This window comes from Colius striatus, chromosome 3, assembly GCF_028858725.1.
Source record: "Colius striatus isolate bColStr4 chromosome 3, bColStr4.1.hap1, whole genome shotgun sequence".
Classification (NCBI taxonomy): Eukaryota; Metazoa; Chordata; class Aves; order Coliiformes; family Coliidae; genus Colius; species Colius striatus.
The window spans coordinates 42,228,409-42,372,587 of NC_084761.1; the positions used below are offsets into that span (position 1 = coordinate 42,228,409).

The 144,179-nt window shown below is 42.6% G+C and overlaps 2 protein-coding genes across 2 annotated transcripts; one reads left to right on the forward strand and one right to left on the reverse strand.

The window, feature by feature from the left end:
- The first annotated feature begins 31,076 nt into the window (after positions 1-31,076).
- PITX2 (paired like homeodomain 2) lies at positions 31,077-42,310 on the forward strand. Its single transcript, XM_061993593.1, is given in 5 exon segments — positions 31,077-31,122; positions 38,694-38,707; positions 38,709-38,976; positions 39,778-39,983; positions 41,747-42,310. Coding segments are annotated over 5 exon segments (1,098 nt in total).
- A 33,188-nt stretch (positions 42,311-75,498) lies between these two features.
- ENPEP (glutamyl aminopeptidase) lies at positions 75,499-115,918 on the reverse strand. Its single transcript, XM_061993187.1, has 20 exons — positions 115,305-115,918; positions 109,877-110,018; positions 103,788-103,919; positions 99,540-99,660; positions 97,251-97,405; positions 96,515-96,628; positions 94,708-94,842; positions 90,552-90,617; positions 89,103-89,168; positions 87,687-87,838; positions 84,400-84,479; positions 82,617-82,744; positions 82,443-82,498; positions 79,763-79,913; positions 78,930-79,003; positions 78,737-78,838; positions 78,457-78,627; positions 76,788-76,928; positions 75,897-75,975; positions 75,499-75,648 (listed from the first exon to the last, which is right to left on the reverse strand). Exons 1-20 carry the CDS (start codon positions 115,916-115,918, stop codon positions 75,499-75,501), a joined length of 2,829 nt encoding a protein of 942 aa, XP_061849171.1.
- Between the last annotated feature and the right edge of the window lie 28,261 nt (positions 115,919-144,179).

The following is a 144,179-nucleotide window of genomic DNA, read 5'->3' on the forward strand; positions in this document are numbered from 1 at the left end:
GGAAGCTTGCATCATAAAGATATCTATTTGTTGAGCTCTGGTTTACGTTATACGCAGTAATAAAGTAATCCAATGAATGTTTTATAAATGTGCTGTTAGTATTCTGTAAGGGTTATTTCTCCATTAGAAAATAACGATACTTAGAATGGATTCAGAGGGACTAATAAATTGTTCCACTAGGTGTTAATCAATAATATAAATGAATAACCAATGAAAAACTGTCACTAGTATGCCAAAGGGGAAATCATCCAAGAATGAAATTGGTGCAATAATACAACTGCATTGTATCCTTCAACAAATACATGTCAAGCATACTGGATAGAGACCAATTCTCAGTACAAAACCATGTGCTGCTTTAGACTGCCTCAAAATACCTTATTTTATAAGGGATTTTTTTAAGGGACAGATTTTTTTTTTTCTAATTGTGAACACCAATAAATTGAATTCAAGATGCACATATGCTGTACTTGTACACTGGATATTTTGTTAAGTTTTGTAGGTTTGGGTTTGCTGGGTTTTTTTTTTTTCCTTTTTAATTATTCTGGCAGATAGCTTTTTGCCAGAGCTCTGAATCCTACAGGAAAATCCCTGAAGATTTTCATGAAAAAAGCTGGCATTCCTTCTTATTTGCCTATTGAACACAGGCACAGCGACAGATTTTCGGGATGGGCAAAGTCTATCCTATTTTAACATCTGAAACATCAGTCCAAGAGCCTTGGACAGTCTTCATGCATTTACAAAGCTCTGACTTCAGTCAGGTTAATAATGCTCTTTAGCTTACAGTGCTGCCCACAACTTCTACAAGAGTTGAGCTTGCCTATTTTTACCATTCAAAATTCCCTCTCAGGTGTAAACTACTGGTCTCCCAAGCTCATTTGACTGTCTACCTTAGGACTTCAGGTAAAAGAAATATAGGACACTTGGCACATTTTTTTTTTCTAACTGAAATTAAACCAGGCCCCAAATCTACTTATGAAATGCTTGAAGTTATTGGAATGACTTCCTCTGGTGACAGAAGGAATCTGGACTATATCCTCAATTTTCTAAGGGGAAGGAATACATCTTCTAGGACTATTTTTATCCTTTGTATTAATGCTTTTTTCCCCTTTATCAGCAAAAACCCATTGGCTTATTTTACCAACCACATCTCCATCTCCCATCCAACAGCGCTGAAGGAATGGCTGCTATAAAGCTGTTAGAAAGAATTTTTACTTAAGATTGGCAATATTGATACTGAATATTTGGATTATCATCAAAATGCAAGCAAAAAAAAATGCTTAAAACATCCAGAAAAATTTTACATCTTGCAGTCTACATCCCTTGCAAGACTTGTTTTATCTTCCATGAAACCTCAATGGCTACTTTTTGCCAACACTCAGGCAATAAAATCCACATTCAGTAAACTTGACCTTTTAAAGCTTCACACAACATTGTTATAGTCACAGTTGTTGAAACTCACACTTGTTTCAAGAAGCACTAAGAAGCAGCTTGTCAGAAATGTGACTGCTAGTATACAAAGCACCAAAGGCAGCCTCATGTCTAAAGCTGCTAACCTTGTGTTCAGGAACAAATTCACTTCACAGCAGCGCAGTAGTTTTACAGATACTGATATACAATGCTAATCTAGCACCATAAAACCATATCAATGTTCAATTCACTGAAAGTTCAGGCAATGTTTCCAGAGAAGTTGTGCCTATATGTTTCTTCATTCAGCAACTGGTATCACAGAATCACAGAATCTCAAGGGCTGGAAGGGACCTCAAAAGATCATCTAGTCCAACCCCTCTGCCAGAGCAGGACCACCTAGAGTAGGTCACACAGGAATTCATCCAGGTGGGTTTTGAATGTCCTACCTCTGCAATGGAGATCTAATGGCTTCTCTGCCGTATACTGATACATTGCTTTTTAAAGTGTATATTCCCTTGGATCAGATAAGTGTGACAGACTATCTACAATGAGTAACCAACCAATTAAATGCAAAACTATGGAAAGCAACAAGTGCCACATGCATCTGAGATAGGTGTGTAAGGTAGTTGATGCAAATCCCCTCCCCTTCACCCTGTCACTCTGGTTTACATCATTCCCAATCATTCCTACCACAACTCAAATTGTACATCAAGATCTCTGCTATAGAGAGTTTGGCTCTAAGTCTAAGCTGTATTTTTATTGTAACTCTTCACAGGAGAAGGGTTGTAGAGCAGCAGAAGTTTTATATTGTGTTCACAATGGCTCTCCTTTATCCTTGGGTTGGTCTCAGCCACAGTAGTTCACACCTAGCTTTATATGGACCTGGAGAGCTGTTCTGACAGACAGGAATTCCTAGTGCATTGAAATGTTGCAGCCTACTCACTTTTGCTCAGGGAAGGATGCTTACCGGAAACAAGAGAGCAAAAGCCTTTTCAGGCCATAGAAGTGCTATCCCAGAGACCTTCTGTCAACAGAGGAGTCTTCCAGTCATGGGTTAAGCCAACATTACAGTTACTTCAGACTACCAGGTAGCTAAGCCTGAGACCTGTCTGCCCATCTTTTCTGCAGTCTTGCAAAAGGCTCTGTCTAGGAAAAAATAAAAGGGGGCCTTTGACGGGCAGCACAAACATAGTATGTTTTGTCGGTAACGCCATATAAATCTACCAACAGATACGATATGTTGACACAGATATAGTAACATGCATCAGTAGTACAAGTGTGCCTAGCCCTCCCACAGGTATCCAGCAAGCTTTTCATACTTAGATCTGCAGCAACTGGACACATGTGGCACATGCAGGAGATTTTAAGATTGCTCCTGCATCCCCGCTGCTGCACAGAGATTTGCTGGCTTTATTTCAGGCATTTACCAGACTCTGTGAGCCCTTCTAGGCTTGAAATTCATAACTGCTAGATTGCATGCAAGAATATGCTAGAGGTGGCGTTAAGGGAACTATTGGCACTTCATGTTTTCAAAATTTGTTTCTTTCCTGTCTCTGGATTTAGGAATAAGATTTAAGGCACATTTTTGCAAACATTGGTTATTATGTCTTCAAGAGAGAACATACTATAGCAATAATCACACACCCACAGGACACTTGAAATAGTGGATAAAATTCTTGATGCCAGTAAGAGACATTCAAGTATTATGCAGGCTGAAAAGGTGTTATGTTTAAAATTCTACTCCAGTCAAACTGCAGTTTATTTTATTAGCGCTCTACAAGGAGCTGCACCCAATCCCAAAGATGATTGTATTTTTTTCCATATCAACATCTATTTTAACTAACATTTTTACTCCCAACAAAGCATATAATAATGAATGAGAGTCTCAGTGCAGTAAAAAGAGCTAGACAACTTGTATCTATATGTTTACAGCAGACTAAGACCTATCAATCTGCTACTAAACTGGCAAATATTATCCACATACACACCCAGTCTTCACTGGAGCTTTGTTAATTTTAAATAAAATTCCTCTACATTCAAAAAAAAAAAGAAACCTTCAACCTATTCTTCAAAGATGTAGAATAAATGCACTGATTAATTTCTTCAGGTATTAGATTCAGATTTTAATTTATGCTAACACTGGAAGTACAAACTTATATTTGAGTTGAACTGACATTCTTAGCTACTCATCCATCATTACAAAACAAAGCCCAGTAGTAGGTTTTTAACAGTAATTATACAAATGCTCACTTAAAATTGAAATATGCACAGATGCACAGCCTTACTTTAACTCTTTTTTTTTTTTCAAATCTCTCCCTCTAACTCCTCTTCAAATTATTTTGCTCAACCACATACAGTATCTTGAAAAATCTGCAGTAGTAAATTTGATTAGTGTCAATTCTGACATTCCTCAAAACCTCAAGGACTTCAGAGACTTCTGCTTATTCAGAAATATTTTCAGCTGTTGATAGAAAATGTATCATAACATTATGGTTTGCAGAATTACTTCCTGTACTTATTTAGACACATCTAAATAAGTGACAAAAAGTCATCAGTTTGTATCATTTAGGAAATAAAACAACTTGTAGTTAGAATAAAGCAGTCTCCTGAGCACCTCCAGGACATTTGGTGCCTAAGTAGCCCCATTACTCATTATTTGAGCCTACAACAGATAAATAACAGACCATGGACCAAAACATCTGTACAATTCAATCTAAATCTGGTTTTTAAATTCTCTTATAAATATGATTCTCATATCCTGGGTTTTAAAGAAATTTAGTCATATCATTACTACCATCTCCTTCCTCTCATTTTTACTAATTAACATGACTTCAGAAAGCTGATAAATGAAGCACATACCTCCACCCTTCCTGACGTACTCCATGCTTCCTATCCTTGAATCTACTCTAGACAGTCTTGCTCCGGCAGGGGGTTTGGACTGGATGATCTTTCAAAGTCCCTTCCAGCCCTTAAGATTCTGTGATTCTATATGCCCGTCTCAACAGATATTTGTCTGAAGTGATCATCCTCATATACATTTTTCAAAAGGCACTCATATCTAACCACAATCTTGATCTTGCTTCCATCACCTTTTACAAGCCTCTGTCAAAAAGGCATTATTTTTATTTGACACTTGTTATTCAAGTTTCAGCTTCACCTGATCTGCAGTTTCCTCCAGACAATTACACCCTCAAAAAAAAAAAAAAAGCAGGGAAAAGCAAGTGTGAAACAATTCACCAGCCAGTCAACACAAAATATCTGCATCTGAAGCCTATTAAACTGGTAGAGTCATCATGTATAAGAAACTCTAAGGATTTCAATACCTTGATCTCCTGGGTCTGCCATAGAAACTGCCAGCACAGCTTAGAGCAAAATAAGCTGTCATCCCTATTATCTGCAAAAATGCAATAATAGATCTGCTCCTACCCCCTAGCCTACAAGAAATTCGGCAGGTCCTGAGGCATTCAAGACCTGACTACACGAGGCAACCCAACACCATGCTCAGTGGACATTTGAGCCAGTTCTGAGAGCAGCAAAGTTCTGCCTCCAGCATGATGCTGCAGTCCACAGTGCCACAGCAGTACCTCAGCATGGTGTTGGACCATCACTAATTTTGTGTAGTGCTTTGTCAACACAAAGGATCTGCTCCCAGACTCAGCTCAGTTGGTTCTTGCTACCTAGCACAGCACCAGTACACATTGCAGTTACAGCCATCCAAAACCACAGCCATGGTGAGATCACAAGCTGGCCACATACCATAAAAACACTCACTTCTATCTCAAGTTAACCTATAAGTATGCTGCCATGCAAGAACACAAGAAGGTGACTCATTCATTTAAATAACTTTCTGTAGGAACTGATTGAAATTGTGGCTTTGCTGGGAGAACTTTGACGTCGACTTCAAAAGACCAAGATTTTACTCAAAATCTTTACAAATGGGATTTTTATGATCAGGATGAGAACATGGACATCTTAAAAATGTTTAACAAAAAGGAATAGAAGGGGATAACTTCAAAAAAGTGAGCAACATTTTCTCCCCTGGCCCAAAAAAAATTATTGCAGAACAAGATGGTCATGAGGTATTGAAAAGTTGGAAATTTTCTTTACAAAAACTGAGGAGATAAACTTCTAAAACATGCATGTAAAAAAAAATTAAATATGCTAAATCTAGTCTTTAAATAAGGCAATTTTCTGAATTAAAAACTTGGCATAGTAAGTCTTAGAAGATCTGTAACATATTATTGACAAAAAGGGAAAAAATTAACTAGTGATGGAGTTGCTAAATGCTGTTATGTTTAATACTCATTGGATTGTGGTTTGGCCCAGCTAGCACAGCAGCACCATGACAGTCTCTCACTCGATGCCCCCATTCACCTCCACTCTCGTTAGGATGGCAGAGGCCCCAGCGAAATGGGAGTAAAAAGATAAGCAAGGTTGTTGTGGATTGAGACAAGGGCAGGGAGGGCTCACTGCCAATTACGGTTCCGGGCAAAACAGACTCCAGTACTCGACTTAGAGAGGAAAGTAGGAAAGTTTATTCTACAAGAAACAGAATGGAATAAAAGCAAAAACAGAGTAGGATGATGAGAAAATTACAACCAGCATTTTAAGATCTCCCTCCCCTATCCCTCCTTTCTTCCCGGGCCCAGCTCACTGCTCCCGATATCTCTACCTTCTTCCCCCTCAACGGCTCAGGGGGGCAGGGAGTGGGGGATGTGGTCAGTCTCTCACAGATGGGCTCTGCCGCTTCTGTCTTCTCAGATGAGGACGACTCCTGGCATTCTTCCCCTGCTCCAACATGGGGTTCTTCCCCCGGAACACAGTCTTTAAACTTCTCTGGTGTGGGTTGTTCCCAACAGCTGTGGCTTCTGCTGATACAGGGTCCCTCACACGGGACACAGTGCTTGGTCAATATCTCTGGCATGGATTCTTCACTGCGATTGCAATTTCTGCAGTTGCAGGGTCCTTCCTTCAGGACACGGCCTCTTCTGGCCATAGTTTTACCACTGCCCCTGACTTGTGGTCTGTAGTGAATTGATATTGGGTCCCTTCCTTGGGTCATGGCCTCCTCTGGCCATAGTCACTGTCCCTGGCTCAGGGCCTTTAATGAAGTGAGTCGGTGTCCCTGGTCTGGGGCCAGCTGTAGCAAAATGAGTCTCTGCCCCTGATATGGGCTCATTATCAAAATGAGTCTCTACTGCCAATGTGGGGTCTTTAAAGAAATGAAAATAAATCTCAGTTTCACCAGTCCTCTCAGTACAATGCAGGGGAGTCTCTGCTCCAGCACACCTCCTCCTCTCTTTCATCACTGACCTTGGAGTCAATATGGTTGTTTCTTTCACTGTTCCTACTCCTTGCACCAACACCAGCCAGAAGAAGAAGGGTAGAAAAAGGAAGAAACGGGAAGAAGAAGGAAGAAGCCATCTCCTCTTCTGGCTTCTTCTTAAAAAGTGATCATGGAGGCATCTAATTGGCTCAGCCCCAGAAGTGGGTCTGGCTCAGAGTTGCGAGCAATTTCTTTCAGGAGCCATCTTTACAGCCCCTTCCCCCTTACCAGAAAAGGCTGTCATGTCAAACCATGACAGTGTAAAGAATCAGTTGCACAACCTATTAAGAATCAACAATTTTCTACCTTCTGTCTACTCATGTGCTTACCTCCCACAGACAGGTAGGTAACTCTCCTTCAGCCATTGTGTATTTGCTTTGCTGGTAGAAGTAATGATATAGCCAACCCTCCTTACAATTCCTCTCTAATTTGCTAAGTGATTAAACACCAGTGTGAACGACCACAATGTCCGTCTCTTCAGTAGATTATATTATCACTACAATACTTTAAAATTCATGTGTAGCTCAGCTCACACTTCATTTAAATATTCAACCTAATGAAAACTTTCCCTTAGAAATTCCTTGCTGTACCAACAGCCTTTACAGATCACAGATCTTTTGTAAGCAATATTTAACCTTGCAGTAGTCTTACCAATGAATTATTAATTTGGGGATTTTAAAGCCACCTATCATTCCAACTATTAGCAGTTACTTCCAAAGCCATAACTAAAAAAAAAAATATAACGCGAAATATGGACATGCATCAAGACCTTTGCAGGATTGCCCTTATTACCTCACCCCCACCACTCCCCCTACCACACACACATTGAACTAAATTTTGCACAGAGTTAAGGTGTGTACAATGGTACTTGTTAATAAAGTCTGTAGTGAGAGCATCTGTCTCAAAATAAGTTCTAAACATCTCAGGACAGCCAGAAGCATTTGGATCTGCACTTGGTGTACAATCTTTATCACCTTCTTTGAGGATGCAACCCAATGAGATATTATTCAACTGATTCAATCATAGTTTTGAACTCATACAAGTCCTGTAGCAGATGACATGTTCTTCGTTCTCCAAGATTTACAGCAAGCAAACGAGAGCATTTCAAAATCTTTTGTCCAAAAGACATTGTCCACATTACTGAGGAACCAGACTATCATTCAGGAATAGCAGACCTAGCACTGTTTGAAGTCAAACTTGGGAAAAAAAAAAAACAAAAAAAAAAAACCCAAACCAAACACCACACACTTCTTTTTTTATTGCTCTACATGAGAGAACTTTGGTCACTATAAGACATCCAAACAACATAAAACTGACCCCTAAAAGCCACCATGACATTCTCACAGTGAAGCATTACTGTTCCTTATGTCAAGAGAGTGCACATCCCAACAGCTGGCTAATACAGGAATTGGACACACATCCTTTCACTGGAATACAACCTCCTCACAGGCCTTGCCTTCATTCCAGCTTGTCAGGAGAACTTCTTCCACTGGACCCACACATATTGCAAGTGTTTTTCCCTTGCAAGGGAAAAAGGACGACTCTTCATTTGTTTCCTTGCAGTGTGCATGATACAGCACCATGGAATCTCCCTTATGCATGAGGCATTTGTAGATAAAAATGTAGTTTGAGGCAATTGATTAAATAATAAACAGATAAAGCTATGAGACTGTTAATAGAAGTGTTTTTTAAAGAACTGACCTAACTCTAGGAGACACTTTTTGTTTCAAATACTTAGAATTGAGATTCCGTGTAGAATTTTGTTCATAAATTTAGTTTGAGATTATTTAAAATACATAGTTTATAACTATTATGGGAGTGAAAAAAAGCACTTAATAGAAGTGTTGTTGAATATTGGATTGTAAATCTCTGAGCTCCTTGTCTTATGAAGTAAGTCTTTTTGTGTGCATAAAATACAGTTCAATGCTAAGCATTTTCTGGAAAATGGAGGACAAATCCCAGTGTAATCTTTAGACAAAATTATTTCAGATGCCTAATGCCTGTAAAATTATAGCTGTGCCTGGTCTGAAACTTGAAGGTCTTTCCACATTTCCATTACAAAAGCAGTCTTTCAGGGGCTTATAATTCAACCATAAAAATTTGATTCAGGATGAATCTTGGCATAAGATTGGAAGGCTCAGCCTGGAACATACCTACAAGTTGTGCCCACAGATATAGGAGAGTGCATTTTCATCCGGGCATAAGGTCCAAGCTGTCTTTCAAAGATGGTATTTGCATTTACAACATTTGTATTTGTAGTGTTCTCATACATGAGATTAGTTTCAAAAGAATAGCAAGCAAGCTGCATTTCTAGCTACCTGAGCTAGAAATGCACTCAACAAGTAAGTCTGAACTGAGCAATTGAACAACAATAGCCCTTGTTTTCTACAGTGAAGTGATGGTCATGCAAAAACTGAAACAATATTTTAATATGTTTAAACTAATAAAAGTTAGAATGGGCACTTTCAGGAAAAAAGGAAAAAAAAAGCAAAATTTAAGCCTGTTCCCAAAAGAGATTTTCCTAATTTACAGTATTATTTTAAAGTTAAAATAAGAACCACTCAGATACAGTACTAAATTCTCAAAATTACCATTTTTTTAAATCTAATATGGAAAAGAATAAAAGGGCAGGCCCCCCTGATGAAGCCTTCCTCCTGATCTTAGGCAAAGGAATAAGGTAAATTGAGAAGCCAGATCTGATCCTAAAAGCTCCCTTCAACAACATGAGACTCTGGCAAGAGCAAAGAGAGAGGCTGGCTGGTTATCTTAGCCAAGTGCACATGTGCTACTGCCTGCAGCCCACAGCTGCTGAATTAGGCAGTAGGAGCAAGCAGACACACAGGGAGGCATCTTTAAGCAGAGAAGGATACAGCCAGCAACGACTGACTTAATATTTCCGATGCACCAACATCCAGCGGCATTCCAGTCCAGCATTACATCAGCAGGTAGAGCTCTGCTTTCCTCTGTGCTCAGCTACAAATTAAACAACAGAGGAAGTGTTTGCCCACTCCAGTATGGTACCCTTGGAGATTGCCAGTTAGATTAGGATTAGACCTGCCACTGGCTCTGAAAGACTAGGGGAAAGAGAGACAGCTGTGGTTCAGGAGGACTATCCGCATTCTAGCTATTCTCACTCCTGCTCTCTTCTTGTATGTTTTAGGCACAATGATAAGCTACCTTCCCTAGGTTACCCCCACGGCATAGTGAAGAGACAGGTAACGCTTCCCCCCAACATGTGTGTGTGTGGAGCTGCTTTTTGCTTGGCAACAGGGGGAGAGGGCTGCAGTGCTGATCCCAGTAAGCAGTTCTCAAAACATCCCCCAGCTCTGAGGTGGACCATTCTCCTGCCTGGCCAGGCCAATCTGATGCCTCTGCCATCTTCATATAAGAAGGGAGCTCTGCAGTAGAAGAGAAGGTGGAAGAGTGTGGCGAGATGTAGGTGACCATGCAGACCATAGTCAGAAAAGGAGGAAGGAAGGAGGAGTCCCAGACTGGAGAACCCCTGCAGCTCACAGTGAGAGAGCAGCTGTGCCCCTGAAACCCGTGGAGGAAAATAGCAGAAATGATAGTTACCAACAGCTCCGTGTGAGTGCGCCTGGATGGGCAGGAGACTATGTGAGTGTGAGGAGGCAGCCATGGCGCAGGTCATGCTGGAAAGCCTGTGGACCCCAGGGACCCACACAGGAGGCAGAGAGGAGCTGCAGCCCTGGGGATGAACACACATAGGAGCAGCCCATGCAAGGCTGCCCAGCACGTAAAGGATACTGCACTGGAGCAGGGACAACCGGTAAGGAGCCTGCCTGCCCTGAGGAGAGACAAGAGACAGGAGCCATCAGGAAAGGACTGATACTCCCATTCCCTGCCCCCCGAGCTGTTCAGGGGGGAGGAGATAAAGACACTGGGATAGGGCTCTGAGCCCAGGGAGAGGTGAGGGGTGGGGAGAAGGTGGTCTTAAAGGGTTGCTTGTGCTCTTCATCATTGTACCACTCTGCATTGTTTTCTGTTTGCTGTTTTGTGGTTTTATGGTTTTGGTTGGTAGTGACTTTTCTGTTTTCTTCCCCAGGTTGAGTAGTCTTGTCTAGTTTGCCCAGAACCATAAGTGGCAACTGAGCCCTCCATGTCCTTAGAGGGTTCCAAAAGCCCTCGGTACTTATGGCTAATTGTGGTCCTCTGTTCCTAGATGGACCTAAACCATGACACACCCCTTCAGAGCTTACAAACCTGGCTGGAGACTAAAGGCATACATGACAAATAAAAAAAAAATATTTAAAAAATAGCAATTATAAATACCCATATGTAATCTAACTATAGGAACAACTCAAGCAACAACCAAATCATATTAAAATCAGTAGGAGACCAGGAAAAGGAGGGAGGGCTCAAATCAACTATTTGGTGCCATTTAATTTTTACCAGTTTCAAGTGTCCTTTACAAACATCCATCTTTCCCAGCAACAGCCCATTTCTATTATGTTTGTGGGTTCTGCTAAAGAAAAGAGGAGCAGAGGTCTGCCAAGAAGATTGCTGATCATTGCTATGTGCCAAACACAAATCATAAGCCAAATTATCTTTTTCCATTGTTTCTGGGGCTGTGTTCTAGACAGCAACAGTCCCCCCAACCAATGCACACATACTTCAACCCTTCCCTCACCAACAATTACATATGGCATGAGTCTTCCTTCCCTTCATCTATGCCAGGAGGCTTCCATGCCCTGGGATGTATTTGGGGTGTTGCCAGGTGACTCTTCTCCTACTCTTTTGTTTGTGGATGGCAAAAGTTTTTTTATTATTAAAAGTACAGACTCTTTACTATTAATATTGAGCACTTAGATCTCTATTTTCTTGAGCTATGTATCAATAGACAGACAACTACCTGCTGAAGAGCTCTTGGCCTTTTCAAGAAATTTGAATACTGTCACAGAAGATGGGAGGAAAAACAGAATCCCTATTTTAAGTGACAGTTCTAAATTTTGCCCTTTAGGATGAGATGCAAATCTAAGTCAAAACAGCTGCTGAACTGCCCAAAGTCAAGCCAAAAGAAAACCCACATCCAGGTTTTGGTGTGTGTTTTGAGTTTGGTGGGGTTTTGTTTTTTACTAATATAATAAAAATGCTTCTCTTATGCTTGAGAACGGCGTAAATCCTAGTGGACAATCAAGATTCCATTCATCTCAGTAGATAGCTAATTCTATTTACTGTCTTCCTCTCCTAGGTCCCCTTCATTACTACACTATTATGCTCTACCAGTTAAGATAAATAGTTCCACAGCAGCTCCAGTAACTTATATATCTCACTAATAAGAAAATGAAGATAAGTTAACATGTATTTTACTAACAACTCACTTAAGATACCATCTCTGTTATTTTATATGCATAAATTCATATACTACTGCTGTAGAAGTGTCTTGTAAAAGAACCATGTGCCTAAAATATCTGTTTTAATTATTTGCTGTATATGGTCAAGTATTACGTGTCTAAGGGTTGTTTGGTTTATGCTCCCCAACTCAGCTGCCTAACTGGCAGAAAAGGTACATTTCATTACAAAGGACAACATATCACCACCATATTTTGGAAGCAACTGTGGGTTTGCATCCATGATAGGTCAATTGAAAGGTCAATTGAAAGCTGATGATGAAAAGATTTTGTGACTCTTGGACTCATAGGAAAAAAACACAACACTGTAATATACATACAAACCTATATAGGACACATATATAAAAGAGTGAGTATGAGCAGAAATACTCCAATAGCACATAGAGACCTCAGCTGAGATGCAGGTCCTAAAATACAAACTGATGAACGTATAGTAAGAGCCATTATCTCAACAGTGCAACTTATATAGGTACATCACTACACAATCTGTACAATGCAACAAATTTTGCAAAAAGAATGTGAAGTACTTCTTGTATTGACACAGAACAGATATAATTTGCCTGCTAGTGTCTTCTTGAAAACATACATTACTATTTTAGCTTTCTGTACATATGTCTAAATATTGATGCAGCTAACCACACCAGCCTGGACTCTAAAGGATGAATTCTTTGCTCCCACACAGCCTTTGTTTGGAGCATAGACCCCCACGGGACTCCACACACATCCCACATGGGCAGCAGTATAAAGTGCTTAACAGCAGCCTACTGGGAGAGTTACAGAGAAAAAAATTAACCCTAGTGTTGGAGAGCAGTGCAGCATTATATTTGAGAGCACTGTTTTAGAAGACGTAGGGACAAGGGAGTCCAGAAACAGATGAAGGAGTTCTTTTTCAAGTAGAGTTCCTTGTAAAGCTTTCTGCTACATCAGCTATGACAAGAAGTCACTCTGACATACACATAAAACAAGAGTTTCTTGGTAACAGCCTTCCTGAATCAAATCTGCCAATTTCTGACTAGAAAGTCAAGAACACAAGCAAACATTAGCAATTCAGTCCATGGCACAGTCATCTGGAGAGCTGATTGCTTTTATAGAGCTTTTCTACCTATGATTCCTACAGGAGTTTCACCCACCAAAGAAATGTTCTGGTCATGGATATGCTTCCATATTGAACTTCAGCTAGGAGACGGATATGATCAAGTATAACTAGTAGCTCCTTGCTGCTTTACATTTAATAGCTCTCCATTAAGGTTGAAGGTTTTTTCTTGAATGAAAAATGCCTTTCTGTTGCAAAAGCAAACCACCTGTAGATCTCTCAATTTCTTGAAGCATCCTCTACACCTTCCCTATTAACTAACTTCAACTAATTAACACTCAGTCTAGAAAAAAACAAATTGTAAGACGATACTATACTTCCCAGGCTCTGCACACTGGAAGATAAATAAAACAAAGGAACATACTGAATTTATAGTCTTAAATTCTACAAATTTTCAATAATACAGGTAGAGTCATGACAGGTCAAGTTCCAAGACCACAGAATCTGACCAAAGAGGTATCTTTATGTGATCATATTTAGTTCTACTTACAAAAGTAGCATCCTGGAGACAGCAGAGAATGAGATCAAAGAAAACACAGAAAAAGAACACAAAGAGAAAAATATTAGTGAGATACACAGAAGAGAGCATGGGGTTCAAACAGAATGAACACCAGCAACAAACTAACCAGGGAATTTGATGCTCTTGAATCTCTTAGGGGAATCGTTGCATCATGTTCATGTTGAAGACAAAGCCTGAATACACATTCCAAGGTCAGCCTATGAAAGGCCTGCTAAACATAGACTCTAGCAGGAAGAGGCAGTGAGAAGCAGGTAGACTAGCTATTCAGCATGACTTAGAGCAGCACAGCTGCTTGTGCTTTATTTTAAAAAACTAAAAATAAAAAAATCTTCTATTATACAAGGCTAAAATCCACTTGACTTCAGGTGATAAATTATAGAAGTCTGAAGGAAGAAATAGTCTTTAAAATCACCATAGACAAAGATGCATCTGGACAGAGCACATGTGGTGGCCTCTGTAATCAAGAAGGATCTCAGGATGTTCTATGACATGAAGCACACAAGTGCAAATCTCAAGATCATCCAAATGTTCAATTCCATGTTTTGCAAACCACAAAGCAGAAAATTTTTACTGTAGATACTTGGCCATTCTTTTGCTATTTTCTATGTGAGATGCTGATACATTCACAACTGACTCTTACATTATGGTTTGGGTGTGTTTTGGCCATTTAAGTTTGTTCGAGTTTGGGGTTTTTTTGGTCAAAGGATCACAGTAATTTTCTGGTTAAAATTGCTCTGTCCAAAGCATTCAGAGTACTTATAAATCATTTGTATTTGAGTGTATATACAAAATGTGCTTATGTGCACATTTCTCTTTTTTTAATTTACTTTGTTTGTGCTACCTGATAAGAATATTGCACTTGTAAACAAGTATTTACATCACAATGCCTACTCAAACTGAAAGGGGATAATTGGATTTAATATAACATTTAGACAGCATATAATAAAGACAAGTTCTCATTTTCCATGCAGGTTCACAAAAGCATTTCAGAAATCAAACTTGTTTTAAGGTATCTGTTTATGCTCTGAAGAAATTTGAAATGATTAAGTTAACATCATTACCATAAGCAAAATCAGAGTATTCCAGAAAGTTTTCATCTTTATCCAAAAGCAATATTTTATTAGAAGAGATTTTTAATACAATCAATACAATGTCTATTCCTTCAACAAGTTAAGGTATGTATATACAACTCTAATAATATAGTGTAATATATGAGCTTTATTAACAGCTCACCAAAAATAAAAACTTTTAGGAGTGACTTCACAGATAATAAGAGGTTAAAGTGTGCAGTTTGGTTAATTTCTATTCTAACTTGCAGTAGATTCTGACTATGAGAATAAACCAAAACTAAAACCCAAAACCATTTTTCAAGTAAAGCCACAGTAATTTATTTTTTTTTTAATACTCCCAGTATTCTTGGCTGAAAAATCCCTTCTGGTCAAAAGACAGTCTGAAAGCAAACCAGAAAACCAAATTATAAATATACCTGCAAGGATATCACATGAAAGAAGCTGCACTCTCTTTGGGTGTGAATTACCTAGAGTAATATGCATCCCGATTGTATGCTTGGCCCGAATGCCTCTAGTAGCCTACACTGCAAACTCTTTTTTTCCATTCAGCAATCTAAACACATTTTAAGCAGATGTATCATCCAATGTATTACATGCCAATCTGTTTATCATTAAAACAAAAAATCAATATGTCCAATTCAAGCATAAACAGGAGTTGAATGTTCAAGCTGTCATTGAAGATGACATATAATTATAGAATATGATTTGTACTTGGCAAATCATTATTTCCTGAAAAGGGCAACAGACAGTAGCAAGAAACTTTTCACAGCAAGTCAGCAGAGTGCCACTTATGGCCAGGGAGTTAGTTTTATGAATTCAAAAAGTACCTATGCAGCCAAAAGGAGCAATAAGCAAACAATCATGGTTAAATTTAATCATTACGTATGTTTAGCTGATGAGAGAACATGTTGCTTTATGTTACTGGGCTGAGGCCAGATTTTTATTTGAAACAGGAGTACTGAAAATAAGAACTTCAAAAAATACTATGAGGTTTCTGTTCTGGACCATTAATTTTTCAGTCAAATCAAACTATCATTTAATTGAATCCTGATGCTAGAACTTGGATTCTACATGAAAAACTTGAAACTAAAGCACATAGAATAATTTGTTATGTTGAGCCATTCACCCCAATATGTCTAGGAAATAAAATTTTTTAAAATATATATATATACTAACTCAAAATAAAGTTAGTCTTCTTTCTGTGATGACACGGAACTAATAACCAAAGGAAAGATCTTTGTTCTGGCCAAGAAACTAAGCCATTAACTATCATTTCCGGGGTGGGGAGGAGAGACTTTCAAAGACAACTAGCAAGTTTGAGCCAGTTTGAAAAGAAGCTTGGCTTTCAGAAAGAGCAGAGAACAATCTCTACACACACACAAAAACACTCCTTCTGAAACTGTGTCAAATCAAGTATTTAAACACTTTGGAGTGGAGTAAGAGGCCACATCACTCCTGTGCTCTTGATTTGATACCTAAGAGAATTCCATTTCAGAAAGAGGAAACAGGAGTCCTTCCTTTCCAACTTTGAATCGTAGTTTTCAGAAGCCTCCAAATCTCCTTCATTCTTATTATCCCCCACTGCTAAATCACTAGTTAGCACCATCTGCATAATGAAAGAGGAAAGTCTGAACATGATGTTCAACTAACTAGCTGTGAACTTTTTCATACAGACAAGAACATGCTGCAAGTACATGGCTAAGCTAGGGAGCTTAGGCTAGGGCCTTAAGCTGGGGAGCTGAAAGTATTCTGATTCTGCTGAACAGTTGACAACTTCTATCTGCAACATGAACCAAAGCATCTCAGTCTTAAAACAGTCTTGGCATATCAGAAGGCATGTGAGATTCCAAAGAACAATGATAAAGATGGTGTGCTGTTAGGTAAAAAAAAAAATAACAGAAACCTGAAAATCCTAAAAGCTGCATTGTTATCCCAATCAAATTATTAGGAAGAGTAAATTTTATAATTATGCCACTTCACAGTGTCTTCATTCCACTGACATTAACAAGAGGGATAAGCACTTAGCATATCTACACATTTCATCAGCAATATCACTGCCAGAAGTTAAGAATCTGAGCACTAATTTTGACACTTTTAAAAGTGTTTGTATTTATTACATTACCCTCCTTCCCTTCAGGTCAGATCATTTACAGAACTGAAGAGTATGTTTTAATATCTGCATTACAGGTGTGTTTAACAAACTCCCATCAGAGATGCAGCAGCCATCAAGTACTCAATGAATTGATAATCTAGCCTACACACCAAATAAAACAATTTTCAAACAGCATATGTTGAATTAGCACAACCGAGTTTCTTTTATTCAGCAAGAACACACAGACATGCTTTAGTCTCAAACAATATTTGTAAAATACTTGGAACTGAATCTGTTGTATAATACCCCTAATAAATATGACAACTCAATGATTTGAAATGACAAGCTTTGCTTAAGATCTTTTAAATGCTAGCCTGCTAATACAAGTTTAAAATTCCCTAACACACTAAAATTCAGATGTACTTTGCACTGAAACATTATCTCCTATGTTAATGCTAAAACTAGGACTGTCTGACCTTTCAGAAGAGAGCAATGAGTTTGACATGTATAAGAATTCAATAAGAAAGGATAAAGCACATTTACAACAAAGAAAATATCTGAAAAAAATAGAGCACAATTCTCCTGTGTATTCATTTACATATATTCAATGTATTAAGCAAGTCAGAAATGTAGCAATCTGGATGCACACAATACAGAACCAGAACCTAACAGTAAAGCTGGGAAGTAGGGGAGCAGACCTATCATACCTTCCTTTTTTGCACACACACAAACACAAAAAAAAAAAAAAGTCAAGAGAAGCAAAGGGCTGTTGTACCAAAGTGTGGAAACAGGCATCCTAAAATCCCCAGATGCCACCTTTATGCCAATTAGATAGCTAATGAAATGGTAGCAAGAATCAGGAAATCTTGAGTCTTGAATACACACGGTAATTGCCAAATCTAGGACTAATGGAAATCATGAGACTACAGAAGAGCAGAAGTTTTATGCATAGCAGAAATATTGTTAGCCAAGAGCAGTCCATGGACTTTTACCAACCACATCACCCACAGGTAAAATTCTCTTGACCATATGTCTATCTAGTCTGCTCCTTAAGAGGACAGATTCTTCTTAACTCCCATTTTGGCAGCTTAGCCAGTCAGAAAACATAGTCAGTATCCCACCAGCTAGGATAATCTTGTCTCCTTCGGATTGTACAATATAGCTACTGGAAGACATGAACTAATTTTACCACCCACACAGTGAAGACACATGAGGGACAAAGAAAAAGGCCAAGACATCAGCTCTATGGATTGGAAATATCCACAGCATATTTTCTTGAACTGAGCTACTGGGCTTTAAAGTCCTTTTCTGGATATAAACTCAAAGCCTAATTCTGCTTGTTATTAGGAATTATTAAGAAGTGTGAGTAACTAAATGTTAACTCAGCAAAAGAGAAAAAAATATTCAACAAATCCAAGTCCAGGAGTGTCAGATCTTACATCAAATGGATCAGAACAGCCAGGAATATCAGCTTTTCCCAGTAAATATATATACACTCATATGTGTGCACATTCACACTACCCTTAGGGATAAGAAAGAGATGAGAGGAAAAAAAGAAAAATCAAATTGCTAAAACCAAACACTTCTACAATGTATTTTTGTGATGGAGCAAAGCCTGTCCAAACTATCTGTTTCCAAAAACAAAGAGACTCTCAACCTCAACAAAAACAGTCATCTCAGAGCTTGGTATTTAAAGTGCCAACACCTGACTGGGATTAACAGGTGTTAGGAGTTATGGAAATGGTGCTGTTGATTACTCCTAGGTGTTTTGCTCTCCTACTCACAGTTCCCTCACACTGCCTGTCATAGGGTTCAGTATTTTTGATTGCCTGTAGCAATGCTATATTTTAATTCACAACCGGGCACTTTTCTGTTTTGAAGCAGTGTTCTGGAAAAAAAGTCAATGTTTGGTATGCCAATGATTTATTAGGAGAAGAGAAAAGCAAAATATTTTTTCTCTCTTAGAAAGATTACACACTGAAAAAAAAAGTCTCTAAGCTTGAGAAGTTTTCAGTGCACCTGTCTTTTTTCAGTAATACCTAGCACTTGGAGGAAGGTGAGATTCTGCACCAGGGTAAATTTTCTGCATAAGGCTAAAATCTAATTCTCATATAAACTGTCTGTAAACATCCCCAGAATGGAAACCTGGAGTAAATGTACAAGGTCAAAAATCTGCAGAGCTGGTGTGGGAGAGAAAGACCAGAGAAAAAAGTGAGTCTCAGAAAGTGAGTCCTCTGGCAGGGCACTGGGATAAGAAAATCCTAATCAATTCTGTAGTTCATCCTTCCAAGTCAAGCACAAAAAAAAAAAAACTTCAGGAATGCCTAAATGGCCTAAAAATGCCTTCTTTTTGTCTTATCGTATTATCTGCAAATACAGGATTACTTACTGTTTGTACCATAGTTCAGTAGGCGTGACAAACAGCCCAAAAGTGGAACATGTTGTGTTTCATTGTACTTCAGCAGATTAGGAAAACCCACAGCCAGGTTTTTCTAAAGAAACAGTCTGTCATTTGATCCAGGCTGGGAAGCCACAGCCTCCACTGCATGTAAGCTGACGTTGCCTGGCTTTTTTGCGTACCAGTCCGGGACAGAGTTTGGCAGTTAGTGATGCTCCTGCCCATCACACCCATTCCTGTGCCCACTGCTGCTGCTTCCGCCAGCCCAGTCACTGCAAAGCTCCCTACCTGCTTGTTCCCAGGAAAACTTCTGCCATAGCAGCAGCTGCGGTTCCTGCTTTAGTATCTGGAAATCTTTTTTCTCTCATCCCCCTGCCTGTGAAGTGCCAAGAAGGAGCCCAGCTGTTCAGCATTTCACTGCTGATTTCTTTGGGAAGGCCTGGAGAAGCCACAAGCAAGCTGTCTTTCTTTTCTGTGGGAGAAAAGGAGCCCTTTTAACTGAAAAATAAAGAAAAAAAGAAACGCAACTTGAAACTTTTCCTGCTCCCTTGCCCTGTGTGAACTGAAGAATCTCAAAATCTTCACGCTTACCATAGTCTGAGCCTCTCTCTGCTGTCTCGCAAGTCTCAGAGCAGCAGAGTGTCTCTGCCTATTACTCATCACAGGGCTGTATATGAGGCAAACCCCTCATTTCAGCCTTCTCATCTCTTTGCAAAGACAGTGGAGTCTGCTACTGAGCACACTCAGAAGAGATCTTATCGTGACTTTTAAAAAGATTTTTCTCCCAAATCAAGCAAAGTAGGGGTGGCCAATGTCATCTACATTGATGCCATGTTTTATAGCTCAAACATCAGATCACTCCTGCTTGTAACCCAGTTTGTAAAGTGTGTTTGGAGGGAATGAAAACAAAGCAAAAAAGTTTGGGTGTTTTTTTTCACTGCTTGCAGATCAAAAGGCTTATATGCTGTACTTTCACCACAAAGCAAATGTTTGTGCTATGTAAACTCCTAACAATTGAGATTATAATGAAAGTAGTGACAGCCATTTTTGTTGACCTACAGCTCACTTATAATCACAGATATGTTCAGTAGCTTTTAAAATCTGAAAAGACAGAAATAACTTCTTGGCTCTTCTTATTCCACAATGTTTCCTTAGCCTCCCTACTTTAATTCCGGCTTTCATTTTCACAGCAAGGTAGGTTGCCACAGTGTTTGTGGCCCCTTGTGTTCATAGTGCCCTGAGGCGAAAAGAAAAGAAAAGAAAAAAGAAAATAAAAGAAAATAAAAGAAAATAAAAGAAAATAAAAGAAAAGAAAAGAAAATAAAAGAAAAGAAAAGAAAAGAAAAGAAAAGAAAAGAAAAGAAAAGAAAAGAAAAGAAAAGAAAAGAAAAGAAAAGAAAAGAAAAGGAGACAAGACAAACAGGCTGTGTGAAAATGTTTTGTCTCAGAAATCAGAGGAGAAAACAATAACCAAAATCAGCTATAGCTGCTCAGGGACAGTCAGAGACAGAGAAATCAGCAGCAGAAAGATTTTCTGTCTCCAGAAACTTTTGTCTGCCAAATTTAAAAGGCCTCTTTCTTTTCTCACCGAAGGGTATATGGGTAACGTATTAATTTAAATAGCACAACACTGAACAGAAGAAGGTACCATGGCTCTTTTCCCCAGAGATGGTAGCATGAGTAAACCCTGCCCAGAATAGTAAAAGCCTGCAAAATAAGGCCAGTAGACATCAGACAGGAAAAGTGAGATACACTGGTGTGAAAAGAGTTCAGCCATGAGCTCAATGGCTGTAGTTACCTTGAGCAACTCCATAAACACGTGTTTTCCATGATAGTCTACAAAGCATAGTCAGGGTCAATGGTTAGATGGCCTAGCTGAATGGAGAACTAGTTTATTTGTCATGCTGTCCTCATGAGATTGTATCAACACCATCAACTGCACTGAGCTATGCCTGTGCTTAGCAGGGTGGTACAACACTGGCAGAAGCAGCAGGCACACTGCCCTTCTGAAAATCAAGGTTCCCAGAAGAAGAGAAATGTGAAAGAGAAACCTGCTGGCAGGCTCTGCTCCTTTCTTGTCTACCAGAGTGGTTTTAACACACTGAACATTTTTTTTTTTTCTTCTCGTAATTCCCAATGAGAAGCACTAAGCACATCTTACCTTTCCTCTGAAGTCCGACCTCAAAGTCACTGTCTCTTCTGCCTGGGGGAAATGAAGACACTCCTATAGCGTACCTATAAACTTGTCTTTTAGTTTAAGGTTTGGACAGTGTGGGGATTTTTAAACTGGCAATCTTTCCAGTTCTATTCTGCATTTTATTATACCCACATTCTGCTTCCAAACACTTTTTGGTAAGCTGTCTGAACACGCCTGAGAGTATGGTTTTATGTGATTGCCACGATGTCATCAGGAGCCATTTTATCTAACCTACTACACTAAGCTAACCATAAATTTGAATAGTAGATCACATCATAAATTCCGTCAGAACAAATATTTTTCTAAAAGCATTCAATATTTTCTCTGATGGAGATTATCAGAAAGGCTTCATGTAAAAGTAGAGAAAAAGGAAAAAATAATAAACTAGGGAAACAGCCCTCAACTGGTGAAGAAAATTTACCACTTTGTTTCCAAGTGAAATATATTTTTAAAAGCAGTGTCTAGTAAGGAGCCAGCTCCTTGACATGGTGTATTACAGTGAGTAAGAGAGCTTGGCCACACTCCCAGACGAACAGTCCACTGGGTGCTGCCGCCTTTGCCCTTCCTTGAGCAATTTCCCCAAATACTACTTAATACTTTAACCTTTCCAAAGCACTGAGACTTTCCAAAGGCTGGGACATGGCCTAGCCAGCCAACTAACTGCCAGCAAGCACTCTAGGGTGGAGGCTGGCACTGGGGTAGTGAGGCCTTGCCGGTGGGGCAGAGGTGTCAATGCCAACAGAGGTTATTTGGCCATCTCAGCTAAGCATCTGGGCTGCTTTTAAGAGAACTTTCCCTTGCTTTCAGTCAGTTCTTTGGACATTGAAACCTGTTTTGATACTGGCCACATCCTGTCCCCTCTGGCCATAGAGGAAAGCAGTGACAGTATCCCTTCAGCCCAAGAGCAGGGCTTCTCTAGGCCAGGTGGGATTTTCTTCTCCTTCTCCCCACCCCACTACTGGTAAGGATGGGAGCTTATGATATTCCACACTGCTGAATGGACTTTGTACATGTCCTAGCCATGGGAAAGGAAGCATGCAGTGGCAGCAGGGTTGCTGTGTGGCTGCCTCTGAGGTAACCATGAGCTGCCTAGATCCAGTCAAAGACTGTTCCAGCTGTCTCTGAAAGCCAAGTAGCAGGACAACCCTGTCACATGCCAAAACCTGACTATTGCACCCCAAAATCTTCACTCCAAAACTTGAAAGCACACACAGCACCCCTTCCCAAACCTTCTTACCAAAAAATCCCTGCAGCCACAGGGCAGGAGATGTGCTCTCTGGGCTCCATGAAGAAGGAGGATAAGTGCCCTGAGGGACTGCAGTTGTGGGCGACCCTGAGCACAGAGAAAGTAGAAAGAAATTAGTTTGCTGCAAGGAATTATATGAGACTAGATACAGGTGGATAGTTACCATGTGAATCTACCTCCTCAGTAAAAATACCAAAACCCAGGAGCAGATCAATCACAGACCATCACACCAGATGATCACAAAATAATTTGTGAGAGGAGAACAAAGCCTAAGCAATGCACATCTTCTTCAATAATCTTCAAAACAATTAGGTCATGCCCAACAAAGTAAAAGTAAGAATAAGTACTCCCTTTTGTAACAAAACCTAAAGATATAAATAATTTTGAGTTATTCTATCATTGTTTCTTCCACTTTTCCTTCAGATACATTCAAAGGACACAGCTGGGGACAATGCGTATGCACTTTAAGTGAAGCATTTCATAGCTTGAGGAATGGACTTGCAGCAAGAAAGGAGTGATACAGGAGAAGCAGTCACTTGACAGGCATGACAGAGGCTCCCTGAAGAGAGTGAGCACAAACACTGCCAGTACTCACAGTGCGAAAGATGGGTCCCTCTGCGCTGTGACGGACAGGAGGTGTGACACCTGCCTGCTTTCTAGATGAGAGCAGTGGGGAGGCCGTGATGCTTCAACACTGGCAGCACTGTTGTGCTGTACCTGTTTTTTGAAAAATGTGACATCCCCTTCAGCCTACACCTGCAATGTTTACCAGAAGGTCTAATTTTACCAAGTAAGGATGAAAATGAATTAAGTAACTACATAGAGATCCTGGGTTTCTGTGAGCCTTGGAAGAGGTCTTCAAAGCAACATAGAAAACCATGTCAAAAAAAGAAATTCCAAGTGGCACCACTTCTAGGGTTTCTCTGCTAAGCTCCCAAATCCCCCAAATTTTAATCCAGCTCCTGTAAGATAACAAGGGGTGATTTCATTCATTCCCTTTGCTAAAATATGACACTGCTGAGAAGGAAGTCCAGTGACAATGTTGCTAAGTGTAAGGCACATAGAGAGAAGATAGTCATGTTAAGTATACTGTGCTGGACATGGGATATGAGCAAGCTATGGACTGAAAAGTTCTGTCACAAATGACTGAAGCCATACAATGAGCCTTGAAAATGAGTGCTAGGACATGTAATCTTTGTTGATGTGTTGCCACCCCACAAGCCAGTCTTTGAGGAGATGAGGCTCAGCCAAGGGTTGAGATTTGGGTATAACCAGGTGCCACTGGTTGTGATAGCTGAGCTGCCCATTTTAAATGGGAAAGGAGTAGAACACACAGACAACAGGGACATCGTTGATCCTGAACAACAGGGGGATATGAGCAGTGGGACATGTATTTGTTTGGAAAGGACAATGCCCCTTCAAAGCTAACCAGGGTACAAAATGCTAAGCAAAACCCTATCGAGCATTCACAGCCTGAATCTGGCGACTGCTGCAAGGTGGACAGAATCAAAGATGCAGAAGTAGGTGCTAATCCTATTCCTCAGCTTTCTGACACCAGAATAAAGAGTAACCACATAGAGGGATGATATAGAAAAAAATAGAAAGAGGAAAGACAGAAAAAAGGAGAGAGAAAATTATGCCCATAAAGGATGGTTTGCTTTGTCCTGCAGAAACAGCAGCCAGAGCACGAAGAAGGAATGTGCATGTGTGTGTTCACCATGTGGGACAATGGCAGCGTATTTCTTTTCAGCCAAGAGCACTGCTGTCATCTGTCAGCGTTGTGTGCCTGTGTACACCAAACACTATTTGCCTTCCAGTGCCTTCAACAATAGGTTTTTCGTGTCGATTTCCTCATCTGAATTTCCTTTTGGCTCCCCTGCTCAAAGTATATACATCTAGTTTTGATGACACTCAAACAGCTGTCTGCAGACAAATCACAGGCTTTCAGGTCTGGTGGAGTGTAACACACGCACACACTCATACACTCGTATCCCCCGCCTCGCCCTGACCTCTTTCCACTTATTCTCTGAAAACTGCAACGTTGGAAATGTTCTGTTTTTGCAACTCCCTTCTCAGGCTCGCCTCCCCAGTCGCGGAGGGCTGCTCCCCAGACCTGCCCTGGTCCCGGATGAAGGAAAGGAGGGGCTTGGGGGGGCTCAGCCTCGGGCACCGGGCGGGAGGGCGGCTTCGTGCCGCCGGGTAGCTGCGATGGCGCGACTGCGGGGCGCGGAGGCTGCGGCGGGCAGCAGTCGCTGAAAGCGGGGCTGCCGCTGTAGCGGTGGGAGCAGGACACAAGGAGAATTTCGAGTGGTTAAAAAGTTCTCTGCTGCTGTCAAAGATTCTCCCCTCTCCACCATTTTTTTCCCCCTACCTTCTTTCCCCTTTTTTTGGGGGGGGGGGAGGGGGGCGGTGTGTGTGTGTGTGTGTGTGTGTGTGTGTTTTAAGGGAGTTGATGTGGTAATTAAGAATTTGGTGAGAGCCTGGTCAGGTCACCTCGTTTCTCAGATCAGAGGCCCATCAGAAATTCTTTCAAGTGTCCTTCTGCGTCGCCAAAGATGACAACAGCAAATCAATAGGTGCTTGAAATGAAAGGGGTTTCTGCCTAGCCCCCGGGGCTACAGATTTTCGCACTGTCGGAATTTTTCTTTCTTTTTTTTCTTCTTTTCTTTCTTTCTTTTTTTTTTTTTTTCCCTGAACTTCTCGCATTCCTTAACACTGCCTCTCGTAGGAAGAGCGACCTAGTCTCTTGACGAAAGTGCCCTGTTAGCATCCCTATCGCCGGACGGGCCCTGCCAGTCCCGGCCGAGGGCGTCCCGAGCACACGGGGAGATATCCACGCTTCCTGTTCTTTTTTCTTCCTGGGAAAAAAAAAAAATAACCAAAACCAACCAACCAAACAAACAAAAAAACCAAAAAAACCAAAAAAACCAGAAAAAGACGTTTAAAAGACGTTTAAAAGACGTTTAAAAGTAAAAAAAAAAAAAAAAAAAAAAGAAAAAAAAAGAAAAATTGATAGAAGATGGGTAAGAGATCAAAGTAAAGAAAAATAAATACGTGAAACATAGATGACTCTCTGCTAATAGAGGTTACTCCTCTTCGCACCGTCATCTTTAGCCCTCGTGAGCTCCGATCTAACAATTTTCCAAGTCAATACAGACATTTATATATTCTTTTAGATCAAGTGGTTAAGCGCTAATTTCGAATGTTTATAAAACACTGTAATATGCGATGCATAGTAATTTTAATTTATATGCAAATCAACTGGTCCTTTTAAAATCCTTACTTTTTAAACAATTATTGTGTCGTAGCATCGGGACGAACCTCCTGAATGAACAATTTTGAAACCAGGTCAGGACAGGAAGAAAATATTCCAGCAACCCAACAAATCAATAATGTTTGAGTGTGTTACACATAGCCAGCTATAGGTATTTACATACTCGCTTACTGTCAGATAAGGAGCTCAGAGAGGTGGGAGGAGAGCCTGGGGAGGAGATGGGAGGGATTGCTTTTGAGGACTGAGATCATAATCAGGGAATGAAGAAAGTAAATGGCCGTGGATAGCCTCATCGCACCCTTTGGAGGGTAACTCCTTTTCCCGCCGGTGCCCTGCGCCAGCGGCTGGTGCAAGGCACCGCGGGATGCTCGAGACATAGTGCTACGTTTAGTACCTGCCAGATACACTTTGCTTTTTGGTAGTAGTGATGGTGTGTGGGGTTTTTTGCTCCCTTTGTCCCTGTGCAAAACCCTCCCCGGCCGCCGGCGAGGACTCAGCCCTGGTCATCCCTTGTCTCTTCCACGCTGCGGCCCGGGATGAGCCGAGAAGCAGCCCCGCGGCTCCCACCACCGTTGGGAAAGTCGTTTGGCTGCGCCAGGTGCCTACAAACAGAACAGTCAGGACAGGCATTTGTGAAAACAGCTTTTCCACCCGTCGGGACGAGGAATAACCCCGGCGCTCTTCCCAAGCCGCTCAGAAAGCCGGCGTGCCTTCCAGGGGGGCCGGGACGGAAGGCCCCCAACTCGGCTATTTGCATCCCAGCCGGGCTGCGGTGCCGGCTGCGAGCTCGTCGCCGACGCTCCAGGCTCAGCCCGCCGAGGAAAGGCTCCTCAGGCTTGTCGGGGTTTTTAAAGCTGTTGTCACTACGCTGGCGGGAGGGGGAAGCCAGGCTATAAATACAGCCGCCGCGGCCTTTGCTCGCCCTGAAATCTATTATTACATTTATTGCTTTGACAGAAGGGGGGAGAAAAAAAAAATGAAATCCGCGTATTAAGCCGGCTCCATAGTTTCCAGACGCCCTGGAACCCCTCTTCCTCGGCAGCATGTCTAATGTATTCCCTGGTGATTCTGGGCATTAATTAGTTGTTTAATAGGAGTATGACTAAAAATGTAAAAGAAGGATTAGGAGCGTGAAACGTATGTCCAGCTCCTTCCACACACTCGAGGAGGGAATAAAAATCACCCTGTATCTTATGTTTCTCCAGGAACCATTTGCATTTCCCACCAGCTGCTCACTTCAGCCGCTCCGGCTCCGGGGCGACTGAAGCCCGCTGCCTCCCTGAGCGGAGGCGAGCGCAGTCTGCCCTGCCTGCCCCATACAACGAGGCTGAGAGGATTGCGGGGAATATGCACACTGGGGCAAGAGGTTTGCTTTACCCCGAGAAACACAAGTACGAGGGGGACCTGGCATCCCCCTCGATCCCACCTCTTCTTTGGATGAGCGGGTAAACTGGGTTTCACCTGCCAGAGTGCTCCCCAGGACGGAAACACAGGCAGCCAAGAACACATTAATTTATTTCTCCCTAGAAAAACTCCCACATTATTTCATTTCTTGCTAGAGGAAGCCTCTTGGAGTGGCAACTTTTGCGATGTCACATTCAAAGAGCTTTTCTGTGCCGGCAGTGGGGCTGAGAGTGGCCGGGCTTCCCTGGGAGCCGCCGACAAAACGACCCGCTGAAAACTTGGCAGCTTCCAGGGGCTCTCTTGCCCCCTTCGGCAATAGCTGTCTAGCCCCCTGCCCACGTCTATAAAGAAATAAATATTTCTGTTTAGGCTGAAATAATTTTAAAACACCTACAAATAGATTAGGTGAAGCCTCCTGGTTAAGAAACCACCTATTTTATTTTAGCGTGGTCCCTCTAAAAACAAAGCCGTCGAAACGCTCCAAGAAAAAGTGATCACTTTAGTTTGGTCTAAATAGATACATCCGACTTCGTTATTTTATTCAACACAGAAAACATCATGAAATCGAAAATAAATTCCTCCCTAGCGCCAGTTCGGTGTCGTTTGGGGAAAACGGGGAGAGAGTATCTGCCGTAGAGTTTTCTCGCTGTTGTCCATAAACGAGTAAGGGCGAGTAACAAACGAGTGGTGGGATTTCGCCTTCCCCAGCCCTGCGCTAGAGACAGGGGAATGAACAAGAATCCCCGTGTTTAAAATAAATAAATAAAACCCCACAAAACAAATAAAAAACATAAGTACGGGTTAAAAAAGGCACCCGAGATCTCTCCGAGATCTCTCACAACGGATCGGCGATCCTTCTTCACATCCCGTGCAAGGACAGCCGCCTTCCCAGCCCGGGAAACTTTCTCGACAGTTAATGAGCCTCCCTCCCCAGCCAGGCGGGGCGCGCCTTGCGCGGGCGCGGAGAAGCCGTGGCCGTCCTCGCTCACCTCGATTCTCCTCTGGCTACCTAGCCGCTGCCTCCTTTTGTCCTTCCGCCTGCCTCTGCCCCCTCTGCGGCCAGAGGCCTTCGCCGCCGCCTCTGCGCCTGTGGCCGCGGAGCTCCGCGCAGCGCCGCGGAGCCGCCCGGCCGAGCCTCGCGGTGGCGGCGGGGCGCGTTCGGCGGAGCTTGCGTGACGTCAGGGCCCGAGGAGGTGGGCGGGGCGGGGCGGGGGCGCAGGAGGGCCGGAGAAGGAGGGAGCCAGCGGCGGCTCCGCGGCCCCGCAGCCAGCGCAGGAGCCCGGCGCGGCCCCGCCGCCCCCGGCAACATCGGCACCAGCAGCGCCAGCAGAGGGGCGGACAGCGCAGCCGGCCCCGGTGAGTGCGGAGGGATCGAGGGGTGTTGGAGAGATGAAAGAGGCCGCGGACTCGGCTCTGTGCGCCCTGGGACGGGTGGCAGGGCTGCCGGCTCAGGTTGCTGGTGTCCTACCGGACTGGCGGCGAGGGGAGTGAGGGCTGCCCCTGCGCCGCTTCTCTTCTGTGCCGGCCTCCGCCTTCCCCGGCGGGGCGGGCGCCGCTGAACCGTCCCCTCCGCGCCCAGACCCGCGAAGTGGCCGCGCAGGAAGTGCCTTCCCTCCGCGAAACCACGCAGTCGGGCGAGAGGTGGTGGCGGCGGTCCTGGTTCGGGGCCCTGGAAAATCATGCAGGCGGGTCTGCCGCGCCGGCCGGGATCCCGTCAGCACTATCCACGAGGCAGCTGTGGGGCCAGACTGCCCCTGAGGGTAGTGCGGGGAGGTAGGCCAGGCACAGAGCCCCGTTTTCGTCTGAGAGCCACCGGCACTGGCTGCGGGCCTCTGACCAAAACCGTCCCTCCGAAGTCACGGACCACGATGTTTCTGGTGTTGCTGAAATATTTGCCAGGGAACTCTATTTTTTTGTCTGGTTGTAGGGGGTTTTTGTTTTGTTGTTTTAGGGATTTTTTTTCGTCTCCGAAGGATTAGTTGTAGATATCAATATGGAAAAAATTAAAAAATACCCTAAAACACAAAAACAAAACTGCCATGTGACACCGCTTTTTTTTTGTCCGGCCCCACAGTTGTGGCCGGAGCGCTCGGAGCAGGTTGCTGCGGAGCAGCCCAGCGAGCCGCGGAGCCAGGGAGAGCCCGCACGGCCCGTGCATGTGCTAGGGCGGTGAGAGCTCGGAGGTGTTTAATTATAAGCGGAGGAGCGCTCGGAGAGATGGAAAAGCACGTTGGACTTGCTTTCAGTTGAGTCGCCGGATTGGAGACGATAGGAAAATCCTTCTCGCTCCCCTTGGCCCAGCGCTGCGATGCGGTTTGCAACAAAAATTAAGAGGATACGGAGAGGAGAAAAGAAAGGAGCAGTAAGGGCAGCTGAGAGCGAGGAAGGAATAATAATCCATCTGTGAAAAAATACTTTTCTCCGAGGAGATGGGGGATTCAGGAGAGAGGAAAAACTTCCCCTCAGTGGCGATGCGTGTGCGTGGGGGGAACGGTGCGTCTCCACTCGTGAGATAAATCAGCCATCGAGGCAGGAGGAGGGGGAGGGCAGCTGAATTTCTCATGCGGGACTAATCCTGACGGAAGCCTGTCCCGATTTAAGGGCCGTCGGCGAAAGATTGAGGTTGTGATAGTCGCCTTCCCGGTGAATGTAGGCACAGGTCACGCACTGGGCCCAGCTGAGGGGAGCGAATCTTCTCACTGGCGTCCCTCGGCCTTGAATAAAAGCCACCGTGTCACAATGAGACCTGGACGAGACCTGCTAACCGCACCTTCACCCTTTCCCTCTCTTTTTTTTTTTTTCTGGTTGTTGTTGGTTTATGGGGTTTTTTTAATTATTAATTCCCCTTCCTCCTCTTTTCCACCGGCCCTATCCCCGCCTGCTCGGCGGGGGCAGCGGGGCCTCGCAGGGCGGACGCTGTTCAGCCCAAACGTGCCTCGGCTCCAGGCTGCCGCATTTCTAAGCAGCAGCTAATAATGCGCCTGGTTCAGCCATTAAAAAAGAGGCGAAGAAGAGGGAAGATTATCGAAATGATGGTGACATGCAAATTTCCCCCGAAATTATCATAAGTAAACATCTGAAGCCTGGACTAATAAAATCCCATCTGTGTTACTTCATATCGAGTTAGTAGAGAGCTGTGATAATGAATTTTGTAATATCTCACGAACAGACATCTCAATCAGGCACTAATCCGGTGATTTTACTGCCCGACCTCTCAGACCGGGGGAAGCGCCGATGGCGTCCGGGGAGTGCAGAGGCACAGGCGGGGAGCGGGGCCTCGGCGGGAGCAGCCGTGGCCGCGCATCTCTCGCCGCGCAAGAGGCCCACCTGCCGGCACCCGCTGCCCCACGGAACCTCTGGGCATCGGGCTGTCCCGGGGCAGAGCACGGCCGCGAAGTTAGGAAACCCTAACCACAGATAACGAGGAGCAGAGGGAGGCCGAGAGGTCCGCAACCGCTGCGGGAGGTTGCGCCCAGCCCGAGGTGCGGCTCGGGTGGAACCCGACGTGGAGGCAGGGAGAGGGGACATCACAAGAACATGGCTGGGAAAGTGTGAGAGTCCCTCCAGCACCACTGTGACCTGGCTGCCGGGAGTCTAGGTTTCTTTTTTGCATTTATTTTTCGCTCATAAAATAATTGTTTTAAAACTCGGGCGCCTTCGTCTCTTTCAGATAACGGGTAATGGAGTCCAACTGCCGCAAACTTGTCTCCGCCTGTGTTCAGCTAGGTAAGAGAAACTATCTCCCACCGCGCCGGAGGCACAGCGGCCGCGCAGCCGTGCAATGAGGTGTGCGGGAAGCGGCGCCGCCTCCACGGAGGGGCATGCAGCAGTGGGCAATGATCACCTCTGTCCTTTCCCCACTCTCCCCGTCCTCGGGGGTGCAGCCCGCTGCCGTCGAGTGTCTTTTCTCTAAGGAGGCGCACATCAAAAAGGGGGAGCGCGGCGAGGCGCTGGAGGGCCGCAAGGACCCCGCTGGCATCCAGCTCTTGGGGCGGCCGCCCCCCAGCGCCAATGGTAAGCGGCGGCAACCCCTCCGCGCCCCTGCGCGGGCCGCGCTGCCGGGGCGGCTGGCGAGCTGCGAGCCGGGCCCACCTGCACGGCGCCAGGGCGCCCTCTGCTGCCCACCGTCTGAGCCGCGCTGCTTCGCGCTCGGACGCCACTTGTGCCTGAAGATGCGCGGCCTCCGGGAAAGGGTAAAGGGAAACGGGGGTGCATGGGCACCACCGCGGCTGCGGGAGCTCCTAACACTCACCACCGGCGCGTCGTGTCCACCCCTGTCGTCGTGTCCGGTCGCCCGCCTCACTCCCCCCCAAGCATCGCTGTCAGCGCGCCTCTCGGGTAGCCGCAGTGTCGCTTTGTTGTTTATTTTTATTTTCTATTTTTTTGCCACACACACACTCCCTGTCCTGGCACTGGCACCGGCCAGTAAACAAGCCGCCAACCCTCCCCTACTCCCAGAAGCAGGCACCCCCGCAGCGCCTCGTCTACAAGCAGGATGGGTTCCCACCTTCCCTTCCCCTGCCTGTTTCAGGGGGTCTGGTAGGCAAGCCCAAAGGATGGTAAAGAAAAACAGCAATGCAAACACATTACAAAGAAGAAAACAAGAGCTCTGTATTTCGAGAGACTGTTTAATCCAAGATAAACGTAATTTTGTTTAAATAAAATATATTAACCTGAATTAATAATACAGGAAACTACAGTGAATTAATAATGCACGTATTCCTGGTCTCGTGGTTAAACACTTCCTTGTAAGAATACTGCATTAACCCTGTTTGGCCAAACAGCTAGCTAGTTCTCAACTAACTTAACCCAGAGATTTCGGGAGGAGCCACGTCCCCTTCCCGGGTCCACCCTCCCTCGGAGACTTTAAACTGGATTTGCTAGCTGGACATCAAAACCTTGAGAAGAAATGCTTAGGCTAAAGAAAGGTTAGCGAGCAAAATCCGAGGTAATTCCAAACGCTAAGGTATTATGAGACGATAATTTTTAATCCCGGAAACATACATGATATTAAATTGTGCACAAATAGGCTTTACCAGGGTGTACCATTTTTTCCCTCGGCCAGTAATAAGTGTTAAATAACGTGGAAAGGAAGGGTGACATTGCTTTATATATGGTTTGCAAGTAAGAAAGGCCTTTTTACCCTCCCCTGCCTTCTCCTCTCAACGAACAGGTGGCCTCAATCAAAACCCTTAGCGCGATCTAATGGGAAAGTGGGGACCTTTCCGATATCATAAATTTATGAGCCCTTCCAAGTCAGCTTTATTCGACTAAGTATTTATAAAAGTAATAGCCACATATGCTCCCTGACACGGTAACTTTGACTTCCCCTGCCGAGAAACAAATGGTTATTTTCTTTACCATCAATTATGAACCCGGATTATTGTCGTACACGCAAAATTTCCTGCCTCGTTACCGTATCAGCCGGTCTGGTTTTTACTCGTCGGGCTGCTGGGGAAATTGCTATCTAAACACCTTTCACGCCGTTCATTAAAGTATAAGTCTGAGCTGAAGAAACAACGCGGGGTTGCCTGACTATTAATATCTTCCCATTTAAGTGGAAAGAAAGCGCGAATGGCCGCGGATGTAGATGTGCTATCTGTGAGATGGATAAATGGCAAGTCCTGAGATGCCTTGAGCTTCTCGGACCCTTCTCCTCGAAGCGTAGTAATAACGGGTGTTTTCTTGTGATTCGGGCAGGTTTTGTCGAGTCTGGGCTTTGCTTTTAATCGGGCGGTGTTTGGTTCATTGGGATTTTTTTTTGTTGATGATTTTTTTTTGTTGATGGTATTTTGCGTTAGGGAGTTTTTTCGTGTTGCCTGACAGTCTGGATTTATGGCTTTATGGGATTTAGCTCGCCAAAAATCTGGTCCTTTGGGTGGGCTGGGTGGGAGGCAGGGAAGCCGAGTGGGGGTTATGTGGGACCCCCATTCTGTCAGATCTCAGTTTCGGAAATTACGAGGGCTGTCAGGTAATTTTGCGAGTGGTGAGCACAAAGAGAATAATTCCTAACTAGGATCACTGGTAATAATAGTAAATTTAAAAGAAAACAAAACAAAACAAAAACAAAACAAACAAAACACCCACCCATGAATGTTTAGTCAAATCTATGCTCCTGCGAAAAGATGAAACGAAATTCATTAGGAGACCCTCCAAAGCCCCACAGGTGCTCTGCGTTCCTGCGAGGAAGGAGGGTTATTCCAGAAGAAACGAGTCTGTGGCCATGTTAGGGAAAGGAAAGTGGAATAGGGTAGAAAATGATATTGCAACCGCGGCCCGGTGGTTGTCACGTTTACCCAGCCGGGAAAGCTACTACGAGGTGATCAGTCCCACCACATTAGGATAACTTCAGCAGACACTTCCATAGCATCAGAGTACGTGTAAATGCTTGCTGGTGGGATTATTCGAATATTTTTTATGCAGGCCAGGAGGATGCTTAAACTATTCACATGTGTATGTGTGTGTGTGTGTGTGTGTGTGTATAATGTATATAATTTGTTAGCTCTGTGAATTCTACTTAAGGAATCCTTTCCTGTAATCGATAATCTGGGTATTGCTGATACAGCAGCATCCAATATCAAACGCTGAAATTACATTCCACCTGATATCATCATTCAGCATCACAAATTGATTGTTTCAACTCAAAAAACCCAAAACAAAACAAAACCAAAACCGCATATTTCACCATTAAAAAAACAAAACAACAACAATGACAAAAAAACCCATCAAACCCAAAACAACAGAATACCTAACGCTAGCTCAGCTTTCGTCCAGAGTAGCTCAAGGCATGTCAGCCCGCAAAAAAAAAGTGCCCAGTGCCCTTTTTGAGCTCAAGGACGGGATGGACGCCCAGCCTCCGCCCCCACGGGAGGGAGCGGGCACGGGGAGGCTGAGGCGGAGCCGGAGCGGGGGTGGCCGAATTGAGCGGCACCCTCTCCACCACATGGCCAAATCCGTCCCCAGAGCCGTGACTCGAGCGGCAGGGGCGGCGGTACTCTGCTGGTGCTTGGCACCGCGCGGCGCCGCGGACGCTGCGTGCCCCTGCCCGCTGCCCCTGCCATGCACCTATTAAAAGTTCGTTATTGCGCTTCGGATATATAATTCAAACCCCCCGTCGTCGTCGTCTGAGAATAATCTATGCAACACTTGTTAGCCTCACTCCAGGGAAAACTAAATGTATAACGAAAGCTTATTCGTGAGCAGGAATATACTAACGGAACAATCTGATGTCTTCTTAATCCTATGTAAAAAGCTCAGTAGTCTTCCTAATATTGACTGAATGGGTAATTAATGGCTCTTCATCGAGGAGAATACCCGGTAATCCGAGATAGGCGAAAGACAACAAGCTAAAGGTAAAAGACAACAGGACTAGCTGGAGACTCTACATAAGAACCAATTTATCCATTTAGAAGCGTATTATGCCTAGAAACAACGATCCTGTAAGGAGATAAAAGGAAAGTAGGAAAATAAATATCCGCAGTAGGTCTGGCCGCACCCCGCACACCCAGCCGAGGCGCTCCCCTCCCGGCCCCGCTCCCGGCACCGGTGCCGGCACCGGCGAGCCAGGGCCACCAGCTCCGCCTGCAGGAGGTCAAAAACCACCCTCGGAATAAAAAAGAAAATATGTGCAAAATTAAAATGAAAATGCGTAAGGTACAGAGTGATGGGGAGCAGCCCCAAATCCCCGTTTTTCGCAGCCGGCCGATGCCCCCCAGCCTAGCAGCGCGCCTCCCTGAAGGGCCGAGCAAGAGAGGAAGGGGGGAATTCCCCCAAAGAGTTGAGGCTTTGGTTTTGTTTTTTTTTTGGGGGGGAGGGAGGTGGAGCGAGGGATGGTAGCCCCGCGCAGCAGACACGGACAGTCGGTACGTGAGTGAGCGGGCCGGGGCCGCTTGGTGGACAGGACCGGAACCCGAAAGGGGATGGGAACTTCCATCAGGGAAAAAAGAAAAAAAAGAGAGAGAGAGAGAAAAAAAATCAAACCACGTTTGACATTTTAATTGAAACCTTTACTGATAATATATTTCTTGGGTGACTACAATTAGGTTATTTTTTGGTTGGCTGACAGCTTTTAAAATATTATTTCACTCGGGAAATAAAAGCTTCATCTCAGATTATAGGTGGGTATTTTTGGATTTACATGATTTATGGTCACCATGACAACTAATGCTGCGTGGTAGCTCCCCTCTTGCCCGGGGTGGGGGAGTTTTAATCAAAGGCATGTAAGGAAATGCCGGCACCCTCTCCCTTTGGGCTGCCTGAGCCCAGGACAGTGGCTGTGCCCCGCTTCTGGGGACGCAGTGGTGGCCGGAGGGTCTGTCCGGGCTGGGGCTGGCGGACGCTGGACTGGTGCTGGGGAAGATGCAGAAGGCGGAACGGTGGCCAGGCCCTCCTCCTTCTCTTCCCCTTCCTAGGGGAGCAGGCCAGACCCGAAAATCCCAGGATAGGGAGGGTGGCGGCGGGGCGGGCACTATCGCTGCACCCTGCAAGCTTGTAAAGCAGGGAGTGACTTTTCGTTTCGAGTGACAGAGGAAGAAGTCAACATTTCCCCAAACTGAGCAAAAATAAATGAATGCAAAAAAAAAAAAAAAGACAAAAAAAAAAAAAAATTGTGTGTGGGGGAAAGGTGTCATCATCTACGAGAGTGCTGCATTGCCCCGTAGGAGAGGGAAAAGGACGTGGAGGGAGGTACCACTGTATACCCTCCTCACCTTCTGTCTTCCTCTCATCAGGGCTTGTCAGGCTGATTCCGACCTCGAGGTGAGGGCTAGGGAAGGGCAACCCCCCCACCAGCGCTCTTCAGAACGAGGCCGTGGCCGTTGGTCGGGGCTCGGGAAGCTCCTCGTCCGCGATCGCGTTTTGGGGAAAGTCTGGTAAGGGAGGGGGAAGGGATTTCTGAGTGCAGGACCACGGAAGCATCGAGAGGTTAAGAAGAAACGGGGATATGATTGGTAAACAAATTGTGCAGAATGGAGCTGGTTTCATATTGACTTAGTTATAGGTCATCCGCTGCCGGTGCAAAGGGAGGAAATATTTACTTTACACATATACTTTATGATCTTGGGGGAATTAGAGGAAATTCAATAAGAAAACGTCTAGAATCGTTTTAACCCCCCTATTTAAAAGACTTAAGCAAATTAGAGTCTTATCAGATTAAAATCCACTACAAATGTAAGAGCATTGTCTCCGTCGAAACGCTGTGGGGTCTGAGGGAAGAGATTCTTTGCCAAATCTCAGGGATAAAAACACGCCATTTAAACACCAGATAATGAGCAGAATGTAAATTAATTTAACCTTCTTTACTAACAGGCTGAGAAAGTAATATGTATAATTTAGCGATAAGTAAGATTGCGAGGGATGATACGTACCTCAAACGAGTATCAGCCACTAAGGAAGACCCTTGCGACGGGGGAGGGTGATGGTGTGGGTGGGGAAAACGACGGGATACAGAAAGTTTAGGTGCTGGATATGGGTGTGGAGGCTCATATCAAGGGGAAGCTTTCGCTAACTTTTTGATACCCGTGACTGTGCAGAGGAATTGAAAATAGAGGCGCAACCGGCATTTTCGGAGCCTGGGCTTTGTCGGGCTCCGCATCCCTAACAGGGCCCCGGCTCCTCGAGGGCAGTGCCAGCTCTGCGGGGGCAGGACTCGGCAACAGGCTTCAATGCGCCGTGACGTCCTGACCCACACAGGAGGGCAACCTGCACTCTCTTTAAGCATGCTGGAAACAGCTCCGCTCCTCCCCACTCCTGCGAGACCCGAGGCCTCGACAGCCTCGCCTCGCGCTATAAGGGGGCCTGTGAGCGAGAATTATGAGGCAGTACAGCCTGTCCCTCTACTGCCCTTGTCCAGCAGCTAGGGGCAAAGCTCCCCACACCTCCAAATTCCGAAAGGTCGAGAGACCGTGTGTGAGAGATTTGTGCGCGGGAACCTGGTCTGTCACTGGGCTCGGCCAAACTGTGCAAACGGCTTCTGTGGGTGCGGGTGTCGTAGGCACCTCGACGAGAAGCACGGCACCTCCGCGGGTTCCCACCGAGAGGAGGGAACGATCCCTGCGGATAACTGAGCCAATAAGGCATGAAACCGGTGCCGAAAAGCCTCACTAGGGGCTCGCTGTCGGGAAACCCATCTGCAAGGAGGGGATGGGAATCGCAGTGCGAGCCGTAGGATTTCTCTCCTGTTTTCTCCGCCGTCGGTGCAGGCGGAGGGAGAGAGAGCGCCCAGCAGGCACGGGGTTTACAAGCGCTCAGGGGCTGGTACATGCACACTCTTCCTTACTCCTCTGAGTGTGATGCGAGGTTAGCCGCGCCGCCGAGGGGTGGTTATTGCCGTCGTTCGTGTTTAGTTGTCGTAGCCGTAGCTACCACTATTGCCATCATCAGCCACGGATCTGCCGGCTAACCGGCTATAACCCGTTTTTTTTCCCCACCCCTACCTCCCACCCCATCGCGACTGAATCGGGCCCGGGGCTTCCGCGCTTTCTTCCTCCTTGCTGAAGCGCCTCTGTCAGTGCACAGCTTTCCGCTGCTCAGGTACGCGATTGCGGAAGGCGCGTGGCGTGGCGATGTGCATAGTGGAGCGGAGTAGAGCGGGCGTGCCTGGCGCCGCCCCGACGGGGCGTCCCGTGAGCCGGCCGGCAGAGGCCCGGGAGAACGGGGCGCGGGTGCCACTCGCGGGGCTAATTGGGCGGTAAACGAGAGGTTTTCGGGGGGCGTCGGGCGAGCGCGCCTGCGGCCGGGACGGCGCAGGGGCGGGGCAGGGCGCGGACAGGGGCGGTGCGTGGCGGGTGACGGAGGGGCGGGCCGGAGGCGGCGCGGGGCGGGGCGGGTGACGCGCCGGCGCGGGGAAGGCCGCTGCTGGTTTAAGATGTCAGGCCAAGAGGGAAACGACTGAGCTGATGCGGTGCGGGGCCGTCCGCGGCGCGGTGCGGGTCCATGCGCGGGCAGCGGAGAGGAGCGCCTCGCGGAGCGCCACCACCGCGCCTCGCCGCCCCCCGCCCCGCGGAGCCCCGCGGCAGGCCGGGGGCCGCCGGCCAGGGAGCAACCGTGTCGCCGTGACCGCTCTTGCAGGACCAGACTCTCCCGCTTGCCTGTCGCTGCCGCCTCCGCGCCCCCCGCGGGCGGCGGGGGCTTCTGCGCTCGCCGTGCCGCCCGGGCGCTAGCCGAGCACCGCCCGCCTGGCCGCGGCTCCCCGCCCGGCAGCCCTCAACTCCTGGAGCCGCGGGGCCGCTCCACGCCGATCCTCCTACACGTACCGACACCTACAGACACACGCACACCTTCTCCTATCGACCCCCCAGGCGCGCACATAGATTTTTTTTTTTTGCGTCCTTTTGCCGATGAACTGCATGAAGGACCCGTTAAGCCTGGAGCGCCTGGGAGCCGGGAATAAGCAGTGCTCCTCCTCACCTTCCTCCTCTTCCTCCTCCTCTTCGTCATCTTGCCACCACCACCACCACCACCAGCCCGCGCTGGCTATGGCGACGGCGCTGGCGCCGGGGCAGGGGCGCTCCTCCCTGGAGTCCGCCAAGCATCGGCTGGAGGTGCATACAATCTCCGACACCTCCAGCCCTGAGGCCGCAGGTAAGAGGGGGCGAGCGGGAGACATCCCCGCATGCCGGGCGCCCCGCAGCCCTGCCCTGGCCCGGCCTGGCAGGCGGCCTCTGAAGCCCTGCGCTGCACCGCTGCTGCCCGGGAGCACCCCGCACACGAGTCGAGACACGCCTCGTGGGTTTTCTTCGCATGCAGTGTCTATGTGCCGGTGTACGCGGACAGAACGATATGTGTATGAATAGGCAAAGAACATGAACCCCGGTGGGCGAATTGTATAGATAAAAATAAGCGAGTAATATGGACACAGGTCGTCAAATCGTGTAGATACAGCTCTGAGAGTAACATGGGTATAGACGGACAAATATTACAGGTATAGCTGGGCGAACGATGTGGATACAGACGGTCGAATAACATAGAAACAGGGAGAGGAATGGCACGATACAGGCAGGATAACAATATGGGTACAGATAGGCAAATTAATACGTGTTGCTTGTATACATATGGGAGAATCATACGGAGAGAAATAGGCGAAAAACTGGTATGTATCGATAAGTGAAAAACTTGCATCTACAGCGGCGGCAAGGCAGCTCCGTCCCGCTTCCCCAGCTGTGGCTGCCCCTCGGGAGGAGCCGCCCGCGGGTGCCCCTGGGGCGCGGCGAGACCGCGGTGGCGGGAGCGGGTTAATCATTACAGCGCCGAGCCGCGTTCGGGGCCGTCCGCGGGATGCGGCCGCACTGGCGACGAGCGCGTTCCCGGCCACTGTACAGGAGGCTTCAGAGGCTGAGGTGCTCTCGTTTTCCGCCTTGTTTCGTTTTGTGCCCCCCCTTACAGAGAAAGATAAGAGTCAGCAGAGCAAGAACGAGGATGCAGGGCCCGAGGACCCCTCCAAAAAGAAGAGGCAGCGGCGGCAGCGGACTCACTTCACCAGCCAGCAGCTGCAGGAGCTGGAGGCCACCTTCCAGCGGAACCGCTACCCGGACATGTCCACCCGGGAGGAGATCGCTGTCTGGACCAACCTCACCGAGGCCAGGGTTAGGGTAGGTCCCGACACGATTACCCCAGCTGGGAGCAGCGGGGGGTCGGGAGAGGGCGGGAGGGGAGGAGGACCGAGATGTTTGCAGCTGCTTTCGATTTCGATTTGTATGCAAAGTTCAGAGCCTTTGCACGAAAGCAAGGCAGAGCAGGACATTTCTGTCAAAGCAAGACAGATTGGGATCTCTCTCTCTCCGGAATACGGTTTGCTGCACGTTTTGCCTTCATCGTGCAATGCGTCCTGCTCCTTTTGATCAAAACGCTAATGAAAACATTAGCCAAGAAAGCAACTTGGAACAGGCTACAACCTGCGTTCCTCTAATACGAGTAAGATGTAAAATACACAAGGGCTCTTAATTCACTCCGAGGTGCTCCCGACGTGCCTTTCCTTGCATTTTCTTTCTTTTGGTTTCACAATTTGATGAGCGTCTCTCTCTGCGCTTTCCCCAATTTGAGATTTATGGGACCAGCCCGGCGCTGCAGTGATACCGGATCCTGCTCGCGTGCAAACTGCGCGCTGGGGTAAAAAAAAACCCCAAAACAACACCTCCCGAATCAAACCCAACACCCCAAAATCAGGGCCCAACTCCCAGATTTTCGGAAATCCCCCACAAATCCCCTCCCCGCGGTCGCTTGATGAAAGAGAGCCAGTGAGGACCGAGGGCAGCAACAAGCGGGGCCGGCTCTCCGTCCTAGGCCGGCGGCGTGCGGGACGAAGCGCGGCCCAGCCGGGGCTAGCGCCTCGCCGGAGCACCGAGCGGTGTCGGGGAGGCTTTTGCGGGCGGATTTGGTTGCGGGCGGCGTGGTGCCGCCAGACGGAACCCATCCCCGTGGTGGCTGGGCGGCCTCTTGACCAGCTGGGCCGCGGGGGCTCCTGCAAACATCCCGGGAAGCTCCAATACACACGGAGAGGCTGCGGCTGGCGGCTGCCCGACGAGTCAGACACTCAAATGTGGATTGGGAAAGGGCACGTTTTCCCCATTGTCTGCGGGGACTGTCCCTTAGATCTCATTTAGAACGTTTTTAAATGGCAAGATTTTTCTTCTTTCTCCCCCCTCCTCCCCCCCCCCCCTTTTTTTTTTTTTTTTTTTTTTTTTAAGCCAAAGAGCAGTCGAACAAGTTTGTTTAAAAAGTATTTTTTCGGCTCCGGAAAGCTTTCGCGCAGGAGAAACTTCTAGCTTTAACAAAGTGAAGCAACGATTCCCCGTCCTTCCCCATAATAGGAAACATCGCCTTAAAACTCCGTGGGTTTCCAGGCGGTTTGCCCTCGCTTGTGCGTTTTTGTATTTCTGCTGGATGGCTCTAGTGCGGAATAAGCCAAGGAAGGAGGGGAAAAAATCAGAGAGAGAAACAAAAGCGGTGTTAGGGGGGGTAGATGTGTGGAAAGAGAGAGAGACGGAAGCGTTGGCCTCTGTGGCACGGATTAGAGCACCGCAAATTGTGCTGGGGCTGCGGAGTGGAGAGGGAGAAGGGACGGGGGGGAAAGGGGAATGGAGGGGCCAAGGATCTGCTTTGTGAAACCCCGGCGGCCCCGGCCCCCGGGGGATGCTTGGCGGCCCTGGCCCAGCGCGGGCTCCATAGAGTAGGAGGAAAACCTGTATTTCTGTATAAATATATGTACCTACATATATTAATATATATATGTATATACAAACACGCTCGGCTGTTGCCCTGAGAGCTTGCAGAGGGCTTCGCCGGGGGTGGTGGTTCCTGACTAACCCGTATTTTGCATCTCCTCCTCTCCTTCCCTCTTCTCCCATTTCCAAAGGTTTGGTTCAAGAACCGCAGAGCCAAATGGAGAAAGAGAGAAAGGAACCAGCAAGCCGAGCTTTGCAAAAACGGTTTTGGTCCCCAGTTTAATGGCCTCATGCAGCCCTACGATGACATGTACCCTGGCTACTCATACAACAACTGGGCAGCCAAGGGCCTGACTTCCGCTTCCCTCTCCACCAAAAGTTTTCCTTTCTTCAACTCCATGAATGTCAACCCTCTGTCTTCTCAGAGCATGTTCTCCCCTCCAAACTCCATCTCCTCCATGAGTATGTCTTCAAGCATGGTACCCTCTGCAGTCACCGGGGTCCCTGGCTCCAGCCTCAACAGCCTGAATAACTTGAACAACTTGAGCAATCCCTCCCTGAATTCTGCAGTGCCAACGCCAGCCTGTCCTTATGCTCCTCCAACACCTCCGTATGTTTATAGGGACACATGTAACTCGAGCTTGGCGAGTCTGAGACTTAAAGCCAAGCAGCACTCCAGTTTTGGCTATGCCAGTGTGCAGAACCCTGCTTCCAACCTGAGCGCTTGCCAGTACGCGGTGGACAGACCCGTGTGAGACACCCAAGTAGGAGACACTGCATGGGGATCCCTCCCCATTTCCTGCAGAGACTGAGAATTACACTAGCAAGTAATGGGCACTAAAGAGAAAGAGAAAGGAGGAAAAATCAGAGATTGGGAGAGAGAAGGAGAGAGAGAAAAAAGAAGGGCGGAAAAAAAGAGGAAACCACTGAAATAAGATAGTTCCTTTGTTTTCAAAGGACCTCCTACAGATTCTGAGATCTTTCTTTCACTAAGAGTATTTCAACAGTTACAAGGACATATATATATATATATATATATATATGGACAAATGTTTGACTGGATATGATATGACATTTTAATGTTCCTATAAGCTTGTTATTTTTTAAGTTTAGCATTGTTAACATAAAAATGACTGAAAGGATGTATATATATCGAAATGTCAAATTAATTTTATAAAAGCAGTTGTTAGTAATATCACAACAGTGTTTTTAAAAGGCTAGGCTTTAAAATAAAGCATGTTACACAGAAGCGATTAGGACTTTTTCGCTTGCGAGCAAGGGAATGTATATACTAAATGCAACACTGTAAGTTTCTAACATATAATTATTAAAAACAAAAACCCCAACATTGTGTGAATGTCAGTTTTAGAATAGTACCTCTTGTGGATGCAATGATGTTTCTGATATTGCAATGTAAACCATGCCCTGTGTATAACATTTCGTACAATATTATTGTTTTACTTTTCAGCAAACATGGAAAAAAAAAGTGGTTTATTTCATGGGAGTAAAATATACAGCATACTGTTTTGTCTGGATTTTTATTTACTGAGCCAAGTGGTGCAATGGTAAGTGGTCTGCAGTGATTAAACAATCGATGACAGTGGATCTCCTCTGGAAACACAGGGCAGTACTTTTTATTGCAATACAAATCAATACTGTAATTTTTCATTTAAAGAAAAAACAAAACAAAATTTCATCTCTCTAAAGTTGCATGATAGAGAAAGGCGTGGCTTAGCCATGCTGCCTTGGATATAGCAGGGTCTCTTCATTTTCCCCTCGCAGCCCCGAGAAAATGGATTATTTGACATCGTTGGCCTCGAAAATTACCAGCTACAATGTCGCTGTATCTCGAGCATAAATTTCTCCCGCTGTGAAGGAAGCTTTTATTACATTACAGAAGGGGGGTGGGGGGGAGAGAAAAGCTAGTCTGAAAACCAACTGCTTCTGTTAAAAATAATCCATGCCCCTTGTGCTCACCTTCTCCCTTCAGCGGGGAGATCCTTCATGTAATATTACATTTCTATTTCCAAATCCCCCTTTCAGAGCTGAAGAGAAACAAAGAGCAGCCCCAAATAACCGCAACCCCGCGGAGCGCGGGGGGGTGAGAGGTTAGCCCCGAGTTTCCTACGACTTCGTGCTGCAACACGTCGTTGAAGGGAAAGGTCGTGCTCTCCTGTGTTTTATTTTCTAGAATGTCGACCCATTCATTCTCAACCTGCTTGTTCGTGGAAATTATACAGGATTATAACTTCTCCGTCGCCGGACAATTGGAAACAAATCAAGATTAATTGCTGCTCAGGCTCTTCCATCGGCTCACATCCCAGGCGGGCAAGGAGGGGCTGGCGGGGAGGGGGGTGGTGGCAGGAGCCGGAGTGAATATCAATATAGGACGAGGAGACGGGGAGACGGCAGGGAAGAAACTCACTGCGGTTGAGAGAGCGAGCTTGGCCCTTGTGCAGCCTTTGCGCGCCTTTTGCGCGCTTTTGTGAGACCGGGAGGAACCGCTGGGGAACACCATGGAGTGGGGGTCCCGTCTGGACTAGGCAGGGAGAGGAGAAGGGGGAGAGGTCAGCGCCTTGCTCTTTACCACGGGGAAAATTTTCCCCCTACACGAAAGCGGAGTTTCCCCTGCCTTGTTCTCATTTACGGGAACAAAGTGGTTTTTTGTCATGTAATTTTTCTTTTTCTTTTTTTTTTTTTGTAACCCATTTTCCTGTTTTCTTTTCCTCTGTGTGTTGTTGCCAGGAGGTCGGTGGACCAAGATAGTCTCCGTGCTTGGGGCGGGGGGAGGAAGGCGGGTAGCCTCCCAACCCCCCGTTCCCCGCCTCCAGCGGCGTGCCCGGCCTCGCCGCCACCCTCTCGCTCCTCTCCTTGATTTTTTTTTTTTTTTTCCGCACCGTGTCAACACCTCACCCGGGTGAGTGCCAGGGGCTTCCAAAAAATGTCCCCTTCCTCTCCTTTCTCATCCTCCTCGCTGGGCTGCGGGCGGAAAGTCTGAGGGCGAGGCCGGTGAGCGGCTGGAAGCCCGGGAGACGCCCTCGGGGGTCGGGGAAGCCAGAGAAACGCGGGTACTTTTCTGCCCGAACCCTCTAGTCGGGACTGGCGGGATGTGCTTGGAAATCAGCGAGGGGATCGCTGCGGGTATCGGCACGGTATTTTACACGGTCTTTTCGGCTCTCGTTTCTCCTCGGTGGCACTGGTTATTTATAGTCCTCTCATCTATCTATCTATCTATCTATAAAGTGTCCGTGTATATATTTAGAATATGTGTGTGCATGGAGAAATATCCTGTAATATACAGGATACACATATATGTTTGGAAGAATAATACGTACCATTTCCGGACAAAGCAAAAACCCAAAACCAAAACAACCCCCAAACACTGGATTACAGTTTTTCCCTCTGCTGTGTAATGGCTCAAACGATGAAATAATCAACACGGCCGCTCAGAGAGGACATAAATCACTCTGAGTGTAATCTGAATTTCTCTTTCTCCCCCTAGCTGAAGCCTTGAGGGTCATCATTTTTCTGCGCCACTTGACCAAAGATATAATGTTTTGATTAGGTCGTAAATCAAAATCTTGGGCCATATTCTTCCTTTTTTTTTTGAGAGAGAGATATTTTTTTTCAATTTTTTTTTTTTTTGGGGGGGGGTGTTTTGTTTTGGTTTTTTTTCCCTGGGGCTTTCCTTCTTATCGGCGATGGCAGTGTGAAGCTGGAACAATGGAGGCCGTAGGGAGGAGGAGAAAAAGACATAACGAAATAAGGAATTTGCAAAACACCTATTTGGAGAAGCTAGGGGGGGAAAGAGAACTTAAATAACGAGCTTCCTTCTCCTCCCGCTCTCCTCTGCCCCAGATCCTCGGGAAGGCAGCTCCGGGCCGCCTGCTGCGCGGCCCCCCGCGCCGGGCGTGCGGGCGGGCAGCGCCGTCTGCCTCCCAGTCCACATCCCAATCCGCCTCCCAGTCCACATCCAAATCCACATCCCAATCCACATCCCAACCCACAGCCCCGCCGCAGCCCCTGCGCAGCCCTGTCGCCCCCCGAGACTGCCCGGGACACCCTTTCCATGCCTGGCCGGCCCCCCGGGGCCGATACCTGCTCGGCTCCGCTCTTTTGTTTTCGGCGGGTGCCTTCCCGCACTTTGAGCCCTTGCGGCATGCGCAAGGCCCTGCCAGCCGGTCGCCGTGGCCTCGCAAAGGTCGGAATTAACCGGAGGTATCGAGATTTCTCCTTTGAGTTATATTCCGTGCATTTCCCGCTGTCTCCGTTTCTCATTGTTTTCATACCCGTGCGCGTTCACCCGCGTGTGCCTTCCTAAACTGTCACGATACCAACATCTACATACTTGTTCTATCTCTAAAATAAAAGAAACTTTTTTTTTTTTTTCCCCCCTTACGAGATACATTAGCATTTTTGGAGGAAAGTAACTTCCTTAGGAAAATAGTCGATATCTGAGCCCAGGGAAGTTTGATTTTTCCAAAGAACTGTTTTGCCTTGTCGTGGCCCGCCGGTGGGGCGCGGGGCAGGTTTGAGGGGCGCAGAGGGCGTCGGGTTCCCGTCGGGACCCCGGTTCCAGCCGAGGAGAGAGGGCAGGGGCCCGGCTGACGGCGCGCTGTCGCTAATACCCCTGCCTTTTCAGGGCGTTATAATTTACCTTGCTAAATGCCTACGTGTTACGCGTGTTACACATGTGTAGGTCTGAATATTATGCAGCAGTCATCAACCCAGGAACTTGGAAGGATTTACACCTTCGGAGCTCCATACAGGGCCGGACGAAATGATTGCTAAATCTGAAATTTTCTAAATGCGAACATGTTTTGAAATTAATGTCTCCGGTCGCCCACATCTTCTTTTCGGAGAAGAGAGGAAATAAAAGCTGCCCTTACTTGTGAATTTTTAGCGTCCAGGTCGTTTATTTATTTTTTTTTAACTAAAAAAAAAAAAAAGAAAAAAAAAAGGTGTTTGAGGTCGCTTTTCACGAGCTCGGCCCCCGCTTGTGCCGCGCACAGCCGCGGGGCTGCAAGGAGCAGACCTGCCCGCCTTCGGAGCGAGGCTTTGCCGGTGATGGAAGAATTTTCCTCTGGTCGGTTTTGGAGGCTGGGTGTATTTGCTCACTTTCTCCCCTGCGACTGCGACCACTCCCCGCCTGCCCCAGACCCAGGCTGGGGAGAGCAAAGGCTGTCGCCACCAAAGTGGGAACTGCGCCGGTCCTGCCTTCCCGGAGGGCGGGCTTGTGTCTGCCCGGAGCGGGGGGGGAGGGAGGCACTGGCTCACACTCGGCCCCGCGGCCACGCACGGCCGCCACTGGCCCATGCCGGCACCTCCCGCGGCACAGGGGCCCCCACAGACTTCAACCCCACGGGGGGAAGGTGTCGTGACCAAGGCGGGGACAAGTCACCCCCGTCAGCACCGCCCCGGGAAGAGCCTGGACCTCACCCTATGCGAGGCGCAGGCGGCCGGGCCCCTTGCAGGTGAAATCGGTGTGCGGCTGTGGCTCTGCCAAGCGAAGCTCCCAGGGGCGGTGAGCCGACCTGGACCCGACTCCATGGGCCAGCGCTGCTGTTTGCGCGGCTGGAGCCCGCCGTCGGGAGAGGAAGGAGGACGGACGCGACTGACCGACAGCTCGAAACAAGGAGGAAAAGAAAGAAAAGAGAAGAGACAAAGAATTTAAAAAGCACCACAAAGCCATGTTCTGTAGCCACTGTCCGCAGCAGAGAAGGATGCTCGGGCGGCCATAGCCCCACAGGGCCACGCATGGGCTAGCCGTGAAGCCACTGGGCACGGCGGGGTCGGACGCGGGGCAGAGCTGACGGCCGCAGCTCCTTCCCAGGCCGCAGGCTCGTGCCCACCGCCAAGCCGGGCTCAAGTTGATTATTAACCGTCTGAAGCGGCTCCGCGGTGTAACACGCTACGTATAAACATGAATCATCGCCCAGGTTGTAGTAAAACGTCCCGTAAAGTCCACCTATAAATCTTGGTATGCACTTAGTGCTCTCGGCTTCAGTTCTTACCGTTGCTACGGAGTTTTTGCTATCACCTCCTCTCTCCCCTTATCCCTCCCCCGAAATCTTGTCCGCGGTCCTAACCCTGGTCCCTCATGCCCTGGAGTGTGGGGTGGGATGCGGTCTTTCCCCTGCAGGAGGAGAGCGGGGCCCGGTGGGTGGGCTTCCGAGGTACCGGTGGGTCAGGGACGCTGGGGCTGCCCCGCTCCCTCCAAACTGCGAGGAGGGAGAAAAAGAAGAGGAAACGGCCCTAAACCCTCCGAGTGGCGAGAGCCCCCCTCCCCCCAGGGCCAGCTGAGATGGGGCAGCCGCAGATGTCCCTGCTGCCCCCGCCCTCCGAGGGGGACTGTGCCTCTCTGACTGTGATAAGAAGAGATGCTCCTGTGTGGCAGCGAGGCTCTATAGAACGCAGCAAGGCTTTCCTCTACAAATTCGTTACGTGTTTTTTCTCCGGATTAAAAGGGTAAAGAAAAGATGAAGAATATTTAACGGGAAGGGCACGCAGTGCTGCATAGCCTCGGTGGGTAGGCACAAGCAAGGATCTATGAGCATGCAGCCATCGATGCAGCCTAAAGTTTAAATCCACAACCGAGATTTTTGCAATGGGAGAGGAACCTGAGGAACAAGCTCCTGGGCTGCTGGGAGTGTGTTTGGAGAAATGGCAGCACTTGGGAAAACACAAAGGTGGGGCTGAGCTCATCACTTGGTGTACATATTTAGTGTGCTGGTAGTTCCACTGGCTCATGGGGGACTACTTCCATACTTAAAAGTTTTTCACATGCTTGAGTGATTTTCTGGATTGTGGCCATATGTAAAGCAATAAATACAAGTGGCTACTTCTGTGCAAATAAGAGATCCAGAGGTCTCACAAGTAATTTTCCAGCAGATCCAGACCTCATTCTGTTAAGATAAAAGTGAAGAGAACTCTTTTGTCTCATTCAATTAAAAAAACCTCACCAACAATTAAGGTCACTGGGACAATACAAGAATAAAGGAGCATAAAGCCTTTCCTTTATGAAAATCCTTGCTGGGCACTTTCAAGGCTGCATTATCTGGAGAGGAGCAGGAATTTGCAAGCCTTGTGTGGATGCAGTTGTTTTCAGCCTGAGACACAAGTTCTTGCACCCGTACTGGGGGATGTGAAGCTAAGGAAAGAAGTGATTTCTTGCCAGGCTGGAGGACAGGCACGTTAGTGTGAGAGAGTCCCAGCCTGTTTGGTGCTTCTTTGAAGTCAGCAGAGCCCGAGCTGGTAGCGCTGAGTGTGAGGGGAGTTCCCAAGCAAGCAGAAACTCTCCCTATGAGGCTTGGGGCAGCCAGGTTCCCATGATTTCTCCAGGGAAGGTCGTCCGTGCTTCCCACTCCTCAGATGGGATGGGAAGAGCAGTGGAAATGGAGGTGGCTCTTCTGCCATTTCCTCTCTATCTGCAGAGCCAAAGTCTTTTTCTTTTTCTTTTTCTTTTTCTTTTTCTTTTTCTTTTTCTTTTTCTTTTTCTTTTTCTTTTTCTTTTTCTTTTTCGTGCAAAGTAAACCAGAGTTTGATTAAAATAATAATGTTCAGCTTTTGGCAATGCTTCCTACAAATTCATGGCTTTAGCCTGGACTCTCATGGCCAGACTGTAAATTTTTGCATTCTAACTCCCTGTGACAGATCTCTAGACCCAGTCATTGTAATTTCCTTCAGCTTTCACATCCTGCTGGCAAAAAACCCTCCAACTCTGGCATTTCTTCCTCAAAACAGAAATTCCTACCAGAAGGACCATTACCCTGAGAACATTTTTTAATAAACATGTTTGGAAAATGAAAACAAGGCACAAAAAATACATGAATATGAGTAACATCAAATGAAAACTTGGAAGCGGTTTCAAGTAGTATTACAAATAGGAAATAGCTTTCCAGAGATAAAAATACTCCATGTGTTTTGTTAACACCAGCAAGCAGTCAGGCTTTATTCTCTTATATTTGGATGTTAAGGGACACCTTTCTCCTACTTGATGTACTTGTAACTGCTGGCTGAGCCAGGAGGTCAGAGATTTTAGCTTGTAATCACTGGGTGACCAGCAACATCCCTGACAAATAATGTTGGTGTGACACAATCAGGGCGACAGTCATTCTCCCATGTCAACAGCTATGGTTTAGCAAGTCTGAGGTAAAGGAAGTGGATAGGGATATTTCAAAGAACAGGACATTTTTTTAAAAGTCCTGGTCCATGCACCTGAGATGATGTTCAAAACTTCAGCCCCTGATACACAGCAGGGAAAATGGCTCCCACTGACAGAGGTGGGATTTGGTTTTCTTCTTCTTCTTCTTCTTCTTCTTCTTCTTCTTCTTCTTCTTTTTTCCTTTTTTTTTTTTTTCCCAACAGAAAGTGATATTAATTACCCTGAGAAGCAGCCTTATTGTTGACTTAGTGACAGTTGTCGGCTCTCAGCATCTTGTAGGGTGTTTCCTTTTAGTTGTCTAGGGTGCAAGGAATGTTGCATTTTTCTATTTTCTTAAGAAAAAAGGCTTCTGAAACTGGAGCACAGCTCTAACAATTCTCTCTGTGACAATGGAGTACTTAATTCTTGTGATGGCCAGGCACTGCCATTTAAGATAATTCAAATTCCCTCCGGTAGAGCTGGCAGTTTTGGGGACATAAATAACATGGCTTGGGAACTGAAGCAAGCATTGTTTACCTGGAAATATTAGGGGCCTCTACTAGTTGGTGTAGTGTTTTCCTCCTCATGCTGGAAGAAGCATGATGCTGTGATGTACTTGTCATTGCAATGGAGCATGTATGCATTGACTTTCAAGATAAAATTAGCACATGCTTGTCTTGTTTTGGAAGGCACTAGGAATAGAGATTGTGCCTGCAGGCCTTGCTGAATCTAGACCAGACTCTGTGGCTGGATAGAAAGGACTGGGAAGTCTTCCTCCTTACGTCCTTAGAGAGACTCATTTAACCTTACACTGCTGGGTGAGGAGAATAACCAGGCAGGTTCTACTGTGCCTACTAAAAAAAAAAAGAATTCCAAGCAGAAAATACTTCATGTCCTGCCACAGAAATTGATCATCTGTTTGGGACCAGGGTATGTTTGATGTTGAGGGAAATGAATTGATTAAAATTGGAAGAAATCCTCAAAAAGAGCTCTGTGAAGGCTTTTCATGGGGTAAAGAAGAGAACCTGCAGCCCAGGCTACAAAGACCATGTTGACCCTGTCTGGAGGCTGTGGGTGTGAGCAGACACCAACACACTCTCATGTTAGAAACATGTTTTATTAGAAATCACAGAGCAGTTCCCTTATGTTTCTCTTCTGGCTGGAGAAATGAAGCCAATGATCAATGGCACAGAATCGAGTTGGAGGCCTGTGGCCAGTGGAATTCCCCACAGGGATCGGTTCTGGGGCCAGTCTTGTTCAACATTTTCATCAACGAGCTGGATAAGGGGACAGAGTGTACCCTGAGCAAGTTCCCTGATGACACCAAACTGGGAGGACTGGCTGATTCCCCAGAAGGCTGTGCTACCATTCTCAACGGGCTTGAGGGCTGGGCAGAGAGGAACCTCATGAGGTTCAACAAGGACAAGTGCAGAGTCCTGCATCTGGGAAGGAACAACCCCACGCACCAGTACAGGCTGGGGGTCGAACTGCTGAAGAGCAGCTCTGCAGAGAGAGACCTGGGAGCCCTGATTGATAATAAGCTAACCATGAGCCAGCAATGTGCCCTCGTGGCCAAGAAGGCCAATGGTACCCTGGGATGCATCAAGAAGAATGTGGCCAGCAGGTCAAGGGAGGTTCTTCCCCCCCTCTACTCTGCCCTGGTGAGGCCTCATCTGGAGTCCTGTGTCCAGTTCTGGGCTCCTCAGCTCAAGAGGGACAGGGAAGTGCTGAAGAGAGTCCAGCACAGGGCCACCAAGATGATCAGGGGTATGGAACATCTTTCAAACAAGGAAAGGCTGGGGGAACAGGGGCTGTTTAGCCTGGAGAAGAGGAGATTGAGGGGAGATCTTATTAACATTTATAAATATCTAAAGGGTGGGTGTCAGGAGGTTGGGACATCCCTTTTTTCTATAGTAGCTAGCAACAGGAGGTAATGGGATGAAACTGGAACACAAAAAGTTCCACTTAAATATAGGAAAAAACTATTTCAAGTTCAGGGTGAGGGAGCAGTGGCACAGACTGCCCAGAGGGGTTGTGGAGGCTCCTTCCTTGGAGGTCTTCAAGACCCGCCTGGACATGTTCCTATGTGACCTGATCTAGGTGACCCTGCTTCTGCAGAAGGGTTGGACAAGATGATCTCTAAAGGTCCCTTCCAACGCCTACCCTTCTATGATTCTATGATTCAAAGGAGGTAGAAGAAGAAAAGATGAAACAGTTTGTGAAGAAAAGGGATTCTGTTTCTGGTTCTTGTGAGATGTCTTGTGCAGACTGTCAAGAGAAGAAATCTTTGTCTGATACAATGCCATCAGAGCCAATGTGCGGCTGTATGAAGAAAATCTATGCAGTCTCTAGATCAGCTCAGAGGTGGTGTGTTATAGGAATGATAATTCTGAATCTCATTCTTTGATGATCATACCCAAGCAATTACCTTTTCCTGGTTTATTTTAATGGCGTGATTTCACTTTCTTAAAAGAAATCTAGTTGAAAAAGGCTTTGTAGAAGGAAAATGGGACAACTAGGTTGTTAATGTAGTTTCTATAAAGGAATGATAATCCTCATAATTTATTCTTTGTTGTTCTTCATGGCATGTGATTAATTTCACTGCAAAATTTAGTTCACACATGTTCACAAGCAAAGTACATGGAGTATTGTCGGCAGAATGCCCACCCTGACTATCCCAGAGGATTGTGAATGCCAGGCTGTTGCAAAGATAATGGCAGAGCCCAGCACAGGCCTTAAGACGAAATCCACTAGTCCTGTCTTGACTGCATTTCCACTGCAGGGAACTGTGGAGTGTTTCCCACGAGAAGGTACCTGCTTGAGGAGTTGTCCTCGGTGTAGTGAGGTCTCCCAGTGGGGCAAAGAAAAGTCTCACTTTGTCCATGAAGAGATGCCTAATTTGAGGCTGCAAACATGGATTTGAGTTGAATGACTGAAACATACAAAATTGTTTAAAAAGTAGTTATTAATATCCTGGCAAGAAACTCAAGGCTACAACTGCCACTCATCCTTACATAATGCTACAGTCTAACAATACTTAATTCTTAAGGGCACCACATTAAATATGTGATCCTGGCCGTGGCCTCTGTGATTAAAATGTTTTCACGAATTTCAGCTTAGTGCTGGACACACTTACAATGTCTCAATGGGCACTTGATGTTTTAGACTGTAGCCAAAAGGCTCCTGCAATAGTTGCTGTGGACAGGAGACACTGTACTAATCTGTCTTTCATCTGCTTCCCGCTCTTTTGTTTGCTCTGTGACGTGTTTTTGAAAGTGATCTCTTGTCTCCCAACTTGCTCCACAAGCAAATGGTAAAACTCCAAGAAGGCTGAGAGCTCAGTCAGATTTGAGCCCCCAGCACCAAGAGATTGCTGGATATTATGCATATGAGTGCAGAACAACCCTCTGCCTTTATCACAGAGGATCAGACAGACACACCATGTCCTTTGGATCCTTCTTCTTGCAGGGCTTCTGGCTGTGGTATTACTGGCCCATCCCGAAAAATGGCAACTCCTAGAGCTGAGCCCAGCTAACTAGGTGTCAAATTGGCTGTGCATCTGCTGAACGCATCAGAATGCAGGACACTGGTGCTAGTTCACATTTCAGGCACGTGTCAAGGTCAAGACACTAACATTGTTTAAACTGATGGACCTGAGATGATCCAGACCTTCAAGTCCAGGTGCATATACTGGCCATCTAGTTTGGCGTAATACTTCAAGCAGTCAAAACCATCTTGACTAGTCATGTATATTAAACCCTGGGAAGAAAATCAGGCATGCAAGAAACCTAAGAGAGAGCTACAATGTGTTCTCATCAGGTCCTGGTGTGTGCCAGAGGAGACAGGCTCCTGGAAAGCCCTGTGTAGTTCATATGCTGTGCAGGCTTGGTACAGACATACTTTGTCAGGTACTACTTTCAGCTGAACTAGAGCAGCAATTGTTTCTGATGTGGTGCAAAGATGAAAGTGTGTTGGCAGTTGTGAAATGCTCAGCTAACTTGGTTAGGAAGATCATTACTAAATCCCTAATTTCTACCTAGCAATGTGTAATGATGCATGCATTCATTTTTGGTGGTATTTTTTTTTTTTAATAGATGAAGATTAGCAGTTCCAGCTCCAGTCCTTTTATTCAGTATAATCTTCATGAAACTCTCTCTCTAGAGAGAGTGGCTTGTTCGCCCATAAACTGGAAACAGCCTACCTCCAAACAGCACCACAAAAGGTTTCAATCAAAAAGGCAAAAGTAGCTACAGGAGAAACTGACTCAGAATGAAGCAGCCAACATTGTTAAGGCAAGAATTTAATAGGCTAGGACAGATTTATGATAATTAATACAACTTGCTTATTATCTGAGACAAGGTATCTACAACATATAGCATGTCTTTCTGTGAAATTGTGGACTTATTTGCACAAGTGTGGGCTGATTACATTACATGTAAGTAGCAAGGTGAAGCAGGGCATTTGGTTCAAATACATGTAAATAGAGTACATAGTAGTTTAGAGAAAGCCATAGTATGGGTGATATATACCTCCCTACTTTGTCAAATCATATTGAATAAGCTTAGATCTTCTCATTTCATCTCCCTGAGAAAAGATTTCAACATTTTAGAGACTCGTCTTCAGAAGTGCCATGGTGGTAGAGATGCCAACTTTTCGTTTTCCCACTGGGTGGTCTGCTGCAAAATTGCCAAAGCTAGAGCCTGGCAGAGCCTTCCTTAAGCTGAAGCGTTTAAGAGATTTTTATGTGTAATTTAAGATGTTTGCTGAGAAACAGAGACTCTGATTTAACTGTTTGCAGCTTACCATTTTTTCCATTAGAAAATCTTAAGGAACCATCAACACATTCCATATTTGACTGACCACAAAATCACATTTTTTTCCCGCAAATCTATTGCCCCACAGCAGCATCCTTTGTTCTTCTCCCCTCTTATTTGTCTTGGGCTTATTTAGAAAATGTCAGAGAAGACACTCCACCTCTGTTATTCACACTAAGCAATATGAGCCTCTAGAAAGATTGCCACTAGCTTCTTTTAGGGCAATTTGCAAAGCAAGGGTTTGATCTGGAAAGCTGAGTGGACTAGTATCTCTGCTTAATGTTTAATACAAGTCCCTCAAATGCTCCAAGTTTTTGCTCAGCCCTTTCTGTGCAGAATTCCTCTCTAACACCCTGTGAGCTCAAACTGAAGAGAAGGTGAGCAGAATGCAGTGTTCTGGCAGGAAACCTTCCAGTCATCCCAAAGATGTTGGAGTTGCATTGCAATGGGCAAATGCAACTACATCTAATTGTCTCCTTTATTTAAGTGGTTTTGTTGGTTTTTTTTTGTTTATTTGTTTGCTTTGGGTTTTTTTGTAGGAAATACATAACTTTTGTTTGACAGTGCAACAAAATGGTCCTCTTTAAGTAGCCAAAAGAACCTGGAGCCAGTTTCCCCTCCCGCTGCCCCACAGTAAGCTATTTTTAAGGAAGTAGATGTGTGAAGAAGCAGCAGACAAGATAGAGACTGAAGCCAGGTGTTCCTGCTACAGCTGCCTCCTGACTGGGATAGAGTCCCAGCTGTTCGCTGACTCAGGGGGATTCCAGGCAGAAAGCTCTGGGATTTGCTGAGTGTGTGCAAGAGAAAGGCATAGCCTGCACTCCCCTACACTGATTCTCCCCATCTTACAGATGGAGGGGGAGGATGTGTGCTTGGCCAGAAAAAGGATGCTGTGAGGATGGTGAGCATGTGCTGAACAACCCTTTCAGGAGAAAGTTTCAGCTCCCAAAACTGTGCCGATGAGGTAGGCACATTTCTCTTGGGACCTGTATTAAGAAATCCTGCTCTGTGAACTGCTGCCTTTAAAGAGTCTGGGCATTTGTCTAATTTATGGGGAGAATACTGAGGAAAGAGCCTTGCTACGGACATGCTGCAGGCTGACAGCTTGAGCCTGCCTTGTAAAATATATTAGATATTTCTGGGCATATTTACAAACATCTCCTAGTTAGGATAATAAGCTGCATGGCCAAAGTCAACATAAGCTGTAGCACATATATCCCTGTCCAAAACATACCTTCCATCCAAAAAACATCCAAAAATCATGGTTCAGCCTCAGAAAACCTCCCTGTTCCAGCCTAATTGTGGGAGAAGACAGTTTCCCTGAACTGCTGGCCCATAGGTCACAATCTCTAACAGAGAGCCTGTTGGGATCCAGCTCCACGGGTTGTACAGATTGCTTGCTCAGAGATATCTACAGATAATGTGCCATGAAACAAGGAGAAAAGCCCATCCTTCGGGTTTTGTTTTATACTTTTTCCAGTGTTCAGGAACAAGTGCCACACATGCAAATATCCTGCTAAATGGATACATGAGGCTTTTGCATATAAATTCTAGAGAAGTACACTGTTACCCAGGGCTCTGAAGGTATGGCAAGCCTCTGTACTCTTGTACCTGTTCTTATTGATGGTGTGTCCTAACGAGTCATAGCCAGTGACAATTGCCCACATCAGAAAAACGAGGGCAGGCTGTGGCTCTTTGCTGCCAAGCAGGTATGTCATTTAGCTGCATCTAAATGATCTCCTCAGACACAGAGGTCTTGGTGAGCTGCAAACTACCTGGGTTGTTTGGCCTCTGCCACTCCAGGCTGGGTGTGCAGGTTAAAGGAAGTGAGCTTTGCACACAGTAATGTCTGTGGCTTTTTTCTGGGTAACTCAGCAGGACTGTGCTGCCTAGGAGCCCAACTCTCCCTGGAGCTGGGCTCCACTGACAGTCCCCAAACCCTGAGACGATTCATACTGACAAGCTGAGGCTGTGAGTACAGATGGCTGAGGTCTAGCACCACGGGTAGAGAAAAACCTTGGCAGCTCTGCAGGCTCACTTACATTCATGGCTAGGATTAGGAGTACCACTCATCCTCCCTGATAAAGCTCATCATGGGAGTGGATTTGACCTGCTCCTAAGCAAGCGTGTCCACAGCCACAGCCTGGCCAGCTCTGCTTTGCGCTGCTGTATCCCACATCTTCATGCTTTTGAGGCTTGACTCCAAAAACCTGACTGTAAGTGGCAGTGCTGGTGATGCTACATCACAGCTTCAGCTCTTGGACAGGATGAGCACCAGAAGTGAAGTACTGGAGAAGGGGATGTTACTGTTCCTCTGACTGTGCTGAGATCCCCTCTGGAAAAATAGCTCATTAGTATCTTAGACTAGGGCTTTTAATTGTTAGTGTTACGTGCTAGCTTTGCCATACCATAATCCCAAGGAAGACAGGTTTGCATTCAGCTAAGTGCTGCTAGCTAGCACAAGGTGAGAAATTCCCTGCTCAGAAAGGCTGCCATTTAAATAGATAAGGCAAATTGTAGGAGGAGAAACACAGCTAGAGAAAAGTGAAAAGGCTTGCTCAAGGTCACAAGGCAGATCAGTGGCAGATGAACAAAACAGTCTGCTTGTCTGAACTGCCAGCCTACAGTTCTGTGAAATCTTTGGAAAAAGTCTTCAATAGCTGTAGCTATCCTCATGCCTATAGTGAGTCTCTGCAAATAACATAACTCAAATTCTGGCATCCCAGAAAGAAGAATTCCACAGTTTATGCACTCAGAGTAGGATCCCCTAAGGTGGCTAATTTTTTGAGCAAAGCAGTTTGTAAGATCTGTCATTTATTTTTAAAAATTAAATTTTGGAAAGCATAGTTGAAATTAAGTCTATTTTTTTTTTTTCCATGGTGAGAGGAATATGCTGGTGATCATAATCTTGGCTAAAATATTGGATAAAGAACTCTTCGTCCTTCCCCCCCCATGTGCTATTTTGAGTTGGCGTGTGTTTACAGAGATAACATTTGATGTCATAGCTGCCACATTTGACAGAGAAAAGCCTTAGAGAACCATTAACTATAGGACGAGTTAGCAATCTAAGGCATCTTTGTCCTTTGCTAAATGATTAGCTCAAAGCAATGCTTCTTCTGAAGTTTCCAGCCCAAGAAAATCCGATAAACAAACATTCTGATAGCTATTATAAAATAAAGAATCCCTTATACATAACAGAATTTTACAACTTTGCAAAATCAACTAATCTTTATTGCTCAGAAGAAAAACTATTTATTTGTATTCATTTCTAAATGCATTATAGCAGTGTTAACTAGATTTGAAAGCATCGAGGAATGATAAAATAGAGACTAGTGACAAACAGGAGTCAGAATGCCAGATTTCTTCTTCTGCTTTACCTCTCAGGTATGTCACTCCTCACCTCAGTGAATCTATGCAAAAGGCAACAATGATTTCTAGTTCACAGAAAGATGCTTCTCCCTCTGCTGTAGACTCAGATTTTTGACCCTCCCAGGGATCTGCTTGCTGTGATTTTGGAAGAGGTTTTTTTCTCAGTGAAGCAATCTCCTGTAAGCTGTGAATCCTATGGGATAATTTTATTCAGCAGACTAGATGTTGCTGTTAAAAAGAAGAATTGCATGCAAACGACATTCCTAGGATGCTGCTGGTCACAGCTGCTTTGAAGACTCTTGAGGGGGAGGATGTGGCTTGTCCATGATGAAGCCCCAGACCACACTTTATTACCTTAGACACCTCCAAGCAAGCAGAGGAGCCACTGGTGTTTTTGCCTGCAGATCAGTTGGTTTCTGGACTGTAAAATTCCCTCATCATAGCTGTAAGAATGGAAAGATGGGAATGAGATGGCTTGATTTGTCTCTGTAGAGGAGGGGAAGACAGCACAAAGGTCCTTTGGGTAATGGGATCTAAGCAGCTGGGGGAAGATCCCATGCCGCAGTATATTTAACTTCACTGGTAATGGGTTAGGAGGGATGAGATTATTTTTAACACACTACTTGTGACACATTTTTTTCTGTTCCTTGAAGTACTTTGGCAAAAGGTGTGTCATGGATGCCTGTAATAGTAAATGCTGTTACTGAGGAACATGGCACTATACTGCAACCATAAGAATGTAAAGTCGCCTTTTGTAAAATGCTATTTTAGGCACTTAACTTTTTTCCATACTTCATATTTAAAACATCTATGAAGGATGTCTATCTTTAGTTGATGATTTATTTACCTTTTGGTTAAAGATTCAGCAGAAATGGGTTAGCCAGTATTTCCAGGGATGATGAAATGAACTTGTAATTCGGCTCATTTTCTAATGGGAGAAAAACACCTGTGTCCCACTGCAAAACACTGGCTTGTATGTGCCTAGGAGCGGGAATGTGAACTTGCTGACAGGGTTACTCTGATGTCAGGAACATGCCTTTTGCTTTCCTAAATAATATCAGCCAACTTTGTGAAATTCTAGTCTGGACGTACTCTGGAGAGACTTGTTAGAGTTGGGCAGTTAAATTCTCTGAAGTTTACAGCTTATGTGCTGTAGCTCCCGCCAGCTCTCATCAGACTATAGCTGCTGTAGGAAACAAGCATTGATGTGTTACAAAGCCAGAATGCTGCTGTACATCCCAGCCGGTTCCCCGTGATGATGGTGAGGTGGGGACTGCTGCTGCTTTGCTTTCTGGAACCACTCAGTCATCTGTCAAACAGATCTGCAGGCTGCACTTCTGAACCTCAGCTATCCAGCTCAGGCTCCACCGGGCTGGCCAGGTTTATCCTCAGCCAGCTTGGAAGATCTTAAGGAGAGTTTGTGGCCAAGTATTTGCTGGAATCACCACTTTTTGTAAATCAGAACTTGCCAAAAGAATGAAGTCATCCAGGCCAGAATGAAAATTAGGGAAGGCCGGGTGACTTCTCTGTAGAGACGATGGAGAGCTAAACATTGCTTGAGACAGAAGGGCATGCTCAGCTGCAGACCACGAGAGAGAGCACAGGCAAGGGTGCTGTGGCACTGGGAAGAACTACAACGGGTAATGTCCTCTCTGGTGTTTGTAAGCATGGGCGATTGCCATGGATGAGGATGGCGGCAAGTATTTTGGCTGGAGGAGTTCTTCATTGGCACGGTGAAGAGCATGTTAGGGAAAGCAGTTCAGCCGACTCCCTGGGCCCTGTTGCCTGCATCACCTCTGCCACTGCTCTACATAATCAGGTGGCTTCTGCTCCCACCCAGGAAGGGCTCAGGGCTGAGGTGACCGCAGCTGGGGCTGTCTGTCACCGTCAGCCAGACCGGGAGTGACATGCCTCCCTCCCTGGCATTTTGCACACAGGAACCCAGTTCCAGCCTATCCCATTTTCTCTTCCCTCCATCTGGCAAAGTGGGCTGCCTCTGTCTTTGTCTTCTTGTCCCAGGAGAGGAAAATGGTGGTTTGCTACACAGATGAGAAGCCTCAAGCTGAATCTTTACTTATGAGTGGGGACAGAGGGCCAAAGAGCTGTACCAATGTGCCACCTTCTGCTTCTGGGATGGTGCCTAAATGCTCAGGACTGGCAGCATTTTAGAATTCCAGAGCACATGTATGTGTCCCAGTGATGTCTCTCCAGCCCATGTCAGGTCAGGAACTTGCTGAGTAATATTGCCCATACCAGGCATTGACATGCAATAGACCCTGGGATGGGGACTTGAGGATACATAGTGACTCTGTTGCAAGTTAATACTGATAGTTACTAGCTTATTATCTATACATGAGTAGGTTTATACCTATGCATGGAGATTACTACTTTTTCTTATGGCTAGAGAAGAGATGTGGGGAGCTGGAATCTGAGGAGGTTTGTAGTCAGTGCCACCCAGATCCTCGTCAGAAGTGCTGTCTCTAAGGGAACACTGAACAAAACAATTTTTCTGAAAAATCCTTTCTTCAAACTCTATTTCATCCAGTTGAAGTAGTTCCTACCCATGTTACAGGTAAATAATGTCAGTGGGATTTGTGCCGTGTAACAATGAGTACCCAAAGAATAGAGTGTCACCCTTGAGGTAACCCAGTTTTGTGGAAACTTCTTGAATATAGTCTCTCCAAGCTCATTTCACTGTTAAGAATTAAGACAATAGTTTTCTTTTTGTCTTCCTCAGGAAAATGTTATTTGCCCGGTCTCCTCGGGAAAATGAAGGCAGGAACAAAAGAAAAAACAAAATAAACAAACAGAATTATATTTTTTTTCCTTAAAAATTTTGAACATTTTTCACAAAATAAAGCTCACATCTGTTATTTATAAAATTCCATTTTTATGCTTTTTTTTTAACTGGCTCCCATTCAGAGACCAACAAAACAAATCAGACACAAGTATTACACATTGTACCAGTAAGTGCTAGAGTCCCTGAAAGAATATAGGAGCAATTACTTTTTTTTTCTAAAGATTTGGCAAGGGAGGTGTGTTTGGAGGAGGGATAGAAGGAAGAGAGGTAGCTTGAGAACAAAGAGAAGGGTGATTAATGGAGTACAACTCTCCCTATCTTCTCTGTCTCCAGATACGAAAAATATTCAGGTGAGTAAGGAAAATGGCAAGTAAGAATTACACCCCTGATGAGAATCTCAGTCAAATGAAACAGACTTTCAGATAAATCCATTTTCTTCTTCAGATGAATATATTAAAAAAGGCACAAGCTTGTCAGCTTGGACACTAGACTTATTTTTAAACATTTATCTAGTCAGCATGCCAAGCTCCTAGATATGCTCACATGCAAAATTCTTAAGCCCAGTGCTTTATAACTGCAGAATGGCACAGTTGCCTTTCTTGGGAAATGCATTATTTCAGCTGGGTGTGCACATAGAAGCAGTGTCGCTTCAACTACTTGGGCATAAGTGCACCAGCACAACCTTTCCCCTCTCCCTCATGCCGCGACAGCCATTATACCACTATAAAGACCCCATACCAATATTATTATTCCTCTCCAGGAACAGGAATGAATTGCAAGCACTTTCCTGCCACTGTAAGTGAATTGATACCAGGATCTGTAGCTGCAGTTAAAAGACACCCCCTTGTGTTACCCCCCCGGCCCCTAGTCTCCCCCACAACCAACACAGTCGTAATTGTACAAAATCTAGCTATAGAGCAGGCTTTCATGGACCAGAAGTCTTTACCTTTTTTTAATCCACTTAGATTAACAGCAGTGCACTGCCAATTCACATGGCAAAGGGTAAAGGGCTTTTTGCAAAGCACAACTTTTTCTTGTAGCAAAAATAGGCAAACCCACTTTCCTTCAAAGAATTGATTACTGGATGTCTTTGTGGGTTTTGTATAGCACTCTGGTTGTGTGAATTAGGCATAGTTTGGTGAATACTAAAGCTTAACCCCCCTTCTTCCAACCATATGTGAGGAAGGAAGGAATGTGTGTTTAAGTTTAGGATTGTAAGTATATATATATTTTTACACATAACATTTTTGGTTTTACATATAATACCAAGCATTTTTAAATAACAGAAATATAGAGGCCTCTGAAGCTTTCCTAAAATATCTGTCATGCTATGAATCCCAGTTTCCATTAAATCAGCCCCACATTTCAATGGGTAACAAATAAAATCACAGATTTGTTATAAGGGCTAACTTTGCCCTGTTAACATTGCTGCTAGTTCAAAGGAGCCTTGGTCTTTAAAGAAGTTTCTTATGAGATAGACAAATAAATCTTATGGATTTATTAAATATTAAAGGATTATATGCACTTCATACACATAACGTGTTTAGATAAATTTTTTTAGGCCATCCAGGATTTTTACTAACAGAATTCAGAATTCAGCAATTCAGAATCCAGATTGTTGTTGCTGCCTCAATTGCCCCAAGCTGATAAAGGAATTTTTTGATACAACATGGTCTCCTATGTACTAACTAGGTTACATTGGTACTGTTGGACCTAACATGATAAAGATAGGTGTTGCAATAATTGTAAGAGAATACAGATATATATACTATACACAAATATGTATTTGTAAATCCTACCAGAAATGACTGTGAGCAGGAGGAGAAGGCACATGGAGGCAATTTGTACCCATGTCTGTTTAATTTTTTAAAAAATATTTCAATATCCACAATTTTCTTTCTGGATATTTTCTCAAAGCAGTGGGAGACTCCTCAGCAAACAAATGAAGATACAAGTACTTTAAAATTTCTGTCACTGGGCATACATATATGAACTCAGTCAGTGACATTATTCACATAGGTAAAATTAGCCTTGTGCTTTGGTATTTTGTAGAAAAAAATCAGGCAGATTTTTCACTGCACACTCAGAAAAGGAGTTACGTCTCTGTTAACAAAAAGACTTTCTGTATGAACTGGTTATTAGTCACATTCTGTCAGTCTGTCAGATTGTGCTTCCTCCTTGCCCGACACCACATCTACTAAATCTCCATTCACCTGTAGAATAAGACAAGTAGAGTAAACCAGGACATAAGTTTTTTTATATATATAAAGAATTACCAGAAAATCTCAGTCTGGAATGAAAAACAAAAAACCATGGTGGCTAAATAGAGATTAAAACTGCAGAAAGTTATTTTCTCCCACTACTCAATTGCATTTGAAGGTAACCTTAAATCTGCACTCACTTGTGCTTGCTGTTCTTTTAAAACCTTCCAATGGAAATTGAGATTTTATTTTCTTGACAGTAAAATGTCAGCGGCAGTAAAAGAGAGGTTGTTTTGCCAGGCCATGATAGAGATGAAGACAGCATGGCCCTTTTTTTTTCCCCTCTTCCTTTCCTGGAGCTCTGTTTCAGTTGCTTACCCTGTGATAAACGGCACTTGCATCCAGGCAGGTCCTGCTGCATCACAAGCATGGCTTCCTGAAGCATAACACCGTGCTCTCTGTACCAGCACACACAGCCAGAGCCTGAGGTGGTGCAGAGTGCATACCTTTAACCAGCTCCTGACATGCAGCGAGGATATGGGTATCAACTGTCCTCTGTCTACACCAGATTTGGAAAGCAAAATCTGATTTTTATTTATATAAAGCACAGAGCCAACATTGTCACCCAACGTAACTGTGAAGCTGATAATTTCTGCTAATACCGATAACTTTGCACCAGTACAGATCATCACGGGTAGTGATGTTATCTTACTTAATAACATTTAAGCCTTTTCGACTACCATCCTGCAAATGATATCATACAGTTGGTGCTCCATAGAGGGAAGGTTCCTCTTTAGCAGATCACATGGTAGGTTTAGGGCTTTTAGAGGCTGTATCCAAACCCTACCAGAACAAACGGACTGTCATTTTGCCATCAGTGACGCTTTGCTGAGCACATGAAACAAAGAGCTAGCTCCTGCACTCATATACACACACAAAGCTGATCATTTTATCTTTGTGAGGAGGGATTAATTCCTGGAGAGCATGTCTTGCCTGTGGGACAGGGGTGTTCCATATTACCACACCTTTTGGAGGTCACTCTGATTCCCTCCTGGCCCACGGACCCCCTTTACTCTCTCCAGACTGGGCAAGGGGCAAAACAGAGAGATTGCATTCCCACATTTCATCCTAATACAGAGCTGAGACGTAGCTGAGGCAGACAGAAGGACCCAGGAGCTAAACGGTACTCAGGGTCAGGCTGCATAAACACAGTCAGTATTAAATCTGTATTATTTGCTTTCACTGCAGTGCCTCAGGTCTCTGAGAACCTTACTGTGCCAGGCACTATACAAGTCCAGAACAAACTTAGCTGGATGTAGACTTTGAATAAGGATAGTATTGAACCATGAGAGATTTAGAGCATAGCCTTTAAAGTTATCATTAAAAGTATTTTAACCCCTTGGATTTTTTTTTTTTTTTGAGCAACACCACTCCTATCCCTTTAGAGGGGAGACCTTGTCAGGCACTAAATAAATGATTACAGAAAGGTGTTTATGACTCAACATTAAATAATGATTTAAGATGAAAATGTTGACAGAGCCTGAGTGCTAGTGATACTTCTAAGAATCTCAGTGCATATGGGAATTTATTTCCTTTTAAAGCCTATGATAAAAAAAAAAAGAGAATAGCTCTATCTATGTTTTAAAACAAAAGCAAAACTTCACATCAAAGGCCAACCAAAATGATCTGTAATACTCTGAAAACAGGAATCTCTACTGGAAACAGGGACAAAACCCCTTCTGTAGATGTTTCAGAAGGAAAAACAACATGAAAAATCATCTCCATGTGTGGCATAGATTCCTTTTTCTGTTTACAACTCATTGTTTCAAAGTTGGGATTTTTAACTAGCGCCGTCTTTCAGTTCTCTATTGCCCTTGTTTGTCTTTTTATCTTAAAATGTGTATTTGCTCAGAAAAGTCTTCTTAATTTTGACCCACTGGTAGCCTAGCTAAGCGCTGAGCTAATATTGACTAATATTTCAAAATAAATTGCTCCCTCTAGTGAGATTGCAGCAGTACTGATGTCTAGCAGATGTGACAAAACTGCTTGAATGTGTTTTTCTGTACCACTTGATTAAGTGGTTGGCTCATTATGGATTTGATTCTGCACTCCTTACTCAGACAAAACTCCAGATGATCTCAAGAGGAGATTTGCCTGAGCAAGAAGTGCATGATAAGGCCTTCTGCATTTAAGATAATATTATTTACAAAGGCTTATGCCTCCTACACCATTAAAACCTTCCTTTAAACAACGTGCCAATTAACTAGCAGACCTTTGGAGAAGCATGCCAGCTCACAGAATGCTAAAGCCTTTGCTATGAATAGGTTTCAAACAAACAATACTGCTATCACTATCTCCTTCATTTCTTTCAGCTCCAAGTTGTTTGGAAAAAAATAAACCATTTAAAGATAGATCTCACTCCAAACGTGAGAGAAATGCTTTGGGGTGCTCACCTACATCCAGCAGGTTTAAAAGTAAAAATGTATTAATATGGAATATTTTGTGGCATCTTAAAAACTCTCTTGAGGAAAAAGACATGAAGAAGGAACAGCATTAGCACTCTTTTCAGCACCTTCTACTGTGTTGGTACAGTAGTATCAGAAGTAAAGCCTTTCATAAGGAAATGGATGCCCTTCCTGTTTTTGATTAGTAAGCCTGTCCTGGGAGCACTGCGGAATAACTCTCTGAGAGGCAAGGACCAAGGTGCTGGGGCATTTCTCTGCCAGTTCATGTAAGCAACTCATTAGCAGCATTATCCTGGAGCTGTCTGTACAGTCGATGCAAGTGCTGCAGACACGACCTCCCTCCGCAAGTATCTGTGCCATGTGGCCTGGGGAGGCCATCGCCTGAGGAGTGCCTGGCCCAGTTGGCCTCCCCTCCCAGCATATGTGGGCGGCAGCTTGTGGAGAAAAAATGTGCTGGCAGAGAAGTGGAAAACCAATCACTGCTATCTCCTTATCAGCCTACTGCTCTGTGCTCCCTGCTGTCTGCTGAGCAGGGCAGGGGCTGCTGCTGCTGGTGGCCTTGGGCCTATGATGGCGGGATGGCTGGCAGGGGACCTGCTGCCTTTCCCCAGCAGCCGGAAAGGGTTAGGGGAGCTCTCGGCAGAGGTTACCTGCCAGCATGGCCAATTCAATGCAGAGAGCAGCAGCACCGGGAAGCAATGCTGGCTGCCACAGGGTGATTTCATTAGCAGTGCAGCCTGATTTCATTAGCGGGATGATTGGATTAGCCTCTGATGAGTGGCTGTAATGAGAGCAGCCCTGGCCACCCACCCCTGCTCTCCCTCATGTGCCAGCTGTGTGGAGGACTCAACCTGCAGAAGGTTTGAGAGTTGCCCAACCTCACACGGTGGGGATGGGGTGCTACAGACCACACAGTATGGTGGCAGGGCCTTTCTTGCGCCCTCCGGTGGCCCTGCCTGCTACACAGAGAAGGCATGAACGTTTGGCAGGCTCCTGCTCACTGAGAGAGGGCATCCTCATGATGATGGCCTTGGGATGTGTTGTGCTGGGGGAAGGGGCATTCCCCTGAGCTCCTGGCAAGCACTGTCACCATCTCCCACTGCAGTGAAAAGGCAAAGCAGGCCATGGGTAACCTTCCCATGAGTGAAGCTGAGGCAATGATATCTTTGGGAGTTGGGAAGCTACCTCACCTCACAATGCCTGGCACAAGGTGAAGTCAGGGCCTTCCTGGGTGCTGGCAGGGATGCAGTTACAGGAGGTTGCCATGCCATAGGGGACCAATTCAGCTATCAGCCCCAGCTCAGCAGAGCCGAGCCACCACCTGTGCTCTCAGGGAGAGAAATTTTACTTTAAAAGAGAAAAACGGTGGCTCAGCTGGCATGAGATGAATATCTAGAAGAGGCCTCAGCCTCCTCAGACTGCATAAGAGCAAGGACACACTATCGGAGAAGGCAGGTGTGAAGAGTGGCAGGAGATGTGACCTCATGCTTGAAACCCTTGTTTCTGTCAGAGCAAATTCTGTTCTGCTGCTGAGTGCAAAGCTTTGTTCACCACAGCCTGTGGAAAGTCAGCCACACAAAGGAGGCCTGTTCCTCTGGTGGCTCCTCTTCCCAGCCTGCTTGCCCTGCTACCTGAAGAAGAGGGGCTGCACTGTACCAGCTACTGCTCTCCTGGTACTGAGAGGACAAGTGCCTGATGCCTGGCTGCTGTCCTGCCTGGGACACCATTTCCCAGCCTTGCTCCTGCTCTTCATCTCTCCTTTTTAATGTTGTGAAAGTGTCATTGAATAGCTGAGGCTAGAGATGCAGTCATGACCATGACCCTGAGTCCATTTTCTGTAAGCAAAGCTTGACTGGCCGAAGAAGCCCTCCAGAAGCCTGAGCAGACCCATGCCTGCAGGAAAGCAGCCACTATGGGCAGCGATGGGAGGTTCCTTCTGTAAATGAAGCAATGACTTAAAGGCAGGTGCTAAGGCTTCTTAAACAAATATTTCCTAACTTCTTTTCAGTGAGGAATAAAAGAACATATGACTCCCGAAAGCAATGGATTAAAAAAAGCAAACACAAGCCTGTTTTGGAAATGCTAAGGGCTTTGTTGGTGGCTGCTGGCAGGCCTGGGAGGAACACTGCTTCTAGGGGAAGTGGCTCTGCAGCATGGACGCTGCCTTCCCTGCCACTCCTGTGACTGTGAGAGCTTGTTTTCTGTCTGTGGTGTGGGTTCTGCCATGGCCTTTCAGCATTTTGCTGAGTGCAGTGAGTTACCTGTTAACGACCACAGGCAGACACTTCTTTCCAAAAAATCTCAAATTGTTTTTCCTTATGTACTCATAAGGAAAATCAAGTTTGCAAGGAGAGGTATTATCTTTCTAATGTCTTGGTATAGGTGAAAAAAAATCTAACAAATACCTGGCTCAATATGGTGTAAGGGAGTTAATGGGCATTTATGATTGCTGCAAATTACATATTTTTGCTAGTAAGCTTTTTTAAATGTTGCAAACAAGTACTTGAAGTAAAATAGCCATCATAACAAGAGTCCAGTGTGCCAGCTGCTTAACAGGCATGTATGCAAGCTCGTAAAACTGTCTTGAGTTCTGAGTATTTGGCTTCTTGAGCCTTTGTGGCAGTGCCTACTGCTTTTTGAAACATAACTTGCATTTTCAACAATTTCTTGTTACTCAAATAGTTAAATACAATCTTCAAAAGTGACACAGAATCTTATTTTATGGGTTGGATTGGTTTTGTTTATTTTTTCATGCCTACAAATTTTAGCCTTTATAATTGACATATATTCTAGATTAAATTGTCTTATGTGGTATTATTTAGAAGCACCTCTGTGCTTAATGGCTGGTACTGTTCTAAGATCTCCAAGGCAGCTCTGACTTACGATGAATTACAGAATTCAAGGAAGTGTTTCTGTAAGCATGCACGCTGTGTTAAAGCCGGTATAATTAAATGTAATGACTACCAACTGTCACTAGAGGCTGCTCTTAATACGCTGTGGAGAGAGAAAAATAAGGGAAAACTTCATATCCCGTAAGGGAGATTTTTTTTCTTTCTGTGTTTTATGAGAACAAAAAAAGTTCATTACCGTTATGCACCTGCATGGTTATTCTATTTGTTTCCATTGATAAACCATTCATTTAAACATTAAATCATTCTAGCTATTACAGCCCTGTAGGCATGGACCAGCCACATTTCCCAGACCACAAATATTACTTTTTTTTTTTTTTTCCTTTTCCCTAGGAATCCAGATGCATTTTAAGAGGGATTTGAGAAATAGCTCCTAACTATAGTAGTAAATGTATCATAGAATCATAGAATGGTAGGAGTTGGAAGGGACCTTTAGAGATCACCTAGTCCAACTCCCCTGTATTACTTCAACATAATTTTTTAATTATGATATTTCACTCACACATTATCTGACAATGTTTTCTGTCCTTATTCTTCCCCATCTGATTTGTCTTTGACAGGTTGAATTCATCTCCTATGTAAGGAGTCCCAGCTAAAATAATAAAAGTCCGTTCAATATTTTGCAAAGAACTCTTAAATATTTTGTGCAGAACTGTTAACATCTAAACCAACTGTGTTTAAATAAACAAAACACAGACTGCTTATGTCACTAGGACATGCCTCTCTGTTCCCCTGTCCTGCACGTTGTTTCCATGTTCATTTGGACAGCCCAGCAGGTACTCCCAAAAAAGCGTTTTTCCTGAGTAAACACACCCATCCATTAGATCAGAATGTGCAGTTTGTTTGGGCCAAATGTGGTGTTCTCTGTTCTTTCAAAATACAAAGTCAGCCAAACATTTCTTGCCCTGCTCTGTTCTCTTCTAGCTGTGCATCTGCAGACATGAGTAGGGGATGTGAGGAGTAGTCTGCCCAGGGTGCACAGCAGAAGATGTAGTGTTGGCGTGTTAGTCACTGGGCCACTCCAGTGCCAGCTAAGACATGCTGTTTGACGTTCTACCTGGTTTTCACCTCCTGCAATCTGATCTTAGCTGTAGCTGACCTTCCCCTAGGTTGTGTTGTTTCAATGAAAATTACACATCCTTGGCTCTGCTGACTGTTCCGTTTTTTTTTAATATATGGTGACTAACTCGATGTTCATTAAAACCAGTCCCTGCTTGCATCAACCTTTCTCAAATTGCACAGTTGTGTGCTTCTGTTTTGCGGTGATACGTGAGGGTGTAGTTTGCTCTGGTTCACCTCCTCATTTGCACCAGTTCACTTTTGTGCCTGGAGCTTGTCTTTCCTCTGTTGCAGTCTGGCCAGATTGCTTAGCAGCCCCTATGTGAAGCCAACAGTCATGTTATTTTGAGACATTCATTGGGGGAGCGCATTTTTGTTTGTTTGTTTTTCTCCTGAATTAAGGAGGAGGGGAGTGAGTCTGTGCAGCTTGAATGAAGCTTTGTTTTCTACTGAGGAAATGAAAAGCTGAAATCTTGTCTCGCCTGGCACAGAAATGTTCCCTTTAACAGGACTGAGCCTTTTGGTTTTGAGTGCTCGAGGTGGTAAAGTGAAAGAAGGGCTGCATTTACAAGAGCACTGGAGGAGAGGAACACCCGTTATGTGTAGTGGTTGGAGACTGTGAGGGGGAGCCCTATTAACGCAGATCTGAAGTTCTTAGCAACCTCCGTTGAAGATATCTGTCTTCACTTAAAGTAATAATAAAATAAAAGGGTCTGGCAATCCTCTATTGTCAGGTGCTCACATGAAGCACTGAACTAGAAAGTTACTAATTTGCATTTGATCCTGGCTATTATTTAAGTACCATAGGAGAATTTGGCAGACCAGGCCCAGTATAGTCATATGAAAGAGTTCATGTGCATTTCTGTGGAGGAGGCAAGAATGAGCCTTGATCTGCGTGCTTTCTTTGTAAGTACTCCAGCCCAAGAAAAAAGAGGAGTGGGGGTGATGGTGGGGATGTTTGATGACTTTTCACTGGTGACTTTGTAACTTCAGATCCATAGTGTTTTCCCCAGCTGAAACTGCTTAACAAACCTGGGTGGGCCATAATTTCAGTTTGCTGAAAGTGACTATTTGCTAAAATAAATGAATCAAATCGGTTTTTGGCTGCCCACCAGACACCCGGAAAATCTGCTTCTTAGACTACCACAGCAACTCTTTTGGCTGTAAGAGCTTGACCTACAGCTTAGCACCTTTTTTCCATAAAGTTGTGCAACTTTTGCTCTGGCTAGTAGCTACATTAACTGCCCTTTAGAGAATACCCTGCAGTTGTTTGGTTTCAGACTCCCTCTTTATGAAAGACATGAGAAATATCCCTGAGTTGCAGAGTTGATGCAGGTATGAGGTCTGTAGCATTGAGTTATGCAGAACTCTGGAATGGGAGAATGTCATGATCTGTGCTTGGTCTTACACTTCTTGGAAGAAACCAGATCAGTGAACAGCCTCTTGTTCCCTGCAAACAATTTTAAAAATTCAAAAGTACTGGAAAGTCTGTTTATACTTGTCCGTTTCATCCATCTACAAAGGAAAACTGATGCTTTAAGCCAGGGTAAAGGTTGCATAGCAGATGTCACATACATAGCTGCAACACTTATTTTAAATTAAGTTTTGATTCTTACTACAAATAATGACCCTGTATCCCCAGCCATCCTTTCAAACGGTTAGGTTCTGGTCCTATCTCATGCCTGGATCTCTTCCTTTCCCTGCCTGGTTCTTGAGACCATTCATACACATTGTTTCAGCATCACTAAACCAATGGCAAACAGATGTCAGCTTGATTGCAGTCTCTGGACATTAATTTGTGAAGAAGAGCAGATATGGAAAGGTTTTCTGCATGTGAGAGATTACTGAAACAACTAGGGAGGGCTTCTTAAGAATGCTCTCTCTCAGATACTGTGTCACGGCCATATTTTTCAGGTTTTGCTCTTCACAAGTCTTTAGAATGTATTTTGGGAAGCCAGAAACTCTCAAACTTATCTGAACTAAATACATTTCCAATCATAGAATCATAAAATTATAGAATGGTAGGGGTTGGGAGGGATCTTTAGAGATCATCTAGTCCAACCTCTGTGCTAAAGCAGGTCCACCTAGGTCAGGTCACACAGGAACGTGTCCAGGCAGGTCTTGAAGGAGACTCTACAACCTTGCTGGGCAGCCTGTTCATGCTTTTATAAATAGCTTTGTGAGGGTTTCAGTACCTGTCGGCTAGAGAACATTTCCTTAGTCTCACATAGCTATATCTTTCTGTACCAGTTTTCCGTGTACAGGTATACATTCGGCTGCCATAGGTGTGGATGTGAAGTTGAATACCTCCAGGTCTACTGGCTTCTGCCTGAAAATTTGGGAAAACAAACAAAAGCTGGTTTGACTAACTTTCATAACTGGATACATATATGATAAGGTGAGGTTTTCATCTGGCAGTGTGGTAGCACTGCTGCTAACAACAGGATAAGGTCCTGTCCTTCTGACCCTATTTAGATAGTCTATCTTGTGCCCATCACAAGCTAACTTTTACTTTTTCCCAAAAGATGATGGAAGAGACACCATCACCCAAAGTGACGGCAGCCAAGAAAAAGCACCAGTCATTGTGAGAAGACTGGAGGGATACTTTGTAGTCACGTCCTATTTCAACAGCAGCATGCTATAGGTACATGGTATTTATTTCTGTCTGCGTTCTTTTGTAGAGACCTTAACTGCTGTTTTAGAAGCTGGTTCAGCTGGGGAGTTGTAGACACCTTGGCATTTGCATTGGTGCTATTAATTATTTTTTGTTCTGTGCAGTAATACAATGTTTTCAGTCATTTCTTTACCTGAATCATCAAGATAAAGGGTTTTCTTGTGCCTATCTGGCTTTAGCCTCCTGGGGCCCATGGGCTCAGGCTCTATACGATGCACAGCTGTGGCTGATATGAGAAGGATTTGCAGAGCTAGTGTAAGACAACACTGCAACAATCACAAGTGGCCCCTCTTTAACTCCACCACATCACTCTTTGATTACTCAAAGCATTTCTCTAACTCACTGTGTGCAATAACTTTTACTGTGGTATAATAGGAACAGCAGAGCCTCGAAAAGCTGTGTGGCTCTAAGGGGCCAGCTGGTTCTGCACTCCTTCACTTGGCTTTATCAGTGGAAATTCCTTCCTCACCGATCGAATGACCAAGGGAAAATTATCTCTTTTTAAAACAGTTCACGTTTCTTTGGATTCAGTTTCAAATTGGCATTCTTAAGCTTATCACAGGCCATTTGTAAATGCACTAGTTCCTGACCAAAAGATTTAGCATGTACCAGATTTGTTATCCATCTAGGACAAACAGTCTCAAAGAGGCACATGCCATACAGTACATTCTCCATGAGCCATTTAAAGGGAACAAGAACACTGCATAATCTAGAGATCATTATTTAAAATTGACAGAATCTTTAGTCTACTGTAAAAGCAGCCTTTTTCTAGGCCTTTTGGATTTACCTCCATATTTACCTACACACTTAAGATCAGAGAAGAAATCCAGCTAACCTTTCTGTAACATCAAAAGTATCCAAGCCCTAATCAAACGTCTCTCTGATCCAGTGTGGCTCAGGCACAAAACCCGATCATGGTCCTATCTCCCTGAACAGAGTGAGAATCAAATGACAGATGGCAATTGCTTGGTTCACTATTTATATTCCTTCCTCTCCTCCATTCACTCGGGGTAACGATACCAGTAGTTGTTCAGACTTGTCTTTGACTTGTTTCTCTCTCTTTGCCTCAGTGGTATTTTTCTGTTATCTCTCTCTGATTGACCTTTTAATATTTTTCTACTACAGTGATACACAATTTATCACAAATTGTGCCTTTTCTTGAATAGTAGTATATCTTTGTGGTTTGGATGAAGGACACTTTTGCTATAGCTTTCCAGCAGTATAGCAAGTTGTCATCATGTGCTGTGCTCCCCTTGATGAAAGTCTACTATTGTAGCCAACAATGTCAGACAGCTTTGATCCTACTTAGTGGTAGCAGAGGCTACGTGGTACCAAAGAATAGAAATCTCTTAGGATAACTACTTAATCTTGTATCATTCCCATAGTACTCACGCTTTTCTTTCTCCAGCAAATCATGGCAGAAGCATGTGAATAGTTAGAGAATAATTTCTTTCTGCCAAGTTTCATTAAATCTTCTTTGAAAAGGAAAACAACTATGTGCTCGAACATCTTCATATTGGTTTTGCATTGCTGCACATCATGGCCAGCTGCGGTTAAAAGGTTTCAATTAAAACATGCATTATCAGCAGTGCTTAGAATTTTTTTTCTAAGCTGATCATACTATGTTCTGCTCTGCTATATGTCTAATATACTATAGTCACAGTGATACAACATGCTGATAGTATTACAGTGTGTTTCTACCAAACCAGTTTATGACCTTGAAACCAAGAGAGTTGTTGTTTGGCTTCTGCTCTTTCAATTCACTCATCAAAGGTATAAAATTGTGAAGGTGAATTGGCATATGTCCTACCAAGCAGGCAGCTGCCCAAGGGCAGCCTGTTCTCCGTGTGCTGAGCTGCTGGTAGTTTGGGTTTCACTGTCCTCTGTGTGAATCTGAGCAAGAGAAAAACTGAACAAATCGTCTAGCTCTTTGCCACCTCTTTACCTTAAAGAGCAGCTGGTATCTGTAGCAAGTTATAACCACTGTTAGTCAAAATCCTGTAATGTTTTGTTTGCAGGAGGCAAATGACTGACATTTTCCTTTGACAGGAGAACTGACTTGGTCACCAAATTTATCTGGGCTTGCTGCAGCTCTGTGTGTATCTAGGGAAAGGCCCAAAATTCCTGGGGGGGTGGGGTAAAGTGTTTTAATTTGGGATCATGTACATTTCTCTGGAGCCCTCTATACACTAGACATGTCCAGAGGCTGGAGGAACCTGTAAGTCATTATTTCTGTAAGTTAGAGATATCTCCTCAATGTCTCCACCTTTCCCTTTGAATAGCATTGCAGGATGAAGGGAAGTGCTTTCCATGCTTCTGTCCTCACAGTTTCCAGACAGTTGTGCCTAATCTCTCCCAGAGCTACCTACTGTAAGATGCTCTCTGGTCCTGCTCCCAAGGCATCTGGACAGAGATTGTTCCTAGTTGATTCCTTTCTGCTGCACCTTTCCACTCAGGAGACCAGAGAGAAGGTAAAGAGGATGAGGCTGATGCTCACGCCTGCTGCTCGTACGATGCCAGGACACAGCACATGGAAACTTAGGAGTTACAAGAAACCAAGCTCCCAGCTTGGAAGAGGCAGGCCTGACTTCACCACCACAGTGGCAGAGGGACTTGATACCAAGAGTAATTTCTTTGCTACTTGTACCTCTGCAGTAGACCGGTTGCAGCAGTGGGACTTATCTGCTCTCTCTGCCTGAATTTGCCCTTTATTGGTATTTTCTCAGAGGAGGTTACGGATTTTTCCCCCTCAAAAGTCAGTGATTCTGTATGTATGGAATAGCTGGGCTTAGCTATAAGAGGTGCTTTTCTATATGCCAGGCAATTTTCCCACTTTATTAGAAAGAGACTGAGATTTCCAGGTAGATTTTTTTATTCAATTTTTCCCCAAGAAAATAAATGGTAAGTACCGTTTGCCTTGTAATGGCTGTTACAAGTTCTTCTTCTGTGAAGATTCAGAAATAAGACAAAACCAGCCAAGACAACCCCCACCTGAAGCTACGGAATCCTGACTAATGGCATTGAAAAATAAGCTCATAATATTGATCTCCTGTGTACTACTAGTTAAAAAAAATCAACAGAGAGGGAAGTGTAACTATTCTTTCTGTAGTATCAGAATGCGAACCTAAATCCTAAGTGTAGAATTTTTACAGCTATAAATAAAGGGTACGATTTTCAAACAATGTTAAAATTACTGCTTAATTCCCTTTCCTTCAGGAGAAACTGCCTACAAAGCTGCTTGGAAAGGAATCCCTGAGTGTGCTAGATATACTTCTGTGTCAACCAAGAAGTAGCTTTTCAGAGTGGTTTGAAGAAAGAGTGACACCAGCTTGATCAACAAGGACACCAGTTCTGCCATCATTTCTGCTTCGAGTGACATTTGTCCTGTTTGTTCAGGCAAAGTCATGTCTCAAAATATGAAGCTATTCCTGCACACAAGTGCTGGCAGGATCAGGGATCAGCAACTAAATAAACTGCCCAGAATAAGTATTTTTTACCAAAGTAAGACTTTAAGGGACTAGTTGTGCTTCTAGCCACAATTGTATTTCCTCCTTGTTTGCTTTTAGCCATTCAATGTTGTTCTTCACCTGCTCAATCGACTGACTCCTGGGTGATTCTCCTGCCCCAGCATTAGGATATTTCTCAAAGAAATTTTCCATCTGGAAAAGAGAGAAAAAAATAATTAACATGAAGCAAATAATGTCGCTATTTGGCAAATGACTTTTTACAGAGACTTGGTCAAGGGCAGTTTTGCCTGGCAGAGATATTTAAGCTCTGGCAGATAGCAGTGGTATAGTTTTAAAGTAACTCATACTTCTTTACATATTCAGAGGATAAAAAGTCAACTTTTCTGTCCAGTAGACTGTAAAATACTGATTTAAAACCAAGAGTAGTGCTGTCACCGTACCTGCCAAAGCTGGAGCTCAGTGTTGAAGGTTTGAGTAATAGTTACTATTCGACCAAGGTATCTGTCATTGATAGTGAATCTAGAAAAACAATTTAATACATTATGTTGTGAGCAAAATCCTTAACAAAATAAAAGAAGTAATTATCTGAAGCTTAAACTACTAACTGTGCTCAAGTAAAACACATGCACTCAGATTTCAGCATTTTTGGAAATACTTGCAAAATAGTGCTCATATGCAATATCTGTGCTGTTCTCAAATATATTTACTAATGGAGTGATCTCTTCTGAGCTTTAAAAAAAAAAATCAGTGACTCATTAATTAATCTCATGCTGGAAATTAAATGTTTTAATGCTCAGCAGTGCAAATACTGTCCAGTTCACAGCTCTAGACTTGTGAGTATACTTTACTTCTGTGTGCTCAGCAAGCACTTAGAACGGAGAAGGAAGGAGAGAGAAGTTACTCATATGAAGAGAAGAAAAGCTAAAAAGGTTACTTTTACTTCCGTTGCTCATCTGTACATCTACTGCTTGCTGTTGCCACTAGAAGTAAATAAAAATATGTCTATACACTGTCTTCTTATGAAATTAATAGAAAGAGTGGAGACATGAATAACTAATTTCCATGCAATAACAAGATTTCTGTGGCCATGGTAGAAATTTTTATACTTTGTAATCACCATTTATTGGTAGTGACCATTTAGGGAAAGAATGGTTCTCAAATTAGCAGCAAAGTACTTTTTCACAGCAGACTGATATAATTGTGTCTAGTATACGTTTTTGTTATACAAAGGCCAGTGATTATAGCTGTATAGTGAAAATACAGAAAGGGAAGGCATAAGAAGATATAAAGAGGATGCAGACATAAAGTTCCCAGTGAGTTTACTAGCTTACCTGTCAACTAAGTATTGCCAGTTAATTCGTATCCAGTCCCAGGCCATTGTTTTTCCATAGCTGTTATATGAGATATATCTCAGGACTGTGAACACATCTTGGCTTTTGATGAGGCTGGTGTTGTAAATATAGTTCAAATACCTAAGGGAAATATCATAAGAATAAATAAGAGCCTTTCACGACAGAGCATGGAAAGGAAATAGTTAACATTTTCATTGTAGACCTAACTGATGATGTCATTTTCGCTGAATCTTTGTTGTTTTCGCTGAAACTGTTATCTATAGAAAATTAAAATTCATTTGGGCATAGCAAGCCTGCAAGTGCTGCAGTTATACTTCCAGTTACAGCACAAACGTTTTTGACTGACAGAGTGGAGGGATCCCTCAGCATGCATGCTTGCAGGATGATGGGTAGTGTGGTCATTGTTTCACAGCAGCAGCTGCAGAATAGCACCCTTAAGCTGTTGTGTGCTGTGATTAAGGATTGTCTTCTTTTTTCCTGTATGTAAAGGATAATTTTCTCAATCTGTTTACTCTTTTCCTTGTTATTTTAATCATAAATTAAGAGACAAGTTTTCCCTCCTTTAGGGAGGATTTTTTATTTTCTGTAAATGTAGGCTGATCTAACTAATTAATTAATGTTTTAGTCATGTCAATGATTAGTTACTGAATGGCTTTAGATTATGGCTGTTGTGATCACAAGAATTTAAGAATACAGCTGCCTCCTACCACTATTTCAATTACTCTAACTCCTCTATTTACTCCTCTTGAACCTCCTATACTTCCTTATTTCATCTTATTTAAACTTGGAACTCAACCAGGCAGAGACTGCTCCATCTTATTTATATAGACCGCCAACAAGGTGGTGATGGCTCTGGTGTAGATGTTTCCCTGCATCTTCACTGCATAATATAACTATGTGCAAAGTTATCAGAAAAACTTAAAGGACCTGGTGTGTCCATGTAGAACAGCAGCTGGGGCAGATGCTCTCCCAGTCTGACAGCTGGAGTGGCCTGGGCCAGTATCCAGAATCCCATCACTGCCGTGATGGCATGAATATATCATTTCTGGTTCTAGTTTAAGTACCTCTGCACAGTTTTTCAGGGAGCATTGAGACCTCACATGGATGCCTTCACAGGACTATTAGTAACAGTTGGTCAAGGTTGTTTGCTTAATTTTGTCTACTTAGGAAGCAGACATCTAGTCTACGCAAACTTCCTCTGTAGCCAATGGAGGGTGACTGGCAACACCCAAAATAAATTCTTCCCATTGGTTTTGAGTCTCTTTCCTGGGATAAGCAGTGCTCTGGAGGTCCTGCCTTCCTTCACTGATTATAGAGGAAACATAGATGAGCAGTTTTCTCCTGATGCTTAACTGTTAGGCAACTAAAATTACACAGAGTTGAAGGCATTGTTGGAAGAACTGAGGGCTGTTGATTGTGTACAGAAACAACTGTGTGTTCAATATCTTTCCACTAAAGAAACAAGGCATTTTTTCTGTTGCAGCACAATCTCAGAGGAGAGTGTTAGATAACTGATCTTGAAAATGTGTTGCATTCCTTATGCTGTAATCTCACAAAAATGACAGCACAGGAGAGAGGAGAAGGGAATGAGCAAACGATGACCAGTTGCTTCAGTAGGAAAAGAAAGATCCTTGTGTGTTTAAATCACCTGTCCAAAAGGGAGATGTTCTTCACAGATGCCAGGCCATACAACAGCTTTTCTTTTTCTTGTGCTAATGAAGTTTCTTGGTACTTCTTGAACATAAAGTTCCATGATGACTCATTGCCTGAGTTCTTCATCCCATAGCGATACACTAGGAGTCGGAGATTTGCAGGAATACTAAAAGAAAGAAACAATACTTGAATTTTCTTCTCCCTTTCCTGCTTGAGATCTGTGACCAAGTCATGTGCTATGTTCTTCACCACCCATAAAAGCCAGACACACTCACGTTTCTCCTTGTAGCCATTTCTCAAATAGTTGAGATGCGTTGTTCAATGAGTCTGTGTCTTCCATACTGCAGGCAAAGTCTAGAACAGATGCACGAAGAAGCCTTTAAAAGAGAGAGAGAGATATTTTCATACTACTTGGCATTCTTTGTATACATCACTAATATGAGAAGGAAAAAAAAAAGATTGTTCAACCTCTCTAAATGCTCTCCAGAATCATTCCAGTGCAGCTGATCCACGATGGGTCTTACCAGGTAGCGAAAATATTCCTGAGAAAGAAAAATGGAGTTGGTTACTTGTGTAGCTTTCTTTAAGTGATGATGTTGATAACTTTTTTTAAAATTAAAAAATATATTTATAATTTACTCTTGTTCATTTTTCCAAGAGCTAGCATCTCTTTTAGAAAAAGTAACACAAACATGTACATGTACAATCTTTCCAGTTAACCAAAGCATGCCAAGTTTGAATACTGATGTGCAGAAAATGTGAAGGCAATCTGCTTCTCTCCAGCCTTGTCTGTGTTCCCAAATAAAGATTGGGGTACAGCAAGGGCATGCTGCCACAACTGTTCTCCAGAGATAATGTTGAGTTCAAGACATTCTTATTTTAGTGACCATTAAATCATGTTCAGCCTGTTAAGTCAACTAATAAACCTGCTCACTTCCACATAGACATAGCCACAGCCTTTGTGCTGAGGACACGTGTCAGATTTTGCTGCCCCATACATACTTTGTTATTGAATACAGGACAACCTTGACTAACAAATGTCTGTACGGTGACTTATGGTGATGGATTGTAATAGTAATTAGGCATAATTCCTTTCCTTCAATTGAATAGCCCTGAATTGAGAATTCAAAGATCAGTACTAAGCAATTTTCATCACTTTTAAAGAAAGTATTGTAGGAAAAAGTAAATATCGATAACTCAGCAACACTGAAAATCACTCAAACTTCAATATTATTGTTGTTATAGGTCCTAAATTGTCAGATCCAGTGGTCCCATGCAGGATTTTTTTTTTGCTTTGTCACCTGAAACCGGGGATAGATATTTGTATCATCTTCGAGCATGTTTGCAAGGTAAGTTACAGATGATATAACTCTCTCCCAGGGTAAATAGTCTGTTTCTTTTGTTAGATATTTTGTGAGCTCCAGGGAAACAGAGTAATTCATGAGTCCAGCTCTGTGGAAGAAGAAAATGTAACTTCTATTAACTTAATGAATTTGAAGAACTTGCTTCTTTAAAAATATAAGGACACTATTTACTTTAAGAGGCATGAAATAAAAAAAAAAAAAAAAAAAGGAGGTGGGAAATAGCCTGGAATGTAACTTATGAAGTGTTTTTCACAGTGTTGTGGTTTGACCCAGCTAACACAGCAGCACCATGACAGTCTCTCACTCGGTGCCCCCATTCACCTCCACTCTCTTTAGGATGGCAGAGGCCTCAGCGAAACAGGAGTAAAAAGATAAGCAAGGTTGTTGTGGAATAAGACAAGGGCAGGGAGGGCTCACTGCCAATTATGGTTCCAGGCAAAACAGACTCGACTTAGAGAGGAAAGTAGGAAAGTTTATTCTACAAGAAAGACAAAGGAATAAAAGCAAAAAGGGAGTAGGATGATGAGAAAATTACAACCAGCATTTTAAGATCTCCCTCCCCCATCCCTCCTTTATTCCCGGGCCCAGCTCACTGCTCCCAACATCTCTGCTTCCTCCCCCATCAATGGCTCATGGAGGCAGGGAATGGGGGATGTAGTCAGTCTGTCACAGATGGGCTCTGCCACTTCTGTCTTCTCAGATGAGGACGAATACTGGCATTCTTCCCCTGCTCCAACACAGGGTTCCTCCCCTGGGACGTAGTCTTTAATGAACTTCTCTGGTGTGGGTTGTTCCCAACAGCTGCTGCTTCTGCTGATACAGGGTCCCTCACACGGGACACAGTACTTTGTGAATGTCTCTGGCATGGATTCTTTGCCACAGTTGCAGTTTCTGCGGTTATAGGGTTCCTCTCTCAGGACAAAGCCCCTTCTGAGCATAAGTTTAATGAGCTGCTTTGTTGTGGGTTCCTCCCCACAGTTACAGCTGTGGATATTGGGTCCCTTCCTCGGGACACGGCCTCTTCCAGCCATAGTTTTAAAGAAGAAAATCACTGCCCCTGGCTTGGGGTCTACAGTGAAGTGATTGGGTCCCTCCCACAGGACACGGCCTCCTCTGGCCATAGTCACTGTCCCTGGCTCGGGGCCTTTAATGAAGTGAATTGCTGCCCTGGGTCCAGGGCCAGCTTTAGCAAAATGAGCCTCTGCCCCTGATACGGGATCTTTAAAGAAATGAAAATAAATCTCAGCTTCACCAGTCCTCTCTGTACAATGCAGGGGATTCTCTGCTCCAGCACGCCTCCTCCTCCCTTTCACCACTGACCTTGGAGTCCGCATGGTTGTTTCTCTCACTGTTCCTACTCCTTGCACAACCACCAGTCAGAATAAGAAAAAGAAGGGACAGAAGAAGAAGAAGAAAGAAGCAGGAAGAAGATGGAGGAAGAAGCCTCCTCTTCTGGCTTCTTCTTAAAAAGTGATCGTGGAGACATCTAATTGGCTCAGCCCCAGAAGTGGGTCTGGCTCAGAGCTGGGGAGAGTTGTGAGCAACTTCTTGCAGGAGCTATCTTTACAGCCCCTTCCCCCTTACCAGAAAAGGCTGTCATGTCAAACCATGACACAGAGACCATGGAGGATAACTGTTGATCAACACTTAAGCACAGGAGCCCTCATTGTCATGAGGAGGCTGCTCACATTGTGCAGCAGCCCAGTGTTTCAAGAAGGGGGTAACTCTCAACTGACTACCTTAACTCCTGTCACACAAAAAGAAACTGCTAGCTCTAGAGACATCCTGAAAGGCTGAGGAGTTTCAAACTTACAGGCTGTGGTAGAATGTCTCCTAAAGTTTATCTATGTCAGCATGGCTGAATATAAAAGCTGCAAGTTTCCAGAAAAATTTCTAAACAAGATAGCTGAGATGGTAACTTCTTAATGCCATGCTATGCATTGTGGGCATGCCTCTGATTTTCTGGACAGCTAACTTCTTTGGACTGCTTCTATTATTGTTACTTAGATGGCAAAAGAGGGGGGATCTTATTAATATTTACAAATATCTAAATGGTGGGTGTCAGGAGGATGGGTCATCCCTTTTTCTATTGGAGTTAACAACAGGACAAGGGGTAATGGGATGAAGCTGGAACACAAAAAGTTCCATTTAAATATAAGAAAAACTGTTTTACTGTGAAGTGATGGAGCAGTGGCACAGGCTGCCCAGAGGGGTTGTGGAATCTCCTTGGAGGTCTTCAAGACCCACCCAGACATGTTCCTATGCGACCTGATGTAGGTTGACCTGCTTCTGCAAGGGGGTTGGACTAGATGATCTCTAAAGATCCCTTCCAACCCTACCATTCTATCATTCTATGATTCAAAACCACCCCTTTCTAAGATGTGTGCAATTAAAATCTTTTTTCTTTCCACAGAACTGAAGGGGTACACTTCACTTGACTGCGTTGGTACCGCAAGTTGCCAGTGCATACTTGAATTTGCTCCTTCTGAAGGACAACATAAGCCAATAAACAATTAAGAATTGTAACAAATTCAGAAATTTTCTTTCAACCATCAGAGTTAATTCTAATTAATAGGCAATGGGAAGTGAAAAAAATCTCTGCAGTTAATTAGTTTACCTTGCTAAAGAAAAGGCATCATCCAAAATCCCTGCACGATCAGCAGATGAAAAATCCTATGGGAAAAGAGGAAAAGAGTGATCAAGAACATATAGATTATTTGCAGGAAAAAAACCCAGCCTTTACAGGTCTCTATAAGAGACCCACCAGACAGGTTAATATTGTGACACTCACATTGTGGTTGCTGTCCAAAAGAGCGCTTAAATTGGCCCAGTTTTGGCGATTATAATTCACCCGATAGAAACCAATGTGGTCTGGGTTAACGTTCAGAAAAGTATTAGGAGACGATGCTATTGTAATTCCTGCAAAACAAACAAACAGTGATTGGTTTGTGCCTCTGACAGAAGTCAGTAGAGATTCTTTGGCTCTAAAAGTAATATTTGATTTTAATATAAAAATGGTTGAATAAAAAGTGAGATCCAAACTTCAATTTTATGTTTTTTTAAATGACTATGAGTAAAGATGAGATATTATAGACTTTAATGAATTCCAGCACTTGTGAATTGTGGTAATTACTTGGGCCAGCTAGTTTATTAAATTTAAAATGGATATCACTGTGATTAGGTTGAGGATGATGAAAATTAGTGTCACTGTAAAAAGTGAAGAATTGCAAGGAAAGGGTTCCTGTAAACATCCCTTTTAAAATATTTTACACTCCCGTGATTATGATTAGTTTTCATATTTTTATCCTCTGTTCATTTAATTTTAAAGTTTATTTCAATTAACTTTAAAGCATTTTCTTCTCTGTACTCTTCTCTGAATCAATCTTTTGTAGTTATAGAACAAGGTATTACAAAATAGGCTGAGTTTTTACTCAAGCATTTATGTTTAAGGAATTTCCCATTGAAAATGAATCCCTGAAAAATACTGATTTGTCAGGAGCCTGGTGTGTTCCAGTTGAGGCTGATAGTTATGAATGTTTTTCTATTGGCTATTGAAAGCAATGGTCTTCAATCTCAAGTCTGAGGGTAGCTGGAGTTAAAAGCACTTTTGTGTTTGGATGGCCCATACAAGGTATTCCAAAAGGCATTTTTTTCCTTACAGTTGCAGTTTGCCCTAGCAGCCAACATTTTTATGGAGGTAGAAGTAAGCACCAAATTATGTCTTCACAGGCTTTGAAAAGTTAACAGCCCCTTGCAGCACTCTGTAATGTGATGTGGAAGTCAGAGAAGGAAAATTTCTTTGTATTTATCTCCGACTTGTGTCATGACTTAAGATTTTTTGTTTGCTTTTGCATGGATACTAAAAGTAACCAGGTTAAAACAAAAAGCAGAGCAAAAGTCAAATTACATTTTAAGTAGGTAATATTCAAATAAATACAAGATGACAAGAGCTGATTGCAATATTTTTGAAATTCCAGTATGTGATGAAACTGAAAACCTCAAAAAATTAGTAATTTTTTTTCATACCCCCCCATCCCCCATTTCCCCCCATATTTGGCCACTACAGTTGTAGAATGAGAAATTTATATCTGTCTGCATAATAGAACAAACATAGAAAATAGTCACTTCTTCATTCCTGAAATCAGCATTAGAAAAAGTGTTAAATCACCTGTATTTCTTTAACTGGACTTAGATTGTAAGTTTACTATGCATTACCAGGCACATTCATCAGTTCCTCACTTCACCTCTTTTCTTAGATTTGACAAAGGGCATATCTAAGACTCATTTATTTTAGAACATTGTAATTAGGAGAATGCTTAGACTTTTCCTTGAGTAGGAATAGATTTAAACACATGCTGAAGCATTTTACTGAATTGAGCCTAAATTGACATAATGTGTCTATAAGGGAAATAATAATTTTATTGCAGAAATGACTACTAAGTGCAGCCCAGCCAAGCTGTGTGATGGATCTGAAAACTGAAAAGCATGAAAGTTATTTCTGTATTTTATTTCTTGTTAAGAAAACTCAAAAGTGTTGTCCATTCATTACTTTTAAGAAAGAAGGGAAAATTTACCTGAAGTATCTGATGTGTTGTACAAAGTATAATTTGCAGAATTCCCAAGACTCCATTTCACTGGTATATTCCATTTGTAGCTGAAGTTATTTAAAAGAAAAGAGAATCCAATCACATTTGAAACCAAATGCTAAAACTAAAACTGTGATGTATATATTTGTTTTATTGCTTACAGCTTATTTTATGAAGTTAGCTGTGTGCTTATGTACATACACATTTGCCAAATATCACTTGTAACAAAACACAGCATTTTACCAATATCTGTTATTTACATTGTAAAGATGTTTCTGAGCTCTGATAGTCTATTTAGGCAACAAAATATTAGACAGTGATACAGTGTGATTGGGGCAGTTATATTCCTTGAAAAGCAAAGTAAAAAATGTCTGAGCATACTCAAGCTCCAGCAATAGGAGTATCCTGCCTTAATACCTTGTATTTATCAATAATTCTCAAAATGCATCTGGCTGACTGAGCAAGAGAGTGGAGTAACGTTTTATCCAGTGTCAATGGTTAATATGGTACTGTCAATTATATGCCTAAAGTTAAACTGCACAATTTAATGTGATGGGTTTTGTTTTGTTTTGTTTTGTTTTGTTTTGTTTTGTTTTGTTTTTTAATCCACAAAACTGCTAGGACCATGTCCTTCTGAGTGCAGCCTTTAACTCTGGGTGACCTTGTATGCTGGGGAGGGTAATAATTACCCATAATCAGAGAGATATCATGTGAATGGATTTTTATTGTGCTGTGCTGTGTAGCTTATGAACACGCAGCTCTGCTAAGCAGCATCTTCATGTCATATCAGGTAATTATCTAGCAGGGTACAAAGCAATTAAATTAGTAGAAGATGTTTATATGTGGATGGCTGTTGTCAGTGTTAATGCTGATGTGTATTAGGCTTTGTGTAGATACCAGTTAATCTTTGCAATACTTACTTGAAATAAGTGGTCAAGTATCATGAAACCTTTTTTCTTTACAGGTAGGAAAACTGAAAGAGCTCAAGTAACTACTGTGATACTCTCAGTCAGACCTCTTGCCATTTCCAGCCTCTTTTCCTTTTGTAAGATAACCCTAATTCCTCCGTTATAAAGCACTGGGAGCCAAATGTGACCTTACTTCTTTCTCTTCACTTCCTTGAATACCTTCAGTGTGTAGGTACAGACTACCCAGTTCAGGGCATGCCCAGGACAAAGCTGAGACATTTGGGCTGGAAGAAAGCCGCAGCACAACCTGACCAAGATTGTGACCATGCAGTCAGAGAGCAGTATGGCATAGCATGCTATGAGCATGCACAGTCACCTGCATAGGGCCGTTGAAATTATTAAGCTCTTTTGAGCAGTCAGCTGCTGTTCTATGCCAGCATATTACAATCTATCCCAGGGAGATTTCTTCCATCTTAAACTACTTAGTGAGAAGTACTACAGAAAAACCTGAGTCATATTTACAACCCTGGACTAAATGAATGATTTTTAACTTCCAGAAAATACCATGACGGCCGTGGTATCTCCTCCTGCCTCCAGGAAGAAAGATCAGCCATTGCTTTGTATCTTCTAAACAAAAGTATCTTAATAGACTTATACACTTCTGAATTTTACTAGTTCTCTTATGGAGCTTGCTGCTGTGGAATTTAGAGAGGTTATTATTTGGCCAAAAGCCCCAGAATTCTGTTGACCCAAGAGAAAGCTTATAAAACTTTTTTTTTTTTTAACCCTGGTTTTGTAAATGCATTTAATGAGGGGAATTTTTTTTTTTTCTATATTCCTGAGATGACATACATAAATACTTTTCCTGAGCATGAAGTGCAATAGCTGTGTCATGTTAACTGTCCATAATGAGGACGTGTTCCTAAGATACTACACTGTAGCTACATATTTGTGTAGCAGCACTGTAAAACTGTTTGAACTTCCATTTCTTTTGAGTGTTGTCATACAGGAGATGACTCTTTCAAGCCAAACAAATTCGAAACAAGCAGGCAACTCAGAAGACTATCACTACAGAGTTCAGAGAATAAAGCATACATAGGGCCTGGAGTTTTCACTGCTTAAATCAAAACCCCTCATCCAGACATGGAATAGGCCAGTCTCATCTAGGGTAGGATCTCTTCAGGAGCTTCCTCGTCTCCATGTGTGAGTGTAAGGAGGAAGTATTGATTTTCAGTGGACTGACTTTTAGGCAGGGGACTTCGTCTGTGTTAGGACAGATAATATCAGCATAATAATATATATCTCCATTTTATTTTCAAGTAATTTATAAAAACTACATATTCTGAAACAAATTCCCCTGTCACTTTGGGAATAGCAGAAGTGGGTAGCTTTAATTCTGGTTCATACTGGCAAGTTTTACTGGTTTAGTTGAATAGGCTAATTCAAGGAACAAAATGTTTCTAATATGGGTTAATTTGAATATTTCACTAAAATGTTAGCAAAGTTGTATTGCCTTAAAATTGGGGCTAAGAATATATATGATGCCAGCCCTGAACAGTTATTCAGCTGGTTAATGCCATAGTAAAGCCAAACCATTTCTCTCTGCAGGTCCACTGTCCCACAGGTGTGGTTCGTCTCCTGTCACATTAGTCATCTGTAATTAACAACTATGCTTCTATACAATATCCCACCTGTCTTGAATAAGATAGATGAACCTTTGCAGCTGGCTGTCAGGCCACATAAGAGCCCAAGATGGCTAAATTTGTCTAAATATCTATTCTCTAGATGGGTAAAATTGAGCAATGCCATCCTGAGTTAAGTAGGAAAGAAATAGCTCTTGATAAAGATTAATAACATTTGTGCATTATTAGCCATTTTCCAGTAACTCACATATTTGAGACTTGTAGAAAGACTCTGTATTGTACGTGAAGACCCTGTGATATAATATAGATCCTATACCATATAGGCAAAGAAATAAACTATAGTGGTACCTGGGATCTGATTTCTGGACAGAGACAATCTTGTGTTAGTTTTCTTTAGTCTGGCAGGCTAGAATTTGTAGTGGTTCAACAGATGACTTGCAATCATCTGAGCTGTCTGTGTGCAAAAATAAAATTTTTCAAGAGACTCCATCTGATTTTACTCTGCTGTGTTTAAGAAAGAAACCCTGAGAGAAAGGGCTTATGCTGCCTTAAATTTGAAATATTTGTATCTATCTTCCTGCTAGTTTCTTTTCTAAAAACAAGTGCTGAAAGTAAGTTTAGCAAGGATGGGTGTAACGTTACCTATGTGTATGCCAGATGAAGAGAATATGTCTGTACCAGTGTTTCTACCTGTTTTGGAGAGACTTTTACAGCAGAAACTTACCCAAGGTCAGAAGGAGGATAAGAAGCATTTGCATTGGGGTCCAAGAGAAAACGCTTCTGTGTGAATTCTGAATTACTTCCCATCTCCAAAACAGGGTAGCCCATCTGCCTAGTCCATGTGTCCATGACTTCCTTCACAGGTTTGCCACTTGCCTATGAGTGATGGAAAAAGGTTGCAGTGGAAAAGCAAATTAGGTAAATAATCCTTGATACTGGGAGAAAGAAAAGCAGAAAGGAAAGAGACAAATCAGTAAAAAAAAAATACCCCATTAAATCCCTTTATGTTGCCTGCCATTCAAAAAGAGAATGAGATAGAAACTTGAACACACACACACACACACACACACACACACACACACACACACACACACACACATAGAAAATATGAAGTATATGGGCAGGAGACTAACCAATAATATGGACAAGAAATACTGAGGAACCTTTGAGACTCCTTGCATGCTCTAAGATCTCGCTCCTTTTTTTTTTCTGAGGAAATAACTGAACAGGACATAAAGGACATGAAGAGACTTTTCAAAGACAGAAATCTCCTTGCAGTATGCCCTGTGTTGAGTGTGAAGGAGAAGCTAGTATTAACCACCAGCAATTGCACTAACATAAGATTTATTCATTTCAGTATGAACTTCTCTCCTAGAGACTAGAGCTAGAGAAAGTTGCCACTGCCTCCTGGGGCTGCCATCTGTGAGGAAAGATGTCAGGTCACCATTCCCTTTTTCAGATGAGTTAAGTGACATGGAAATGCAGAGTACCAGAGAGAGCAGCAAGAAGTATTGGACCAAAGAGTAAATGAGAACTTGAAAGGAGACACAAAAGTGCAACTTGGCCTGCGTAAGTGTTCACAGTGATGGAAAGAAAGGAAATATCAGTGGAAGAACCTGGTCATATGTATGCAGGTGGGCTTTTGGGGGTAACAATATGGATGGAAAGAAACAGTCTCAAGGGAGATGATGACAGGGAATGACCCAGCTGGGACCCAGAAGATGGAGTTAGAGGTAGGCACCAAAATCACTTGAGAATGGATACTGTTGAGAGCTTACAAACAGCTGAATCTGGTTAAAGATAAGGGAGAGGATGAAGCACATGTGTATGGGTGATGAGGGCTGTTTTCACCCCTGAAATGAGTTTAAGTTATGCAGGAAATGGTTCAGTAGTAGGCTGTTTGTTAGCAAGGCCTCCATGCTTCTTTCTTATTCCATTCCCACTGTCTTGTGACAAAAAAAAAAGGAAATAATATCTATTCGGTAGAAATAAGATGTTTTGGAATATACCGTAAGGCTGCTTAATGTGTAATTTGTCACTGAGAGAATAGCTAGAGAACATTAAAAGTTTTTGAAACTGAAATCAGTGGGTGAAATATAAAGCATTTATTAGCAAGGGTTGGGGTTGCTGCAGAACATACCTCTTCCAGAGCTTCCCAAAATTGTTGCGTCTTTGCATTCTGGAAATGGTGTTTCTTCAAATATACCTAGAGAGAGGTAGAAGACATAAAAAATGACGGAGTCTGTCTTTGCCTATGAAAAGAATATACATCTTCACCTGCACAGAGAACACAGATCAGTTGTACAGTGTATCTATGTGTGTGTGGTAGTATTTTGAGTAGGAGGTGAAATGGATCAATGTTCATCTAATGAAATTCCTTCGCTTTCCAGTGTATCCTGTAACACTAAAAGTCAGCATTTTCTAGTGTGGCCTGTTAATGTGAAATGAATTTGTACTTGAGAAGTTCTTTGTATTTTGTTTGAATGAACAGCAGCATGTTCTGTTGCAAACTTCTGTCCAATGTAAGAGATTGTTTTGAAGGAGTAAGCTGTTTCAGGAGATTTCACTAACTGTGGACTGGAGAGGAAGTAGGAAAGTCTAGTCACCTCTAAGTTATGATCAAAATGGTTATTACAATGAATGACAGTGTCCATCAAATGTTTGCACCTCCTAAACGTTGCTGCCTTCATGTTACCTGGCAGCTTTGCGAGGGCTTTCTTACCCTGTACCTGGATCTCGGTGATGTTTAGTCAGTAGATGGTGCTGTTTGTTTCACTGCTGGTCACAGCTGCCTATTTTATTGCTCTTGAGGTTCTGAGGAGTAGGGAAGTATTAGTTTCTTGTGGACAAAGTGGCTTCATTTCTTCTCACCTTGTGAAACCATTCTCATTGATTATGTGAAAGGGAAAATACAACTGTTTTATGGCAACCAATAAATCTTCTCACCAGGAGGGAGTGAGGTAAGAACAAATGTGGTAAACCTGTGCTGTAATTCTTCAGACACATTAGATGTTGATTCAGAGGTTAGAGCAGATAACCTTCCTCTTTCCAGGAGATCTGCTTTCTTCCATTTTTAATTTTCCTAATTTTTTAGCATCATGTTTTTTCCTCCATGAGAAAAGACTATGAACTGTGCAATATCTTCTTTTTCTGTTCCTTGTTACCTTGGCTTTCTAGTGCTGGGTGCCCCTGCATCAGGGTTGAGATGAGTTTATGCTTGTAAGAATGTCTTTGCATAGCAGGCTTAAAGGAATCATGGTTGCATGAAGCTGCAGACATACTTTGCAGCTGAATGAGAGGATCCACGCTGACAACAGGATAATAGTGGGCTGGAGGAGGTTTCTCCACTAAAAGCTGTTGTGAATTTGGGTCCTTGCTGGCAGGTGTCAAATCTTAATGCACACCACATTCTTGCTTCTGTGGAAGTGGGGAATTTCTCCCCCTTGATTTTGTCCACTCAATACTGAAATGCACAAAATACTTTTGCTACTAATACCAGGATCTCTGATATTAACTTTTTGAATAATGACTTTGCTACTGTTGCATGAGAATGGACTGTATTTCTGGCACGTTTTGGTGCCACCCTTACCTGACAGCCTTTCTGGAAGAGGTCTGGTGTAATCCAGTCTTGAAGCATTCTGAGGATCGATGCACCCTAAGGACAAAGGGAAAGGGGAGAAAGTCATTCCATGCTTCTCTGACATTGAATTTCCCTTCATCTAAAAGCAGCATGTGAATGAATATTTTAGAAGGCAAAAATAGGAAGCATTAATTTGACTAAAGAAGTTGTTTTCCTAATATCTTTATGGCATGGCACACCTGCTTGCTGGAGCTTAATTCTAAGTGTGAGAGTTGGTCTTTGGCTGTGATTAGATGCCTGTTTCCAAGTTCAGCTGGACCAGTGGAAGGGCTCCTGAGCCCTGATGCTGGGTGTTACAGTCCTACCACTCCACCAGTTTGTGTGAATAAGGTGGCTCTTTTACTTTGAACAGGAGAAGGGTGACAGCAGCTGATGAACTAGCCCTGCCTGATATAGGAAGCAGCTTGGCTGAACATCCAGTAAGTAGGGAACTCCAAAAATGCTGCAAGTCTTGGGCTTTACATGCCATCTCAAGATTCAGAATGAGCTTTGCTGAGAACTGGTGTAAGATATTTGGCCTCTGATGCAGGGTAGAGTTGAGATCAGAGAAGCTAGTTGGGTGTCACAGAAAAAACTCCAGTTAGGACCTTGAAAGAGAAGACAAGAGAAAGTAGAGGAGTCATGTGGAATAAAAAACAGAGGGAACGCAAAATGATGAAAAACAAAAATAATGCAAACTCAATCTAAAACACAAAATACAGTTTCAGGATTAGCATGTTTTCATTTTCTGAACTAAATCAAAGGGCAATTGAGAACCTAATGCTAGGAATGGTTTAAAAATCCAGTCATCCCCTGAAAACAAGAATGTTATCTGAATTTTCAGTAAATCCTATCTCTCCTATTTGTTTCTGAGAGCAATTTGACTGCATGAGTCATGGCAGGGGGACTGTTTGAACAGATACGCCTCAAACTGTTTTCCAGACTTTTGTTGCAGAGTCATGATGGCCAGCAGATGACTCTTTTCTGATTCTGTAATTTATGGTGTTTGCCATGAAATATTTAAAAAAAATATTCAGTGACATTTAGAACAGCTACTCATTAGTAGTAATCATAACACCATGTGTATGCAGTAGAGTACTTCAGTTCTCTAGGGCATAGTATCTTGACTATCAGCCATTTCTTATCTGATACCACCTCTTATAGACCATCCCTTTCCACTTATGTTAAAAGTCAGAGTAGAAATATGTACTTGTCTTTTGCTCTAAATTGCAATTTGTAATTAACCCTTTGCATCTTCTGCTACTGCTTTTCAGTCTCTTCCTTCTACTCTTGTCTCTGTAGTCTGTGATGGAGTGTGTTTGAGGAAAAACTTATACCAGCAAAATCACTGGTTATAGGAACTCCAGGATTTTAATAACTTTCCCTTTTTTCAATTATTTGAGAGGTTCAGGTAAATGACCTTGATTTGAATAGCTGACCTTGTCTGGTGGTATGAAGGGAAGTCTTTTATCAGCACCCACAAAACTTCTCATAGAGAGTTGCAGCAATTACTGAGTATATGACAAGATTTTATGTGGCAGAAGAGTGTGGAACATTTAATCCTAAACCTCTTTAGCTAGGAGGTTCCATAAATGCAGAGATCCAAGAGAAAACATCTAACAGGACTTAAGTGTCTGTTTTCTGAAAAAAAAAAAATCTGAAAAGTTAATCCATATTTGCATTCCAAAGAAAAAAAAAAGATAAAGTCTCATTGTTACTTAAATAGAATCTTTCAAACTAAAAGAGAGAATTAAACTAGAAAAAGAGGTGAGATGCAATTACTTTTTAAGAGCAGATTAAAAAACATATAGACATTAATTGCTCAATGATCAACTCTAGCACAGCTTTCCTAAGTGCATAATGCCCTACTGATCATACAGCAGATGGAGTTTTCTTTACAGAATACTCTGCAATGGCTCCACAGACCCTTAGGCAGTTCATTAGAGTTTTAGGGTTGTATAAATCCCATAATTGCTCTGGTAAAACTAGCAGAGAACATTCCAAATATGCTTTATTTGTTTAGTGATGAATACTATCATGAGGAGATTGTTTTTATAAGAAAAATGCAAGAGCGAAGCCAAAATGAAGCCAAAAAGAAACAAGTTGTCACGCATTTATATAAATACTAACAGTAATTTGAGCTAAATCTATGTGAAGACTTTCTCGTTCAAGCCAAATTATATGCCAAGACAAATTATATCCCAAGCAGACTGTTCCCAAACAATGCACAAGTCCTCAAGTGTTTTCACTTAAAAAAAGGAGTTCATTTAGCAATTATCTAGGCACAAAGAGATGAATAAAAGCTAAGATTTTTTTCCTCCATTGTTTTTTCAAACCATGCAAAAGTATGTCTATTGGTTAGCTCACCACTAAAATACATTTTGGTCCAGAGTATTTTATTTAGCTCTGTATGTTTCTTGACTTTTGTTAGTTTGATTCAGAAGAGTGTTACACAACACAGGTTTTCACATGGTTTATGATTTGGCTGTGAGGCATTTATGATGCAATAAATACTGGTTGTATTGTTGAACAGAGGATTGAAAACAGAGAACTGATGGAAATGAATGGTTCAAATCTAGCTATTAGAAGTAATATCTATGGCTACAGACTCTAACATAGCTACAGCTAAAGTCAATGCAATATGTTATGTTTAGCTGCTCGTGGGAGCTTGGTGGGAAGCAGGAGATAATAATGGATTTTGTGTGTTCAGAGGAAACTAATGATGGCATCAGATAGGAAACACTGACAGAGTCATTCAAGAAGCTGTCAACACAAACATGGTGTATTGGGGTAGGAAGCAACATGGATGGTTGAGGAGAGAATGAGTACAGTTCCAGCTCCTTCTACACCTTGGTGCCAATGCAGTGGTGAGAATGAAGGGACACAGAGGTGTTTCCACCTGCACTTCTTCAGACTTGCCTCTTTATGCACTGAAAAAAATAACTAGAAGAAACCATGTCTTCAGGGCACTTGAGTCAAAGTACTTCTTGGTTTGATACCAGGAAGTCTGAGGGAGACATGCTTTGCTCTCTGCCTAAGGGCAAAATAACTTTGGCTATACGTGATATTGAGAGAGATGATCCAGCTCCAGCCTCCTAGCCTGGATTCTGCTGACCACATCAGAGTGGCGACCCTCAGCATGGCTGCTGGCCTCTCTAATGCTCAGGATCTCAAAGCACTTTTCTACAAGTGCTGAGCTGCTGGCTGCCATCCCACACAGCCAGTAGTACAAGGCCCATGTGCTCAAGGATGTGTCCGCACATCCTCCTCACAACAGTGACTGTCCTGGCATCTTGCTGCTCAGAACAAGGCACTCATCCAGTTAATTCCAACTGACTTCTGAGAGAGCCTTTATAGGCACAGCTCCCCATCACCACTGACAGGGACAACTCCAGGATGAACTAAAATTTGTCAAATATCTAATGGGATGTCCTCTGCTACTTTCCAGGCTACAAATTACTGTACTCCAAGTCAACCCTGAGCTCCACAACTCTCAGTGAAACATTGAGATAACTCATCTCTCAGTTTAGAGCCAATGTCAGTAAGAGGCTGGTATAGCCTATCTTTGCTAAGGCTTCTTGAATGGCTGGAATACTGTGAGGAACATGAGACAAAAAGTTACTTTCCTGCTTTCACTACTTGGTTCCCTGTCTTGCTTCCTCAAAATAGAAGTTATACTGCCCTGAAGATGTGATAGGGAAGTGAGAGAGCAGACACCTGGACATCTGCCCTTGCATTAGATAATGAGGCTTGGCATAACTGGGCTGCATAAACACATGAGGTAAAGGGAAAGGAATGTTGTTACTATCTAGTTCAGGATAATTTTGAAACTGACAACTCTAGTAGCAGGATCTGCTGACTGTGATTTCCCTGTACTTCTGCAGGCTATGAGCAGGATTGCATGGTGCATAGTGGTTGACCAAGGCCCTGACTGAACTGCTCTCCTCTCACAGTTGCTATCAACTGAATCATCACTGATGACAGTCTGGAATATTCCAGAAAAAAGATCTGCACAGACACAGCCCAAGTGGCGTATGAGTTATAACTACAACCTCCCCTGGCTTTTATCTCCTCTCCCAAGCCTCTACCTTCTTTGCATCCAAAGTCACTCTGGAGGATATCCTACCTTATTGTACGATATGGCATCAAACACAGAGGTGATTTCAGCCAGAGATGACACATCAACCACAATTGGGTGGGAAGACAGTAAAGAGTCATCCTTCATTACAGGAAGTACATCTTCAGTTAAAACCTGCTCAGGCTATAACAGAGAAGACGTTAGAATAGAAACAAAGGCAGGACTATATACCTATCTTCACAAAACAAGTAACTTGAACTGCAGCTTCTCTAGGCAGAAGCAGTTGGAAATGGAATGAAATGTCACCTCCCCTGAAGAAGAACTTAAACTCTTACTTTAATCTGAGAGGGGAGGGATATGATTTTCATTAATTAAGATAAATTGCCTTATGCAAATACTGTTTTACTTTGTGTATCATAACACACTACCCCTCCTGCCTTCCAGTAGGCAAAAAAAAGAAGCCTCTATTACCAATTTCAGAAGTGAGACAATATCTGTAAAGCATTATATTTTTTTCCTTTTTCAAAAATGGAGCTGGAGAGGAAGGGATGGAGGGAAGAAACAATCCCCATCCCAAAGTTTCCAACTTTTTTAAAGTGCTTGCTATTTATTCAAAAGGTGAAGTGGTCTGCAGTCAAAATCCCCTTAATTCCTAACAAATATTGACCAAAAAAGACTAAATTTCTATTTAGTTTTCCTATTCTAATACTCACTAAGATGATAAAACCAAAATGGGTCTGGATTTTAAATGAACACAATGTCAAGATACGCGGTGCCTCAGGCTCAGTAATTAATTTTTGTCTTATGTAGTTAGCACAACAGGTCCTCTGCTTCAAGATGTGAAAGGAGTGACTCAGGATTTTGCTCTGAGCCTCACATAACATGGATGAATGGAGATATTTCTGGGCAACAGGGAGGGAGGCGGGGGAAGAACTGACTAGGCACTGACTGCTTCTAAAGTCACTAGGCTCAGAAGCTAGTAGATTTTGGTAACAGGCTTAACCTGTGAAAAACCTATTCTGCTTCCCTCCACTGTCATATGTTGTATATTTCCCAGTAGCCAAAATCTCATTACACCTAGACAGCTGGGGGAAATATGTATGCTATGTGTCATCACATCTGTTTAGGAGGAGAGGACAGAGAGAGCAAGAAACCTCTCTTTGTCCACACACTGTTATTCCTCTGAGTATAATGCATATTTAAGGCCACCTCTTTGTCTGTAACCTCCTTAAAGTGACTGCAGTTGGTTTTGATGGACAGTTAGCACTGTTGGCCATCCGCTATCACGATCTATTTTTGTGCTGTGCAAAATTGAGATTGTCTGAGTTGAAGCATTTGAAATGACACTTAAAATGCTGACAGCACCTGAATGAAGGATCTGGTATTTTCCTTGACAAAAGAAGCTGTGGAGACAGGCCCAGGTTTCCAATCCTCATCAGGTTAGGTAAGGATCCTAAGACAAGTCCCATGAAGGGACACTATAGCCCAACTAAATTAATAAGGGGGAATCTTTAGCTTTCAGCATTAGACCTTTAAACAACTTTGCAAAATTACTAAGGCTCTAAACAGAATCTGCCTACTTTCCATAAGAATAATCAAACACTTGATTGACTTGTTAAAAATAAAAAGTCTTCCCTGCAGACTAAAACTATATAAAGTTTACTTTGACTAGTTTCAAACCATAACGTGGCTAAGGGGAAAAGCTTAAACCAGCTTTTTTTTTTTTATGTTACACTGCACTATGTTAGTTGTTTATAAATATACTGTAAGTCTTCATGATCCTTTTCTAATTTTTATTCTCTTCAAAAATGCTCCCCTCATCCCCACCAACTATTCACAAGACAGAAATAATTACCATTTTCCAATCTGGTTCTGCAACATTTACTCCCAGGTACTCAAAATAACTGGCAAATCCTTCGTTTAACCACAAGTCATCCCACCAGTCCATGGTCACAATGTTTCCAAACCACTACAATTATAAACATTGAAAGTTGTAATGTTAGCTAAATGGTAAATACACATTTCAGTATCTCACATGTCCACAGGGAATATTCATTTGTATGCTTTTCCTCCTGTTGCCAGATGAAAATTGTCATAATTCTGGGGTTTAAATAGGAATTCAGGGTTTGCCTTGTTTTGAAATGTTTTTATTATAAAATTACATATTACTAGGGAAATTGATTATGATTCATGTGCCACTGAAAATATTTTTAGTTTCTTCCTCTTGATTTGATAATTTGTGCTTGTAAGGATATGTTTTCAGTCAGCCTCCACAGTGTATCATTGTCCCTATTTGCTTGCCCAAGAGAGACATCTGCACATGCAAATTAGTTCCTTTAACGTATTTCTGACAGATTTTCATAAGCTGGCTCACAGTCTGGACATGAGCATCTAACTTCCTGAGAAAAAGTCAAAGGCAGTAGTTATGACACTTTGAAGCTCTAACAGGGAACTGTTTTAACTTGACATTTTGCAATCAAATTGTGGAGCACATGTAGAAGATCCCAAGATAATGACAGTATTTTCAAGATTAAAATGTTATGACTACACATTTGAAATATTGTAAACGTCAATCATGTCCTAAAATGTACCTGATGAACAAGCTCGTGGGTTACCACAGAAGCTACTCGCTGTTTGTTGGAAGTGGCTGACTCGTTGGGATCATACAGCAGGTTTGTTTCTCTGTATGTGATCAGCCCCCAGTTCTCCATAGCACCTGTCCCGAAATCTGGAATAGCTATTTTATCTACATTGAAAGAAAAAGAACATGATTATCACTGTACCCTTTAAGCCACTTAATTCATACTCTTTCTGTATATTCACAGATTGTTTTGCTTCCCATTTGTAGTTCTGGCTTACGGCTGTGGACAGCAGTCTATAACCTTTGTTTAGCAATCAGGGAACTGGCTCACAGCAGCTGATAGCAAGCACTCTGGCTGAGCTGAGATTAATAGAGCTAACTGAGGATTTGTCCTGTGAGGTGATGCTATGCCACCTCCTGGGAACGTGTGTATCATGCATTACTTAATTTTGACTCCAGAAATTAATAGTATTGTCTGGGGATGTGCTGTAGGCAGTAAACCTCCTGAAACTATCTGTAGCATAATGAGGCATGTCATTGTTGCCACGCTGTTATATTTAAAATATTTATTGACATGTTAACTGAAGTAAATCCCCCATGCAGTGAACATCTGCTTCTACTCCTGGCAATTTGGGTGGGGGCACTCATTTATGGTCAGTAATCAATAGAAGTTTAAATGAGAATTGTGGACTCAATTGGACTGGCATTTTTTTCTGCAAATAATGACCACAGCCTTTCTGTGTGGGTTACTGAAAAAGTACAGATGAATTTAAAACTGAATAGAACAAACAACCCTTACTCCACCCTAACAGAAGACAAGAATTACTTAATTTAAACAACTTGATTACAGAATGAAGCTGATAGTCCAGCAAGGGCTTCACTGACAGTCAAAATGGGGATCACATGGATAACAGCAATGCCAGAAGCCATAAATCAGTATTTAAATAAACCATTATGCAGAAACATATTTGATTCATCAACTTTGATCTCATTGACTCCTAATGTCAAGCGAATAACAGAGTAAGTCAAGACTTTTGATCCAACAAATAAATAGACATGATGAGAAAAAATGTATAAAATCTAGAAGACCATCTACCCTCTGATACTGCTGGCCTGGGGTTACTAGCCCACTCTGTAGTGTGGACAGGCCCTTATCCATACATTGATGTGGCAAAGTCATCAGGATTTTATGGAAATGAAGGTTTAAATATGAAACACAGGTGAGATACAGACCCAATTATTACTGGGAACCAGTATGTGAGAGAGCAACATATTGTACTGGTTTCTTTAATGCAATTGTTGTTGAAATGCAAACAGATATTCGCAGTAAACTCAGATGATCTTTTGAATGAAGGAGGTAAAAATCTGTTGTCAAAGTATTACAAGTTAGTCTGATAGGTACATGTATGAGTAGCCAATAAAAGGTTTGCATAGCATTGTTAATCATCTTCAAAGTTTTGGTGAGGTTTTTTTTTTCCCCATTACACTGCCTTAACTTGTTTGTAGTTAATATTTTCCCATTGTTTTAAGTTCATGAACCTAACTGAATTACCTTTTTGGAGGTCTTGGGAAGGAGCATTTCTAAAACTCTCATTATATTTCCAGCTTCATTAATTGAAACTGCACAAACCAGGTCCAGAGTCCAGATAGCCCAGAAGCTAAAGGATGCCTAGCTGCACTGCTTTTTCTTTGTTTGTTTTGTAACCATGGGCAAAGTTTGATAGTGTGCCCACTCTTATTTAGCTCTGGGTCTTCATTTAGCCTGGCAGTAGAAACTACAAATTATATGCTGGAACACATTCATCTTTCTAAGAAGTCCTTACACACCCACTTTGCACTAAGGTTAATAAATGTCATGACATACCCACTGTCAGTTTACATCTTCACTCATCTCACTGCTGACTTTTGTGCAGAAGTTCCCATGGAAGTGATACATATTTTTCTCAAACTACTTCTGGCTCTATTTTAGCTCATGATGTTCCTTTGCTGATGGTACCAATGCTTCCCTCGATTTTCTACAAGACACTTTTAAATAGCCATGCTAGGACCAGTGCTTCAGTTCAGCAAACTGAAATGTGAGAGCTAGTAACTAAACTGTTACCGAGACAAATCCTTCTATCGTGGCACTTAAAAACATCTTAAACTACAAAGATACAGTTTTAAAACATCCTGACACAATATTAGCAGTTAGCAACCAAATGCTTTCATGTTGTTTTCCACCAAGGCACAGAGACCTGTAGGAGAAATATGACTATGACAGTGAATTAACAAAATGAAAAATGTAAATATTAATAATCACCTAATTTTGGAAGAGAATAGCTCAAATTAAAGTACTGTTCAAAGAAGTCAAATACGATTTTTGTCACATTTGCTGCATATTCTGCTGTCTGTAATTGCAGTGGCTGGGCGTAAACTCTCAGCTGTAAAACACAGAGAGACAATTAGAGCAGTCTTCAGTGAGAGGAAATTAGAAGATGGCAAGCACTGAAAAGTCATTTAACATACATACCTGTGACACTTCAGGTTTTCTCTAAGAGACTCACCTGAAGATTGAATTCTGTTCTAAAAAACTTTGTTCAACAATGTTTCTCAGATGTTGAACAAAAGAGAGACCAATTCAACATAGTCTCTGCACATCTTCCACAGTACGTTTAAATTGTAAAACTGGCAAGAAGCCACATGTCCAGAAGTTCCTTGCCTCACAGTGGCCAAGCTTGGAGCAGGACCTGTGTGTGTGTCCTTCCTTCCCCAAGACCTGGTTTTCTCAAGAAGGAAACCTGGGCAAGCATAATGGAAGGGAATCCACTTGTTCTAAGCAGTTCATTGACATAGACTGATCTCATCAGACCAGTCTTTAGGGGCACATGTGTCATGAAATGTGTCTGAAGCCTGTAACATCTATTTTCTTTCATTTCTACCTATTTTGCCTAGCTACTATTGTCATAATTTCCTTTTATGTTTGAAGACCTCAGACTCTTCATAGATAGTACATTTACCAGGTCTGTAACTCCTCCCAGACACTCTGGCCTGTGCAGGTCAGACAGTTGTTTGCCCAGTACATCAGGCCATATAGACACCCAGTCACAGCTATGGTGCCTGCTGAGAAATACCAGACAAAAAAAATCATATCTGTCTCTTCCCACCAGGCAAGTCCTGGAAAACTTGCAGGTTTGGTAGCCCTGTGTGTCATGAGTGACCGTATCTGTACTCTTCTTGAATATCTGATCATGAGGCCTTTTTTTTCTGAATACAAAAAAAAATTATGTGTTGAGTTTTGACTTTTCCATCCCTGAAACTTACTTGGTGGCTGGGACTGCTTTGTATATTCCTGTCAAGCAGTAGAAAATATCAAGCCCCGAAGGGCTAGAGTCCTTAGGGCACCTCTAATCATGATGAAGAAGCCTACAGCTCAAAAAGGCCTTTTGGGGTGTTATCTCCACATGCAGAAGGCAAAGTTTGACTTCAGAATTTATAGAGTCTTTTGGAAGTCTTTTCCTCACTCTCTTTGTCTCAGAGCTCACACAGATCCCGGCCCCTGAGCAGAGCCATAGCACTGGAGTGCCCACTAGCAAAAACAGTAGGCTATTCTCTTCACTGTCCCCAAAATCTCCAGTGTGGAAAGTAAAGAGATCTTTATATGGAGTGAAGTTTCTGGCTTTAAGAAAAGTGATCCATTTCATTTTGCAGACTCTGTGTCCCTTACAAATGGGCCATATTCTTCTGGTTGTGTTGGTCTGGCTTGTTTACTTCTCAATGCTGTCTTACAGCCAGGAGTTTAGGGCCCAAACTAAGCAAAGGAGCAGGCCTACTCTAGGAGCTTGCTTGGAGCCTGACAACACATTGATTTCAATATCATGAAATTACACCTCCTCCAAAAAGAGGGAAAGATGAGAAAAGTGGATTGAAAAAACAAAACAAAACAAAAGCTTATGAAATTCAATCGGGAATCTATTCTAGCTAGGGGATTTCCCTCAGGGTCAGTTTGCAATTGCAATCTGCAATTTCCACTTCAGTAAGCTCTTTAGCCAATTCAGCAGCCTTCAGTCCCCTAGCTGATTCATTATTAATGGTTTCCAAAATCTTCATCATGCACTAGAGCTGACTTTGGGTTTCATCTGTATAATCTCATCTGTGATTTTCCAAACCAGACATTTGGTACCTGACAGGTAATCAGCTCAGCAGCATTGTTTCCAGCTGTGGGCACTTTTCCCACCATTGATTCCATTAAAGTCTTTGTTAGAGCAATGACTTACAGAGCAGAGCAAATGGCAGAGTTTTTAAATAATTTGCTGTGTCATGTGAGCATGTAATTGATGTTGTTGTTGTTTATGAAAGCCATATATGGTTCACATGGATACTTTCAGTTGGATAAGGGATTAATTGCTAGTAATTTATACAGTAAACTATGGAATGCTCTTTTCAGCAGTCACTGAATCTAAATACATCATTGCTCAGCTGGGCTCCAGAGATTTTGGAAAGGAACGGTTTGGTTACGAGGACTTCCCAAATATCTGATTAAAAACTCAAAAGATAGTCTGTTTTTTTTTTTTCTGGGGAAAAGATAATTTTTAGTGATGGAGTTTATGTGGTCCCGTTAATTAAAAACAATCTTACACATATACTTTATACTGGTAAAACCATGTTTGTGCTGAAAGAAAGAAAACAGTTGTGATTTTAACCTCACTCAAACCCCAAGTTTAATAGTGCAAGCACATCCTCAGATAATGTTTAGTGAATACAGTTAATAAAATATGTAGTAACCAATGCCTGATTTAGAAAATATTTCTTCGGGCAACCTCTGTACTTACATGAATACCCCTGTTTCTACATACACACACTTTAATTACCATGTTTCAATGAACACTCCCTCTATTTAGAAAAGCTAAACATTGTGGGCTTTGCTGTTTTGCTTGAGGAAAAAAGCAAATATTGACGTCAGAGCCATATTCTAGAGCATGGCAAGGAGAAGCAAAGAATGTTACATTTTACATCTAGAAAACAAGATTTTTACAGGCATCTTCAGTTATTTTTTTTCCCTACTGCACTGTGTTCTACAAAAGTGGCAAAAATTCTCATTCTTAAAATACCTAAGTTCTAGAGAATATCTATTGAGGTCAAATAACTGAAGTCCTGTCCCTGACAGTGAATTGAGCAGCTGTGCTGAAGGCCATCTGGTTAACGATATTGTGTGGCTGGATGGCCTAAAACATTCTCCTATTTTGCAAATTACTCAGTCAAACAGCAGGGATGTAAGAATATTACATTGCTGTCTCAAACCAGGCTCCATTTGCTTGGCTAAGTATAACTTCAGTTATTTGTCAAGAAATAACATAAGCATACAGCATGATGCTAGCGAGAGCATAGAGAAGTGAGGCCTCAGCACAGTGCTATGCCAGAAAGCCTTTGCTAAGAACTGGATCAGCACTTTGGTGATTTGTACAAGTCAGATTTTCATGTCAGTGGACAGCTTTGAGTGGGGAGGAATTTGCTGAGCTTTTTCAGACAGAGCAACTCAGAAAGAGGTCACTTGCTCTGGGGCTGGGGCTTATCCTGTAAATTCCCTGTCCATTGCTATCATTGCCTCCAGAAGAGCAGCAAAGCACTGCCAGCTTAGCCACACTGCATGACCATCTGTAGACCACCCCTAAGGGGAAAGAAAGGGGAAGCAGCAAGTGCATACAGCATTGGGATCTTCCTCAGAGGAAAAAAGACATATAAACCAGTAAATAATTGACAGCAGGTTGAGCATCTGACATTAGGTTTAGGCAAAATGAGGAGTATATGTTGAGGAGCAAATTGTATTTAGACTTTCAGGTTGTGATTCGATGTAGTGTCTTGTGATCTCCTTATGCCTGATCAGCTGCACCTTCAGGAGATTCAAATCTAAGTGAGAACTGTCTTGGACTGTTTGTGGCATCTAGATAAAGGAGCTATTTTAAGTTTTTGGATTCAGATTCAAAAATACTTACTTCATTAGGGCTCATACCAAAAATCCATCTAGTTAGTCAGGCACTATCACTTCTATACTTATTTTTAAAGGACTTAGGCAAGTCAGTTGCTTTTAGCCACTATTGTAAAATAAGGAATAGTAGAGCCATAGTGGCACATAGTTTTATTGTCCTATGTGTCTTTGTAAATAGGAAAACAAGTGCATAGATCATATCTTTTAACCCAAAGAAAAATTTAAATTATTTGTAGTCATGTCCTGGTGAATCTCTTGTTTCCCTGGACTTGTTCATTCTCCCAGACTGTGGGCTTCAAGTGAGGGATAAGATTAGAGAAATAACACTTCTTCCTCACCCTTGTGTCTGTATGGGAGGTACTGCTGGACCAAGACGGGGTACTGCAAAACACTCTCTGTACTCAAGGTCAGAGGGATCACTGTGATCACCTACTCAGATGGAATAGGCTGCATAAAATAGGCTATAAGAAAGGGAAAAGCTTGTTCCTGTTTGTACTGTAAAAAGAGATGTTTCATTTTTTAAAAAAATTGCAATTCGCTGTACATGTGTCATCTGAACCATATTTAGGCTGCAACAGGACTTACAGGTATTCCACTGGCAGATGTCTTCTCTATCCACTTGAACTGGTGCACTGCAAAGCACACCAAGTAAGTGCTCATGGGAACTGACTTCTCAAAAGTTGTCCGAGTCCAGCCATTGCCCAGCTGTACAGTTTGCTGCAGAAATAGAAAAAAAAAAAAAATCCTATATTTTTGAATTGCAAACACATGCAGAAGAGGGTGTAATATTTCTATGAAAGCTGCAACTATATAGGAATGATAAATCACCTCTCCAGGTTCACCTCTTTTGGCATCCTGTTGCTGATGGCATGAGAACAGACAAAATAGGTTTTTTGATACTTTGATACACAAAATGAGGCTTTGTTTTTCTGCACTAAATAAGAATCAAGGATTTGAAATCATTCACATACACAGGTATTTTGCCAACAGGAATTTTCCAGTTCATGTTAGTGTGTTTTGTTCTTGAAATAGTTACATAAAAGAACGTCACTTTGGGCAAATCAGAGCGGAGACTGGATTCTATCCTCTCTGAAATACAGACATCAGATAGGAGTCAGGGATTGCAGAGATGCTGTGTAGGATAAACACCAGTCTAAGGAATCCATCCTGAACTCACAAAGATTCAAAATAGCACTGCTAACTAGTGGGTTATTTAAATGTACACAAGGTTTAGTGCTGATCACAGTTTTTATTTTGTAAATTGATTAAAACCCATTCTTGATTTTTCCCCAATGCCCTTAACTTTCAACTGAAAGTTAAAAATAAACTGACTAAACTTGCAACCTATTGTACATGATAGAGAAACACAAGTCAGAGAAGTGCCCCAGCTTCAACCTAGTAAGATGGTGAGCACTCGCCTGAGGGCTAAAGCCAAGGCTCAGATGGACAAAACCCAGGTGAAGGTCAATGCATCCACCCCGACAGAGCTGGTTAGTAGAGAATCTTTGGTCCAGGTGGAGTGCAGGGAGTGTGTAGGATGCTCTGGGACCTATGCTTCTGAGGCAATCATGTGTTATAGGTGCCCTCAAGTTCAGAAATTGCAGCACCTGGTGAAAGAGCTGCAGGAAACTGTGAGTAGACTCTGTAGTATTAGAGGGGCAGAGGTGGAGAAAGACAGAAGCTTCCACAACCAGGTGCAAGCCTCCAGTGAATCTAACAAGCTATGGACCCTGGTTACAAAAAAAAAGAAGGACAAAGGCTAGTCTTCAAAGCCCTCCTTCCAGAGTGCGCACTACAAACAAGTATGAGGCACTGGAGATGAGGGACTTTGACGAGCAAGCTCCAAAAGGGGAAAACCCATCAAACAACCCATCGTTTGCTCCACCTGCAATAGATAATGGACACTGTAGAAAGAAGTGACGGGTGCTTGTTGTGGGTGACTCATTGATAAGGGGCACTGAGAGACCCATTTGTAGGGCAGGTAGGGAGTTATGAGAGGTGTGCTGCCTACCAGGAGCCAAGATCAGGGATGTGGCCAAGAGACTGCCACGGCTCATCAGCGATACAGGCTACTACCCCTTACTTGTGTTCCATGTAGGTATGAATGATGCCATGAGGCATGACATCTCCAGGATCCAGAAGGATTTTAAAACCTTGGGGGAGCAGGTAAAAGGTAGAGGGGCTCAGGTTATTTTCTCCTTTATCCTGTTCGCTAAAGGAGGAGTTTGCAATGGAAAAATCAGACAAGTGGACTCCTGGCTGAGAGGCTGGTGCCGGCGGGAAGGCTTTGGGTACTTTGACAATGGATCCTTCCTTGGGGACTACAGCTTGATAGGGCAGGATGAGATTCATCTCTCCTGTAAAGGCCCTGGAATATTTGGGAGTAGGCTAGCAAACTTAATAAAGAGGTCTTTAAACTAAGGGACTTCGGGGGTGGGGGGAGAAGCAACATAGAACAAGCTGTCCCCTCTAGCTGTGAAACAGGGCAGGTCAGGGAATGCAATGATAAATGCCCTTCATCTGCACACTGGGCTGAGATACGGAAGGCTGACCACCCTGAGGAAGAGCCAAACTGGGGAGGAACCTCCTGCACCTGCCCAGGGAAACCTGTGTGTTTGAGTAAGCCCCTGCGCTGCCTCTACACCAATGCACGCAGCCTGGGAATAAGCAGGAGGAACTGGAGATGTGGGTGCGGATGCGGGGCTACGACCTCATTGCAGTCACAGAGACGTGGTGGGACAGCTGCCATGACTGGAGCACAGCCATGGAGGGTTATGTATTGTTCAGGAAAGATAGACTGACAAGGCGTGGAGGTGGAGTTGCTCTCTATCTGACGGAGCAATTAACGTGTACCAAACTGTACCTGGGTGGGGATGAGGAGCGGGTAGAGTGCTTATGGGTAAAAATTTATGGGTGGAGCAAGGCAGGTGATTGTTGTAGGAGTCCACTACAGACCACCTGATCAGGAGGAGGATGTGGATGAGGCTTCTACAAACAGCTGAGAGCTGCCTCACAATCACAGTCCCTGGTCCTCATGGGGGACTTCAACCACCCTGGTATTTGCTGGGATAGCCACACAGCCACGCACACGCAGTCCAGGAGGTTCCTACAGATTGTTGACGACAACTTCCTGTCACAGGTGATTGAGGAACCAACAAGGAAGGGTGTGCTGCTGCACCTGGTACTGATGAATAGAGAGGGCCTGGTTGGGGATGTGAAGGTTGGAGGCAACCTTGGCTGCAGTGACCATGAGAGGGTAGAGTTCAAGATCCTGGGTGGAAGAGGCAGGACACAAAGCAGGACCGTGACCCTGGATTTCAGGTGAGCCAACTTTGGCCTCTTCAAAGATCTACTTGGACGGATCTCATGGGATATGATTCTAGAAGACAGAAGTGCCCATGAGAGCTGGTCAATCTTCAAGCACCACTTCCTCCAAGCCCAGGATCAGTGTGTCCCAATGCGCAAGAAAGGAGGAAAAGGAGGCAGGAGGCCTCCATGGATGAGCAAGGATCTGCTGGGACAACTCAGGCAGAAAGCAGCCATCTATGAGAGGTGGAAACAGGGGCTGGCTTCTTGGGAAGAGTATAGGAACAGTGCCAGGGCAAGCAGGGGTGCAACTAGGAAGGCTAGAGCCCTTCTAGAATTAAATTTAGCCAAGGATGTTAAGGATTTTTCAAGTACATCAGCAGCAGAAAGATGATGAGCGGGGATGTGGGCCCACTGGTAAACACAGAGGGTGCCCTGGTGACTGAGGATGCAGAGAAGGCCAAAGTACTGAATGCTTTCTCTGCTTCAGTCCTTACGTCCAAGGCCGGCCCTCGGGAAGCCCAGTCCAGCAAGGATAACAGGATGGCCAGGACAGCAGAGGACTTGCCCTGAGTGGAAAAGGAAGAGGTTAAAGACTTGTTGGACAAGCTTAAGGTTCATAAGTTTGTGGGTCCTGATGGGATGCATCCTAGAGTCCTGAGGGAGCTGGCTGATGTGCTTGCTGAGCCTCTCTGCATCATTTTTGAACAATCATGTAGGACAGACAAGGTGCCCTAGGACTGGAGAAAGACCAATGTCACGCCAGTCTTCAAAAAGAGCAGGAAGGACAACCCAGGAAACTACAGGCCGGTCAGCCTCACCTCCATCCCTGGAAAGGTGATGGAACAACTCATCCTGAATGTTATCACTGAACATATGAAGGAAAAGATGGTTATCAGGGGGAGTCAACATGGCTTCACCAAGGGGAAATCCTGTTTGACCACCCTGATAGCCTTCTATGAGTGCATAACCAGCTGGCTAGATGAGGGAAGAGCAGCAGATGTCATCTACCTTGACTTCAGCAAGACTTTTGACATTGTCTCCCATAACATCCTCATCAGAAAGCTCAAGTAGTGTGGCCTGGATGAGTGGACGGTGAGGTGGATTGAGAGTGGCTGAGTGACAGAGCCCAGAGGGTGGTGATCAATGGCACAGAGTCGAGTTGGAGGCCTGTGGCCAGTGGAGTTCCACAGGGATTGGTTCAGGGGCCAGTCCTGTTCAAGATGTTCATCAATAACCTGGATGAGGGGACAGAGTGTACTCTCAACAAGTTGACTGATGACACCAAACTGGGAGGACTGGCTGATTCCCCAGAAGGCTGTGCTGTCATTCAGCAGGATCTCGACCAGCTTGAGAGTTGGGCAGAGAGGAACTTCATGAGGTTCAACAAGGACAAGTGCAGAGTCCTGCATCTGGGAAGGAACAACCCCATACACCAGTACAGTCTGGGGGTTGAACTGCTGAAGAGCAGCTCTGCAGAGAAAGATTTGGGAGCCCTGATTGATAATAAACTAACCACAAGCCAGCAATGTGCCCTCGTGGCCAAGAAGGCAAATGGTATTCTGGGATGTGGTCAGCAGGTCAAGGGACATTTTTCTTCCCCTCTACTCTGCCCTGGTGAGGCCTCATCTGGAGTCTTGTGTCCAGTTCTGGTCTCTTCAGCTCAAGAGGGACAGAAAACATCTGGAGAGCGTCCAGCAGAGGGCCACCGAGATGATCAGGGGAATGGAAGATCTTTCATATGAGGAAAGGCTGTGGGAACTGGGGCTGTTTAGAGAAGGGGAGACTGAGGAGAGATCTTATTAACATTTACAAATATCTAAATGGTGGATGTCAGGAGGTTGGGACATCCCTTTTTTCTATTGTAGCTAGCAACAGGACAAGGGGTAATGGGATGAAGCTGGAACACAAAAAGTGAGGGAGGGAGGGAGCAGTGACGGAGCAGTGGCACAGGCTGCCCAGAGGGGTTATGGAATCTCCTTCCTTGGAGATCTTCAAGACCTGCCTGGACATGTTCCTATGTGACCTGATCTAGGTGAACCTGCTTCTGCGAGGGGGTTGGACTAGATGATCTCTAAAGGTCCCTTCCAACCATTCTATGATTCTACAATTCTTTATATATGAAGGTGTAAAATAAATCTCAAATCCCACTAAATCTTGATAACATGTAGTCTCATCCCCTTACCTTCCTCGCTGGTACCCTCGCTTATCTGAGGTCTGTGAGGAAAGGTACAGCAAATTTTGTCCTTTCATGTGTTGTTTATCAAAGCAACTGGTGCTCTTTTAGGTATCATAGAAATATATTTCATAAGAATAGGTCAGAGCTTTACATTTGTAAAAGATCTGGGAGGTAACCATATCAGATTGGTAATAGTTCTCTCAGCTATATTGCTAGGGAATAGTTAAGGTTCATGGGACTCTAAATAAAACTACACAGTAAAGCAGACTTTTATTTTCTGGGTAGGGAATGATTGGGAAGATGCAAATGTCAACAGCCTGGAGGCTGGAAACTCTTTTTTTTTCTTTTTAATTAATAAAAACCAACTTGGCATTCTATTTCCTACTTCAGAATATATTCATTAGAATCACAGAATCATAGAATGGTAGGGGTTGGAAGGGACCTTTAGAGATCATCTAAGAAATTATACATTAGACCGCACATTCTGTTAAACTATTCATTAGAAACTCTCCCAAATGAAAGTCACTCAGTCTTCTTTCAGAGGGCCCAGAGGTAGATAATTGATGCCATTGAATTTCATACAAAACTTGGAATTTGACCCATCAGGTCCAGAAATAGATTATTTAGAACTGACGGTTGTGATGGACTGACAAGTTTCCAGACCCAGGAGCAGATAGATGGGATTTCAGATCCTGTATTATTAAAAATAATGATCCTAGACTTTCTTGCTAGCAGGATCCTTTGCCATTAGATTGTGATCAGCAGACCCTCACTTTGGACCATCATGTAGTTTCAGTGATTATTTCAGACTTCCCATTTGGGAAGCAGCTGTCTTCCAGAGTATTCATTCTCAGCCTCCACCTCATTTGACTGAAGAATCTGCCATTGCCTGTTTATAGTTAGCAGGGGATGCTCATGTAGCACATCTGAATAGAGGGCCAGCTAGCTAAAGACAAGAGACAATTTCTATTTTGGATTTGACTCTGTATTGTCATCTTGTGTGCTGGTAGACCATTGGGAGTCCTAACCAACCAACCATTATTGTTTTACAGAATATTTATTAGCCATTAGCTTTCCTATGTCTGGATAGCAGAGTCTGTTAACATATAAGGACCTTGTGATCCATGCTACATTTCCAATGGCTTTACAGAACCATTTCATTTAGGGAGCAGAGTTGGGAAATACATACCTGTACTGGCATGTTTGAAAGTGCTTCATACTCCTCTTGATGGATGATAGATATGTTGTAAGTTGCCTTTTTGTTGGGCTCATCAAAGCAAGGAAATGATTTCCGTGCATCTGTTGGCTCATGATCAGTAGCTGCAATGCTCCTTAAACAAACAACACATTGGCAAGCCTTTGTTATATTCCTCTTAAATCTTATCTGCAATTTCTAAGCCTAATTTTTTAGCAATTTCACAAGCTAAAGTAAATTACAAATTTTTGTGTGTAGTTCATAAAAGTAGTTGGCATCAGAAATGCACAAGCTGATATTGTACAGGCATGTGTAACACATACACCTCAAAGTATGTAATCAACACCCTTTAGGTTTCAGAGAAAAAGCTAAAGTCAGTTATTTATCATAAAATATTTTTGGGAGCCAGGCAATAAGAATGACCCCTAATGGATGGTAAAAATTTTGCTCGTCTTCCTGAGAAGCCTTCCTGTTGATTTCTGTCCCTAAAAAAAGGTATCGATTATATAATCTGAAAGGAAATGAAGGTCCTGGTATAGGGATATTTAGTTAAGTCACTCCATGTGTTGTTGACCCACTAGAGTATATCTTTGGATTGGAGCTTTGAGTATCTCCTGAGAAGACACCTTGGAACTGTGTAAGTGTTCCTAAAATCTCATCTTTATTGTGTGTTTATTTTTCTTCATGTACAGCTTTCTGCTGGTATGGTTATGTTCCCCTGATTCCATTAATTAAATTGATGGAGAAAGTGTGGAAAGTTCAGGTGAACATCCTAGTACGTAACAGATGCTATGCTAGTTGTGTTGGGAGGTTTAAAAAGTCATTTCAGTTATGCAAAAACAACTAGGGTAGCTAGATAATAGGGGTCTTGTAAAGAAATAAGGTGAAGGTTGTGAACATCCCTATTATGTGCTTTCTTCTCACAGTGACATCAGGCTCCCCTGTTAATGAACCATACAGTATCACAGTGTATTCTCTGGTGACTGATGGTGAAATTGATTACAGATGCTTCTTCAATTAATTTGGAATGTTGAGCATTTTCTGACAGCAGTTCTACAGCTGCTGCTATTCAGGTAGCTTTTCTTTCCAACAATTAATTAAAAGTGTACATCATAAATTACAGATCTGCAGCAATCCTACAAGCTCACTTGACAACCAATTTTTCAATGTTTTTCTTGCACTTGCCTTTTTCCTCTGACAGTTAAATTCCAAACTGGTCATTAGGAACTTGTAGCAGCAAGGGTCATTTACAAACTTGATGGAGGTAATATATCTGAGGTCTTGCCATTCATGTTCACCAGACTAGTAACTCAAAAGTTCATGGGCAGAAGGCATAATGAATATTCACCTTAACATAACTTCACTCTCAATAGTTTCTATTGCTTGGTAAATTGATGTCACTCCACTTTTTGTAAGATTTTAAAGCTATTTCACAATTAAGTTAACTTCAAGTCCCCAGGGCAATGCTTTGCAGCTATTGCTTAAAAAATTTGGCTATATATTTTGACACATTTGCGTCTTATTCCTACAGACAGATAACACTATGATATCTCTGTTGGTTTATAAGGTGATAATCCATCTGTCCTTTTATATTTATGGAGGTAGACAGACATAAGGAGCACGAAACATCAGCACTACCATTCCTGTGGGGTAGATGATGAGAGTTCCAGACTATGACATGTATAGAAGTGGCACTAGAAACATGAAATATTGTAATTTCCTTTCAAATTATATAATGTAGTTTTAAAATAAAATTTTCTTCACTGTTGGCTTCTGCCCTTCTACTTGCTGTTGATGTCCAGACCTTTAAATGTGAATTAGAGGTGTCAGTTGTAAATATCATAGTAAAAAGAAGTGAAGATCTGGCTGAGACTGCATCCAGCTGTTGTTCCCAAAATAAAACACTGTTACATTTAGAACTATGATGAATTTCCCAATGTTTTTGCCTATTTTTTTTCCCAAAGAATAGGGGATTAGTATAAAAACCTCTCCCTTTGAGCTAATTAAAGCATTTTTTTCCTAATCTTTCCTTAAATTCAGATTCATTACTTCTGTGAAAAAAATCTCCTTAAGGAAGAAATCCAGGAGTACTACTTCTGTGCATTAAAGAATATTTTGCCTTTCCCTGATAAATAAAATCTTAAATGCAACTCTCCGTGTTAGAGATGTTCCCAGCTGAGTACCTTTTATAAGCCTCTTGATCTCCTCTTATGGAGGGCACAGAGAATTCCTATAAAATGGAAGCCATATCTTGTTACTAATACTAGTCATAGAATCGTAGAATGGTAGGGATTGGAAGGGACCCTTAGAAATCTAGTCCAATCCCCCTGCTCAAGCAGGTCCACCTAGATCAGGTCACACAGGAATGTGTCCAGGTAGGTTTTGAAACCTCCAGAGAAGGAGATTCCACACCCTCCCTTGGGCAGCCTGTGCCAGAGCTCCCTCACCTTCACAGTAAAGAAGTTTTTCCTTAAGTTTAAGTGGAACTTTTTGTGTTCCATCTTCTGTCCATTGCCCCTTGTCCTGTCACTGGACACTACAGAAAAAAGTATTGCCCCATCCTCTTGACATGTACCTTTTAAATACAAAAGAAAGAAACAGGTACTATGACAAGATTGTAATATTTATAATATTAAGCAGAAAATAAAATGGGCTTTTAGCACATTCCTTGAGAGGAACTAATAGGCTAAAAGTACCCATTACACCAGTCAAGGACTCTTGTGCTTCTTTCTCTAATATCTGAAAATAAAACAACTTTATCTATGCTCATTGCATCAAGCAAATAGGGAAGGACTGTTATTCCCCTTTCATCAGTCGGGAAATGAAATGCACAGACAGAGGCATAGCTTCACTACTTACAGGTAGATTCAGGCAGCCATAGGATGATCTAGGCAGGCTTATGTAAAAAAATCTGCATTCTCAAAGTTTCTGCTCTCCTGCTCCCTATGCACACACACATGTCAATTTAAATAGTTGTGTTCCCAAGGTATCTCAATATCTGCTTCTGGGCATGTCCAAAAACACCTATGTCTTGACGGGGATTCTGTGTTCTGTCTGAACAGGATTCCAAAGTGAAGCATTCTTCTCTCTAAGCCTCCAAAGGATCCCAGTCTTGCAGGCATGTTCAGCACACGTCTACCTGTTTTTCACTAAATTTGAATCTAAGCAACAGCAGAGTCTGGATGTTTGCCCAGTTTGTAAACAAAAGACATTATAGCAATGCTTTGGCAAAGCTTTTCTTTCACAGATAGACAGCTGGGGAACAGCTCAGCCCTGTTATTAATTGTTTCAAAAGGTTCTACTACTAAGACTGCCCAGAAGGGGTGGAGGAGTAGGCTAATTACATGTTGTCTCTCATTTTCACCTCAGCCTCTTTCTCTCTAGCATCCACTGTTAATGGACTTGATTGACATTTGCTACTACCTGATCCAATTTGTATTAAATTACAACGTGACAAAGACAACAACTATTTGCGTTGAAATTGTCCAAGAGTCATATCTGCCTGAGGCAGAGGCAAAATTAAAACACTAATTCCAGTCAGTATTGCTTTTGAATAGCAAGCTGTTTTAATGCAGTTCTAATGCAACAAAATGCACTTTTAATAAGTAATAGCACCCCTCTTTACAATCTTCCCTTGCTCCATCCTATCACCTACCCTCATGCCATATAGCAGCAACTTGGCTGCTGATTGCAGCACCACTTGATTGATGGTTGCTGTAATTCCAAAGTGGTACTTATTGCTATCATGTTCATTGCCTCTTCCACCCCCACAAACAATCTGCCCAAACAACCACATGAAAAGCCTTTCAGAAATCACCATTCACTCATTCTTATTAGAGTCCTTCTCAAGCTTAATGAACAACTCATATGCTCAAGCTTCTTTCTGTATTTTTTTCAGATTTCTGGCTAGGATCATCCTTTTAACTGTAATTTACAGCATTCAAATCAGGAAGCAGGAACTCTCGAAGTGAGGTCGCATTTTACACTTCCTTTAACTTATGAAGTTCTCCTTTCTTCCTGATGTCCCATGCCTGGTCCTTGTCTTCCTACACTGTCTGTATCTGAGGGATAGGTACTCACCTCTGCTGGTCTGTGACTCAGGTCATCTGCATTCTGGTCCTGCTGTACTGGTGTTGGGACAGACCTGAGGCAATTCATTTAATTTCTAGGTATCCCTCATCAATAAAAAGGAAGTAACACAGTTCCGTTTAGAAGGATGCTCAGAGGTTACACTTCAAACTGCTGTGGGGATGTCAAATGCTATAAGTAGAAAATCAAAGCACCTTCCGAGTTAGAGCAATACTCAGGTCCTAGATGGAGGAAAACTAGGGAGAAAGAACTGGCTGAGTTTCGAGCTGTTCTTTATATGGCTTCTTCCCAGATCAGATAGCTGTGTTTAAGTATGGAAAATCAATACTTGCTTTTTCCTCTGCCTCTTAGATTTGCTACTGCTGGTGACTGTTCTTGCTTTTACTCATAGTGTATTCTGTCAGCAGCTGAATGAAGCTGATGTAACTCTCACTCATGACACCATTGTCCCAAGAGGGCAAACAAATGCTATGACAACACACCAGTGTTTGCCTCCATGTTCTTGCTATAGGGCCTTGGAAAAATCTAGCCAAGTTTATCTTGCAGCTGTAAAGTCCTTAATGAATCATTTCAGAAACATAAATACTGGAAAATGCATTAATATCCTCTCATATATTAACTGTGAAGAAATGCCACTGAGCGTGGACAATGGCTTTTCCAAGCTTCCACCTCCAAGTAGTGCAAATCTGTGAAATGGAATGGGTTAATTGAACTGGCAGAGGCTTTACAATCTTTCAATAACTATCAATATATTAAAAAGGAAGAGCAGGAGCAGAAAAAAACCTCCAAGTCAAAGATGACATACTTTGTCTGGACTTTCCTACCCATAATTTCAGCCATCTGCAGGAAGTGCAGGGAAGTTCTGGTTTGAATAATATTTATACTTACAACATCAAGGAGGCATGATGTCAGGAAAACTATCACAAGAGCATTTTACACTGAAACTGTTACCTTGGGGACTGACAGGAGAAAGTGGTAAAAGCTGTTGCTATTTATTGTATTACAGAGATAAAAAACGGCCTTGGTTCCTCCAACTCTCTGAGTGCACCATTTGTAAAGCTCAAAGGTAACTTGGGACTAGTAGAGTTTGAACAAGTTTTTTAGAATAATAATAACAAATCCCTCATCGTTCCAGCCCGCAATTCACTTGTCAAGAGCCAAAGGGTTTTTAATACAGCATCTTCCTTAGGGGAATAAGAAAATTAAAGAACAGCCCAGAAATGTCAGCAAGTTGGTGAAAGACAAGACTGAGAAGCTGAAACAGGAATAGATCAGGCCTGAAAAAGAAGAAATATAAAAGAAAGTTTAAGAAATAAAAGAAAAACTGCTTTACTTGGTCAGTCCGTTCTCAGTGTAGGTGGTCCTATAAAACCCAACGAGGGAACCATTCAGCCAGCCTTGAAACTTCAGGGTAAGTATATAGGGATCACTTTCATCTGTGGCAGAGAGCTCTGCTTCTGCCTTCATCACTATATACTCTTGTGGCTTGTACTCAAAGCAGTCGTTCAAAGCAATCTGCTGTCCTGAGGATTTCTGGAGTGTGGGCATTTCTGTAATCTTGATGTCTCTCAGGTGGAGCCACAGGTGACTGGTAGAACTTTCCAAAGCAATAGAAATACTAACTGTCCCAGTGTAAATGTCTGTCTCCATTTCAGGCTTGATTTCCAGATCATAGTGGACAGGCTTGACATAGGTGGGTAGCCTAAAATTTATCCAGTCTCCATTCTCATCCTCTTTAGAAGGACAGGGACTCAAATCCACTACAGGAGGAGAGGCTGTTGGCTTATCTGATCCATTTGAAGTTTGCTGAGATTTAGGTCTGCTCAGTCCCACGCCAAGTCCCACAGCAAGACCTACAACAACCACGACACCACAGATGATAGCCACGTGCTTTGTCTTCATGCAGTACCTCTTGGACTTCTCAGCCTCAAAATCCATTCCCTCCATATCTGCTTCTGGGTCTGTTCTCAGAGCAAAACATTAACTGTAAAAAAGCTTATTAGTTACTTCAGCACTTGCATTCAGTAAATTCAGCAGACTTGGTTTGTATTTTAATTGTGTAGCTATAGCTGTTCTCTGTTCATCTCCCCTACCTCACTTTCCACGAGACACTCAATTAATTAAAGACAATATGCATTTAGAAGAAATTTGAATGATCAAAAAGTGTGCAGCTGGGCTGCGAGACAGAGGGAACTGACACAGAACATTGTTCCTGCTGTGCTCCCCTTATAAGCAGGGCAACCCCACCCACAGCCCCTCCTGCTCTGGCCTGAGTTAAATATAAAACAGTGCTATGTTAATCAGCAGTTAGGAGATGATCAGATGCCAAAGCTCTGTCAGCAGCTTTCAGAAAGAGTTTGCAGATAGAGGTGTAACTGCTCCAAGCCTTCAACCTTTGCCACTACCTCTTCCTTTTTTTCCCCCTGCTGTGTCTTGTTTGGGTTTTTGAGGTTTGGTTTGGGTTTTTTTTTTTTTTTTTTTTTTTTTTTGTTGTTGTTGATTTGTTTGTTTTCTGCTTCTTACTACCACAGATTTCCTTGAACTTCTGCCCTATAGTTTGTGAAATGATATCTCCAAAGTCCCAAAAATCCAGCAAAAATGACACACATCTTTCAACACCTTTCCAAGTGTTTCCCCTCTTTTCTAGGCTCATTTACCTTTGCTGAGTAATTCGAAGCAGGCATGGGCAGAAGAATGCACAGTGGAACAATACATTTTGACCACCAACTTCAAACGTTAAACCACCACTAATTCCTCTCCCTCTCATAGGGCCAGTTTGCCAGGAGATTGTTCTTAACCATGCATGTAAGTTGGTAGCCTGGGATAGCATTGCCTTGCTTGTTGGCACAATTACAGTGCTGCCTGTGAACTCTTGCTGTGAGGGACATTTCTGTATATGCAGTTATGTGATTTACGTACTAAAGATCTAATGTAGCATTTATGGCTTGTCATCATGATGTAGCACTTCATCCAAACAAATTAATTGAACAGAGTCTGGTTCTGCTTGGGGGAGCTTACTGTAAGCAAGGCTTTGCTAAGCCTGCAAGTTAGATGTTGCTAATGCGGTATGAAACTGGGTAGAGCAGTAGCCTTGACCTTGTTTGATGCTGAACTAAAGAGGAACAATGTAGAAACCTCCATCCCTGGATCTCTTATCCCCTTTTCTCCAATTATGGAGGCCACTTGAGTAGTTTTATAATCAGAAACATCATTTTGGCTTCATGCCCACTGTTTTAGTTTTTTGGGAGACATATTAACATCAATTACAACTCTCTGGCTACTTGGCCTTTTTTTTTTGGATTTTTTTGGATGTATGAAGTTTCACCTGGATGGGTCAACTTAGGCCCTAGAGTCCACACCTTGTCAGAGTGAAATGCACAGAATCAGGGAAGGAGCTTTTCCAGACTAGACTTCATCCAGTCCATTTAGAAATGGATCTGCTCTCAAGCTTTGTAAGACTCCCTTTGAAATATTGCCACAATGAGGAACTTTAGCCACCCAGTCCACATCAGCACTCTTACAGTACACTACTATTTATATGGCATCTTGTTTTAAAGACAAGATTTTCCAACAGGAACCTAGAAAAGGTCTTTTTTGCAGGGCATCAAGTTAGCTCATACTCAGATGAAAAAACAATGCAACAAAAAAATCAACCAGAAAGCAAAAAATCTGTTTCATATTATGTCTGTTTTTATTGTTTCCCATTTCTCTGCTGTGATCAAAACTAGATATGACATGGGAAACCAGTGCCCTTTATTGGATTGGGTAAGAATTTAAGTTCTAGCAACAGAGCCAGTATTGGAGATCATGGTCTTAACTTTTAAATCATTTTGGTTTTTCTTCCCTTCTGATTGGACAGGACAAGGAAAAAGAGCCAGAATAAGTTTTAAATAAGACATCTGAAGCCAGAGCAGGCCATAAGTGATGAGACAGTGCATGTGTCTTGATTTCAGACATCCTTTTTACATCAATCCCATTTTGATTCTTCCTAGCCATGAGGTTTTCTGTTATATTTTTAAACTGAGGATGAAAAATGCTGTTTGATTTTATAGACTGCAAACAGGTTATTTACTGTAATTATTAAGAGATTTGCAGATTTCTTCACCAGTAACAATTACCTCCTTCAGTAAGAGCTAGAAAACATTTCTAGATGAGTGGTCTTAAACAGCAAAAATATATGTATTTCTTGTCCTAAGCCTTAAAAACAATACTAGTGGTGAAAACCATTACAAACTAATGAGTGGTGACAAAATAATTACCTCGACAAATAACGGAGGTTGTTGGTGTCTTCTGACAGTTAGGAGCAGTAATACAGTTACACACAAGCTCTAACATTGATCTTTTTATAAAAAATGAGGTTCAAGCCTAGTTGCAACCAAAAATACATCTATTTCTGATAGTGGTAGTCACAGTTATGAGCAGACTTATACTCTCATGTCAGAAATATGCTTTGTTCCTTGCTGACACTACTATTGGTTAGTTAGCAGCACTACAAAGCTGTCGATCAGCCAATGACCCAATACACATGTCCAAGGATAAGACAGTGCTCAAACTATTGATTCTTCTACACAGGAGCAATAAAAGAGAGCAGAGCTCCCAAAGGCAATGCCACTATTGTCTCTCATTGGCTGTCTCCAGGTAGAAAGGTGCAGGGAACAGGATATGCCTCACCAGAGAGGAGAGCGTCACTGCCTTCATCAACAACATATACATGCTTTGTCTGTTCACTCCCTGTGGACATAAGATGATGAATCCCTGTATGGAAATTGGAAGAAAGAGCTCACCCAAGCTGCTCCAGCATAAACCACAAGCATGACTACAGACAAGTGCTGGCCAGGCTTGGAGGGGTTTAAATAGCTTTAGTGTAATTTCCGGGAAACTGAAAAGAGATTAAACAATCTTATCAGTGATCTGGACAATGTTAACATCTGCCATCATTTGTTTGGTATTGATGTTTTGTTGAAGTAATTTCACCTTAAGTTTGGATTTAGTTCTCAGTCTGCATCAGAATTAATACACTAGCTTAACTGTGCTATAGAGGGAGTTATGAAGTTGTCTTGCTTTGTTATGACGTTGCTAGTGAGGTCATGTGTGTGCTGTAGTAGCAATACCAAAATATATTTTCAAACAACTACCAGGGATATAAATGAATCCTATTTTTATCTCCAAATTTTCAGACATTCATTAAAGTCACAAAGTCCCAGAAAATCTCTAATTGAAGCTGACAATGAGAAAAGGGCTGCTCTGGAAAGCATCAAAGACATGGAAATAAAGTATATAAAAAGAGGAGAGGAGAGGAGAGGAGAGGAGAGGAGAGGAGAGGAGAGGAGAGGAGAGGAGAGGAGAGGAGAGGAGAGAAGGGAAGGGAAGGGAAGGGAAGGGAAGGGAAGGGAAGGGAAGGGAAGGGAAGGGAAGGGAAGGGAAGGGAAGGGAAGGGAAGGGAAGGGAAGGGAAGGGAAGGGAAGGGAAGGGAAGGGAAGGGAAGGGAAGGGAAGGGAAGGGAAGGGAAGGGAAGGGAAGGGAAGGGAAGGGAAGGGAAGGGAAGGGAAGGGAAGGGAAGGGAAGGGAAGGGAAGGGAAGGGAAGGGAAGGGAAGGGAAGAGAAGGGAAGAGAAGAGAAGGGAAGAGAAGAGAAGAGAAGAGAAGAGAAGAGAAGAGAAGAGAAGAGAAGAGAAGAGAAGAGAAGAGAAGAGAAGAGAAGAGAAGAGAAGAGAAGAGAAGAGAAGAGAAGAGGAAAAGAAGAGAAGAGGAAAAGAAGAGAAGAGAAGAGGAAAAGAAGAGAAGAGAAGAGGAAAAGAAGAGAAGAGAAGAGGAAAAGAAGAGAAGAGAAGAGGAAAAGAAAAGAAAAGAAAAGAAAAGAAAAGAAAAGAAAAGAAAAGAAAAGAAAAGAAAAGAAAAGAAAAGAAAAGAAAAGAAAAGAAAAGAAAAGAAAAGAAAAGAAAAGAAAAGAAAAGAAAAGAAAAGAAAAGAAAAGAAAAGAATCCCCCCTCTGCTGCAATTCACAACAGATGAAACACCTTCCAGCCAACTCCATCCCTGGAATAACATGAAATACTTACTGGGCCTATGCCAAAGAGGTCTTTAGCTCCCTGTTTCCAGGGACATTAAGGCAATATGAAGGCAGCAGAGTCTAAGGGTCTCCAATTTCCTTCTGTCCTCCAAGCTGCCCCTGCTAAGAGATTTAGGGATAATAAATAATGTCTCTCTGCCTCCATCAAGAGGAGTTTGTCTTTCTCTGCTAAACTAAAACTCTTCATTAAATTTCTCATTGCAAAAAAAACAACCAGGAAGCAATCTGCTGTAGTGACTGCCTTTTGGCAGAGCTGCACTAGCAGACTTCTCCCCTGTGGCCCTCCAGCAAAAAAAAAAAAAAAAAAAAGACATTAACCTGAGAAACGGGAAACTATCTGTGGTGTTCTACCAGATCACAAATTAACTGTGTCAGAAATAGTTCCCTCGTCCAGTGTTTTCCTCCATTTGTAATGACTGATTTTGTCTCCATCTTAGACATGGAACTCCCTAGCAATCATTAGTCCCCTAGAATTTCACAGGTCTTAATTAGTGGCCGGCAGCTATCCTTGTTCCACTCACAATCACTTCTATTACAGTTTTTAACTACAAGACAAGTGTTGGTGTTGTTTTAAATGCAAATGTTTTGAAAGGATTTGAGGAAGTGTTGTGGCTCTACCCCAAGAAGCAACTAAGCATCCTGCAGATACTTCCCAGCCCTGGTAGGGATGGGAAAGAGAATTGAAAGAGGAACAGTGAGAAAACCTATCGGTTGAGAGAAACATATTTTAAGAGGTAAAGCTAAAGCTGTACATGCAAGCAAAGCAAAACTAGGAATTCATTCATTTACTGCTTCCCATTGGCTAGTAGGTGTTGATTCATCTCCAGGAAAGCAGGACTCTGTCACAGGTGCAACCATTACTAGGGAAGACAAATGTCATAATTCTGAACATTCCCTACTTCCTTCTCCTTCCCTCACCTTTATTTGCAGAGCATAACACCATACAGTCTGAGATGTCCCTTGAGTCACTTGGGGTCAGCTGTCCTTGCTCTGTCCCCTCCCAGTGTCTTGTGCCCCCCACAGCCCACTCGCTGGTGGGGTGGGGTGAGAATCAGAAAAGGCTTTGACTCTATGTAAATACTGCTCAGCAATAACCAAAACATGGTTGGGTTATCAGCACTGTTTTCAGCACAAATCCAAACCAGAGACCCCTACTTGATATCATGAAGAAAATTAACTTAATCTCAGCCAAAATCAGCTCAGATAGTCAAGATTTATTTAGTTTCCCCGTTTAGATCTTTGAAATCTGGCCCCAGCTGTGGTGCCTTGTGTAGACTGTTATTTCCTGCTGCAGGCTGATAAGCTCTGTACATAATATACCAACTGAAGTTCAGTGCAGTCTCACCACCTATTCTGGGTTCTGTTGTGTTTCTCCAGCAGGTCAATGCTGAATATTTTATTTACCACTAACAGTTAAGGCTCAAGGGAATTACCTGAAAGCCTCTTCACAGGAATTACAGTGAGTTACTTTAAGTAGAGACTATTTCTTTTCTTTTTTCCCTATTTCAGTTTCCTGGATGTAGATTCTGTGCCTTGAAATTTTAATGTTAATCTCTTATACCATATAAACATGTGTAAACAAAGTAAGTAAAACTCTATTAATTTGCTTTGCTATATCATGTCAGATATATCATATCATATAATTTAAACTTCTATTGCGTTGCTACCAAGATGAGTTTGCTTTCATTCTAATCATTAACCTCTACTGTGAAACCAGAATAGTCTGAATCCTGGTGAACACAGTTTCAACTTTTCAATGCTGATGTGGTTTATTATTTTTACTTTTTAGTACCCTATTTCTTGTCAACACTGTTCATTAACATAGTTACGGTTAATGGCTCTGCACTGAAAGTCTTGCTTCCAATATGAAATTTCCTTTTTGACTTTAAAAACATGCTTGAAGAAAGCTCTGCTGTATCAACAAAATACAGTCTGACTTATATGGACATTTTTTCAAACTTACTGAACAGACATCTTGTTTAACAACTTCCTAAGCAAAAGTGAGAAAATCAATAAGCCTTTACAGTGTAACCTCCAGGATATGTTGAGACACCAGCATATCAACAGGAAAACTGAAGATTGCACTTTAGGAATTCAGTTGTAAATTCCTTGAAGAACTTCTGGAGGTGTTTTATCCTTACTTTCCACTCTCTTCTTTCGTTTGTGTGTTTGTGTGTGTGTGTGTGTGTGTGTGTGTGTGTGTGTGGGCACACATGAGGGTGATACCTTATAAGACCTCCTCAATCCACTTGCAATTCCGACCACTACTGTTTGAGTTGCAGTTCCCTGAAGTGCCACCTCTACTCTTTAGCACTGCTGTGTCACTTGTTATGCAGTTATATTGATCTATTTCTATGTCTAGATAGCAAGACATTAGAAGAAAAGCATTATGATGGAGAAGAAGTGTAAAATTTCCTTCCTACCTTGACTGGCCTCATCCTGAAACTGTTAACCTTCAGGCCAGGCTTATTTGCTTTTCCATTTCCTCTAGAATCAGGAGGAAGTTCAGAGGCTGAATAGATGAAAACGAAGCATTAATTATCCCAGTAATGATGTCTTCTTTCCTTTCTCACTTTAATTCACTTTTTTTCTTTTCCTCAAGCAATAATTTCATCAGGAATCTTCCTTTACTAAAAAGAACTTCCTTCCAAGAGCCTCTGACAACAGAAACCACAAAACACCCCAATGAACCAAATAAATGAAAATTTATATAAATGACATCTTTTCAGCCTCTATTCTAAAGTCTTTTAGAAACAAATACTACTACTTGCCCGTAACAATGTTTCCATTCAGTGCAGAGAAACCAAGGAATAATGCAGGCCTACATTTATTACTACATCTGAGGGGAACATGTAGACATATGATGTTTGATACTTCTTTGTCACAGAACCTTTTACTATTTATATATTTACATTCAAGAGCAGTCTAATGGTTTTAGATGGAGTAGAGGATTGGGACTGGTCCAGAGTCTCTGCTGGTATTAGACAAGAGAAAAAGGCACTAAAAAATAGAAAAGGAGAATAAAATTATGTGATAGGATGATTAGATTAGCATAGCTGTGTAGGTAGGTAGGTATGTGATATCTTCTTTGTAATCCAACATACGTAATTCATATTACATGTAATTAATATTATGAGACAAGCTCTCATTCTGTTAGCTTGCTTCTCATAATATCATGAGACTTTAAATGAAGTTCTTTGAAATGAAATAATTTCACTAAAATACTTGCTGAAATGAGATGAGCACTTACTGGACTGTCAGATAAAGCAATAACCAGCTGAATTATCAGAACTTGTATCTATGGTGCAATCAACAGTGTTTTTCATTTCTGGTGAGTCAGTCTAAAGATTAATAAGTCAAAGGACAAACTGTTCAGCATAGTTTTACAGTGATGATAACTTACTCTTCCAAGAAAAGAAAGTTGTTTCTGAAGTATATACTTACTATAAGAATGAAGCAAGGTGCACTCTACTTAACTCCTCTTTCCAGCTCAAACACAGCTCTATGTGGTATTTAGAATGGAAATAATATTTTTCTAAGGAAGATATGCTACTATGCTGATAGAAAGCAACAAAAAGTTCTCTCAGAGACAGATTTTTATAAAGTTTGTATAAAAATTTGTGCATCAAGTTGACTGTGACATAACGACATCGCTGTGCAAGATCTGAGTCTGTCTGCTCCAGTTGGAAAATCATCTATTTTTTCCCAAGAGCTATACTACCCTCTTCCTTCTGTCGTTTTGTCTTTAATATCTCTGTTATTGACAAGATTGTTAAAAAAAGTTGTTAAAGTTGTTAAAGGACATTGAAACCTATTTTTCTTCCCCAGTACTTCCTGCTTACTCTTTGTCATAGTTTAACCACAGCCGTCAACTAAGCAGCACTCAGCTACTTGCTCTGTAACCCCTCCATGGGATGGTGGACAGAATCAGAGGGTAAAAGTGAAACAACTCATTGGTTGGCACAAAGACAGTTTAACAGATAAAGAAAAACTGTGCATGTAAGCAAAGCAAAATAAGAAATTAATTCACTAGTTCCCATATGAGAACAGATGTTCAGTCATCTCCAAGACAGCAGGGCTCCATCACCTGTAACGCTGACTTGGGAAGGCAAATGCCATCACTCTGAACATGGCCTGTTTCCCTCTTCCTCCAGCATTGTATGCTGAGCATGATGCCATTAGGTCTGGGATGTCCCTTGGATCAGTTGGGGGTCAACTGTCCCAGGTGTGTCCCCTCCCAGTGTCTTGTTCGTGGGATGGGGTGAGAAGCAGAAAAAGTCTTGACGGTGTGTAAGCACTGCTCATCAGTAATGTAATCACAGAATTTTTTATGTTGGAAAAAAAATTCTCTGTATTATCAAGGCTCTTTTCAGTACGAATCCAAAACATAGCCCCATACTAGCTACTATGAAGAAAATTAACTCTGTTCCAGCCAAAACCAGCACACTATTCCAATTGACCATTATCCCAGACCAGGGCAGACAGAGGAATTGCTGATACTCTGGGTGTATTTTGCGTAGATTGCAAAGGAAGGTTTTGACTGTGTAGAACATCTTGACAGTGATTTTTTAACAGTACCAGGTTAAAAACCCTAAATGTATTAGACAGGGAAATAGAAAAGTCTTTTTCTGCCTTCTGAAGGTGAGGATTGGTTTTCTTAACTGTTTTCTTTCCCTAAAAGGTAGCTGCACATTTAGTGCTGGAGAGAAGGCAGAGTTCACAGCCCTGCCTTCAGACTCACTACAGTTTAGCTGTTACCTGTTGTCCCGTGGCAATATTTTGACATACACTCAGCTGAGACTCCCAGATTCACATAAAGCATTTAAAGAAGAGTCCCAGTTTTCAAGTGCTTCCTAGTGAACTTCAGCATCTAATTTAACTCTGAATCTTCAGAAAAAAACCCAAAACCCAGAATGACCTAAGTTGTAATTGAATTTAATATTCTTGTCATGAAAAAGCAAGAAAGAAGGTAAGTAGTAAAGTCAGCACCTGCTTTCCAAGGTTATCCTGAGAGCTTCTATTTATTATGTGCTGCCAATCTGTGCTCCTGGAATCCTAACAAAAGCAGTGTTCTACCCCTGACTATATCTAGACATGCAGGCAGAAATACAGCTTCATTTTCATAAAATGAGTTCTGGTTATGTTTGTCTAATCATTTGTATTATTGCCACCTCCACGCTGAGATGGGTGTCTGTGCTCACATTGTACCAGCCTTTTCTTGCAGTACAGTATGACTCAGGACTTTCTCTCTCCTGCAGTATAGTGAAAAGGTCCTGCAAGGAGGAAAGTTGTTATGTTGCTTCAGGTCATGCATGTGACCAGCAACCTCTGTGGCTTATTAGTGTCTTTATCTGATGACTGAAAGTATAAGGCTCAGAGAACTCTGATATCTGTCTCTGTCATTCCTTAAGAAAATAAAATTCATCACTAATCTTGCAGCCTCACCCAGGGCAGAACACCCAGTATAGCAGAGATTAGAACAATTCTCCCAGGCAGTGCTGATCTCATATTGAGTCCTATATCACAGCCCCTCTTGAGTAGTCAAGAGGGATACTGTCTGTCTGTATTGTCTGCCAAACAAGTTCTTGGGAACTAGCTCAATTAAGATAGACTATCATTTCTACTGTCTCTGATTCATTTCTGCCCCACTAAGTACAGTGTCTCCTCAAAGCCTTTGCATTCCTGTTTTGGGCTTAATAAAGATCTTCACCCATCAATGCTTTTTGCCAGGGGAAAATTCAGTTGCTTGCCTGTTTTCCAGCACACTTTCAGAGCTTTAGGAGTGTCAGAAACCATAGGAACAAATGGAAATAAAGTGCTTTTATACAGCAAATCACTAAAACAGCCTCCCCCCTGGGAACAGCATGAAGTAGTCTCTTAAATACTGTTCCAAATCCCTTGATCTGCTAGGATTTATGACCTCACCCAGAAAGCAAGGGGTGAAGCCAGGCAATGACCAGAGAACACAGGAAACAGCCTCATCTACTCTGAACAAAAGGGCTGGAAAGAGAGTGGTCAAAGGAGGTCATGGCTAAAGGAACTTGCTTTCAAAGGTGAGGCCTAATGACTAAGTGAGATTTCTGAATAAATGCTGTGAAGGATGGTTATATGTAAAAAATATTTCCCTGTATGGGCAGTTAATAAGGCAGTCTGGTTAGTTTGGTTGGTTTTTTTTAGCACCTATGTGACTCAATGTAGATATATAACTCTTCAGATTCAATTCCCTTGTGCTAACATTATATGCACAGCCTCTCATGTCCATCTTCCATCAACATAAGAGCAGCCAGGGCCAGACCTGCATTTATTCCTGTCCCAAAGCTGTGTAATGATTTCTGTACTTTAGGTAATTGAACTCCAGAAGTTGTAAGTGACACAGCAGTGCTGGAAATGTGGCTCTGAAGGATTTTTGTATGAGACTAGGATTTACTTTCCTGTTCCAGAAAGTGGAAATCCATGCTGCTTTCCTGAGCTGTCTATCTTGAAAAGGTACTTTTGCTATTCTCACGAGGACAAGCTTCCTTTGTCTTATTCTGTGGCAACTTTATTGCTCATTTATAAATAGGAACAGATGTTTCACTCATACACCAATGAAGAACAGGTGTGGAACATAAAATTATTTTCTTCTGGTTTAGTATTGTTTCCCTTTCCTCACACTAGCTTCTCTTTTGAAAATAATCCACTCCCTCGTTGGCCAGCCACTCAGGCTGGAGTAGAAGAGTGAGTCTGTGTTCATTCCCATGTTTGCTGCCCTGAAAACAACTGTATTTAAAACCCTATTTTGTACTTCAGTGCTCAGAAGTACAAAATAGATGACTTTTTGCAGCTCTGTGCCGGTGTACCCTCAGTAAATTTGCTGATGACACCAAGCTTGGCAGTGAAGGAGTCTGAGTCAATATGCCTGATTATGCAAAAGGTGTAAAGGTACTCTCCTGTGACAGATTTGCAGTATAACAAAGTAATATAGTGAAAAGGTCCTGCAAAGAGGAAAGTTGTTATGTAATAGGTAGCTACAACTGTTGGCTCTAAAAGACGTGTTGCTTAAATGGAAACTGGGTATTCATTTTCAGAAGGATTCCTGTACTATAATATTTTAATTAATCTTCTCGTTAAACAAGTTAATAGTTTACTCAGGATTCATCATTATGTTTTGAAATGCTAGAAATAGTTCTATCGTATTACATGTAGTTGGACTTTATTCTTTCATCAGGAGTGGCTTTAATGGTTGTCAAATAACAGTGAAATAGCACTAGCATTCTTACATATGTAAAGTGGAACAAGTATAAAAAATAGAAAGATTTTAAAACGTGAACTTCAGCTAAAGAACCTCAAAGCTGTATGAACAAGGCCATAAGTTTTAAATGCTGTTTTGTTTGGGAGATTACCCAGCACATGAGTGTTAAATTCTGTGCTTTGGATGCATCCTTCAGCTATCGTTTTTGATAAAAAGAAACCAACAGGCTAAAAGAAGATGCTCTTAATGCATCTGCAACCTCCCTCTACTCATATAAACAGCAGAATGATGTTTCCCTGACATCCCATTCTGAAATTTAATATTACTAATACTTAAGATGCACTCAGTCATTCTGAAATGTACTTTTAATTAAGTGAACTACCATACTCCTTTTTACAACATAGTTGGTTTTAGAGCCAGATTCCAACACCTCATTACTACCCGATTTAAAATAAGCCATTGCCTGACAGCTGTAAGTTACTTCTCTGTAATCAAAAAGGAACCTACTCCATTAAAATGCTTGAAGTACTGACATACACAGGATTAATTTGCAAGACAATATAAAGACACTCAAAAGCTTAGCTGTTCAGATCCTTCATACTTGTTCTAGTGCCATTCAAGTCAAAGTTCTATACTTTCTAGAGTACAACTGTAAGGTCTCAGTTCACACTTTGCTGACTCTAGTCCTGTTGTCATTTTTCCAAAGTGGTGAAAAGTACCCTGATGTCAGTTGCTTTCTCACCTCATCTGAAGTTATTCTCCTCAAATCCATTACACCTACACAGTCTTTGTTCAATCTTTGAGTCTTGGTCAAGAATATACTTGCATAGTCCTTCTTGTCAAGGTCCTAATTTTATATTTCTTGATATTTCCCAGTAGACAATGTTAACGTTTCTTTCAAATAGCTTTCAAGAGGGAGCACTTGCAAAAGAGATACATTTAGTGCAGACTCTTTCTCCATGCACAAGGATAAAGCACTATCTTTAATGGCACTTTATGTACGATGTACAGTAAAATCATAAAACTCAAATTCTTCAGAAAAAGACAGGAGAATCCTGCAGTTTTTTTCATATCAGACTACACAGCAAGCATACAACTTGCTCCACCATGAAATATTTGATTCTAAATTGGCAAAGCACACTAGCACACTAGCAGAACTTGACATTTATAAAGCCATGCTGACTGGGTGTGATCATCTGGTTGTCCTGTATGTGCCTCGTGATGGTAAATTTGCCCCATAATCTTCCCTGGCACCAAGGTCAGGCTGACAGGACTGTAGTTCCAAGGACTCTCTCTCGCCCTTCAAGATAGGCATGACTTTTGCTAACTTCCAGTCCCCTGGGACCTCCACAGTTAGCCAAGACTTCTGAAAAATGATGAAAAGTGTCTTGGTGAACACTTCTGCCAGCTCCCTCAGTACCCTTGAGTGGTTCTCATCCAAACCCATAGACTAGTCTGTCTTCTTCCTTAGGGAAGAAGAATGTCAAATGAAGAAAGATTTGTATTCACATTGACCAACTGATATAATACTGAATGAGAATATAATCTGAGCAATGAGTGGAACGAAAGACTACTGTCAACAAAGGCAATGTGCATTTGATAAGAGCAACATGAGACCTTTAAAGCAGTCTTACACTGCTTTAAAGAAATAGTGAAGTTACTTGATGTACCATTTTTTCTAAAGTTATGCTAATGATGACTAGGACAGGGCTTACTTTTCATATTCTGGAAATTTCAGTGCGAAAAGAAGAAATCAGTTTAGCTAAAGTATGTTGACAGTTATTAAAGAAGTATTCACAATTCGACAGACCCAAATATGGTAACCTCTTTCTAAAAATCAGTCTTAAATCTAAGGTAATCCTATAAGATATTCTCCTATTGTTACTATGTCTGGGTACAAGACATGTTACAAGACTTCAGTTTTCATGACCAGAAAGTTTCTGGATTAGTATTTAAACTTTGCCAAGCCCCTTTCGCTTCCTAGCTTTCTACCAAAAAGGAGTGTACAAATGCTCCTTGTGAGAGGAGCTTGACAGAGAGAGGAGTGAACATCCTTTGGACCACTTGTAAATTGGTAGAATGATGTGACTTTTGAACTAATACCTCTTTCCACAGCATTTGGCAGCATCATGAAATGTCACAGCCATTACTGGTAGCTTACAGCTTGACGTAGGAAGCCTTCTGCTGAGATCAGATATTTTTATGCAAGGTATTTAAAAGCAAGTAAACCAATGACAGCTCCAAATTCTCAAGTACTGTTAACTGAAGATAGAACAATAAAATGTTATATTGTGCAATAAAATAGAACATAAGAACATAGCCTTGGAGTTTGACTACCGGGAAGTATTGCTGAAAAGGTTTCATCAATCTGGAAGCATCTTGGATTTAAGATTGAAGTCCTCTTCCCGTCCCTACTCCATCTCTAACAGAAAGTTTGCAAACTTTGCATGGCCACAAAACATATATTTAGCATGTCTCAGGACTGTACCTTAACATTTAATTGATATCCCCTATTGATGAATTTATGGCAAGTCCCAGTGACCGGGAAAATGAGACAGTTGGGGAAAACATTGTCCATACTTAAGGCTAAAGTGGTGAATGAACTGACAAAACGAACTCCTCAGTCATAGATCTCCTTTGAGCTTGGAAAACTTGCAGAACATGCCAACCTTTCAAGGTTTCAACAATGTCTAAAGTTCCCACTTTAGAAATCTGTCAGATGAACATACATGGAGAAACTGGACTAGGACCTACAGGTGTGACCACAAGTAATGTGATGTTTTGCTGCATTGTAGATTTGTGGCTTGGATATCAGTAATCAGGCTGATATGACAGGTCATTGGTTAAGATAGCTCTTTCTATACCACTAATAATACCAAATAAGTCCAGTTAATTGCATTGCGTATTGAAGCTTTTTTGACCAAAGAAAATGCTATTTATTCCACATTTGAGCACTCTTTTAAACTGACTTGATAACTCATTACCAGGTCCTCTCTTTGCAATGCATTGGACAGTAAAGACTCAATAACCTTGGAATTCTGTTGGTATATTACAATTGTACTTTAATTCCTGGGAAAATTATTGCAACAGTGTGCTTCCTGACCCCTATCTAAGGAAAAAAATATCTTAGCTTTTAATAACTCTGACCTTTCAATTTTTGCATTTTGAAATAGGAAGTTCTCAGGTGGATATCTGTGTATTTATAGTGTCTATTTTCATATTATGATCTCTATTATGTTATATTCTTAATTACTCATTTAACTGCAGCATCTTCCTGTTCTCATTTCCAAAGTGGCATAGTGTGATGCAGCTGAATGGCAAGAATCCTTCCCTTTTCATTCATCAGTCATCTCTCCTTTGGCTGGAGAAGAGATTAACTGTGGTGGGATGGTATGGTTTCATGTGCCACAGTTGGCAATCTGAATTTGGGATGGAAGATGAGCACTGGGTACTATTTGCTTTTGTGGCTGACACAGGGCTAAGGCTGATTCCTTACTGGTGTGAGTCAGTGTTCAAAGGGGAGTAAGATCTCTGAGAGGAGGTGAATTCCAGAGAGGTATGAGGGATGGTAACTTCCTGCTAACAAAACTGGCAGTTGTTGATAATTAGTACTGCTCTGGACTGACATTAAATATGCTTATTTGTAAAAGGTGAAAAGTGAGCCTCCTCAAGAGATCGGAGCACCCCATTGTGCTTGTCTGAATTTTACGTTCGTCTTGAACACTTTCCTCTCCCCTACGCTGTCAACTAGTTGAGGATCATATCAACTCTGAATCCAAATGCAAGAGTAACAAGAAAATCTTCTGGAGGCAGAGGTTTGAATTTATGTAGTTGATGTCACACAAGCGCTGACTTTAGATTCTTTGGACGGTCTTATGGCACAATAAATACAGAGGTATTTGCAGATCCAGAAGGATGTTTCCTACATGTTGTAAAGTAAGATATGTACTCATAGCATCAAATAATATTTTCTGTACTGTCTAAACCAAGTGATATTAATAAAGTACAGATTTATATCAGAAAATTCCATTTACTTATTTCATTCTTCAAAGAGATACAGTCTAGATTTAAAGGGTACAGGTTAGTCTTGCAAAACTTAAAAGCAGCCATAAAAACTTGTTAAGTTCAGGAAGTTCATCTCAGGAACTGCCTCTACTATTGCAACACTAGAAAATACAGAAGGAATGGTGAGATGAGAAATTAGAGATTCTATTTTTTTCTGTAATTTGCTGCTGATATCAGTTGACAGAGAGACAATCATTAACAGAATTAATGCAATAAAAATTATACTATGTGATTTTTTTTTCCTAGTCTTCCTCTAGTGTGACAACATTTAATGAACTTTCCCCTGTGAAGACCAATTTAGATAAAAGAGGACAATTGCAGGTAGTATTCTGATGCAAGGATCTGTCTCTCTGGCAATCAGTTTCCTTTTCCACACATCTGATTTTCCAGTCTAAGGGCTTGCATGAGTTTTGTTCACATCACTCATGGTATACGGCTGCTTCCTTGTGTTAATGGCCTGGTGCAGAGGCAAGGCTTCTTATCAACAATTGTGGGTGAATATAAAAAGCTGGAATCCTGATCATAGTGGTATGAAAGGATAAGAGAACAAATTACAGGTAAATATTGTTGTTTGTGTTTCCAGGGGCCTCTGTGGAAAACGTTCTTTTTGTCTTCAAAGGAATTATTAGCAGCTGCTCAACTTCCACATCTTTAGTAGGTATCCCAGATGTAATGGACTCAGAGTGGGATCTCACTGAAACAAGCAGCACTGTGACATTGCTAAGAAGAACCAGGCTCTCTAAACATTGAAGAGGAGCTCACAGTTAATAGCATATTGTTACTGATTTTTTTTCCGAGATTGCAAAAAATTAGTGACAACAGTCACATTGGCTTTAAGAGAAAGAGTCAAGAAACAATTATTGAAAGGTTTGTATCACAAATACTAAACCTATTTCAACTGGGGGAGCCTCGTGCATCTGAAACTTGGATGTTTCTCCAACAAAGCAGAATTTTAACACCATTTAAAGACCTAGTTCTTTTCTTCATGTCACCAGTCTTAAATCCAGATACACTGTAAAGAATTTTCTTTGTCCTGTATGTGTAAATAGATGCTGGTAACCAAGATCTAATATTGCCCTGACGCCTCCTCACAGGACTGGAACAAGGAAGGATCCAGACAAGAAGTGATATTTTTATCTTTAAGGCTCTATAAAGCCTCCCTAAACTAGCATGAAGGGACTATTTTAACCTCATCCCTCCTTTTTACCTTGTTTCACCTTTTTCTGTAATTCCAATCAATTTGATCTTAGTGAGATCTTTTCCTCAACCTCTGACCCATATGCTAGAAGATTTTATTGAAGTCTAATGAGGCTTTTAAAAGATTCAAAGGTTTGGATAATTCTCAAAACATTATATCCTTGCAAAAAATTTTACAAACAGGCCTTTTCTAATATACTCCTAATCAGAAAACTTCAGTGGACATTAGTCATAGGTCAGTTAACTTTGGTGTGTTCCTAACAAGTTCTCTTAGCCTTCAGGCTGGAGGCAGGATCTGTAAGTCTTCTCGTTCTTGTAAATAACAATGTCCCAGTTCAGTTATTTGAGAAGAAAAGGGTTCAAATGCTGCCTCAGAGTACCATTCCAGGATAGTGGAGATGGCTCCATTGGTGTGTTTGATTTCTTGCTGTGATATGAGGAATGTTTTGTTATTTGGAGACAGGCCTACCTCAAGACAAAAAAAATATGAGCACTGTAGGAGCTACTTTCTAAGTTGTTGAAATGTCAGGAGTTCTTCATTCTGCCAAGTTCTTCATTCCTTGTCACAAGAGATTGAGAAGAGTGTATCTGCTTGTATTGCCCATTGAAGATGATGTGACACTGGGTGCAGAGGAAGTGGCTAATGCTGTGCCCAGGACCAATCTAAACCAGATAGTAATATAAAATATAATTATCTAAAAGACAGTCTAAAAGGTCTGCTGTTACAATAACAGAAATATTAAATTTCTAACATTCAAACTCTGTGGAGTTCATCACCCTCCATAGTGAACGAGCCCTTAGATATGAAATTCCCTTAAGGAAAATATGTGCTGTTAATCTTCAGACATATGGATGAGATGAGCATTTTCTTGAGAACTCTGAAAGGCCAAGAAAAAGTTGTTATCACAGATAATGCCTTTTCCTTCAGATTATGATAATACGCATGTCCTCAAGCAACCTTGTACAGCGTACAGTGGTGGTGACGTGGTGACACATTCTGGGAGCCTATATAACAGTACATACTAAACTACTGAAGCTCTTGTGGATGGACTACACAACTGTAACTCTGGAGGCAGATTAATAGTTTCTAATAATTATTATGGCTACAACTATGAGGGTCAGCACTGAGTTTTTCCTTACCGCTTATGCAGAACAGAGCTGTCATAGACATTTTATGGTCAGTACACTTGGAATTTTATATATCTTGCTATAATAATTGTAACATAAATATTCCTACATGCACATTTAAGAAACCACTTTCCTTTGGTATTGTATGGCATTTGCATAATTATCACTGAAATTCATGCAGATTAAAACTGTCAAGCCTGTTTACATTGCAATGGAAAAGTATTTACTGATCCGTACAAATATTACATTTGCATCTGTAACAGAAAATGCATACCTCTTCAGTTTACTAATGAGAAAAATTATACATCTGGTTAAAGAAACTTTGTCAGAGGCAAAGGTGGCATTTCCCATATCCCGTTAATATATGGATACACTTCTTTCCTTTCTGGAATTTCAGTCAACTCTGAGGACATGTTGTTGAGGAATTTATATGAAGTACTAAACCACAGGCTTCTGAGCTGTTAACTTACAATGGTCACAGTCTCATTTGGCTGGCCAAGTAACAAGTACAGCATTGATACAGGATTTAAAACGAGAACAAAATAAATGGGACATTGTCCTATTCTTTAAAGGATTGAACATTTGAGGCCTCAGAAACAGTGTCTGAGACAGGAGGTGCTGAGTACCTGACAGGATTTAGCACTGGGATACTCAGCTAGCCATTGCAGCCGTTAAACCCCAACTCATAAACTGAATGAATATCTACAGTCAGATTTAGTGCAAAAGAGCTCAGGTAAAGTTAGGTTTATTAGCTTAGCCTTAATAGAGATCGAATAGAGAAGCACTGATCCAAAGCTGGTTTTGAGGAGCCATAACCTCAAACCTAAGGGAACATGATGCAGCTATACCCAAAGGGCTCTTCAAAAGTCAAAACAAGTACAGATGGCTTTGGTACATCTGGATTGGAGCTGGCTGTGCTATTTTTCAGCTGATTTTGTGCCGAGATTCAGTGTCTTTGGCCTGTGGTCTTGTATTAACTGCACAGAAGAAGAAATCAGAGGACTTGGCTGCCTGTCAGTTCACAGAGTGGAGCCACTGGCTACAACTCAGTCCTCTTATCCTGCTGCATGCAGAAAGAAAATGCACTAACAGTCTTCTGCATTACAAAAAGAAATAGAATTACAAAAATTGGACTGGAGGCAAACTTTCAGGTTCTGATCAACATGACTCTGGCTTAGGAAAGACTAGTGTTTTAAGATATTTTAGGTTCTCTCTGTCTTTGGAAACTTCCAAGTGTACTTGATGAAATTCCAGACTTATCCCTTGAATTAGAAAGGCTACAGGTTTTCTTGTCACACAACTGAACTTGGCATTCCTGTTAGCAGGAACTGGTGAGCTGAGAAATGCATCATAGAATCATAGAATCGTTTCAGCTGGAAGAGACCTTTAACATTGAGTCCAGCCTTTGTCCTAGCCCTATCAACCATTAGACTGTTTCCTAAGTGCAATATCCACCTGTCTCTTAAACACCTCCAGGGACAATGACTCCACCACCTCCCTGGGCAGCCTGTTCCAATGCCCGACAACCCTTTCAGCAAAGAAATTCCTCCCCATATCCAGCCTGAATCTCCTCTGGCACAACTGGAGGCTGTTTCCTCTTGTTCTATTACTAGGGAGAGCAGATGGACCCCCGCCTTCCTACAACTTCCTTTCAGGTAGTTGTAGAGAATGATAAGGTCTCCCCTGAGCCTTTTCTCCAGGTTAAGTAGCCCCAGATCCCTCAGCCATTCCATATATGAGATGTGCTCCAAATCTTTTACTAGCTTGGTAGCCCATCTATGTATCCTCTCCAGCACCTGAATGTCCTTCTTGTAGAGAGGAGCCCAAAACTGGACACAGATTCACGGTGCAGCCTCACCAAAGCTGAGTACAGGGGAATGATCACCTCCTTCCTCCTGCTGATAGTACTATTCCTGATACAGGCCAGGATGCCATTTGCCTTCTTGGCCACCTGGGCACACTGCTGGATCATGTTCAGCTGCTGTCAACACTCCCAGGTCCCTCTCTGCCTGGCAGCTTTCCAGCCACTCCTCTCCAAGCCTGTAGCTCTGCTGGGGGTTGTCGTGGCCCAAGTGCAGGACCTGGCACCTGGTCTTATTGAAACTTGTAGCATTGGCCTTGGCCCTGCCATCCAGCCTGTCTAGATCTCTCTGTAAAGCTTCCCTACCCTCAAGCAGATCGACACTTCCAACCAGCTTGGTGTCATCTGCAAACTTACTAAGGGTGCACTCTGTCTCCTCATCCAGATCATTAATAAAGATGTTAAACAGGAGTGGCCCCAGTACTGAGCCCTGGGGGACACCGCTCATGACAGGCTGCCAACTGGATTTAATTCCATGACTCTTTGGACCTGACCTTCTAACCAGATTTTTACCCAGGAAAGTGTATGCCCATCCAAGCCAAGAACAGACAATTTCTCTAAGAGAACACTGTGGGAAAGTGTCAAATGCCTTACTAAAGGCAAGGTAAACAACATGTACAGCCTTTCCTTCATCCAACAAGCATGTCACCCTGCCATAGAAGTATCTATGAGACTGTAAACAAAACCAGCACTACATCCTTCAGAACTGACGGCCCTCTGCAGTCCCAGACTTCTCAATCTACTGATTCTCTTGAAACATTTACACAAGATCTTTAACTGGATAGGTAAAAGATAACAAAATGCATTGTTGTATTAACACAGGAGGTGTGTTAGTTTATACCAACATCTATGCTAAATTGAGATGCTTGATCACTTCTGTTTAACTCTTCATCATTTAAAATTATACTTTTAAGTATTTTTTCCCAATCACAATAGTGACCTTCAAAGTAACAATTCAAAACATCCAAGAAATGTATAACTAAACTGTGAAAAATAACTTTGTGTTAAATACATTGAAAGACAACTGTTTCTTGGCCTCAAACACTTACTAAGTTCCTTCCTTTCATGACTCTTCCCTTTAACAAATGCAGCTACCATATTCTAGCCATTAAAAGTGTGAATCATTAATTCTTTTCTATTTAGAATATATTTGTCTTAAACTGTTCTTTTTGTTACCAGTGGAAAGTAACTTTTTTTTTCTTCCTCTCTTAGGTATTAAGGCTTTTAAGTGTTCTTGTCACTTCCACACTATACCACTATATTTCAATCCTTAAGTGGTACCCAGGAAATTGCTTATCATTTGTAAGGATTGCCTTTGAAACATTTTTTGGGGGGGTTTAAGAGTTTCACATTTGGCTGATTCCCTGGAAGGCTGTGCTGCCATTCAGTGGGATCTTGACAGGCTTGAGAGCTGGGCAGAGAGGAACCTCAGGAGGTTCAACAAGGACAAGTGCAGAGTCCTGCATCTGGGAAGGAACAACCCCATGCACCAGTACAGGCTGGGGGTCGAACTGCTGAAGAGCAGCTCTGCAGAGAGAGACCTGGGAGTCCCAGTTGATAATAAACTAAATATGAGCCAGCAATGTGCCCTCGTGGCCAGGAAGGCCAATGGCATCCTGGGATGCATCAAGAAGAGTGTGGCCAGCAGGTCATGGGAGGTTCTTCTCCCTCTCTACTCTGCCCTGGTGAGGCCTCATCTGGAGTCTTGTGTCCAGTTCTGGGCTCCTCAGCTCAAGAGGGACAGGGAAGTGCTGGAGAGAGTCCAGCACAGGGCCACCAAGATGATCAAGGGTATAGAACATCTTTCATATGAGGAAAGGCTGCAGGAACTGGGGCTGTTTAGTCTGGAGAAGAGGAGACTGAGAGGTGATCTCATTAACATTTATAAATATCTAAAAGGTGGGTGTCAGGAGGTTGGGACATCCCTTTTTTCTATAGTAGCTAACAACAGGACAAGGGGTAATGGGATGAAGCTGGAACACAAAAAGTTCCACTTAAATATAAGAAAAACCTATTTCACTGTGAGGGTGACGGAGCAGTGGCACAGGCTGCCCAGGGGGGTTGTGGAGTCTCCTTCCTTGGAGGTCTTCAAGACCCGCCTGGACATGTTCCTATGCGACCTGATCTAGGTGAACCTGCTTCTACAGGGGGGTTGGACTAGATGATCTCTAAAAGTCCCTTCCAACCCCTACCATTCTGTGACTCTATGATTCTGTGATTCTATGATTCTATGATTCTATGATTCTATGATTCTATGATTTGTAGGTATACTCACAGTAGGAGCCTGGTTTATTGATAGTTTTAAATTTTACTTAGGAACTGAATTTGTTTTTTGGACAGGTGTTTAAGCTGGAAAATTGGTATATCCTTTAAAATATTTGTCTGAGTTTGAGCAATTTTTGAAGAGGGATATATTGGTTTGGTTTGTGTCCTCTGTAGTTCAAACTGAAATTTCATGGTTAGGTCCTCCCTTCATTTCCTCCATTTGGAAAACAAAAAATCAACCTTTACTCATCTGTATTATTAAGTGGGATCCTGTCTCAGTGCTGGGCTGGAGCTAGAGATGATCTCCATGAGGGAGAAAAAGACCTAATGGTAGAAACTGGACATCTGAAAGCATGTGGGGTACCTCCTGCAACAGGGTTAGTGCAATAGTAAGTAAAAGTGTCCAATTTTCAACTTCAATTTCCTACTTTGCTGTAAGCCCTCTGACATTTCTTCTTCAAAACCTTTTCCTCATATGTGATCAACAGCTCCAGGCTTTCCCTGTGATGGCGGAATCTCAGGTCCAAGTTTCCATCCCTTTCTCATCCAGACAGGTATCTCGGTCAGCTGAGGCTTTAGATCAGTGTTTCATAAACTTTCCAAAGGAGGCTATGTGACAGCTGTGACTTAAACATAGATGACGAAACATTAAATTGTGTTTCTGAGAGTTCAGCTTATTTTTACAGCAGTGTGTTTTAGGGCTTCAGTGAAGCCTTTTGGCAAAATCTATCCAATAGATGCTTTGTGCTGAGTACATTTACTTCTGATTCTCTAGTTAGTAGCAGGCTCTCCCCTTGTGACACAAAAATCCTGTGAAATTTAACCTCACAAAAAAACCTTTGACTTCTCTGGTTCCCGGTGTTTTGGGCCACTGAGGTAGAATATCTACATACATAACTTTCTATACAGCATATGGAGCTAGAGATGATGAATGAATGGCATGAAAGGAAAGAGCAGTGATGAGCTTTGCACAGCCAGCCAGATTAAAGGTTAACAATCGACTCTTTGTTGGGGTGGGGGGCTGAGAGTGTGGGAGAGGACTTAGATACACACAGTACACTTTTCAAAAACATGTGGCAACTGCCATCTGAAACCTTAGAAGTAAGCCTCTTTTGATTTGATTGTGCTTGATTTATATTAGCAACTTAAGGACCTGATAGAAGAATTCCAGGTGCTCTTGGCTTTTCTTGCTATCCTAAAATTTCCACAACATTTCATTGTGTAGGCATCAAAATCCTTGATTTCTAAAATTTTTTATTTCATGTAGTAATTTTTTTTGTTGTTGTTGATTTGTAGGGTCAACATTTATGCCATCTGACATATAGACTCCAAATGAGAAGGTATGGGAAGAAGCTAAATTATGAGGAAAATGGAAAGCAATTTCAACAACTCCAGGTTCTAGAGAATTAAATTGCTCAGCCATGCTCCAGGAAGCAAATATATGCTCAGGTTACAGAGCAAGGTTTGGTTTAATTGACCATGTTGTAATTTTCCCACACCTCTTGGTCACAGAAATTACATGCAGCTCTCTTATGCGACATCAAACCAGACAGGGTCTGAGGTATATAAGTATCAGAGAACCTTCTGGTGTGCAGAACAAATGTGTTTATATTGCTTGTGTCCCTCTTAACCAGAGAATTACTAAGAGCTAGTCTATATACAGCACTTTCTAGGAAATATGGTGATGATACTCTTATCTCTCCAGCAGCTCCTCAAGCGACAGGGGTCTATACCTTTACAGAGTTCTCTGACATAGAATTATAAATTATGTCTAGCTTGAAAACATACAAATATTTAAATTACTTTTTATCTGTTCCTGAAAGTCTTTTTAAAAATAATTTTAGTATATTTATTCCCAGTAGACATCAAATTTATATTTTCTTCTAGAATGATTTTCAGTCGAAAATTATGAAGAACTCAAATTTAGACTATTAATACAGTTATTTTACCTAAGATGTTGTTGTACTTGTGCTAATGTAGACTTGCCAAGATACTTAGAAATACAGATATTATACTACAGTCATAATAAACAAACAAAATAAATTTGGAGATACACAATGCTATCAGTTCCCCAGCTAATGTTGTATGCAAGTTTTATTTAATTATTTCAATTCATTCATTTTCAGCAGGATCCTTACTCATGGTACAAATTAGCAAATTTCTACAAAAAATTGTCATGGAGGATCCTATACAAATATAAACCACTTATAGCTGTGCTAGGATGGTTAAGATAAAATCCCTAATTACAAAAATTACAAGAATGAAAGGATCTGAAAATAGTGTGTGATGACATTGAGCTTAAGTTCAATGATTATTATCTCTCTGTCAATGAGTGAAATGTGTATAATCTACTACAATAATGGAGCCATTAAATTTTACATCAGGAAGCATGTCCAGTTACCATTGCCAATTAATTGCACAGCATTTATCTCTTTTCTGCTTAATTCAGTGAATAGCATTATTTAAGCTTCCTAACTTCTCAGCTATTCAAAATACTTCATGGAAACAGTAGTCACAGGTTATTTACTCCTTATAGTGCAAGAAACTGGCCTTTCACCCCAAACCTAAGATAAGAAAGTTCGGTCACCCTTTCAACAGGACCAAAAAACTCTCTTTCCTGCCTGTCTAAGCAAGTCAGAGTACAGATCCCAGGATGTCTTCCCTTGCTGAAGGGGTACAGTGCATGGTCATCCTACTGCCTGGAAAGCAATAGTTCCAAAATTTCTTGCTTAGTACTGCTTTTATTATTTACATCAGCCCAAATTATGGCTGGGAGGTTATTGTGATGAAATCGTGCAAGCATAATATGGATGTGCAGTAATATGGTATTTACAGTGTAATTCAGGTTCCATTGACAAATTATTAAAGTAAAATGTCAGCAGAAATGCATCCCTGCTGTGAGATGATGAGGGCCAACACTTTCATATGTGTTAAACTTTTCTTCTCTCCCTGCCTCCACCAAAACCAGAAGAAAGCCTCTGAACTCCCTTAAAATACAAATTACAATGAAGACACAGAGTCCAACATTGCTGCGTTTTGTTTCTCAAGTCCCATGGGGTTACTGAATTGCAGCCAGCAGCTTCAAAGTGCCACCCGAAGCAAAACTCTGCTGGACTTCAGCCTGGGGAGCATGCCAAGTGGGACACACTGAACTAGTGTCACCCTGACTCTGCCATTTAGATCCCAGCAATTCTGCCTGCAACTGAAAGTCCAGGCATCATGGTGGGCTGAGAATGGCAGGCATGCTTAACCCTCTTTCCCCCCCTGACTGCTGATCCTCCCTTGCCTCCTCTGTATGTGGTGCCTGGAGGATCTTTCCACAGCTTGAACTGCTGCTTTTCCTCCAGATGAGAGGTCGAGCCCTCTCATGCATAGCCTCACAGCTGTCTACAATGATCAAATCTATGAGGGCTTTTCCCTTGTCAGAGGGAAGGAATGGGGCACAAGTCCAAGCCAGCAGAGCCACCCTGCAGGGAACATTGCTCTAGACATGGTGTGGACCTGTTTTGAGGCACCATGGACTGGCACCAAGAGCCAGTGAGGCCCCAAGGAGAAATCAAAATGGTTTACAAGCATGTTTAACTTTCCCCAAAGTCAGGATTCACCCTGGCACAGTTCCAAGCTGACCACATACCGTGACACTGGTCGTTTCTCTCATCCAAGAGCATTTTAACAACATATTGATGTTTCCGTGCACTCATGCCCATGTTGTGAAAAAAATTCTGCTGTGCTGCCAGTCACCTGAACATGCAACCCCAGGCACTCTAAGAGAAGCGCTTGGTGCTAAGCACTTCCTCCTTGGCAGCAAAGCTACCTTTGTTTGAACTTGCTCTCTCTCAATGATGTCAAATACATTCTTCCAGAATGCATCTTCTAAATCTCTCACTGCAGTCTCTGTGGATTTATGTGCATCAATCCTTGCTTTATGTAGCTGACATGGACTCAGTTTGACCTGTAAGTGGCAGTATATGGCTTAAAATGCTTCCTCCTTTCATAGCATCTTCTCACCCAGCTCGATGACATTCTGAGGGAAAGATAATTGGAAGGCTGACTAAATTCCCCTGACTAGAGGCTTACTTAAACAATCTCGTCTGAATAGTGTTATGCATCTCCCTATTGTTCTTAGTACTGCTCTAGCATAGCAAAAATTTGGATTTCTTTCTTTTCTCAAGCTATTTTAAAGCTGTTTTTTATACCAGCCAAAAGATTTCTCTCCCTGCATGTTTTGAAGTCTTTCATTTCCTATGTGAAATCTGAAATACCGCTGTGTACTTCATTTCTATATAATGCTTGGATGTCATCACAAATGTACACAGAGAAATAAGTACTTTCAGACAACAAACGAAACTGTAGTGTGCACACAATTTCCTTTGCAAAGCTGGTGTTAAAACTGTCTTTGGGATTTTTTTTGCTAGCAGGATAAACTTTTTGCATTGCTGCAACACTTACCAAGCCCTTCTGTTGACCCAACACAACAGTGATCAGGTTTAGTCAGATGCCATAGCATGCACTAAGTATAAACAGATTACATTGCTCCTTATTTTAAAAATCTTACTAACCATTATTTGTGGCCACTCTTCCATAAGGAGTTGCTGAAGTAGTTCCAAGATGAGACTGACATCTCATACCCCTGAGATGAGGCATGGAGAAAACTGGATCAATCCAAATACCACACAGGTTTTTCAGCTTGAGAAGGCAGAGACACCAAGACTGCCTGTTCCCCATAGAGGCAGCCCTGCCCTCATATAGGGTAGAAGTAGATTGCCCAAATCACTGGCAGGGATTAATATTTGTGTGATAGATTTCACTAAAGATTACTTGATTCTTAGACCAACAAAGTGGTTCAAGTTTACCTGTGAAATGTCAAGAACATAAGAATAGCCCTCTTCGTTTTCTTATGAGAGACATCCACTTGGTTTGTTTATTTGTTGGTTGTCACCCAAAGTTTGAAAATAGCTTGAGTGACACCGTGCAAACCTCTGTCTTACAGATGGAATAATAAGGCAGACTTCATACCTATTGTATATTATTCTGCCATCTCACCCATGAGTCAACCCTGGGACTGAATGGCAATCATAAGCAATGCTCTTCTCTGCTTCTCATCCACCTTCTGCTTTATTTGTAAAGGTACTATGCCAGCTGCAAGTCTGGTGCTTTTTCACAGGCTTTAAAAATAAATCTTAAAAGAGACTATTCTGTTCTATTTGGCTATAAAGGACGCTTAAAGTTTCATATATAGCATATCATGCATAAAAATAATTGCTGCAACTGCAATGTACAAGTACTTATTGTTATCAAGAAGTGTCACAAGTGAAAAATATTACTCTGAAAAAGAAGTCCTTGCTTTAAGTAGAAAAAAAGAGCTATATCAGTGGAAAAGCAGAACACAGAGAGAGCTTTACTTGTAAGTCAGTCTTTTTACAGTACTCATTAGAATCCCTTTAGTACCTCATAAATATGTATTAATTTATGCTCATAACTCTTCCAGGAAGTATGGAAATATTAGTCAGTTTAGAGAAAGGAAAATGGGCCAAGGAAAGATAAAATTAATTAAACAATGTGATAAAGATTGCCTGTACTAAGTGCAGATTTCCAGACACTTGAGATAAACATTTAACCATAAAACAATCTTTCTTTCAAAGATCAGTATCTATCACAAGGGAAAAAAAAATAGCCTCACTTTCAGGAAAATAAAAACATAGTGACAAAGGTGAAGTGCTTTATCTGGAAATCTCTGAGGTTTCAAAGCACATCTATGATAGCAAAGTTTCCAAAGGTTAACTTTAGATTTAGCTATGTTTGTAAGATGGTAAGATTTCAGAAAATAAATTAAAATACTCCATAAACAATAGGATTGCAGATGGAGAGAAATAATGAGTTTAGTGGGTTTTTTCTGTTTCAAATGTACTTCTGAGCTCTTCAAAGCACCCATGAAAATCCTATTTTTAACATCATGGGTCTCCATCTCCTGTTAGTTTTGTGAACATCAACTTCAGAGATGATGTAAAACGTATTCTTCAGTCAGTATGCTGATGGCTTCATTCCCTGTTAGGTCTGCCTAAACCCCAGTACTCTGAACACAGTAAGGGCAGCTCTGAAATCTGGAGATTTTTTTAATTATAAATATTTCTGGGTTTATTTTATCCAGGGATACTAGGAGTTCTTAAGCAGGAGAAGGCCTACTTTGTACTAGATAAAAGTAGCTAATGCAAGACAAAGTCCTGGATCACCCTTTTCCTCAGTGCTCTCTGACTGCAGTTTGACACAGTTGTGGGTACAGGGAATTCATTACAAAAGGTGCAGTGTGCCCTGTCAGGGAACACTGTGCCAGTCGCAAAGCCAGCAGAACAGCCCAGAACCCTACCTCATTTAACAGATCATGACTGCATAAT

Coding starts and splice junctions, on each gene's coding strand:
- ENPEP (XM_061993187.1), bottom strand. CDS start 115,918: ATGGAGGGAATGGATTTTGAGGCTGAGAAGTCCAAGAGGTACTGCATG. Junction 90,618..94,707: donor ATGCCATATCGTACAATAAG/GTAGGATATCCT, acceptor CTTTGTCCTTAG/GGTGCATCGATCCTCAGAAT. Junction 78,839..78,929: donor TCTGGAGAGCATTTAGAGAG/GTTGAACAATCT, acceptor TCTCTTTTAAAG/GCTTCTTCGTGCATCTGTTC.